Here is a 114,023-nt window from a genome sequence, read left to right as displayed (position 1 = left end):
GGATCAGCATTACCGACCTCCCCGTGCCACAGGGTCCTCTCTGCATGTCTGGGGAAAGGAGCATTTTCTACCAAGCAAGTTACTGACTGGCAGCTGCCAAGACGAAACGCGTTCTCCTGGCAGCCTGTAATAACGCCACAGACCCCCACCTTCCGTCTGAACCTGATTAAGCTGTCACATGGAGACAGGTTTCTCCGCAAAGTCCACCGGGGCCCGTTCCAGTTACAATCCCATCCCCGGCTCGCCCCGTATTTTCTGGTCAATTGCGATGAAGCCTGCGGGGAGGGCCCCTGGGAAATCAATGGATGTACCAAGAATGACAGAGACAGAAACAGCTTTCTCCTAATCAAGGGAGACTTGTCAGCTGGCTTTGTATAGAGGCCAGAGGGACATTGCCGGCCTGTGGGCACTAGCCATTCAGATTGGCACAAAGCCCTCCTCTCCGCTGGAGGGGATGGAAGTAGCCTTCCAGGGAAGTTGACTGCCCAGTGGATGGATCCCCTCGGCCTGAAGAACCATGGGTCCAATTCCCTGTTCTGCCTTTGGTGAGTCACTTAGTCGCTCCGTGCCTCAGTTTCCCCTCTGTACAATGGGGATAACAGTCCTGCCTCACAGGGCGGGTTGTGAGATGAAAATTGAGGTGCTCAGGTACTATAGTAATGGGGGGGCTGCATCAGCATGGTGAACCGCATGGCTATATGAGGGCAGTCCGGTCTAGTGGTGAGGGCAGGGGTGTGCTGCGGCAGTTGAGTTCCTGGCCACGTGACTGTCGGAGACTTGTCTGAGGACTAGATGGAGCCGTTGGGTGGGGAGCAGCTGTCTGCTGCCGAGCCCTGGGAAAGCACTGACGCTTCCAGCGTCTGCTGGATTGGGAGGGGAACGGCGGTGGTTGGACTGGACCAGACCTTTGCAAGATGTACCATACACCCTATAGAGTCAGCTCTCCCCACCAGCCACCGCACCCCCTGTTACCACGCCTGCCCTCCCATTGTGTTAAGTGAGCAGCCCCTGCTCTCCCACGTCTAGGGTGCAGCCGCACTGGGTAGTGTAGGGGCCTTACCCCACCTCTGTGCTACCATACGGGCTGCCAGCATGATTCAGCCCTAACTGGCTCTGTGCCTCAGTTTCCCCAGCGGTGACACCATAACTAAACAATGGCTTCTATTAATGAACCCAGGTTTGTGAAACACGCGGTGCAGCCTATTGTGAAAAATGACTGTGGTGTCCCCTTCGCCTCTCTCTGCCAGGCTTTTAAGACCTTGCTTGTCTCATGCCGAGGGGTAGAGAGAAATTGGAGAGATTTTCTTAGCCAGTTACCAGGAAGCTGTTGCTCTTAGGCAACTGGTTACACCCTCATCTCCAGCTTAGCTGCTTGGAAAACCCGTTCCGACCCAGACAAGGTGAGCAGGTAACACAGCCAAAGAGCCCCCCTCCGTCCCCAGCCCTGCCCAGCTTCATACATCTGGAGGGATTAACGCTAAGGCAGCTTTCAAAGCATCTCCCCCGATGGAGGATTTCTCATCTTGTGTGTCACCGCCACCCACAAAGTCTCCCTCCTTCTGATCGCCCCAGCGTGGCAGCCCCAGAGAGGAGCGGTGCAAAGAGCTCGTTAGGAAACGAATCCCAACCTCGCCTGCCGAAGGCTTGTCTAGCTAAGAGGCAGCCAGGGGCGTGCACAAGGGAGGGCGAGCAGGGGCATGGACCCTCCAATAATAGGCGGGGGTCACGGAGCTCCTCTGGCCCCTACGGCCCTTGCAGGGGGAGGCACAGCGTTTCTCTGGCTCCCAGGGCCCTGGCAGGGAGTTCTTCCCGTCCCCAGGGCCCTGGCGGGAGCTGACAGCTTCCCCAGCCCCTGGGGGGGGGCACAGAACATGCCCCTCCAAAAGTGCTGGGATTTAAATGCCTGCGTACGCCCCCGGGGGAGGCATGAGCTCGGTGTTAGGGAGACAGAGTCCTCAGGCTGGGCCGGCTGTGTACATGGCCCAGAAGCCCTCCCCTGCTTTCCGCTCTGTGGCGACCCAGGATGGGGCCTTTGCCTGGCTGTAGTGGTTGGCCCACTGTTGAAGGTGAGATGCCTCCTGTTGCCTCTTGTTTGACAGCTGGGAGACCTTCGCTCATACAGGGGACGCTCATGGGTCTAGAGGTGCTGGGTTCACCACCCCGGGATGTTACACTCACATTCTCTCCTAGGTGCGTGTGACAACTCTAAACAAAAGGAAAGCAGAGAAGCCCCCCAGCCAACGTTGCATTTGTAGTTGTCTCCAGAGGGGTCATGATCTCAGACAGGAATTTATGAATTGTACCTTTGCAGGCATGTAGCCGTGTGGGTCCCAGGACATGAATGAGACAAGGTGGGGGGGTGGTAATATCTTTTACTGGACCAACTTGGGTTGGTGAAAGAGAAACTTGCAAGCCAGATGAAACCTGGCCAACCTGCCTGCAGGGGGAATGCTGATCAATGAAGCCTGCTAAGCCGTGCATTAAACGGAGAGCTTTTCATTTTGCACCTGTGCTTATTATGGGGCTTCCAATTTGTACAAGGCTGATGCATCTTAGAGCAACGGCTTGCACAGCACAAGGGCTGTGAGAGAGAACCGCACCCAGCTGGAATGGGGGATGTGATGGGGGGGCTACGAGGAGAGTCCCGGGGGCCCTGAGAGGTGTCTGAAGGTCACTTATGTTCCCTTTTCCCCAATCCCCACCCCCAGTAGAGAAGATGGGGGAAGAATGCAACGTTAAAGAGCATAGACGAGAGCAGGAGGGGTCAGGGAAAGCAGAATGAAGGGAAGAAAGAATGGCTCAGGTCAAAGGCAAGATTTTGCCTTCAGTTATGTCAGCAACCCAATGGATGGGCAAAAGGGGGCAGAAATCGGGCCAAAGACACACACAAAAGGTGCACTTGTTACAGCCCCAGCTAAGGGCCGGAGTCACCACGGCCTGACTCTCTCCAGTTTTACACCATCGATTTCACTATTGTTACCACTGCACTGCTCCTGTTTTACATCATCAAGGGCCTCACATAAAAGTGAAAACTGGTGCAATAGTAAGACAGTCTGAGCAGGTGGCTACTCAATTGGCCTTAAAAAGAAAGTCCACATGCACCAGAGAAAATCCAAGCTCACACCCTTCCTCGGGTTGGCTTTATTAACTGAGAAATCAGCCTCCTCTCTGGACGTGGCCTCCTCCTCAGCCCACACCCTAGAAGATCATCTCTGCCTTTGGCCAGCCACTCCCACCTCCTTTATATCTGGAGTGAGGTAAGGAGCTACTTGCACTGGTGAGACGGCAGAACCCACTTAACCCTTCTGCAGTAGGACCCACCCCTGTGCTAGGACAGACAGTGTCAGCATGTTAAACAGCGACCATGTGAGAGGAGTGCAAAGCGGGAAAAGGGAATGGATGGAAGAAATCAAAAGAAAAGGAGAAGAGGGTTCATTGGTGGTGAACTGTGAGTGCTTTTCGCTTTCCGCACCACCTCTCCCAGCCTGGTTTCAGTGTGGGGTTTGGAAAGAGCTGGGTGAATACTACAAAGAAGGATCCGCCGATGAGGGTGTGAATAAAGCCTGTCGAGTCTATTCAGTGAGCTCCACAGCCCCATTTTACTGACGGTGGGTGAAATTCACCCTTGTGCAGAAGGGCCAGTGCAAGCCCACGGGGCCCTCTGCACGGGGTGAATTTCACCTGGTTCATGAACATTCTCCCGGCCAAAGCCTTGTTCACCCCAGTGCACCCGGGGAACCAGTATTTCCACAGAGACCTTGGTTTGGACATTGTCACAGGCTGGCCGGCTTTTTAAGGGCAGTTGGGCTTAGCCACAGCTGTGCCGGAGTAGCCACACCCCCCCGCCCCTCGGCTGGTCCTGATTAGCTGAATGATTTCAGTCAAAAGGGCTGAGAACTCCAGTTTGAGGAAAGACCACCAGAGACCAGGTGAAGGCCATGAACAAGGGACTGCAGGAGACTGCGAGGGAGCTGCAGGTAAGGACGTTGGGAGTCAGGGCTCTATGCCAGAGCCAGAGAGAGACTGAACAGTAACCCACAAGGGACAGGGAATAAGGCCTAGAGATCAAGCTGAAGAGAAGCCCTGGGGGCTAGAAGGACCTTTTGTTGACATGGGACTTTTGTTTGGACTTGTTACCCTGACAGGGGATTGAACACAGTGATTCAGCTGGAGGGCTGGGCCATGTGAACCCTGGGAAAGACAGAAAGCCCTGGGGAGGAGGAAACCGATGCAGGGAGTGCCTGTAGCACCATACTCAGCCAGCAGGGGGCAATACAGAGCAGGCACACCCGGTGATATTCATGAGCATGTGTTTTTGTGTGAACACTCATGCATGCTGGAAAGTATAAAAGTTCTGATGATCTAATCAGGGAGCAGAAACCACACCATATGATTTGGGTCACCAATCATAGGGTTGGAACAGTGAAAATTCAATGTTGATAATTGCAAAGGAATGCACACTGGAAAAAAAAATCCCAACTATACATATAAAATGATGGGGTCTGAATTAGCTGTTACCACTCAAGAAAGAGACCTTGGAGTCATTGTGGATAGTTCTCTGAAAATATCCACTCAATGTGCAGCGGCAGTCAAAAAAGCAAACAGAATGTGGGGAACCATTGAGAAAGGGATAGATAATCAGACAGAAAATATCATATTGCCTCTATATAAATCCATGGTACATCCACACCTTAAATACTGCATGCAGGGGTGGTCGCCCCACCTCCAAAAAGAGCTATTAGAATTGGGAAAAGTACAGAGAAGGGCAAAAAAATGAGTAAGGGTATGGAACAGCTTCCATATGAGGAGAGATTATAAAGACTGGGACTGTTCTTCTTAGAAAAGAAAAGATTAAGGGGGATATGATAGAGGTCTATAAAAATCACAACTGGTGTAGAGAAAATGAACAGGGAATATTATTTACTCCTTCACATAACACAAGCACTAGGGGTCATCCAATGAAATTAATAGGCAGCAGGTTTAAAACAAACAGAAGGAAGTACTTCACACAATGCACAGTCAACCCGTGGAACTCATTGCCGGGGGATGTTGTGAAGCCCAGAAGTATAACTGGGTTCAAAAAATAACTAGATAAGGTCATGGAGGATAGGTCCTGTGACTCTACACCCCATATTCTTCATACAGATATTGTTATGATATCAATATGGCATAATTAAGGTATGTTTTATGCAAGGTAGGTCATGTTAGGTATCATTGGAAAGGTTATGATGTACTGACTATGATTGTCCTATTTGTATGGATGTATCATTTCTGTATCTGAAGTTAGGAATATTGACTCTGTAACAGTTACAACTGAGTTTACATCTGGGGAACACCCACCAGACAGAATGCAATCAGTCTGGATGGGCCATTAGGGAGAACAATTGGTCTTTGAAGACACTAATCTCCCACCTTCCTGAGAAGCTTCCTGGGATGCTGTTTTGACACTGCAGGGCCATGTGATCGTATCACCTGGCAGTGGACCCCATCTGTAACCTAGGGGTTACTGTGGACGAGAAGCTGTATGTAAGCAGAGTCAGGATGAGCTCTACCCTAACATCTGGTGGTAAATTATGGGGAGTGTGGAAAGGAATTTCAGGCATTTGCATTGACACATCCACCCCCGCCTAGCATAGCTCATGGCAGCCTGGGATGGTTATTTTCACAGCTGTGGGATCCCCAATTTCTTTGTTATGGGGGCAGGAGGAATAAAATGTTGTCACCCTGATTAAGTAAATGAGGAACTACAAAACTGTCTTATGATAAGGGTTTCACTATCACCTAAATAGCACTTGCTAGACAAGGGACATGGGTTCCAAAACCCAGTGAATTGAGAGAGGCTGGGGCCAGGTATCTGTACTTGGTGATGCAGGTGCCTTGTGTGAGCCAGAAGCACCAGTTCCACCCATGCCTCTCTCCACTGTGGACTACCAGAGTTGATTTTTGATTCCCTTAAGAATCTAGATACAGGTTACTGAGCTGAACTCCATTTGGGTTAATGGGGCACTGGCACTACTGTAAGCTGAAATCACTAAAGAGCTGGAATTGCTGAGTTGAGAGCACTGAGTACTGTGCTAACTAGTGGGGGAGCCTGAAGCAATACTGTGGAGCAGAGCAGCTGGCAGAGTGGCGCAGTTTGTGGAGCCACGGAGTGAGTGGAGCCGAACAGTTTCCGAGGACGGCTGGAGCGGATCACGGGACTGCTGGTGGACCGGAGCAGCTGTGGGACGGGTGGAGCAGCCCACAGCACGAGCGGAGCTGAGCAGTTTGCGGGGACGGCTGGAGCGGATCACGGGACGGCTAGTGGAGCAGAGCAGCGGGCAGGGCGGGGCGGGGCGGAGCAGTTTGTGAGGACGGCTGGAGGAGCAGAGCGGAGTGGCTGGTAGAGCGGAGCAGTTTGCGGAGAAGGCGGAAGCAGAACCCCACGGAGAGGCAGGGCAGTTGGCCCCGGACCACGTAAGGTGCCCCTTTCTACCCAGGCTGGGGGAGGGGGACCTCTGCAGAGAGACTCTCGAACTCTGGGGCTGCACTGACCTGGGACAGAGACTTTTGGATTGTGGGACTTTTGGGACTGTGGGTGATTTGGGGGTTGCCGGACTCAGGAACCCAGGGAAAAGGACACGGCCCAATTTCCTGGGGGTGGGTCTTTGCTCACGGTTTGATCTATGAACTCTAGTTGAGGTGTTTTCCCAATTTAATGCTTGTTCTTTATCTCATATAATTAAACCTTTTCTGCTACACCGAGACTCTGTGCTTGCAAGAGGGGAAGTATTGCCTCTTTGAGGCACCCAGGGGTGTGTGTAAGATTTTCCCAGGTCACTGGGTGGGGGCTCGAGCTGGTTTTGCATTACGTTGTGGGGAAGGGACCCCTATGTATTGAACCTGGCCCTTGCTGCTATCAATTCGGCCTGGCAGAAGGGTTACATATATATGAGTCAGCAGTGTACCCTTGTTGCCAAGAAGGCTAACGGCATTTTGGACTGTATAAGTAGAGGCATTGCCAGCAGATCGAGGGACGTGATCATTCCCCTCTATTGGACATTGGTGAGGCCTCATTTGGAGTACTGTGTCCAGTTTTGGGCCCCACACTACAAGAAGGATGTGGAAAAATTGGAAAGAGTCCAGCGGAAGGCAACAAAAATGATGAGGGGGCTGGAGCACATGACTTATGAGGAGAGGCTGAGGGAACTGGGATTGTTTAGTCTGCAGAAGAGAAGAATGAGGGGGGATTTGATAGCTGCTTTCAACTACCTGAAGGCGGGTTCCAAAGAGGATGGATCTAGACTGTTCTCAGTGGTGGCAGATGACAGAACAAGGAGTAATGGTCTCAAGTTGCAGTGGGGGAGGTTTAGGTTGGTTATTAGGAAAAACTGTTTCACTAGGAAGGTGGTGAAGCACTGGAATGGGTTCCCTAGGGAGGTGGTGGAATCTCCTTCCCTAGAGGTTTTGAAGGTCAGGCTTGACCAAGCCCTGGCTGGGATGATTTGGTTGGGATGATTCATAAGGCCACATCAGGGGAATCGCTCAACCTTGCCTGGGGACTCAGCAATGCTCCCCCACCCCAATGTGCCTGGACTTCTGGTTCTCCAAGCACATGGACTAAGGGTATAAAACAGAACCACAGGGGCCACGTGCTTGGCCTTTCTCTTGCCCCCTGGCTGGGTGTGGAGCTGAGTGATGACAGCGCCTGGAGGGGTTTGCTGCTGGTCACTAGCAAAGCATTGTGGGAGAATGCCCAGGCTGGAGAGAATTAAGGGGACACAGCGGTCCCACAGTCCCAGGCTGCACCCAGGGGATCCTGTCACAATTGGTCAGACCAATGGTCCATCTAGCCCAGTGTCCTGTCTTCTGACAGTGGCCAGGGCCAGGTGCTTCAGAGGGAATGAACAGAACAGGGCAATTATGGAGTGATCCATCCCCTGCCGTCCAGTCCCAGCCTCTGGCCATCAGAGGTCTAGGGACACCCAGATCATGAGGTTGCATCACTGATCATCTTGGCTAATAGCCACTGACGGACTGTGACAGTCGCCCCCACCACCAGGGTGCCACCTGGTGCGCGGGGGTCCCACTGAGCCCACCCGTTCCACCAACCTGGGCTCCCCCACCCTGTCCTGCTGCGCCAGGCCCTCAAGCCTCCTCCAGCACACACCCAGGTGGGGCCACACCCAACTTCAGGAAGACACTGACACTGGGATCAGCTCTGCGTGGGAAGACTCAGCTCGGGGAATGCCCAGCACTCAAGTGCACACCCCCTCTGGAGTGTAAACCCCAAATTGAACTGTCTTGCGCTGCACAGAGATCTGTGCAGCACAGGCTCATACAAATCGCCCCCTCCCTCATTGTGGAGCAAGATGTGCACAGCTTTCTGTCCCCAGTTACGAATTGCACAAACTGGTTTATAGGAAGGGAAAACAAGTTTATTAACTATAAAGGATAGATTAAGTGATCAGAAGGGATAGCAAACAGATCAAAGTAGATTACTGAGCAAATAATGCAAACATGCAAAGTAAGCTTAATACATCAAAGAAACTGGCTACTAGTAACACTTTTCTCACCCTAAATTTTGTTTCAAGCAGGTTGCAGAGATTCTTGAAGACAAACTTCTTTTGCTTGCAGCTTAGAATTCCAGATATTCCTTTCACAGGCCAGACACCTTCTAGCAGGGGTCCAGCTCTCCCCAGTTTAGGCTTAGGTGTTTTTAGCAGTCATCTTGGGCAGGGATTCAGGGAAGAACTGACCCTGGTTAACTCACTCCCCAGCCTTAAATAGGATTTACATATGGCAGGAATCCTTTGTTCCCCAGTTTGATCCCCACCCTCTGCTAGTGGAAAAATACAAGCAGTCCCAGACCATAGAATATCAGGGTTGGAAGGGACCTCAGGAGGTATCTAGTCCAACCCCCTGCTCAAAGCAGGACCAGTCCCCAACTAAATCATTGAAATAAAGTCATTGAATAATAACTCCCCTGCTGGACAATGGCTGTTGGGGGTTGTTTGACACCCTACCTGGGATTTGGTTACTTTCCTGGCTGTTGTCTCGGGAGGGGCTAATATCTGGCCAATTCCTCAACTTACAGCATGTTTTACTGACAACCATACAACACAATCTCATAACTTCATATGCACTAATACTATCCATATTTAGATAGAACAGTGACTTTCACCAGATCATAACCTTTCCCCTTATACCTCGCACGGCCTGCTTTGTATGCAGTATCACAATTGTATGTAAATAAGGAATATGGGGGTTACAGGGCGCTCCCCCAAGCTATAGAAGGACACACTTCGCCCCCTTAGTTTACTGCAAGAGGGTTAGTCACCGACTAATTCAAAGGCAGTTTGTGTTGTGGTTCTTTTGGCATCCAGCCATCCAGGCCATGAGGTGGCGTGCCTCAGTTTCCCCCTTCACGCAGCAAACCAGGTTTGTGACGGTTTCTCTGCTGTGGCAAGCTGTACGTCTGTTTATAGGTATTAGCTGAGAAGTAGCGTTACCATAAGGCTTAACATCAGTATCAAAAGTCTTATCCTAAGACTTAACATTAATCCCAACATTTTTATACAGATGGGCGTTTACATGTATCTTTATGATTCCGCGCCCTCTGTTCAGACAATCTGGGGTGAGGTTGGTTTGTTCATCACCCATGGTGTCATTTCACTCCCTCCCACGTAATCAGTCACTGGCTTTTCTTTCCTTCCCGTGTTCCCTTCTGCCTGGGTCCTTATTTTAACCATGTTTCTGGGATTTTTGTACCGCAAGGTCTGGTGAGATCAGGGTCCAGGGGGATCCTGCACATTAGCTGGCCCTTTGGGGAGCTGTCTCCCAACCCCAGGACTGTACATATGCAAAAAATCCAGCTCCCTTTTGGGGTTACCCTGTGTTTCCCCCTCCCAGCACTGAGTCCTTCCCTGCCCCCTTTTCCTAGAGGGCTGTGATCTGTGCTCTCTGGGGGAGGTGTGTTTACCCTGTGATCAGATGCACCTTTTCCCAGTGGCTTTCCCATAACTGTTCCCTTGGGGAAGCGCCCTGTAACCCCCATATTCCTCTGTTATATATAATTGTGATCTTGCCTTACATGGCATGCTTTATATGCACCAGGGGAAAGGGGAAAGTCTGGTGAAAGTCACTGTTCTATCTAAATTTGTATCTCATTAGTGCATATGAAGTTAGGTGTTGTATGGTCGTCAGTAAAACATGCTGTAAGTTGGGAAATCGGCCACATATTAGCCGCTCCAGAGACAACAGCAAGGAAAGTAACCAACACCCGGGTGGGTGTCAAACAACCATACAACACAGGCTCATAACTAATGATGTGCACACTTAGAACAGTGACTTTCCCCAGATCGCAACCTTTCCCCTGCTGCCTTACATGTCACGCTTTATGTGCAAGATCAGAATTGTATGTAAGTGAGGACTAGGGGGGTACAGGGCACCCCCCAAGGTACAGCATGTCACACCAGTATGGCTGTTCTTGTGAACAAGGATGTCCAGAGTGAACAGTTTGCAATCACTCCAGAAGCTGAGATTTGTTCACAGAGGGCAAAGTCCACCCCATGCAGAGAGCAGCACGAAGCCAAAGTGTGACGATTGCCCCACTGTTGGACCGGAGACCCCCTGGGCTAAAAGCAACAGCCCTATAGCTTGAGCTAAAGCTCGTAAGAACTGGCTCCAACCAATGGTCCAGCTAGCCCAGTATCCGGTCTTCCAACAGCGGCCAGTGCCAGGTGCCCCAGAGGGAATGAACAGACCAGGCGACCATCCAGTGATCCATCCTGTCATCCACTCCCAGCTTCTGGGGGTTTAGGGACACCTCCCTGGATGGGCCTGTAACAGACTCTCCCTCTGTGCTTTAGGCACGGGGGGGACCTGCAACACACAGTCCTCCATGGATAAGAGAGGCAGCCCTAAAGTCAGGGTGTAAGTGGGCCTCGATTGGTGCCCAGGCCTGGTGCTGCGTCTTTGCACCAGGGCGAATTCAGTGTTTGTCGAGCTGTTGAACAGCAAAGCAAATGACCGCCCTGAACAGCTGAGTTGCGCTGGGGTATGTCAGGGTTAACCGCTAGCATGGTAACAGGGAGTGAGACGCGGCAAACACTTTCTTCGTTTGATCCATCAGTTGCCATCCTGCCATAAAGTTCCCTTCTGCTTGTTAAGGAGAGACAAGTGTTGCAGCTGCATAAGGTTGTGTGGTTGTCTGAAGGATTCCCTTTGCGTAAAGCTGTGTTATCTCCCCTTCCCTTCATTTCCCAGCTACAGAAACGAGCTCGGGGTCATGGGCCCTTCCTCTCTCCCCTGTGAACTGCTGAGTAAGGGAATTTGTAGCTACAATTACTACAAAGAAATGTAACTTCAAGGTAAAAATGTCTGTAGAATATGCTTAATGCTGTAAACAGTAAAGCAGGTGGGTATAATAATATTCAGGATATAGCTATTAATATTCATTAGATGGGTGTGCATATTATATAAGGGTTTGAGCGCTGTTGTAGTAAATGTGGGTATTTACATATTAACTTAGGGTATGTCTACACTACAAGACTATTTCGAATCAACTTAATTTGAATTTGTGGAATCGACCTTATGAAGTCGAAGTTGTGTATCCACACTAAATACACTAGTTCGACTGTGCGAGTCCACAGTAACGGGGCCAGCGTCGACTTTGGAAGCGGTGCACTGTGGGAAGCTATCCCACAGTTCCCGCACTCCCCGCTGCCCATTGGAATTCTGGGATTTCCCCCCAATGCATGCTGGGGGGAAAAATGTGTCGAGGGTGGTTTTGGGTAACTGTCATCATTGAACCGTCAATCACGCCCTCCCTCCCTCCCTGAAAGCGCCTGCGGGCAATCTGTTCGTGCACTTTTCTGCTCAGTGACAGCGCGGGCGCCACGGCACTTTGAGCACGGATCCCGCTGCAGTTATGGACGTTGTCAACTCCTCGCACCTTATCGTCCACCTCTTCCACAGTCAGCTGCTGAGAAATAGGGCTACTTTTCAATGGTGCTGCGAGCACTGGTGGACCATGGGGGACGTTTTACCAACATCAACGTCGGGTGGCCAGGCAAAGTTCATGACGTGCGTGTTTTCAGGAACTGTGGTCTGTTTAGACGCCTGCAGGAAGGTAGTTTCTTCCCGGACCACAAAATAAGTCTTGGGGATGTGCAGATGCCTATAGTGATCGTCGGGGACCCAGCCTACCCGCTAATGCCCTGGCTCGTGAAGCTCTGTGCAGGCGCCTTGCACAGCGACAAGGAACTCTTCAAGTAACAGCGAGCAACGAGCAGCGTGACCTGTGACTGTTCAGTTTCTTTACAGAGAAGCTGAACCTGCCCCTGTTTCTTTACCAAGTGACTGTTGACTAGCATCTGCAGTTACATACCCCGCCCACCCCGCTTCCCCAACTTCCAACACACATTTTAAAATAAAATACATGTTCCACTGTAACTTTACAAAGGTTTCTTTATTGATGACTTTGCGTTACAGGGTTGAAACTGGGACACGGACTGTGCTGGGTAGGGTGTGCAGTGATGTAAAGACCGCCTGTAAACTCGAGGAATGACAGGCTCCTGCTCCCAGAGCGGTCTGCAGTGCCGGACTGGATGTTTCAATGGAGCCTGCCATCCCTCCTTTTTGGGACTTTGTGTGCGTGGGCTATGTGGCCTTTTGGCGGGGGAGGACGGATACAGATTCCTCTGCTGCGTGGCTCTGTGGTCCAGGACAGGGACCGTTGCATGAGATCTGTAACCCCCCTCCCCCGCTACAAAGTCACGTACCCCCCCACCCACACAGAACCTGCAAACCACCTCCCATACCGACCAGGGTGCGTACTGACTGCAGTGTGTGTGTGACCTGCTGCTGATCCTGCCCCCATGTCGGTACCCTGGTAAAGGTGATTGTCCTGTCCAATTACCAACCCCCTTCCCCCGCTTCAAACACAGTCTCCTCTAAAAGAACATGACGGAAACAGTAATTAACAGAAAAGTGTTTTTTATTATCAACTAGACAGTTAGGGGATGAAACTGGGATGGGGGCTTGGGTGAGGCGGGAAGGAAAGGACTTCTCAAAATGTAGGGTATGAGAGCTTTTGGGTACTTGAGCACTCTGCTGGGGTGCAGTGACAGTTTACACGGCCTCTGGCGCCCCTCCTTCTGGTTATTTTTGGTGAGGGGGGTATGGGACTTTGTGGCGGGGGAGGGCGGTTGCAGATACACTGCAGGGGGGCTCTGTCCTCCTGCCTGAGGTCCTGCAGAACATGCACAAGGCGCAGGAGCGTGTCCGTTTGCTCCCTCATTAGTCCAAGCAGCGTTTGAGTCGCCTGCTTGTCTTCCTCACGCCACCTCTCCTCCCCTTCGCTGTGTGAGCGCTGGTACAGAGAGAGGGTCTCCCTCCACTGGCTCTGCTGGTCCGCGTCGTCTCAGGAGCACCCCATAAGTTCAGCGAACATCTCGTCCCCTGTCTTTTTCTTTCGCCGCCTAATCTTTGCCAGCCTCTGTGAGGGGGATGCTGTGGCGGGTCTGGAGACAGTCGAAGCTGTGTGATGGGAAAAAGGAAGTGAATTCCTTGCAAAGATAAATTTTTGCGAACAATGAACACAGTCTAGTTTGTCTCTGTGAATTCTGGGTTGAGATCCCAGTGCCTGATGGGGCAAAAACCATTTTCGCGGGTGGTTCTGGGTAAATGTCGTCAGTCATCCCTTCCTCCGGGAAAGCTACAGCAGACAATCATTTCAAGCCCGTTTTCCCTGGATTGCCCTGGCAGACGCCACAGCGTGGAAACCATGGAGCCTGTTTTGCCTTTTGTGCCTGTCACCGTATGTGTACTAGATGCCGCTGACAGAGGCGGTCCAGCAGCGCTACACAGCAGCATGCTTTTGCTTTTGCATGATAGCAGAGATGGTTACCAGCCATATTGTACCATCTACCATACCATAAATTGGTAATAAGATGGGCATGGTTACCAGTCCTTTTGCACTGCACCATTTGCTGCTGTCATAAGTGCCCCTGGCTGCTCTTAGCCAGGGGCGCAAAAGCCAAAATTGGGAATGACTCCCTGAGTCAATCCCTCCTTTTTGGTATCTAAAAATAGAATCAGTCCTGCCTAGAATATGGGCAAGTGTACTAGAGAACCACTGTATCAGAGAACCAGAGAGCACAGCTGCTCTGTGTCAGATCCTGCATAGATTATGAGCTGTATGCTATTCACAGGGGGTGCTCCTGCAACAACCCCACCTGTTCATTCCATTCTTCCCCCAGCCTTCCTGGGCTACCATAGCATTGTCCCCCCACTTGTGTGATGAAGTAATAAAGAATGCAGGAATAAGACACAGTGACTTGTTAGTGAGAAATGAGTGGAAGGCAGCCTCCAGTTGCTATGATAGTCCAGATAGGACATTAAGGAGTGTGGAGGAGAGGAGCCCAGCATCCTGCTGCTAGTCCAGGGGCAATTGAATCTTTTCTTTACACATGAAGGGTGGGGGCTGATGAAGCTCAGCCCCCTGTTGCTATGATGACGATGGTTATCAGCCATACTGTACCATCTACCAGGAAAAATTAGGGCCAGGCTCCCTTGATCGACCTAACGGATGGTAGTCAGCATGGTTACCAGTCCTTTTGCACTGCCCCATGTGCCAATAGGCTGATGATGACGATGGATATCAATCTTATTGTACCATCAGCCATCCATAGCGTGGGGGTAGCAAGGATGTTGGTGTTGAGTGCTGCACCATCGCGTCTATCTGCAGCATTCAGTAAAGATAGGGTGACATGTAAAAGAGTCAAGAGAGGATTGTTTTCCCTTTCACTTCTGGGGGTGGGTGGGGGGCTGCGTAAATTGCCTAGCTATGCCCTGACCCACCGCGGACACTGTTTTTGACCCTAGAAGCATTTGGAGCTCAGCCAAGAATGCAAATCCTTTTCGGAGACAGCAGGAACTGTGGGATACCTTGTGTCCTCAGTCCCCCCTCCCTCCATGAGCGACCATTTGAATCTTTGGCTTTCCGTTACGCTCGTCACGCAGCAGCGTGCTGAGTCTCTGCTATGCCGTCTGTCCGGAGATTTTTTACAAATACTTTGGACCAGGCGTAACATTACAGTAATTCCCCTAATTAGATGCAGGAGTCTCCGAGCGAGATCACCCTGAGGACGGTCACTGAAGGAGATAGAGAGCGCATGCTGCGTGAAAGCCAGCACAAACCAGGGCCCTATGCAGCCGTGCTCGGGGAGGCAATGCTCCCTGAGTACCTCATGAAAGCCTCGCGCGGAAAAGTGTGCTACCACGGAGCACCCAATAAGGCAGCTCCCAATAAAGCCTGTGGAGGCTTTTCGATTACCTCCAGGAGAGCTTCGTGGAGATCTCCCAGGAGGATTTCTGTTCTATCCCCATATATAGAGAGACCTCCTTTTCACATACTTCAGATTCCCGTTATATTAAGAATAAAAGTTTACATGGTTAAAGCACTTACCGACTGCTCCTTCCCCTGATTCAGAATCCGGGTTAATGGCCGGGGAGGGTTGGTAGGGGATCTCCGTGAGGGTGATGAAGAGATCCTGGCTGTCGGGGAAACCAGCGTTGTAAGCGCTGTCGCCTGCCTCGTCCTCCACAAACCCTTCCTCATCTTCCCCGTCCGCGAACATCGCCGAGGAACTGGCCGTCGACACTGTCCCATCGTCAGAGTCCATGGTCACTGGTGGGGCAGTGGTGGCAGTCTCCGTAGCGTCCGTTTGCCGCTTTGATTTTTTTGGTAGCCTTGTCTGGGGTCCTTGATTTTCACGCGGCGCTGCGTTGCATCCCGGCTGTATCCTCTGTCTCTCATGACTTTGGAGACCTTCTCGTAGGTCTTTGCATTCCGTTTTTTGGAGTGCAGCTCCGAAAGCACAGACTCCTCGCCCCACACACCGATCAGATCCAAGAGTTCCCAGTCAGTCTATGCTGGGTCCCTCTTTCTATTCAGAGATTACATGAACTCCTCTGCTGGAGAGCTCTGCATCGCTGCCGGTGCTGCTGAGCTCGCCCCGATGTCCAACCACGAAATGAGATTCTAACTGTCCAGACAGGAAAAGGAATTCAAATTTTCCCGGGACTTTTCCTGTGTGGCTGGTCAGAGCATCCAAGCTCGGACTGCTGTCCAGAGCGTCAACAGAGTGGTGCAGTGTGGGATAGCTCCCGGAGCTAGTAAGTTCGATTTGCATCCACACCTAGCCTAATTCGACATAGCCATGTCGAATTTAGCGCTACTCCCCTCGTCGGGGTGGAGTACCGAATTCGAACTAAAGAGCCCTCTAGGTCGAATTAAATGGCTTCCTGGTGTGGACGGGTGCACGGTTAATTCGAATTAACGCTGCTAAATTCGAATTAAAGTCCTAGTGTGGACCAGGCCTTAGATAAAAGAATGGGATGTGATTAACTCAGGGCTTACTCGACAATTGGGTGGAGGGGAACAAGTACCGCCATGAAGAAGACCGTTTACTCAATCTGCCTCTGGGTCCCCCTGCTCCTTCTTTCCATCTTTCTCAACTGACCATCTGTTGGGAAATGTCATTCTAACCCTCGAAAATATCACAGAATCCCTTATGATTGAACTAGTAACCAGTGTAAAAACGGTTTTGTGGGGGAAAGCATGTGGCCAGGTTCAATAAACCCTCACCAATCATCTTGTAAACCTCTTGCAGGACGCCTGCTGGGGTTTATGACCGTCTGGATTGGAGAAGACCAATGTAGCAAATCAATTAAAAAGCCACCTGGCAGACAACCCTGGGGGAAAATGGACCTCGGCCACCCTTTTACCGCCGAGGTTCGGGGGTGGGTGCAAATGGAGATGGTCCCAAGAACCCGTGTGGTGAGTGCGGACAGAAAATAATGACACACGGTTTCTAATGGGGTCTGAGGTGTACTCCCCACGCATCAGCTTAGTGCGGGTGGGGCAGGGAAATACATGGGAGGGGTGGCCGCAGGAACCACCGCCCCTGCAGCGCGTAGAACCCATACCCCCTCGGCATTGGAATAGGGAAATAAAATTTGCTGGGAGGGATCGGCCGGGCTTAATGGCCAGGTTCTGGAGGGTGGACGGTGTGTGGAACGGGTGAGATTTGGACCAGGAAAACGTGTCCTTTCAGCTGAGAAACGCTACTTACCAGCTCCGTATACCAGCCATGTGACAGCTGAATGTAACCGGACACCCAACAATACCCATTAATTGGACTATGGTAGTACTTGTGTTCGGCTAAAACATCTCTTCCAGAAAGGCAGCCCGTCTGGAGTTGATGGCACCAAGAGATGGCGAAGACCCCACGGCTCATGGTAGTTTGTTCTCGTGGTGAATCGTCCTCACTGCTAAACAATAGTGTCTTATTTCTACTGGAATGTTTCTGCCTTCAGCTTCCAGCCATCCACCCTTGTTCTGCCTTTCGCTGCTAGACTAAGGTGCTGTTTAAGGATCCAGTATTTTTCCCAGGAAGGCTCTTGTATACTGTAATCAAGTCCCTTCTCAATCTATTTTTTGAAAAGGGAAACAGATTTTCTCTAGCCCTTGAATCATTTCCGTGGCTCTTTCCCGTGCCTTCTCCAATGTTTCAACGCCCTTTTTAAAATGCGGCGGGTAAAATTCCAGTAGTGGTCTCACCAGTGCCATACGCAGAGGTTGAAATCACCTACTCGCATTCCCGTTTATACGGTCAAGGATCTCACTAGCCCTCTTTGGCACAGCATCGTGCTGGGACCACAGGGTCAGTTGTTTGTCCCCTAATCCTCCTCTGCACAAGGAGTGCCCATGTGGTAAGGGTAGAAGTTAAGCTTCCGGCCACCCTGCTGTATCAATACTGAATCCTGCAGTATTATATCCACCCTCTCCCGCAGGATATTTTCCAGACGGGGAAGTTGTTCTGGGCGACAGTATTTATTTCTGTGTTGCACCAAAAGCACCATTCACACAGAGATTTCGCCGTCGTCTCCGTGCCAGAGGGCAATGGAATAGAAAGAGCTGCTGGTAGTGCACAAGAGAACTGTCACGCTGGATGATGCGGCAAAGAGACAGTGCTCGTTTCGGTGTGCAGGGAAAGTCACTTGGACAGGAACCCCTGAGAAGTGCCCGAGGTTCTGACGGGGAGGTCTGGCCCCTGTCAGGGACTGGCCTCACGCAAATCCATCCTAGTTAAGTTGCCTGCCTTCTTCCCACAAGCTCAGATGAATCTAAAGGTTCCACTTTCAAAGCAATGGGCTGGACCCTGGTCTGGATTACACTGGTGTAAATCTGGAGTAACCCCACTGATTTCCATGGGGTTAGTCTGATTTTGCACCAGCGTAGCCGAGCTCAGACTACGACCCCGGGAGAATGTCTGGGAGGCTCCTGGAAGAGGGGAGTCAGGGTTTATTTTTGTGTGGGCGGGGAACAAGGCAATTTGCTTCCAAAATGGTCAATATCAGGGCTGGGGGAAAGTTGTCATTTCCATTTGGTGGGAATTCCCACGTTTTGACATTCCCTCCTCCCTGGATCAGAAGGGAAAGTTGAAATTTCTCAAGAAATGAAATTGCTGAAGAATTTCAAGACTACCTTTAGCAAACCATTTCCATGAGCTCGATGCGCTTCGTTGGGGCATATAATATCCTGGTCCAAATGAAAACGTGGCAACAAAACGCTTCCGCCTCAGCAAAATGAAACGTCGCCATCGTTTTTCATCCAAAGTGGAGATGAAATCGATCCGTTTCCATGAAATGGTTCGATTTTGTGGAGTCGGCTTTTTCCCGATGGAAAATGTTCCATCAGAGTTTTTCAACCAGTTCCAGTTAGTGTTTTAAGCGCAGCATTTCCCGTGGATGGGCATTATAGGCTCAGAGAAGAGGTTTTGATGTGTGTCAGAGGCACATGTACCTGGATTCCATTCACATCACAGGAAATAGAAATGGAAGAAGTCTATTAATCAAATCCAGTTCAGTTCCCCTGACAAGAGAATTGTTCCTTACAGCGTATTCCCCAGGGTTTTTTGCAGTCTGGCTTTCCATGTTGCAAACTTCCACCCTTTGGTTTGCGGGATTATTGATTCCACAGCCTACTGTCTCTCTTTGAGGGAGTTTTTCTGCTATTCAGCCTCTATTGTCCTTCGCTTAATTGCATCCCAAATCATTGGCACCGTCCTGATTTATACTAGCTGGGGACAGAAACTGTAGAAATCGTGGGCTGGAAGGGACCTTGCGGAGTCATCTAGTCCAGCCCCCTGCACTGAGGCAGGCCCAAGTAAACCCAGCTCAGCCCTGACAGCTGTCTGCCGAACCTGGTCTGTCCAGCCTGGTTTTAAAACCTTCCAGTGATGAAGATTCCACAACGTCCCTTGGAAGCCTGTTCCAGAGCTTAGCTACCCTTAGAGTTAGAAAGTGTTTCCTAAGATCAGATGTAAATCTCCCTTGCTGCAGGTTAAGCCATTAATTATCATCCTACTTGCAGTGGCTGTGGAGAACAAGTGATCTTTATATTATAACAGAGCTTAACATAGCTGAAGACTTTCAGATCCCCCCTCAGGCTTCTTTTCTCAAGACTAAACAGGCCCCGTTTTTTCCCTATAGATCAGGTTTTCTAAACCGTTGATCATCTTTGTTGCTCTCCTCTGGCCTCTCCCCAGTTTGTCCATCTTTCCTATAGTGCGGTGCCCAGACTCGGACACTGTATTCCCGCCGAGGCCTCACCAGGGCTGAGCAGAGCGTGACAATTACATCCCTCGCCTCACATACAACACTTGTCAATACACCTCACAAGGAGATTAGCCTTTTTCGCAACTGCATCACATTGTTGACTCTTATTCAGTTTGTGACCCACTATAACCCCCAGACCCTTTGCAGCAGTATGACCCGCTAGCCAGTTACTCCTTGTTTTGTAATTGTGCATTTGACTTTTCCTTCCTAAGTGCAAAATAGTTCACTTCTCTTTATTGAATTTCATCTTGTTGAATGCAGACCAATTCTCCAATTGAACCTGGCCCATTTCATGGAGCTGAGGATCAGACATGTGGATGGAAGACATAACAAACAGAAGCCTGGACAGCTCCTTGTTCTCTGTTCTCAAATTTGCAAGACAGTCACAGGACGTTCTGCCTGAGGGATGGCTGCTAACGACTGCAGGATCTGGTCCTTTGGAAACTGATTAAACTGCGGGCACCATGTTCATTTACAGGCTAGATCCTGCACCCATTGGCTTGACTTGATTCTGCATTTCAGGGGTCACAAGGTAACACAGAGGACTTACCAGTACGGGGCCGGCTCTGGCCCCTGGAAATGGTGGGGCCTCGGGCAGAAGGGGCGGGGCGGTCAGCGTCCCCCAGCCAGCCCATCCGCGCTGCCTGGCCTGCGCCACCCAGGGCTCCAGCAGCGGTTTAAAGGGCCTGGTTCTCCAGCCCCCAGCTATCTCCTCCCTGCACACAGCCCATAGTTACCCCCTCCCTGCACCCTGAGCTGCCCCCCTTCCTGCACACAGCCCATAGTTACCCCCTCCCTGCACCCTGAGCTGCCCCCCTTCCTGCACACAGCTCCCAGCTACCCCCACTCCCAGGACCCTGAGCTACCTTGGCTCTTTCAAGACTGGATGAAAAATAACTTGACGCAGACATGAGCGGGGAGGCCGAAGGAAGGAAAGCACAGCTTGTGCCAGGGCTCTGAAATGGGGCACTCGCATTTAAAGGGGCACAGTGGCTTCAAATTTGGCCCCACTGTTCCGTTTAGTAATTTAAAAAAACATATACGAAACCTGCGCCCCTGCTTAGCGGCCTGGCCAGCATTGCCTCATTGCATCCCTGTGCTCCTCTGGCTGCAGCCATGTGTTCTCTCTCCCATTTTACTAGATACCTCCTGAGGTCCCTTCCAACCCTGATATTCTATGAAGGGAGCCTACCATTACCCAGTTCCTAGCGCTCAGGGTGTAACCTGGTTAATTTAATTACCCACCCGTACCCAGTTCCTAGATTTGCGGGGCCTTTTACCAATGAAAGAGCCTTACCCAGTAATATCCTTAACTTCTATTTACTAACAATTACCAACACAGAACGCACACGCTAAGCAGACAATGCTCACCACTCCCAATAAGGCAGACGAACTTTTCCTGGTGGCCAGTCAGGATGGGCTCGCCTGGGGACTCCAGCTTCTGCACAGTATGGTTGGCAGCGTGTTGAGCTCTGGCAGCTCCAATCTTGGGCTGTGTCCTGGAGGTAGAGCTGCAGGAATCTGGGCTGATAATAAGCAGCCGACAAGCTGGGAGTGGGCTGCAGGAATTCGACTTGCTCCTCTTCCACCAAAGCTCTTCGGTCTGAGCTGTGCAGAGCGTAGGTCAGGGTTGGACTGGGTAGGTGTGGAATTTGGGGTTGAATGGGATGCCACCGGGGGAGGTTTTATTGAGAGAGCTGGGAAGGGAAGGCATAGCTGATCTGTGCACGGTGAACAGCCAGACTGGGTCAGACCAAAGGTCCATCTAGCCCAGTAAACTGTCTTCCAACAGTGGTCAATGCTAGGGGCTTCAGAGAGAATGAACAGAACAGGGAATCATCAAGTGATCCATCCCCTGTCGCCCATTCCCAGCTTCTGGCAAACAGGCTCAGGACACCATCCCTGCCCATCCCGGCTAATAGCCATTGATGGACCTGTCCTCCATGAACGTATCTAGTTCTTTTTTGAACCCTGTTATGGTCTTGGCCTTCACAACATTCTCTGGCAAAGGGTTCCATAGGTTGACTGTGCGTTGTGTGAATAAATACTGCCTTTTGTTTGTTTTAAACCTGCTGCCTATTCATTTCATTGGGTGACCCCTAGTTCTTGTGTTATGAGAAGGAGTAGATAACACTTCCTTATTCCCTTTCTCCGCACCAGTCGATTTTATAGACCTCTATCATATCCCTCTTTAGTCGTCTCTTTTTCAAGCTTGAAGCAACCTGATAGTTTAACATCCAAGGGATAAGAGGCTCAGCGTAATTTTTAAAGTGAATTTCATGCTGTTGAAAAGTATCAGAGGGGTAGCCGTGTTAGTCTGGATCTGTAAAAGCAGCAAAGAATCCTGTGGCACCTTATAGACTAACAGATGTTTTGGAGCATGAGCTTTCGTGGGTGAATATCCACTTCGTTGGATGCAAGTAGTGGAAATTTCCAGGGGCAGGTTTATATAAGCAAGCAAGAAGCAAGCTAGAGATAACGCGGTTAATTCAATCAGGGAGGATGAGGCCCTGTTCTAGCAGTTGAGGTGTGAAAACCAAGGGAGGAGAAACTGGTTCTGTAATTGGCAAGCCATTCACAGTCTTTGTTTAATCCTGAGCTGATGGTGTCAAATTTGCAGATGAACTGAAGCTCAGCAGTTTCTCTTTGAAGTCTGATCCTGAAGTTTTTTTGCTGTAGGATGGCCACCTTAAGATCTGCTATTGTGTGGCCAGGGAGGTTGAAGTGTTCTCCTACAGGTTTTTGTATATTGCCATTCCTAATATCTGATTTGTGTCCATTTCTCTACGGAAAAGGATAAATGGTCTCTCTTCCGTCAGTGTGAGTGAACCCAGCTTTCTGACAGGGAAGAGGATCTGGTGAGCTCCCCTGAATGGTCCTGAGCTGCTGTCTGGGTCCAGCATTGCGTGTGGAAATGGCCCAGGCAGGGGAATAGCCGGGGGAGCAAGACTTGGAAAAGCAGTGTCCAGGATAGCCTGGGTCACCATGCACCATGTCTTGTTTCTTCACGTCTGGACCGCCGCTGGGGAGCTGCACGCAAGCTACAACTGCTCTAAAAGGCAGCTGCCCATCGCCACGGAAATGAAAACCCGGCACCCCAGTGCTTTCTACACAATCCAATGGCTCTGCAGGTATTAGCTCCAATTCACTACAGGCTAGATCCTCAGCTGGTGTAAATCAGCCTGGCTGCATTGATTTCAATTGATGTCAATTTACTCCAGCTGGGAATCTGGCCCCTAGGCGCAGAGCCCCTTAGTCTAAGATCAGCCGTATTGTTGGAGGGCAGTATCCTGGGCTGCATCGATCTGGCAGGTCCTCTCCTTCGCTAACTCCCCCGATGCACAATAATAAATAGAGCTAGCTGGAAGTTTTCCAAGGGAAGCCAGCCTGGTTTCCTCCTAGCTCCTCTGCCTTGCCACCTACTGTGGAGCCTGAAGTCAGAGCTCTCAGGATTTCTGGCCTTCCTGCTGCTGCTGGAGCGCTCAGGGCTGCCAGGCTTCTGGGTAGCCCACCCGGCAGGCGGCAATTTGGGCAGCTCAGGGAGCCTTGGCAATTTCATTTAGAAGAGGTCACAATGGCATCTCATTTCCATTTTTTGAAGTGAACGTTTCACACCCACCCGCCCACTCCCCAGTTCTCCTGTTTGATGGGAAGTTTCACAATTTCGTGCCCATGAGTTTCATGTTTACTTTCTGAATATCCCAAGGCACAGGAATTCCGGATTCCAGCCAGTTCTAATAACAGGACTTAGCGCTGACTCAGGGCGTTTCTTCCCCAAACCTCGAAGCACTTCACAAAGGCAGGGGAACAACATAATCCCGCTTTACAGCGGAAGAAGATGAAGCAAAGGGAGAGGGTGGGACTTGCCCAAGAGACGGAGGGCAGAGATGGGAATAGAGCCCAGGTCTCCTGGCTGCTCTGCTCATTGATCCAAAAGAGTCCAGTCGGAGTCTCTCGATTACTGAAACAGCGGCTTGGCGTGGAGTGGAGTGTGGAACTGGGGTTGTGTGTATCCTGAGGGGAGGGGGGATCTCTGTCCCTGTGGATGGGGGGCTGTGTGGGGACCCTGGCATCCTAGGGGGAGTCACTGCCCCTGTGATTGGAGCTCTGTGCTGTTTTATCTGGTGTCCTGGGGTGGCGTTGTGGCCCTGTGGATGGATGGGTGCTGTGGGTGGGGACCCTGGTGTCCTGGGGGGAGTCCCTATCTTTATGGATAGGGGCGTGCTGTGTGGGGATCCCGGTGTCCGGGGGTGTGTGTGGGGGTAGCTGCTGCCCTTCTGGATGGAGAGGGCTGTGTAGAGGGGATCTCAGTGTCTTGGGGGGCTCACTGACTTGTGAATGGAGGGGTGCTGTGTGTGGGGGACCCCAGTGTCCTGGGTGGTGACTGTGGCCCTGTGGATGGGGGGACAGTGTGGGGGACCCTGGTGTCCTGGAGGAGTCACTACCCATGTGGATGGGAGGGGGGGGTCACCTCATGGGGCTCCCTGGTGGGGAGGGGCTATCGTATCCTGCATCCCCGTGGGGCTCATTCTTATCTCCCCCGTGACGGTGTGTGGCCCCGCCCCAGGCCGGCACAGCCCGATGGAGGGGCAACTAGAGGCCTGTAACCTGAACAATTATTACACTTACAGGATTATGTATTGGTGGGCAACAGGCACTGTCAGCTCACAGCTTCTTTTCCTAGGGGCTACTTAACTGAGAACATGGGATTGGCTGAAACAAACAGAGAAACATTATTTACTACAAGATGTCAAGGATGCAGCCGCCTGCTCTGGGTGTCCCCAAACCTCTGGCTGCCAGAGGCTGGGAGTGGACAACAGGGGATGGATCACTTGGCCATTGCACGTTCTGTTCATTCCCTCTGGGGCACCTGGCATTGGCCACTGCCGGCAGACAGGACACTGGGCGAGATGGACCCTGGTGTGACCCGGCGTGGCCGTTCCTACGTTCTGCCTGCGCTGGGCAGCTTAACCCCAGCCCTTCCCACCAACAGGCCTTCCAGCCCAGCAAGCCCCAGCGCCCCGTACACGCCTCTGCCCCGTTTGCCCCCAGGCACGTGCCCTGCTACGGAGCCCCGCCCCCTGCCAGGGCTTATACTGCTGTGATGTCACTGCCCCAAACCACCCACCAGGCAGGGTCCCAGGTCCTGAGACCAGGGGGTATGATACCGGCTCTAGGACCCAGAGGAGCCGGGCTCTCGGGGCCGGGCTGGAGCGCCAGAAGGGGCGTGGCCCGGGAGGGGGCGTGGCCAGTCGGTGCTGCTGGGCGTGGCCGGGCGAGAGGGCGGGGCTTGGCGAGGGGCGGGGCCCGCGGCGCTCTAGACCCCCCGCGGAGGGGCCGCGGCTCCCCAGAGCGGCGGTCATGGCGCGGCGGCTGGTGCTGTTCGACGTGGGCGGGGTGATCTTCACCCCCAGCCCGCTGGGCGCCTTCGGCCGCTACGAGGCGTCGCTGGCCCTGCCCAGGTAGGCGCTCGTCCCGCCCGCCCGAGCCCGCTTCTCCGGCTGCCGGGGGAGGGAAGCCCATGGAAATGATGGGTTAATTGTGTGTGTCTCGGGGCCGCCCGCACGGCGTTTTCAGAGCCCCGACCTTTGCTGCACCTGCACGGATCAGGGGCGGAGTGTGGTTGGGGGGTGCAGGGCGCCGGGGGGGCACTGTGGCGCGTGCAGAGCATGCGGGGGTGCAGGGCAGCTTGTACGTTGGGATGGGGGGGTTGAAGGGTATGGGGGGGATTCAAGGCTCCCTTGTACCTGGGGTGGGGGGTGATGGGCATTTGGGGGTAAGGTTTGGAGCATCATGAGGTGGGGGGTCATGCATTTGGGGTGGTCGAGGGCAACTTTGTACCCTAAGGTGGGGGATACAGGCCATCTTGCAGGGGGGTTGCAGGTGATGTGGGGGGAGGTGCAGGGCACCTGTGTAACCAGGGGTTTTGCCAGCAATTGAAATTGAGGAGGGGTGTTTGAATTTACGTGGGGGGAGTCAGGGACGATGAGGCGTGAGACCGTGAAGGTGGGCTGTATGGCACCATAGTAAAAACTGAAAACTGTTTCATGACCATTTTATTAGATTTAACTCATGTTTTATCACACATTAAAGTTGGCTACTCAAAGCTTCTATGAAGCACTATATCTACATCCTTCTTTGTTTCTTGTTATAATTTTGCACAACTCTGTTAATGAACTTCTTGAATGCAACACGTTCATGTTTGGTGGCTTCTCATGTGTCCAGTACTTCCATTCCTTCAACTGATATGCTCATTAGTTCACTCACATGATCAGGCAGAAGGCGACTTCTTTCAGAACACAAAATTCTATTTAATGATGAAAAAGAACGCTCAAATGTAGCTGTTGTGACTGGGAGTAGCAAGAGGTGAATTCCTACTTTTTTCATCTCAGGAAACAGCACTAAGATTGGGTTGAGCCACTAGTGATGATAAAAAAGAAGTCGAAGTCAAATCTTCATTCATTCGTCGTATCATATTCCACTCTGTGTTCAAATTCTCTATTCTGTCCTGAGCACATGGCAGCCCCATTGCTGGCAGTGCCTCACTCCACTCAGCTGTCGGTGTTTTATAGGACAGGGATCTGTAAAAGCTGCGTGGAGGTTGAGTAGAATCTAAAAGTCGATTTTATAGATTTTTAAGAATCAAGTCTGTACTTTTTTCAGTTGTCTTAACAAACACTTCTTGTCCTCTTCACTTAAGGATTCAATATAAATGCCTTCATTAGTCAACTTCTGACTGAAGTCTTTCCTTCTTCCAGTACTTTTTCTCTGATTGTCCAGCAATAGAAGCTACATTTGGATCAAAAAAAGCAGCAAAGAGTCCTGTGGCACCTTATAGACTAACACAAGTATTGGAGCATGAGCTTTCGTGGGTGAATACCCGCTTTGTCAGTTGCATACCCGATGAAGTGGGTATTCACCCACGAAAGCTCATGCCCCAATACTTCTGTTAGTCTATAAGGTGCCACAGGACTCTTTGCTGCTTTTACAGATCCAGACTAACACGGCTACCCCTCTGATATTTGGATCAAAGATCTACTACTGTTGTAGCAGATGCCTGGATGGCATTGTTTAATGACCCAAGTGGTTTCAACAGTAGACTTATGAGAGAGAATGGCAATAATCTCTGAACGTAGTAGCAAAAGTAATCCACCAGCCTCACTACTTAGATCCATCCCATCTTGGTAGATACTTTCCAAAGCCAGTAATAACGGCTGGAGTAATTTTAAGACAACAGCCAAGGATCGCTCATGAGAAAGCCAGTGGGTTTTCCCAGGTTGGACTAATTTGAACTTCAGTCCCAGTGTATCTTCTATATTTCCAAGATATTCAGTCTTTTTGGACTCTTACTGAAAAAAGAATATAATGAAGACATATTTCTTGCTTAAATAGAAAGTATGATGCCACAGCCATGTTTGTTTGCATGAACTGTGTTGTGTCTCCAGGGTTCTTAAGAGCCTCATTAACAATCACCGGTGTTGTCCTTGGCCAGTGGAGACTCCGAGTTCAGAGGTGCTTTCACATGAGTTCACCTCCGGTGGGGCGGGGGGAGAAGGCACCTTGCTTGTTCCTCCAGCTGCTCACTGTTTGCTCTGGCCACTGCTGTTCGTTGTGCCACTGTTCACTCTTGCCAATGGCCCTGTGCCATCACCTTCTGCTGCCACCTGCCACTGTGACCTCTGCGAGTTGGTCTCTTGAGGTTCCACCAGCTCTCAGTGATTTCAGCTGAGCTCTCAGTGGGGGAACCTCGCTGCTAGTGCAGACTGGGCTGTCTCTTCCACAGAAACACTGTCCAACAGCAGGTCTAAGCACTTAGACATGATTATCAGTGATTTCAGCTGTAGTGGTCACTTAACAAAACAAGCCACTATCTATGGAGCCTAATCAGCTCTGTCTTTAAATGGTGGAGAGGGGAGGGTCAGATAGTACTTGTGACTCAAGCAGACCATCAAACAAAACACCCGTCCCCACCCTCTCTCTTGATGCCCTCAATCAGCACAGGCTAAGTACAGTTCTACTGCCCTTTACTCATACAATAAGAACAACATTTCATTATGCCCCCGCATTCAAGTGATTTGTAGCCCAACGCCAGCCAAAATCTATCACTTGGGCAGCGCAGCTCTGTTTGCTGGATACCTGGGTAGATTAGGTGTGACTGTAAATACAATCTGGCCCTGAAGCCTTTTCCCCCCAGCCCCCAGCTCATCACTAGCTGTCAGGGAGAGCTCATTTAGACTTTGCTTACAAATCATCATTTGAAATTATTAGGTTGGCCAACATCACTGAAATGAATGCACTGACATTGCCATAAAAACAAAAGCTGTATAAGGAAGCTAGTCTATGTTCATACTTTTCAAGTCTTTCATACTTTTTCAGATGCACGTATTTAATCATACACTTTATATGCTTTTAAAGTATGTATTAATGTTTCAATTTCAATTCAAATTTTCAAACAATCACTAAATTGGCAACACTGCATGTAACTAGTTCACAAAACTGGGGGGAGGTGTTGGGGAAATTCAGGGGGGGTGTAGGGAAATCCCTGTCTGTGTACTTTGGCCCGTGGGGGGGTTGCAGGGTGTGTGGGGGGAGTTTCAGGGCATCCATGTACTTTGGGGTGTGTGGGGGGGTTCAGGGCATCCATGTACTTTGGGGTCCGGGGGGTTTGAAGGGTGTGTGGGGGAAGGTTCAGAATGACCTTGACAAATTGGACTGTTGGTCTGAAGTCAACAAGATGAAATTCAGTAGAGACAAGAACTACGCTTAGGAAATATCATCGAACGCTACCGGTGTGGTGCTCTGCTCTGTTCAATAACAGTTGGCCGGGTGCGTGTTCCCTCTGTGTGCTGCCCCGGCTCTGCGCAGATAGCTGATACAGCGGACCCCGAGAGAACCCCCAATGGCCACAGACTCTGATAAGGTACAAAGGTACTGGCCAGGTTGATTGTCAAACGAAACACGGTAATAATTCCCCGCAGACTCTACAGGACATACTATGAACATGTGCCCCTGACAATGGACCAGGTCAATCAGTGGAGGGTCTCTCCACTGCCCCATAGGCCAGACAAGGATGTCCACTCCGAGGTGCATTCTTATACACAGGTACAAACAAGTAACACATTACTCCTGATGTATGGAGGTACAACCCCTATACGCATTAGGGTGCTGCCTCTCCCCTGGTACAGGTTGGTTTGAACAAACAAGTCTATTCATCCCTTTGTCCTTTGACCCTGTCTTTAGGATGGGTCTGCCTGTTCCTTGTTATCTCTATGGGATGTGTTTGTACCGGGATGTTCTGGTGCCATCCTGGCCCATTTTCATCTTATTAGTGCTTATATGTGGCTACGTGCTTTAGCAGCCTTCTTCTTGCCATCTTCTGTGAGCAGGGCCTGCCCCCAGCTCACAGTGTAACTTTTCCTTTATGTTAGCAAGGTCTTGTCCATTCATTTAGTTCAGGCCTCATACCGGGCCTCTGATACAAGGGTTTATGTTTCAGGGACAACTCTTACTACAGGAAGGAAAAATCCAATGCGGAGCTACCAAATGGGGGGTAACTGGCTATCTCATAGAACTGGAAGGGACCCCAAAAGGTCATTGAGTCCAGCCCCCTGCCTTCACTAGCAGGACCAAGTACTGATTTTTGCCCTAGTTCCCTAAGTGGCCCCCTAAAGGATTGAATTTACAACCTTGGGTTTAGCAGGCCAATGCTCAAACCACTGAGCTATCCCCCTCCAAACAGAATCTGGGGTTTTACTGGGCCACAAGTTCCATGAGAATCATAAACATGATGCAGTTGTAAAAAACGCTAATATTCTGGAGGGCGGATTAACAGGAATGCCGTAGGTAAAATACAGGAGGTAACGGTCCTGCTCAATTTAGCGCAGGTGAGACCTCAGCTGGGGTGTCCAGTTCTGGGCACCACCCTTTGGTAGAGATGTGGACACACTGGAGAGAGTCTAGAGGAGAACAAATACCTGACCTGTGAGGAAACCTCAAAGCAATTGGGCATGCTGAGTCTAGAAGAAAAGAAAACTGAGGCGGGGGGGAGGTGATAAGCCTTCACATATGTGAAGGGCTGTGATAAAGAGAAGAAGTGATTTCTTTTCTGCTGAAGGTAGGACAAGAAAGAATGGGCTTAATATGCAGCAAGGGAGATTTAGGTTAGATATTGCGGGGGAAATCTTTCTACCTCTGAGGGTAGTTAAGCTCTGGAACAGGCTTCTAAGGGAGATTGTGGAATCCCCACTGTGACGGTGCTGCCCGTAGGAGCCAGCTGAGGTCACTCAATCAAGGTGAACTGCAAACCAAACGGGGCAGACAAACCCCAAACGCTGGTGGTTATTTCAATACTTAGATTTACCAACCAGCACAAAACAGCTTCTCTAGTACCTCACTGGTTACTTAGAAGTTCAAACAACGCAGTTCCCTTAAAGTGCCCAGCCTCAGACCTCCGTCCAGACACACCTGTCAGATATGATGATTATTGAAAATCTTACTTCATCATATAAAAGAAAAGGTTCTTCCAATACCAAAGGATCAGCCACATACCCAGGTCCAATTATAACTTAGATCTTACCCAAAATACACGCTATAGCAATTCTTATTAACTAAGCTAAAATTTATTAAAAAAGAAAAGAGAGAGAGTGTTGGTTAAAAGATCAATATACAGACAGACTTGAATTCAATTCTTGAGGTTCAGATGCACAGTAGAGATGAGCTTGTAGTTGCCAAAAGTTCTTTTAGAAATAGTCCATAGGTTCTAGTCCAATGTCCATATTCAGGGTGGCTCCAGTCAATGACTGGGGATCTCAATCCTTGTGGCTTAAGGTTTCCCCCTCTTGAAACCCAAAGCAGATCTGAGATGAAGGATCATGTCCCAGGGTTCTTATACATTTCCAGCAGCCTTTTGGCCTGAGAAAACAATAGGCTTAACTCCTTCTCCCAAACATCCTGGCAATTAGCACAGAGTAATTTATCCATTAAACAGTTCAGATACAGGTTACCACAACCTTCAAAGAGACACATAGACAATAATACTATTTCACTCAAGTATCATCATAAATGTTAATATTCCTTTTTTGATCTTTGAATTAAAGCTATAACAATAGACAAGACTTGTTTGCTGACATCACAAGACCTGAGCAAACACCTACCCTTGAGATATCTAACAATGCAGACTTGCATTTCAAAGCTCTATTCATTTACATATCTTCCTAACCAGTCCTTAAGGTTCACCCATGGGTCAGGTCAGTCGGTGAGTTAATTAACTCTTTCTGGCCCTGTCATCTTTCAATGAGATATTATATCACACTCATAATGTCACACCCTATCATGGGAGACTTCTAAGAAGAGGTTGGACAATTCTCTGTCAGGGATGGTCCAGGTTTACTTGGTCCTGCCTCAGCACAGGGGGCTGGACTAGATGCCCTGTTCAACCCAACATTTCTCTGATCATCTTCCTCCTGGATAGAGCAGTGAAGGTGCTTGGGGGTGGGAGGCTTCAGATTTCCATATATCTTGTCTCGAAGGGCCTTTGTTAAGGAGTCAGAGTGCTTGTATGTCCTGGATGGAGGAGTGCAGGGCACTTGCGGGAGATGGGAAGGAACTGGTACCTGTTGCATGTTGGGGCCATCTGGTGTTATATTGGTTCTCTTCCTTATTGGGAATCATGGTTTCTGGGTGGGGGCCAATGTGGGATCCTAGTTTGCAGGACTTCATTCCACATTCAGATTTAGTAATTTAGATTTGTGGCCTAAATCTGTAGCTTTCACGTGTCTGTCAATGTCCGTGCTGCGAAGTGAGGCAGTTCTGAAGTTAGGGGGTTGATGTAGATGTGCCTTGTAAATTAATTTGGCTTTCTTAAAAGCATAACAATTGGGGAAGTTCTAGTGCAGAAAAAGAATGTATGGTTTGAACGAATTCATTCACCCCCCTCCCCTTTTATTGGGGGTAGCAAAGGGAGCCCTGGCTGTATTTGATAATAGACAAGAAGACTTAAACAAATAGGGGTGGGGGAAATCGCACTTCAGTTTGGGAGCGATACTGTACTCAGGTTAAGGAGGAAAAGGCTGGAAGAGAGGGGGAAAGAAAAGATCATAAGGGAAACCGCTTTCCAATACAGTAACTCCTCACTTAATGTCCTCCCGCTTAATGCTGTTTTGAAGTTACGTCGCTGCTCCATTAGGGAACATGCTCGTTTAAAGTTGTGCAATGTTCCCTTATAACGTCGTTTGGCTGAATTTATAAGGGAGCATTGCACAAGTTCCTCTTCGCTGCCGCCTCCTCCCCCTCCCTCCCAGCACTTCCCCTGCTGCCAAACAGCTGTTTGGCAGCACATAGGTCTTTCTGGGAGGGAGGGAGCGAGCGAGCGGGGAAGCTGCACCCCCTTCCCCGCCACCCACAGGCAGGGCCACCCGGAACGCAGGGGCTTTAGGGGCTGCAGGGCCCTGGGCTGAGGCTCTAAAGCCCCTTTCAGAATGCGGCCTGCGAGCACGGGCCAGAGGACTCAGGAGGAGCAGGGGCAGCCACGCAGCCAGCGGCCGGAGAGAAGCGGTGCTTTCCCCTTCAAAGCCGGCCGCAGGGCGAGCTGAGGCTGCGGAGGACGGGGAACAGCAGGGTAGGGCCGGGGGCGAGCCTCCCGGGGCAGGAGCTCAGGGCTGGGCAGGAGGGGCCCGCAGGCCATAGTTTGCCCACCTCTGCATTACTAGATGTGCAGGTGAATGAGCCCCTGATGGTGTGGCTGATGTGGTTGGGTCCTATGATGGTATCGCTAGAGTAGATATGGGGCAGATAAGGCAACAAGGTTTGTTGCAGGGATTGGTTCCTGGGTTAGTGTGTCTGTGGTGTGTAGTTGCTGGTGAGTATTTGCTTCAGGTTGGGGGGCTGAAGCAAAAGTAATTTCCCCTCTCTTGGTATTGACTCCTCATCATCAATTATTGGGAGTGGACCACATCCACCCTGACTGGATTGGCCTTGTCATCACTGGTTCTCCACTTGTAAGGTAACTTCCTTCTCTTCAGGTGCCAGTATATCTATTCCTGTATCTGTAATTTTCAGTCCATGCATCTAAAGAAGTGGGTTTTTTACCACAAAAGCTTATGCCCAAATAAATCTATTAGTCTTTCAGATGCCACTGGACTCCTCGTTGTTTCCGTGGATACAGATTAGCATGGCTACCCCTCTGATACAGAAATTTGGAGTGGCGACATCACAATCGAGGCCTTCATTTCACGTAATTTCATTTCATATAATTAGTTACTACACGGTACTGTCCATCCATGTTCTAGGTTACCCTTACTGCTGGTTGTCACCATCTGGTAAACTTTGCTTAACAGGAGCGGCTAGCTTCTCCTACAAACAACTTATGTACCACATTACGTGTTTCATGACATCTGCTTGTTACCTCCCCTTGTATCTTGCTCCAGGTGCCTTGGGCAAAATATCCCTATTCATCCCATCTGTCAAACCCTTTTTTCTTGGGTTAGGCCAGGCTGTACCTGTGTTAATCTTTTGGAGTGTGTTCACACACATCCCCAGTATCTGTTGCTTCTTAGGAGTGCCTGTGTTTTGCAACATTAGCAGTGCCCCTGCCAAGGTCGTGTATAGGACAGTAAATTTCTTAGCATCTGCTTTAATCCATGGCCTGACTTTGGTTCATGACATGGCTTGACTTTGCTGACTATGGTTTGGGCCTTCGGTCTTGCAACAGGCCTTGTGCTCCAGAGTGTGTGTGTGTGTGTGTCTCTCTTTCTCCCCCACACCTTGTATCCCAAAGCTCCCAGCTGTGTGTGTTCACGCGCAGCCGGTGAACACTTCACTCGCCGCTAAAATATAGCCCAGCTCTTGGGATGAATCTGACAGCTGATTTACAGTGTGCAAACAATCAACGCAGAAAGAAGACTACTGTGTCCAGTTGCAACCGCAGGGGGATTGCTGCAGTATCTAATTCTATCTGGGTGGGGTAACCAAACATCTCTTGCAGTAAAACTATCTGTCTGAAGGACAAGATAATGATCGTAACTCGACTTTCTAAATGAAGAAATTGATCTTCTCTGATTTGGTCACCAGTTCTTAAAGTGAGACCAAATTGGAAAACAGCATTGCCATAGAAATAGCACATTTCATTTTGTTTCAAGATTGCCTGCAAGCGAGTCTTTCTTCATTCACGGTAACAAAGATCTATCAGTAATGGGTTTTTTTGTGGTAGAGCTTTTAACATGGTACGTCAAGAATCTCTTTCCTTGGCAAAACAACCTCTTGCCGCTTGCATGTTAAGATGCTTCCTTACAAATAAACGGGAGGCGCTGTTATGAAATAAATTAATACTGGAAGCAGGGGGCTTGTTCTTGCCAGGCTTCTTTTGCCAGGTTACACACACAACTCAAACTGTGAAAAGCAGCCAGGATGTTCAGTCTGCTATTCAGCAAATGCGCCGTAAAGGCAGAAGGTGACGCATGGGAAAGCAGGTGAGAGAAGGGCTGACTGGAAATACAATCTTGATAAATACCTGGGAGTAAGTTCATCTTTGGGATTATCACCTGGGAGGAATTTTGCCCCAGCATCCTAACGGTTAACATAGTCATGGCTGCCTTCATTATACATGTAACTATAGGCATCTTTTTCAAGGCTTGAAGGGTTAAATTCTCATTACCGCTCTTCTATAGGCACCGATCTCTGAGGTGTAGGAGGCTCACGGAGTTCAGCGGCGCTGCCCTGGGGCCAGAACGTCGCCCGAAGTGGGTAGGATGCTGTGCTGAAGCAGCTGGGTTGGGCGTGGCTCCTCTTCCAGTAGCTGGGTTTATTGCTTGGTGTCTGTTCTCAGCACAGTGTTTCCTCTCCTCCCTCAACAAGGCATCTGCATTTCGGGTGAGGAGAGAGGTCGTGGGGTTAGGAGCCTGCCTTGGGCCCAGCCAGGGAGAACCCATACTCACTGTTACGCTGTCCAGTTCACTGTGGTTTGGGGTTTCCAGACAAGTTACTGCTAGCGACTCCCCTTGTAAAAACCGCCATCAAAAATATTTTATTCCAGATGCAGAAAAGCGGGGGGGGAAACAGTTAAAGCGTTTGAAACATGAATTGTTGAGACTTCTGTTGTAACAGCATCCCTCGTTCTCTTTCACTATGTAGAGTATGGGGGGAGGCTCTGCTTGGCAATCTTTTCGATGGGATTAAAGATGCTATTAATTGTCGTCTTTTGGAGGAAAGCCTAGTGTTGATGGGCTGGAGTTGTTAGGAGTCGGAGCCGTTCGCTGTAAGACCCAATGAAACCCACACAAGAGTAGCAAAGATAGAAAATGCAGCTTCTGTCTCTGGGGCTGACTCTCATTTGCAGCTTCGCTGCTGGAGAAATGCAGCCCCAGCACGTGGTCCAGGCAGCCATCTAAAACCTGGCCAACGGTTCTCAGCCCTGGGCCGTTTGGGATGTTGCCTGTTGTGTCCGGTCAGCTCAGACTCAGGGCTGAGGCACAGACTGGGGTTGTCTTGGTGGCTAAGCCAGGCTCTCATTACACAGAAGGCAAAAAGAGGAGCAATAAGATGGGGAAGAAAAATGATTTTTTTTTGTCGTGCAGGTGGGAGAGCGGGAAGGGGAAACATTAGAACCCAAGTCTCGTATTCGAGATGTTCAGGGTTCAGCTGAATCGTCTGGAGGTGGTGATGTCATCTGGCTCCCCTCTGTGGCCCAACCCGGCCTGGCCTGGTCAGGATCCCTTTCAGGATCAGGACAATGAAGGCCCAGTGGTGTGATGGTGGATTCTGGGGTCCAAGGAAGAGATGGGGGTGGCAGCCATGACGATAGAGCTTGCTCCTTCCAGACCAGTCTTGTGTTGACTCCCAGATAAACACCCTCTAAGATGAGCTGGCAACCTCCTTGCATCAAAATTAATCATTAAAACACATTATGGGGACTTTCATTGTGAACATTTCTACAGTCTTTCAGCTTACCAGGAGCCTTGCAGACCCATTAGCACAGTTCTAACATAAACAGTCCCAGTTTTTACCAATCTGTTGGCCTCTGACTTCTGGTGACTTCTGCAGTTTTGTGTGACAGGCTGAACTGAATTTTTCTGATCATAGACCACTTCAGAGGACAGGCCTCTGTACCACACAGAGCAGAGGTTCTGGGGTTCCACATCCGAGAAGGGGATCTCTGTATACACCATTCAATGTTCTGTTAATACAGGGTTGATCAGATTGGTGGCGGGTGCATGGAAGAAGAATCTGTTAGCCCTGCGGTGCAGTAGAATCTACTGTCAGGAGTGTGAAACTCCTGCCCACCTACACCCTAGCAGCCTCTTTGGTTAGTACAGTTGGACATCGAAAAGCAAGTTTTTCAGTCAGTATAATCACTGCTTAAAAATTGACGGATGCCAAAATTTAGGAGGTGGGGGGAGCTTAACTTTAACTTGTCCTCCTGTGCTGCCCCATGGTTCAGAAATCGACACGTGGGAGCTCTAAATGGAGATGGTAAGAAGATGATTTTGTTAACTTTACATTTTCTGACATGGTTTTTATATTTTTCATATTATGGTTGGACCCAGACACCCCAGCTGAGATCAGATCCCTGTTGTACTGGGGAGCTGTACATACACATGGTAATACAGTCCGTACCCTGACGCGCTCACAAGCTAAGTAAATAAGACAAAGGGTGGGAGAAAGGAAGTATCCCCATTTCACAGATGAGGAACTGGGCCATGGCCACTGAGTGCTTGGCAGAGCCAGGAATTCAACAGGGATCTCCTGAGTCCCAGTCCAGTATCTAAGCTATGAGGACAAGCCATCTTGGTACGACAGGCCTGTCTTTCCTCTCAGGGCTTGGCTATGACGAATGCCATGCACACGCTCTCCTGCTCTGTCTGATTTTGTTGCCCCACCTTCAGAGAAACGAACAAAGTTGAACGTGCTGTTAGGTGGCTTCAGCCGTTACTGTGTCTGAAATCTGAACCCTGTTCTGATACCCCTGATCCTGGCAACTTGCACTCCCGTATGGCAGAACAGCATGTGGCATAAGAGGCCTTGCCCCAGCATGGCTGCAAGAAAGGAAACTGATGTCAGATGGAGCTGACACTGTAACCTCAGATATTTCAGAGTGTTCGGTTCTGAGCAGAGGAGACCCCTCAACACTGAGAATTTTGAGGTGCCATCGCTCTAAACCTGTTGCCTCTTGGGTCAAACTTCAGGCAGGCCCTGCGTTCCTCCACTGCGGTTAATCTTTGCCCACAAGTCAAGAGCTGAATGTGCTAAGGGAGGCGTAACGACCTCCCAGTGTCTGGAGGGTGCAAGTGTAATGCTGACAGACCCCGGTTGCCGGCGGGCAGGATCAAACCGGGGACTTCTGGAGCTTAGTGCATGAGCCTCTACTGCATGAGCTAAAAGCCGACTGGCTCTTAGCTCAGGCTGTAGAGCAGACTCATTAATTTCTCTTTCTCAGTGGTCTTGGTGCCACCAGATGGGACAGAACATCACACCCAGGAGGTCTGTGGGTTACACAAGCGCCAGGCTAAGGCTGTGCTGAGCCACGCGTCCCCGCACAAGTTGTGCATGCAGCTGCTGTCCGTGGAAACCCCTCAGCGCCAGGGCTGGAGTCTCATAGCACTGGTGGGCAGCAGGGGGATTGCTCCTGGCTTGGTACCTTGCCCTGGGCAGCAGGGTGGATCCTGTGAACATGCCCTTTCAAAGGGTGTTGCAGCAGCTGTGCAGCCTCTGTGCACCGTAGGGGTTTTGTTCTCTGTAGGCGCAATGCGTCCGGTTCTCTGGTACTGCTGCTGCATTGCAGCATTACAGCCATTGGTATAGGGTTGGCAGAATTCAATTTTAACCTTTTATATCACTTGGATAACACTGATGTTTATTTTTAAGTAGTTTTTTTCAATTTAAATGTTCACAATTGCAAGGAACTGAGGGCGGCTGAGACAATCGGGGAAGGGGGATCGTAGAATATCTGGGTTGGAAGGGACCTCAGGAGGTATCTAGTCCCACCCTCTGCTCAAAGCAGGACCAAACCCAACTAAATCATCCCAGCCAGGGCTTTGTCAAGCCTGCCCTTAAAAACCTCTAAGGAAGGAGATTCCACCACCTCCCTAGGGAACCCATTCCAGTGCTTCACCACCCTCCTAGCGAAATAGTGTTTCCTAATATCCAACCTAGACCTCCCCCACTGCAACTTGAGACCATTGATCCTTGTTCTGTCATCTGCCACCACTGAACAGCTGAGCTCCATCCTGTTTGAAACCCCCCTTCATGTAGTTGAAGGCTGCTATCAAATCCCACCTCACTTGTCTTTTCTGCAGACTAAATAATCCCAGTTCCCTCAGCTTCTCCTCGTAAATCATGTGCTCCAGCCCCCTGATAATTTTTGTTGCTCTCCGCTGGACTCTCTCCAATTTGTCCCCGTCCTTTCTGTAGTGGGTGCCCCAAAACTGGATGCAGTACTCCAGATGTGGCCACACCAGTGCCGAATAGAGGGGAATAATCACTTCCCTCATTCTGCTGGCAATACTCTTACTAATGCAGCCCAATATGCCATTGGTCTTCTTGGCAACAAGGGCACACTGTTGACTCATAGCCAGCTTCTCGTCCACTGTAATCCCCAGGTCCTTTTCTGCAGATAGGGATAAGGGTGACCAGGTGTCCAGTTTTTGACTGGGCCATTAGAAGTCTGGTCAGCGGTGCTGGTTGGGGCTAAGGCAGGCTAGTCCCTACCTGTCCTGGCATTGTGTTGCACCCTGGCCAGCAGGTCGGGCTCCTGGGTGGGGACCATGGGGCTCCATGCGCTGCCCCCACCCCGAGCACCGGCTCTACACTCCCGTTGGCCTGGAACCACACCCTGTCCCGCATCCCAGCCCCCTGCTCCAGCCCGGTGAAAGTGAGTGAGGGTGGGGGAGTGTGAGCCACTGAGGGAGGGGGAATGTAGTGAGTGGGGGGTGGGGCCTCGGGGAAGGGGCGGGGCTAGGGTGTTCGGTTTTGTGCAATTAGAAAGTTGGCAACCCTAGAGGGGGGTCAGACGTTTATTTAACGCGAGCAGACAGAGATTCAAACTGTTAAAGCTTTATCATAGTTAAAACACCAAGTGTCAACATCACAAGTCAAAATATATAAAGTAAATATCCTTAAATCAAACTCTCCGGTCTCCAGCAGCACTTTTTGTACTACACATGATGGAAATACTTTTCCTCGGTTTGTGCGTGTGCGGTGAAATTGACACTTACCGATTTAAAAAACGTAATCAAATCTTTCCAAGCGTAGCCATCTTCAAGGATGTCTAAGAACTAAGTGTGGCACGTGGAGGAAGATGATGAAATGGAGCAGGGACCATGGAAGGAAACATCTCAACAGAGCGGTGACTAGGGGAGCGTTGGAACCTGTGTTGTTTGGGCTGCTGGCAGCCAGGGTGGCCAATGCCCTAGAAAATGTGCTGGAGGGGTTTAACCTGCATTGGCAGGGAGTTGGACTGGCTGTGATCCGGTTATTTAAACCGTCTTAATGTCGGCAACAAACTGGAGCGGCCCCACTTGATCTGCGATGCCACTCGCCATTCAAAAGGCCTTTGTCCTGTTAGCTCCTGTCGCTTCTGATTTTTCTTTTGATGTGTCAGACTTTCCATTACCTGCCGGGTCCTGGCGAGACGGGAGCCAGGTATCTGAGAAATTGTTGCTCAAGCCCTTGATAGAACAAAGTCCTCCAAACTGGCTGGAGGGGCCGGAAGGATTAAGCTAATCGGGGAAGATTAAACAAACGAATGTCGTTGAAGCTGCGCATTTAGCTGCTGCTAAAGCAGATGGGATCGGGGCACTTTCCTGAGGGGCTTGCAGGGGGGAGGGGGAGGCATTAGTTTGGGTGGCCCAAAACTATTGGGGTGGGGTGGCAGAGCCCTCTAGGTGCATGTCTGGTCTGCAGCCTGACCAGCAAGGCGTTGATGCTGGTGGGCAGCCAATGGGAGCTGAGGGCGTCCAGCGTCTCACAGGATCGAGCCTTAAATAAGGGCGTTGCTTTTTTTTAAAGTTGCCTCTCAGCCCTTCGTTGTGGGGCTGGGTTAGTCGTTGATGTGGACGGGTGCCCTCCCTGAGGTCCTGCTGCTGGGGCACCCCCTAGGGGAAGGCGCTTTGGAGCAGCGGCACTGCAAGAATCCTCCCTCTAGAGCAGGGGTGGGCAAACGTTTTGGCCTGAGGGCCACATGGAGGTTCCAGAGCGGTATGGAGGGCCGGGTAGGGAAGGCTGTGCCTCCCCAAACAGCCTGGCCCCTGCCCTCTGACTGCCCCCCTCCCTCCCCACTCCCTGACTGCCCCCCTCAGAACCCCCGACATACCCAACCGCCGCACTCCTTGTCCCCTGACCGCTCCCTCCCGAGGCCCCTACCCCTAACTGCCCCCTTGGGACCCCACCCCCTATCCAACCCACCCTGCTCCTTATCCCCTGATCTCCCCCTAGCCACCCCCCACCCCCAACAGCCCCCCCGGGATTCCTACACCTATCCAATCGCCTCCTGTCCCCTGAACCCCCCCCGGTACCCTCTGCCCCTTACCCAACCTCCTCGCCCCCTTACTATGCTGCTCAGAACACCAGGACTGGCAGCCGCGCTCTCAGCCGGAGCCAGCCATGCCGCTGCTCTGCCCGGCAGGAGCTCGCAGCCCCGCTGCCCAGAGCGCTGGCGGCACGGCAAGCTGAGCTGCAGGGGAGGGGCTGGGGGCTAGCCTCCCCAGCCGGGATCTCAGGGGCCGGGCAGGAGGGTCCCGTGGGCCGGATGTGGCTGGCGGGCCGTAGTTTGCCCACCTCTGCTCTAGAGGGTGAAAGTGCCACCCTGTGTGCTGCTGTGAGAGATGCAGAGAATTGGAAGAGAGGATGTTCTAGAGCAGGGGTGGGCAAAATACGGCCTGTGGGCCACGTCCGGCCCATCAGACCTTTCAATCCGGCCCTTGAACTCCAGCTGGAGAGCGGGGTTGGGGGCTTGGAAGCAGCGGCATGTCCCTTCTCTGGCTCCTACGTGTAGGGGCAGCCAGAGAGCTATGCACGCTGCCCTCGCCCCAAGCGCCGGCTCTGCAGCTCCCATTGGCTAGGAACTGTGGCCAATGGGAGCTGCAGGGGCGGCCCCTGTGGGAGGGGCAGCATGCAGAGCCGCATGGCCGGCGTTGCGCCTCCGCGTAGGAGCTGGAGGAGGTACATGCCGCTGCTTCTGGGAGCTGCAGTGGCGGCCCCTGTGGACAAGGCAGCATGCAGAGCCATCTTGCCACGCCTCTGAGTAGGAGCCGGAGGAGGGACATGCCACTGCTTCGAGGACTGGTTGAGGTAAGTGCCGCCTGGACCCTGCAACCCTGAGCCTTTCCCCATGCCCCCAACCCCCTGCCCCAGCCCTGATCCCCCTCCCGCTCTCAAACCCCTCGGTCCCGGCCCAGAGCACCCTTGTGTACCCCAAACCTCTCATCCCCAGCCCCACCCCAGAACCCTCACCTCCAGCCAGAGCCCTCAATCCCCCCCTCCACCTCAACCCCCAATTTTGTGAGCATTCATGATCCACCATATAATTTCCACACCCAGATGTGGCCCTCAGGCCAAAAAGTTTGCCCACCCCCGGTCTAGAGGTTAGAGCACCAGCCTGGGCTGTGGGAGACCAGGAATCAATTACTGCTCTGCCACAGACACCCACTGTGTGACCTTGGCAGGTTACTTAATCTCTTTCCAGTCCTCAGCTGTACAATGGGGTAATAGCGCCTGGTGAGGTGCTGAGATACTAGGATAAGGAGGCCATAGAAGTAGCTAAGATAGTCACAATGAGCAGAGTCCTGCAAATCTGCAGATATCCGCGGACTGTGTTTGCGGGTCGGATACAAATGCAAATCTTGTATGCGCACAGGGCTCTAACATTGAGGCCCCAATCCTGAAACACCTACAATTAATACTAGATCTCAAAGCACTTCACAAAGGAGGTCACTATCATCCCAATTAAACAGATGGGGAAACTGAGGCACGGGGCAGTGAAGTGAATTTCCCAAGGTTGCCCAGCAGTCCCAGCCCACTAGGCCACGTGGTGCCTCCCAATACAAATCAGTGATGGGATGAAACGAAGCAAAGGGAAAGTCTGAGATGAACGACACAAAAGCTTTCCTGACATAAAATCTACCTGACCACCAATATTCTTTTAGCAGAAGTGATAGAAGCTTCAGCACTTGAACTCCAGTTCTGGGCTGTACAAAGCATCGGGGAGTATTGTGAGCCACACTGCAGTGGCAAGGGATGAACCAAGCTTATTCTTTGACTTAACTTGACTGGAGTTTCACCGGGGATTAGTTTAGCCCACCAGCTTAATAGGCCATTTTCATCTCCAATGTTTGACTTAGAGGCCTTGTGCTCTCAAGTAAGATGACGTCTTTTCCATAATTGACTTTCCCTCCCATGCTACTGGCTTTTATTCTGTGGCTTGCAGGACCAATGGGTAGATGATGCGTAAGGAGAATAATATCCGGCTTTCTCTCTCAGCGCTCTGCAGTGTCAACAGGAGACACAGGAATAAACGTTTTCCCCACTCGACGAATCAAAGATCCCTGGGGAGTGAGACGCTCTCTTGGCAGTCCCTCTTCAGAGTAGAACTGAGCTGCCGAATGGGTTCCAGCCCGTGCATTGACAGTGCTCGGTCCTTGTCTGGCAGGAAGTTGTAACTTGACAGGAGCATCCTGGAGCCAGTTGCTGCTTGTTCGTTCCTTACTGTAATGTATTCACTGATTTTTAGGAACCTTTTGCGAAATGTCATCATTGAAGCAGGCCCAGATGGTCCCTATGCCAGAGCTATGAGAGGAGAGATCGCCTTATCTCAGGTAAGAGATCATCTCAGCTGAGCGCTGTGAGAGTTGAGCAGATGGGCAGGACACGACTTGTGTTGGACACAAGTTGTGCAGATGTCCTGCCAAGACAAGGTTTCTTCTTAGCTCACCTGGTGAAGCTATTGCCTTTGGGCCAAGAAGGGGCTAGGTTTGAATCTTGAGAATGGTAACTTTGTGGCGTTCACACTTAGCTAGTCTGGCCTCAGGATGTGCTTAAGTCTGCTATAGCTTGGCAATTTCACCATGAGAAATAGCCTCCACCAGTGGTAGATTAATTACTTGGCTTATGTCCAATGCTGTTTCATTAGATCTAAAACACGGTGTACTTGGTTTCTTTATATGTTCTGGCTAAATCCTTTCATTCCTGCTTTCTGGGGGAGAGGGGTCTTTAATACACCTCTACCCCAATATAACACTGTCCTTGGGAGCCAAAAAATCTTATCGTGTTATAGGTGAAACCGCATTATATCGAACTTGCTTTGATCCACTGGGGTGCGCAGCCCCCCCCACCCCTCCCGGAGCACTGCTTTACCGTGTTATACCCGAATTTCTGTTATATCGGGTCGCGTTATATCAGGGTAGAGGTGTACTAGCTTATTGGTAACCCTTAAACTTCATTAGGAAATAGTTAATGCAGAGCGTGTGTATTGGTGGGATTCGGAGTTTTGAGTGACTTTCCCTCATTTTGTGTTGAGATGTAACTTGATCTCCTTTGGGTGATGGGAACTCTGTTTTTAAGCTGGTTTCTGAGCTGGAAGAGGATTGCAAGAAGTTTGCTGCCTCCTCGGGGGCTTCTCTCCCGGAGACGTTCTCCATAGCACAGGTCTTTGAGGATATTATTACACAAGGAAAGCTCAATACTGCTATTCTGCAAGCTGCGGTAACTCTCAGGAACAATGGTAAGTGATGGCTACTTGCTGTTAGCATTCCTGCCCACCCAGCTGTGCTACACCAGTAACCACGTTCAGGTGTGATCCTGGTCCATTCTTGTTACAATAGGGTTTCTCTTTGCCTATGTGGACTGGATTTATTGGAAACAAACAAAAAAACCTCTCAATCCTCAGTTGGGACTAGGTCAAACAGACCCGAGCAACCAAACCACCGCCTTAGAAAGAGACTGCATCCAAATCCGCGTGGAGTGGCTGCCTTAGATAATGACAATGACAATGAGGGACTGTTCAGTCTCCCAAAATGAAGTCCTGCCAATTTCTTCAACCCAGTGATCAAAAGCAGAAACCTCTGCTGGTGGCTGGATTCCATTCTGCCTACCTAAATTTCACCAACAGTCTCAATGGGATGTGGGATTCTTCTTCACTTCCTGTCCCAAACTGTTGTATAACAGAAGCGGTGTGCTCTTCATCTAACAACCTACCTGACCTTAAGATGGAGATGGGTAAATTTCTGAACAGGATTACATGACTGGGTGGTGGTGGTAAAAGGTCTTGATCATGCACCCCTTGCTCAATAGGGAGTCCTCACTCGAGTGGTCCCTCCAGACTTCAGGAGTAAAGACACCTAGCATGAGTAGAGCCTCGCAAAGTTGAGCCCTTTGTTTGTAAAGCTCTTTGAGATCCTCTGTGGTTAAAGTGGACATAGAGAGATGAGATTCTAATTGCTGATAGACAGCTGGGTGGTGGAAAGAGGGATTTTCCTTAACCATTCCCAGTCTGAATAGCCCCGCGACCCATTTAGTCATCTTTCTCGTTACAGGGTTCAGGACGTGTGTGCTCACAAATAACTGGATAGATGATGGCCCTCAGAGACACATCACAGCTCTCGCGTTCTCTCTGCTGAGGAGGTATTTTGATCTGGTGATTGAGTCTTGCCGCGTCGGTCTGAAGAAGCCGGACCCTCGAATTTACGAGTATGCGCTGGACGTGCTGAAGGCGAAACCGCAGGAGGTGCAGACACAACTTACTTCTAGTTACGGGACAATGGCAAAGACTGCCCAAAGCGACCCAACTAGACATACAAAGGGACCTGGCTTTCAGAAAGTGCTGGGCACACCTGTCAGCTGTGAACCAGGGCTTCTCAAGTTGGGCACCCAAAATCAGTAGACACTGATGTGAAAATCTCTTGGCCCAATCACTGGGGAATCACAGCAACGTCCCCTTCCCACCGTTCTCCCCAAAACTCTGCTCTCCCTTGACTGACCCCAGGTTCTGAATCTCTCCTGAATCCAGGTTATTTTCCTGGATGACATCGGAGCTAACTTAAAGCCAGCCCAGGAAATGGGAATAGCCACCATCCTTGTCAAGGACACCGATGCTGCCCTGAAGGAACTGCAGGACCTGTGTGGAATTCAGGTATCTAGTGGCTAAGTGCTATCTGAATCTGTGCATTTACTGTCTCCTCCCTCTGGATAGAGTACGTAGTTCAGAGTTTAGATACCGCAAAGCTGGGTGCAGTAGAAATATCCAACCTATGGTAGATAGAGACTCCTGCTCTTGCCTAGCCTACTATAGTTTAGAGTGAAATTTCCATAGAGTGGCTCTCTTGCCCCTGCACTGTACGGTGTTTTTTTTTTTGAGTGATGCTATAGGTGTGGCTGTGATGATAATTTTATTCCAAGGCCTGTTTTTGTTAGCGGACTCAGAATCCCTCGCAAATTGCACCTTTAGGCTAAAATGCTGTGTGCTTGTCCTTTAAGGGTTCACTTCAAATTCAGCTAGGTCCAGATCACTCCCGGCTTTGCAAAACGAAACCCAGATAAGGTGAGGCTGCCCGAAACTAAAAATGCCCTAATTTCACCCATCTCTGTTAAAGACAGAGGGTCAAATTGTGCTGTCAGTTATGCCATTGTCAATCCAGAGTAACTCGGTTGTAGCGATGGCATTACTAACACTGCTGTCAATCCAGAGTGAGAGTAGAACTTGGTTCAGTTATGCAGTACCTGGGTGAATGTAATCAAACAGGAGCAAAGGAATCCGGCTCTTAGAAAGGTTAATCCTGCCGCTCTAATCTGTTAGAAATCTGTAGAAGAGGTAGCAGAATAGAGGAGGATGTTAAAAGATCTGGCAGATAAAATTCATTTCAAAAGTCCCGCACGTGGATCTGATGAGGAGGTAAAGCCCTGTAATGGATTAAGAACTGTCAGGTAGGAACCAGAGTAAGACTTTAATGAGCATGGAAGGAGGTTAATAGTGTGGTGCCCTGAGGATCAGTACTAAGAGGTACCTTCTCCTTGGCTAAGGTGCTAGTGATTGTAATTCCACTCAGCCTTTCTCACCTTTTGCAGTGTTTAACTAATGTTGACTTACTTAATCACAAGCCGATCGTGTTACCACCTGCAGAGCCTGAGTGAAGCTTTCCAGGCTTCCCTTGCTCATAGGTTAATACTGGGGTCGGCAACCTTTCAGAAGTGCTGTGCGGAGTCTTCATTTATTCACTCTGATTTAAGGTTTTGCGTGCCAGTCATACATTTTAACATTTTTAGAAAGTCTCTTTCCATAAGGTCTATAATATATAACTAAACTATTGTTGTATGTAAAGTAAACAAGGTTTTTAAAATGTTTAAGAAGCTTAATTTAAAATTAAATTAAAAGGCAGAGCCCCCCCGGACTGGTGGCCAGGACCCAGGCAGTGTGAGTGCCACTGAAAATCAGCTTGTGTGCCGCCTTTGGGCCCGTGTGCCATAGGTTGCCTACCCCTGGGTTAATACCTTGTGGTGCCTGCCGTCTGCCAAGGCTCCTTCTTCCTGACCCTGTGTCCTACAGAGGGTTCCTTATAGCTTCTACCCTTTCTCTCACCCTTGGGAGAGTTGTCTGGCATGGTTAATAGTTCACCGAGCTATGTTAGCAGAGGCTGGATTTTGCTGTGCAGAAATGCACTGTGACTTTGACCTTTATTTGATCAGATGCACAAGGTGGGTGAGGTATATTTTATTGGGCTAACTTCTGTGGGTGAAAGAGACAAGCTTTTGAGCTCAGAAGTCTCTCTCTCACCTCCAGAAGTTGGGCCAATAAAATATATATGACCTCACCCACCTTGTGTCTCTCAAATCCTTTAACCGACACGGCTACAACCCTGCACACAACATTATTTTTAAGGCCGTTCTAGTTATGTGAACGTACTTATCACTTGTATGTGATGCTTTTCTTCCGTAGATCACAAAGCATCTGATAAGTGTTGGATGTTTGCGATTAGGTTGCTAATACCATGTTGTGGCAAAAATCCGCATTGGGGGTGTAAATTCTTTGATCAAAACCGTCAGAATCTTTTAACCCCCAGATCTCAGGCAGCGGATGTGCTCTGATCACTGCTTGACCAGTATTGTCTCATTGTTCCCTTGTGCTCCCCGCTACCCGTTTGCTGCATCCGCCTGTTGTTTCGGGTCTTAAACTTGATCTCTGCCCCCGAGAGTTTACAGTCTGTATCTTTGTGTTTGTACAGCACCTAGCGCGGGGGGGGCGCTGATGCAGGATTAGAGTTTCTAGGCACTACAATAGTAGAAATAGTAGCAATTATGGTTTAAAAGATTTTTAGTCTGTCTTGTAAGGGGGGGAGAGATAGCTCAGTGGTTTGAGCATTGGCCTGCTAAACCCAGGGTTGTGAGTTCAATCCTTGAGGAGGCCACTTAGGGATCTGGGGCAAAAAATTGGTCCTGCTAGTGAAGGCAGGGGGCTGGACTCAATGACCTTTCAAGGTCCCTTCCAGTTCTAGGAGATTGGTATATCTCCAATTATTACCTTATTACCTTAATGTAGCAGAGAGCTGTGGAGATGCCGACACGAGGTGGTAGGGGTGAGATTTTCAGCCTCATCCAGGTGACTTAGAAGTATCCCACTGACAGTCGTGGGACTTGTGCTGCTAAAGAAGCAATGTACCTTGGGAAAATCCCGTCCCGGTGCCTGAATGAGGCTCTAGGTGCCCAATGTCTTCCCATGTGGGTGCCTAGCTTTAGCCCATGCGCTTGAGTGGAGATGGATAGTGCAGAGGATTGGTGGCTGAGCACGAAGCCTTTTACCTGTAGGTCACAAGCTCCAATCCAGGCCTGATCGGCAGCTACCACCATTGGGTAGCTGATTGGCAGTTTAGGTTACCAGGAAGAACAAACCAAGTGTTTGATTCTGTCTCCACCAAAGTTAGTGCCCATTTGGCCCTCCTGGTTGATGGTCTCCCCAGGAGACCGAGCCCTGGAAGCAAGAGACCGAGCAGTACCCTTGGTGTACTAGAATGGCCAAGAAATCTTCTTTTATTGCTTGCTTTTACGGGTCTCATCTCGCCATTCTCAGGGAATCCTCACTCTGAACAGGGGTTGGGGATCTCTAACAGGTGCATCTTGTGTTCTCCAATGTGCATGTAACACTAGCTACATGCAATCTTCCTTCCCAGGCTTTTCCCCTTAGTGTAGGTATTTACTTTTCAAGCCATGAATAGATTGAATCCTCTTAATCAGAGAGGACGTGAAACCAGTACCTCCCGCCTGAGCCTGCCGGATTGCTTCTGGTGGTTCTAGGTTGGGTTCTAGGAGTGTTTGCTGCAGGCTAGGTGCCATCCCAGCCTGGATAAAGACAGTTCTGGATCTGAAAGCTGCCTCCTGGCACGTTTCCATTTAGACCTGCGAAGGAATAATGGCACTGGATGAGTAAGGCTTATTCCTCTTCCCTCAGCTGTGAGAGCACGGCAGTTCTGCTAGCCCAGTCCTGGACTCCGCCATGCAGCCCCACCAAGGGTTGTCTTAGCCAGTCCAGGTTCTCTTCTGCAGATACTGCCAGTCTTGCCAAATTACGTGGGGTTTTCATAATGTGGGCAAACAGCTAGACTTGCAGCGGTGCTCAGACTGTGGGTTGGGACCCCACAGTGGATCACCAGGGCTGGCTTGCTGGGGCCTGGGGGCAGCGGGGCTCAGGCTTCGGCCCCCTCACTCGGGGCAGCGGGGCTCAGGCTTGGGCTTGGGCCCCCCACATGGGGTAGTGGGGCTCGGTTGGGCTCAGGCTTCGGTCCTCCCTCCTGGGGTTGTGTAGTAATTGTTGTGGTCAGAAGGGGGTGGCGGTGCAAGGTAGTTTTGAGAACCCCTGAGCTAGAGGCCTGATGAGCTACGACCCTTTTGAATGAAGGAAGCTTCCCAAAGAGGGTGGGGCTGGTTTAGAAGGCTGGCTGAGCAGTAGAAAGTTATCGTCTGGGGCAAACAGCCTGTGGCCACTGTGTTGCTGGGCACCAACATTGGCAGTGGCGGGGTCTGGTGTAGAACTGAGAACTTTCTGTATTCACCATGTAGCTTCTTGGCCATGAAGAGACTCTGCCAATTGCGTGTGACCCAGTGAACGTGACCCATGGTTATGTGCCAATCAAGGTAGGCTGGAACGACCGGTGTGGTAGGAAAGCCATCTTGATAGCTAAGTGTCCCAGTACTATGGTGTTGAGGGCCATAAGTGTCCCATGATGGGCCCTCCCCATGCATGTGAAGGGTGTTAACGCCGTGGAGGGAGAGAGGTGGCTGTATCCATGAGAGAAGACTGGGGGCACACTGTGTGGTGGTGAACAGCAATGGGCTGAAATTCAAGCAAGGCAGATAGAGACTTTACATGGGGGGATGTTTTCTGACCATGTGAGACTGTTTCTGAGGGCCAGGCTGGAAGCCAAATCCTCTAAAACCGGAGCGGAGAGAGCACTGGTCTGGTCTCTGCTGCAGAGTAGGCCGGGCTACGGGAAGGTGGGGAATGTTTACAGCCGGGGGCTAAGGTTCTGGATGGCCGATGACCCGAGTGCCAGGCGCTGGGGCCGGCTTCTGTGTGTATGCCGGCACGCAGCAAGGGCGTGGGGCGTAACTGCTGGGTGTAAAACAGAGGGGAAAGGACTGTGGGGCAGGGAATAAACTTGTGCTATTTGTCTGTTCTTCCCTCTAGCCTGGAGTCCAGCTGCATTTTGTCGAGATGGGGAATGGCCCAGTGGTGTGCCTCTGCCATGGCTTCCCTGAATCCTGGTTCTCCTGGAAGTACCAGGTAATGCTAAGCCGGGCCAATGGCTGGCAGCGGTGCTGTGTGTGTATCATCCATCTCTGTGCAGCATGTTGTGGCCATTTGTTACGCAGCAGGGTGGCCTTCCATGAGAAGAAAGGTGGGGGGCTGGTGTCTCTCACTTGTGTGATTGTATGGCGAGGGGTGGAGGCCACTTCTGACTCTTCCTTATTCCTGGTGTTTCTCCCATTGCCCTCTTCCATCTGCAATCTAGAGCTTCTCCCTCCATCTTTGTCTGTCCGTCCTTCCTTCCTTCCTTCTCCCAGCCCCTTCTGCTCTGCTGAAATGGCTGACTAATAGTTTTCTTTGACAGGATAACAAGCCTTGTGGATGGGGGGGAAGTGGTAGATGTGGTATAACTTGACTTTAGTAAGGCTTTTTATACTATCTGGCATGACCATTTTCTAAAAAAAATTAGGGAAATACAACCTAGATGGAGCTATTATAAAATGGGTGCATAACTGATTGGAAAACCGATCCCAGAGAGTAGTTATCAGTGGTTCACAATCAAGTTGGAAGGGCATAATGAATGGTGTCCCACAGGAATCCGTTCCGGGTGCAGCTCTGTTCAATATCTTCATCAATGATTTAGATAATGGCATAGAGAGTGCGCTTATAAAGTTTGCGGACGATACCAAGCTGGGAGGGGTTTCAAGTTCTTTGGAGTTTAGGATTAAAATTCAAAATGATCTGGACAAATTGGAGAAATGTTCTGAAGTAAATAGGATGAAATATGGACAAATGCAAAGTACTCCACTTAGGAAGGAACAATCAGTTGCACACATAGAAAATGGGAAATGACTGCCTAGGAAGGAGGACTGCGGAAAGGGATCTCAGGTTCATAGTGGACCACAAGCTAAATGAGTCAACAGTGTAACACTGCAAAAAAGATCATTCTGGGATGAATTAGCAGGAGTGTTGTAAGCAAGACATGAAAAGTAATTCTTCCGCTCTACTCCGCGCTGACTAGGCCTCAGCTGGAGTATTGTGTCCAGTTCTGGGTGCCACATTTTAGGAAAGATGTGGACAAATTGGTGAAAGTCCAGAGAAGAGTAACAAAAATGATAAAAGGTTAAAAAAACATGACTTATGGGAGAGGATTGAAAAAACTGGGTTTGTTTAGTCTGGAGAAAAGAAGACTGAAAGGAGACATAACAGTTTTCAAGTACATAAAAAGTTGTTACAAGGAGGGAGAAAAATTGTTCTCTCTAACCTCTGAGGATAGGACAAGAAGCAATGGGCTTAAATTGCAGCAAGGGAGGTGTCAAGGTTTCTTTCCCCACTTTGAACTTTAGAGTACAAATGAGGGGACCTGCATGGACACTTCCAAGCTTAATTTACTAGCTTAGATCTGTTAAAGCTGCCAACAGCCAGAGGTCAGTGTCTGGCACACTCCCTGTCCCCCCAAAACCTTCCCTGGGGAACACAGATCCAAATCCCTTAGATCTTAACACAAGGAGAAATTAACCATTCCCCCCTCCTTTCCCCCACCAACTCCTGGTGAGTCCAGACCCAATTCCCTGGATCTTAAAACAAAGAAAAATCAATCAGGTTCTTAAAGAAAATTTTTACCTTTTTTTCCTTTAATTAAAAGCTATCTCTGTAAAATCAGGATGGAAAATGCTTTACAGGGTACTTAAATTTATATAGCCCAGAGAAAACCCCCTCTAGCCTCAGGTTCAAAGTTACAGCAAACAGAGGTAAAAATCCTTCCAGCAAAAGAAAAACATTTACAAGTTGAGGAAAACAAAACAAAGCTATCCCGCCTTGCCTGACTGTTACTTACTAGTTTGAAATATGAGAGACTGATTCAGAAAGATTTGGAGAGCCTGGATTGATGTCTGGTCCCTCTCAGTCCTGAGAACGAACAACCCCCAAAACAAAGAACACAAAACAAAGACTTCCCTCCACCAAGATTTGAAAGTATCTTGTCCCCTTATTGGTCCTCTGGTCAGGTGTCAGCCAGGCTACCTGAGCTTCTTAACCCTTTACAGGCAAAAGAGACATTAACCCTTAACTATCTGTTTATGACAGAAGGTTTAGGTTGGACATTAGGAAAAACTGCCTAACTGTCAGGGTGGTTAAGCACAGGAATAAATTTGCCTGGGGAGGTTGTGGAATCTCCATCATTGGCAATTTTAAAGAACAAGTTGGACAAACACCTGTCAGGAATGGTCTAGTTATTACTTGGCCCTGTGTCGAGTGCAGGGGACTGGACGTGATGACCTCTCGAGGTCCCTTCCAGTCCTACACGTCTGTGACTCTATGACCCAAAGCACGTTTTGAACCCACAGCCAAGAGGTGATTGTGCACGAATGAACTCTGCTCCCCAGCTCTCTTTCCCTCTCGCTGATTGAATGTCTAGTATGAAGTTCACATCCCACCTCTAACCCCCGAGGAATCTCTGCACTGACCCAGAGTTTATTCTTTTGGTCACTGCCTCTGGAATTTGCCTCGGCCTCAGTCTGAATCCCAGTGCAGCACGTAAGGCACCTTTACTCTTCAGTGGCTGACTCTTGTTCTGAGTGTGGTGCTAGCCCACGTGGATTGGCTTGCCCAGTGTTTGGCTGGCTACGGGCATTTGCTAGAGCAGTGTCTGTTGTCGTTCTTACGCCCCTTCCAGCGTGTGGAATTCACGTGGCAGCTTCGCTTTTGTGACTGACGTGTCATAGTCGTTATCGTGCCGGATGCTAATAGGGGACAGTTCAAACAAATGGAAGTTCACTTCCCAGCTGTGGGCGAGCTACAGCAGACGCAAGTCTGTTTCCCAAGGTCACGTTTCTTTCTGTTTCTGCTGTAGATCCCTGCTTTGGCTGAGGCTGGCTTCCGGGTCCTGGCTTTGGATATGAAAGGCTACGGAGATTCCACTGCTCCCCCAGGTCAGTCGGGTTTCCCATCCTCTCCTCCTCCCTCCTGCCCCCTTAGAGGGGGCAAGCAACAAAGGGCCGAGCTAAATTGCTCAGCCTTCTTCTGGCGTGTCTGTGTGTCTGCTGGGTCCTAGCTAGGACTGTTGTGGTGGAGATGAGCTGGGAGAAGTTGAGGCTGAATATTGGGTAGAAATCACTCTTGGTGCGAACTATTTAGGCTGTGGGAGTCTCCCAAGGGAAGTGGGGAAAGCCCTGATTCTTGGGAGAATGTCCCGTCGTTTGCTAAAGTTCCTGGGAATATGGGGACTGTAGGGAAGAATTGCACCCTTGCAGGGAGATGAACCGGATAGTCCGACACATCTCTTCCATTGCGCTAACGTCTAAGTCTGTGATGTGGCACAAACTGAACAGCAGCCAAAACCATCTTGACATGCGCTCGGTATCTGTATGTCTGCCGACCCCCCCTTGTCCTCCCCCATAACCTCCCGAGGGTTCCTAGAATCTCCTGGTGTGAGGTGAGCTCAGGCTGGGAATCTATTCCTTCTAGTGGTGGTCTGAGGAGTGGCTTGGATTTGAAATGCCCCTGAAGCAGGGGAAGTAAATACAAAAGCCTCCCAATGGCTACATGGTGTCAAGGAGGAAACCACCTGGCGTGTCAGTTATAAACATGCTGCTCACGACACTGGGCTGTTTCGGGCCGTCTTATTTTCATTTCCTGTCTCTTGCCATCCCTGGCACAACCTTGATGTGACCCTGCCCACAGGGCGCCTTGGGAGAGTCGCTCCAGAAGAGGTGACTTGGCGGTAGATACCCAAGTTGTCTCTTTAGTTTCTAAGCTGAGCAGGGTCAGGCTTGGTTGGCACGTGAATGGGAGACCTTCCAAGAAAACCCACTGGTGGTGCTCTTCCTTGACCCATTCCATCCTTGGCTGCGGCTGCCAACAAGAGGTGGCATTGGATAGGGAGAACGCCCTGGTTACCGGCAGCTAACACCCTCTTTCCTTATAAGGTGCTTTGCATGAACTTCCCAACAGCTGGCCGGTCTCAGTGACTTTCAATCACTACCAGCCTGGGCTGGGTTTGAACCAGCAAACTAGGAGCGAGAGGCTCTGTCACCCGTTAATGATCCCCTGAGCCGCCTGGGGGATGAGGGGTCATTGCAGCCATCCATGCCTGATGACTAGCAATGACAGTGCAGCACGCACTCCTCTGTCCCGAGGCAGCAGGAGCTGAGTGGTGTCGCTAGCTGGTTGAGTGGGTTCGTTACTGACACCCGCCCTACCCCGCTTGCCTGTGTCTTCCCCGGCATGGCTCTAATACAGAGGTTGGGAGGCTGGCTGGGATCCCCAGAGCCCTCCGAACCTGCTAGTTCTAACCAGGTTTGGATCGAGGCTGTAACCACATTGTTATGCAATGTCTGTGTCAAGCCAAATCGCTTTGTCTTGTACAGTGCATCTTCCTTTGTGCTTCAGGGCATTTGCACACGACTCTGAGAGTGAACAACCGGGGGGCTGGGAAGGGAAGAACTTGGGGTATAAGGCCCTGTGAAATGCCATTGCTAATCTTGAGGGCTGATCAAAGCAGCAGCACTCAATGTTTGCACTATGTTAATTTCACTATGAACGTTGCTGTGGTGCCCGCAATGGACCAGAGGCCAGACTGACATAGGTATTTAGGCACCTAAAGATGCAGAGGCACATAACTCACTTAGGCACTTTTGTAAGTCCTGTTTGGTGCCTCTTTATCTCTTCAGGCATCTAAACCTGGCCCTGGGCGCTTTCCGAACCCAGCGAAGCACAGAACAACATCAGCCCAAGGAGTTTGCAGTCTAAAGAGACAAGGGTGTGTGGGGAGAGGGATACTACATACAAGCGATCAGGAGGGTGATCGGCGTGTGCCACGTCCGTTCCCTTTTCTGCAGCTGCCTCCACCTAGGTCCTGCCAGTGCCCGGTGTCCTCTTTAACGGCTACCCTGAGCCCATTCCCTTCCAACAGCCCCTGTTTTCCAGCCCCTCCCCTCTGCTCACTGAGTTACACCCACTGCCGTGTTATCGATGCACTGGTAGATCTAAGGCCAGAAGGGACAATGCTGGTTCCTTCCCCTCTCCCCTACGCCAGCTGGCTGGTTCCCGCCTCAGCCCAATAATCGGTGGTTGAACTGACGTGTTCCTTTTTAATATGGTTGCAAATACTCATGTGCTTCCTGTGGTAAAGTGTCCCGTGTCTCACGATGTTATTTAAACTGGACCAGCACATCTGAGCTGCTTGCCTAGGAACTGGTTGAGCCCAGCAGGTGCGTTTTTCCAGAGGGCTTTTATGTCTGGACAGAGAGTGGCTGTAGGGCAGCCAACCCCTGCTGCATGGGGAGCAGCTCCTGTAGGGTCCCTGCAGTTTGTCCCCACTGCAGGAAGGAAATTAAGGCCTTGGTTTTCCTAGGATCACAGTCCGCAGGGGCTGGGGGCCATAGTGCACTCCTGAAACGTGCTGGTTTCTGCAGGGTCTAGGGCCGACATGTGCTCTCTGCTCCTGTTGGTCTAGATTAGCCCTGACCCACTAGTCATTAGAGCCCCTTGATGCTTTTATTGCAAGACTTTCTAATCTTTGTGTTCTTCTACCTAGTCCCTGATAGCACCATTCATCGCTCCAGTCGCTGGGCAGCTCTGGCTGCTGGTGTCCTGGTCATATTCCATCTTGGGAAGTGACAGTACCTGCTCTCTCCTTAAATTCCCCCGTAGTTACTCCTCGCTCCTCCACATCAGGGCTTATAGGAGAAGACTTCAGAGCGCGTTTCAGGAGGGCTTCTTGTTTTCCCTTGCAGGCAGAGACAGCTTTTTCATGGTACTGCCTCCTGCCCTTGAATCTGAAATCAGATCAGCGCAGCCTTCTGCTATGCCAGGCCTTTAATCCTGAACCCCAAAGCACTTGACAACCTGCCATAGAAGGATCATTTTCCCTCCGACCTGCTGCCACCACTACTAAAATGCACCCACCTCTGGGGTTGAACCCCGCAGCCTTAGTTCATCAACGTCCCAGAGCAGGCCTTTGGAAATCCTAGGGACAATCCCATTTCCCCCCCTCTTTAAAGATGGTGCAGTGGGTGATGAGATAAATCCTGGTGTGTACTGAACTTTTGTAGAGCTGGTGGGAGCCAGGGGGCCGCAGCCTGGTTCATGGCAGATTTAGGATGTTAAAAAATTAAATGGAAGGATACATAAATGAGCTCAATAATTAATTATTGTTGTTGTTTGCAGACATAGAAGAATATTCCCAGGAAGAAATATGCAAGGTAGGAGAGGGTGTCCTGATTTCTGTTTGTGACCTAGGTCTGCCTGTATTATGGAACCACGGTCTGAGCTCCCTAGTTAAGGTTCTAACCCGTGTATCTCTATGGACGGTAGAAAAGGGTCCAGGATGGGGTGGGAGAACAAAGGCAATCCCAGGGCTGCTGTTTCCAACTCGGGGGAACGGTGCTCCTTGAGTGACTGAACGTAGTTGGGCAAGGAGTGCAGTATAAATCCGACTCTCTGGTCAGTGGTTTGCAGCACTGTACAGCGAAGCTTGCTCTTCGTCTGCGAGGCTGCCTGCAACACCGCAGATCCCGGAAGGAAAGACTCCCTGATGCCAGGATGAGGTCTCCTTGTTGCGTAATCTTCATTAGTAGTAACAGTAACACTGAGGTGCAAAGATCAGGGCCCGTCGTGTGAAGCACTGCACGGACATAGTGAGACAGTCCCTGCCCCAAAGTGTTCATGGTCTAAAAAGACAAAACGCTAGATGGGGAACTTCAGCACAATTGTGACCCGGCTGGCAATTTGAATCCAAATCCCCTGAATGCCGGCCCGGTGCCTCCCTCCCAGACCATCCTTCCTGCCTAATCTTAGAGAGAGGGCTGGGAGTGCAGGGCCCTGATCTCGTAGGGATGGGGAGGTGTATTGGATCTCAGGTGACTTTGGAGACCTCTTAGTGAAGGCAAACTGCCTTCAGAATCCTGTTGGCACTTAAGGTCGTGGCATGTTCATGGCTAAGAAATCTGATTATCTGTTTCTTTTTTCCCCCCTCACAGGATCTTGTGGTTTTCCTGGACAAACTGGTGAGAAACCCCCTGTGACTTTCATTGTTCCTTTGCTAAGTGTACAGAGATGCACAAATCCAAGCGGTGGGATTGTTTTGGGCCACAGCCAGAGATCCTGGGGAAAAGTATTGTCAGATGTGTAACTTGTTCCCCCCTGTTCCTCCTTGTGCAGCGTTACCCCAGACTGGCTGGGAACAGAAGTTGCTAAGGAGAGACAAGAAATGAGCTGGAAATGCCTCTAAAGCTTTACCTTGTGTGATCTTGAATTAAAGGGGGCGGGGAGAGAAGATGAAAGGCAGATCCCTGGTGACTCGCTGAGCAGCTTGAGTGGATGGTTTAATTAATTCTGCCTCTTGGCTAAGATCAAATCTAGTATTAGTTTAATATCTGATACATCCTCTGCTGGGAGATGTGCTTGCCTAAGAGAGGAAGGCAGCGATTGCTGTCTCGTCTCACAGCAATTAACCCGTATAATTGTTGCATTAGACTAGCTCAGCATAAGTTCTTGGGCTTTGCTTTTTACTAACCCCAGAAGTATAAGGTTCCCTGGGCTGATGGAGAAGAGAGGAGAGTGTGTACATGTCCCAGGGGAAGGATGTTATGATCTTAGAGGACATGCAGAGAATTGCAGACTTGTGGTACGTTCCCCTCGGGTCACCGTGTGGGTCTGTCTGTGCTGGGAGCTTGAGCAGGCCGATGCACTAGCTCTGTCCAAACAAGCACACTAAGAGTAGCAGCACTGCTGGGGATAGCGTGGCTGGTGGGTTGGGCTAGCCAGCCGAGTGTGTACCCAGGGCTTCCGGGCCGGTTTGTATCCAGGCAGCTAGCCTGCACTGCTGCCCGTGCTATTCCCAGCCACGCTTCTCTTTGCAGCATGCTCGCTCAAGCAGAGCCAGTGCCTGGCTGCCCGCTCAGGCTGGGAAGTGTCCCCAGCTGCGTGTAGACACCAGGGGCAGGTGATCCACGCAGGAGCTTGCACAACTCGAGACTGTAAGAGATTTGGCTTTGAGCAGGGAGTGGGACTAGATCACCTCCTGAGGTCTCTTCCAACCCTAATAATCTATGTGAGTGGAGGTGTGGGAAGACTGGGATTGATACATCTAAAGAGGAGATTGAATAAGAGGGAAACATGATAGCTGTTAACAAAACAATGAATTGTATAGGACTGGTGAATTGAGTGCTCCTGTTTTTCCGCCCCTCCTTGGAAAAGGAGCAATCAAAGAAACTAAAAGACAAACATTTAAAACTTGATGAAAGGAAATGCCTTTTTACACACTGAACCTGCAGAACTTGCTGTAACTAGGTGCGAGTGTGGGGTGAGAATTGAGGACCATGTTTAAGAGAAGTCAAACATCACTGTGGATAATGTGAACGGTAGACAGGATAGAAGGAGGTATTTAAACAGTCATCACTCACTGGCTGCTGTGAGCTAAGGAAAAAGAGAGGTCGGTTATTCCACAGGGATCCTTGCGCATTTTTCTGAAGCATTTGTTACTGGCCACTGTAGAGAACAGGCCGCTGGACTTAGATGGGCCTTGATCTCATTCACTCTGGCAAGTCCTGTGTCTTCAGCCAGCTGGTTGATTCATCTCTCGTTCGTGTCTCGCTGCCGGCGGTGATGGAGAACGCTTTTCCCTTCGACACGCGGGCGGGAGCGCAGCAGAGCGGCAAATGGCAAGCTCAGCAGCTTGAGCCCTCCTGTATTGAATAATGTACCCTCCTGGGGTCATTCATCGGCTGCACAGCACAGTGCTTAGTGGCTTCCATCCCACTGGAAGAATGGAATCAACCCCTACTCCTTTAAATGAGATGACCAGTGTGTGGGGTGGGGAGCAGGTGGGGGGGCGGGGTTTTCCCCTGCTATATCCTGAAACCTCTTCCATCCATCCTGAAACTAGCCCAGCTTGAAGTGCTGTCCCGCTCTTTAACAAGACTGTAAATAAAAGGAGGGGGCGAGCTTCTTCAGCAGCTCTGCCTCCCATGTATGTCAGCATCAGAACTGCAGCTGACTCTAATGACAGTGCTTCTTGCTTCACTCCTGAGAGCCCTGCAGGGCCAGTCTGGTTACGGGCGAGCGAACCGCAGTGTGTTCTTCCTTGTGCCTTAGCAGAATGGTCTCCTAGCTTCTGCTCATCAAGCCCCACTTGGTGACGTCCGTGCAAACCCACTGACTGTAATACAGCTCCACTGAGGGACCAGTTTGGTCCCCGGAACCTGCATTACTGGGGATGAGGCACAAAAGACGAGGCGCCCGGTGTGACCCCCGATCCCAGGTGGATTGGAAAAACCGATCTCAGGCTGAGTGTGTTTGACCTGCAGTTGCTGAGACCATAAATGCAGCCACCCCACCATGCTACTTCTAGCCCTCTCTGTAAAGGAGAGGGAGGGGGAAGGAATTGCTGGGCTTGTGTACTCCAGCTCCCCTAAATCCACACCCTGTGAGGGGAGGCTGCCCACCAGTTGCCGCATAACCTGGTGAGTGGCAGAAGTCTCAGAACTATCCTGCCAGCTGGTGGGAAAACTTGCTGCCAACCTTTATTTTCAGGAATAGCGTGACCTGCATGCTTCCGAGTCGTGAGTCTCGCCACACAGCCCCGGTGCTCTCTGAAACTTCTTTCTCTTGAGTTTCAGCTCTCCATTGCCCGTGGGTCTGCGCATCTTGGCCTGCATTTCCGATCTCTTACTACTCCGTTCCCCATGCTGCCTTCATCCTGCCGGTAGGACGTGCCCCCTTCTTTATCCTTCTCCTGCTCATGTATCTCTGCCTCCTTCCGTATGGAGGCCACCGTCTTCTCCCCAAAGACGTTAAGGCCAGAAGGGACAGTTCCAACCATCTCCTACTTACCACAGGCTGTAGAATTTCCCCTAGTGTTTACTGCACCATGCCCAAGGATTTTGGGTACAAGAGGTCTAATCTCTAAGACTCCAATTGATGGAGTCTCCATCCCATCCCTGGGGGAGCTGCTCCAATGGCTAATGACCCTCCTTGTTGAAAATGTGCATCTTGTTTCAAGTTTGAAATTAACTAGCTGGAGCTAAATTCTGCCTTTATCTGCTCAATTACAGAGCCTTCTAGTAACCGACTCTTCCATGCAGCAGCTGAGAGGGTTACGTTGGGGTTTCTAAGGTGTTATAATTTTCATCTTGTGGTTTGTTCTTTATTTTTGTTACCACAACTTTAACCGTTACAGACTTACATGATCTTTTAAGTTTATTTGAATAGACTTCCTTATTCCCTTTCCCTCTGCTTGGGAAGCCTTTGAATGGGGAAACACCTGGATTTGACATCAGTTGGGCAAAAGACCTGTCAATCTTTACTGGTGTAGTTCTCCATGTTCTGGTATAGGCTGAGCCATTTTCTTCTTAGGATATAATGAGATAACCGCACCCAAAGTGGGAGCAAAAAGAAAACTCAGCTGCTGTCTGCTGCTTGCAATTGACTTGCTGGGAGAATATGGGCCCAGCACGTGGCACATGGCCCAGTTAGCCAGGTCAGGACCCTGGCATCACTCGCCTGGCTCTAGAAAATGCCAGGGTGGAGTGCTCGGAGAGCCCTGACCACGTCCCCGCCACATCTTGTGCAGTGCTGTACACTCTCAGGGCCAGATCTTCAACTGGAGTCAGTCAGCCGAGCTTCAGGCCAACCAGTGGAGCTCTGCTCCTTCACACCAGTGGAGGATCTGGCCCCATGTGCTCAGTAAAGAGCAATACTCTGGCACAAATCCCCTCGCTGGTTCAGGATCCATAAGTGGGATGCAGAACACTGCATAGCCATCTCCAAGAGGGCAGTACAGCATTCCCCCATGCCATGCTTGGCCATTAGTCCAACCCTGAGCCAGACTGGATATGACTGTCTGTGGGACTTAGCTGTTCCCTTGAGGATTCCCATCCAGGTACTGGTCCGGCCTCTCTCTCTCTCCATTTTGTGAGATGTGCTGCTTCTCATGCTGTGATAGTTACAGCTGCTGGCTAGCTCTCAAAAGCACTTGGCTTCCTCCAAACACATCTATTATTTCCAAAGAGCCTACGGGGAGCTGATGGGATCTCATGCTGCAGAGGGCTGGGCTGTTGCTGTAGGTGAAAGCAGTCATTTCCTTGCAGTGTGCGGAGTGCTGACTACTCAGAGGATTGCAGAGCTTCTCCTCAGCTTCTTATTTCTCTGCGGGGGAGAGCTGGGAACGCTGGCAGAGGTCACTGAGAAACCGGCTCTGCATCTTGGAAGATGTTCTGGGCAGTTAGCTCCTGCCTTGTGAGTAAATGTGGGATTGGAAGAAACCTGCTGAGCTCTAAGCCCAGCACACGTGAGGGCTATTTAATCTTTGATCAGGAATCTCATTAACGCTGGGGAAGAAATCGCTGACTCGGTTTTCCAAATGTGTGAGTGCAGCATTTCAGAAGGCCTCTACCTGCGCTGCGGTGTGCTCTACAGCCTATTTTTTCTGCTTCCACTGGAAAGCAAAAAATAAAACCGAAGGGGAAAGGACGGATCTTAAGAACTGGCTTGAGCTTCAGGTGGCCAAGTAGCACTTCCCAGCTGGTTGTGGGGGAAGAATCACAGTTTGTGTGAAATTTCTTCCTGGCTAACTGGAAACAGACATTAAAGGAGCGACCAAGGGGTTGGCACTGGAATAATGTCATTGTTTTACCGCCAACATCACTAGTTCAAAGCTGTCCCTGCTCCGTGGGAGATGAGTTGTGGGAGATGTTTGAAGGCCAATGAGAATCTCACCTAATCTCGTGACTCTGGGAGCTGGGGCTTTAAGACAAACACCCAATCTCAAGATTTGGCAACACGGCCCCTGTGATGCAAGGCATATTATCCCCATTTCACAGATGAACAGAAGCACAGAAAGATGAAGGCTATGTCTACATTGCAAGGGAAGGAGCAATTGTAGCACAGGTAGGCATAACTGTGTTGGCTTTTGTGACAGATACGACAATTTCCTGCAATATCCTGGACAGACCTTATTGAGTTAAATCTTATTGAATTAAGTTTAAGTATCTTTGGAGACCACTGTATTAAAAATGCAAAGGATACGTATTATTGGAGGGTCGCAGGTAACTTCTCTGGGGGGAAGATGTGGCCAACGGAAACCTTGGGAGCTTCAAAGGATTATTTTAAACAATGTGCTGGACAAACCGAGTTAAGTGGGGTTCCTATGAAATAGCTGGTGGGAGGGGGGATGACCACAAATTACCACCTCTGGTTATGCAAAGACCCAACCTTTGGAAGCTTTGTCCTGAGGAGGGGACCCTTGCTTAGCTGATGACTTATTCATGGTCTGCAGCTCAAAGACCCACATTGTATAAAGGAGTGACTCTCGGATTCAGGATGTGATTGTTCTGAGCTAACAGCTCTTGTGACGACAGGAAAACCCCCAAAGCTTTGACCACTACTTTAGTTCAGGCCTCAGACCAGGCCTCTGATACAAGGCTCTCTTCCTCCTACAGCTAGCACAGCTAACAGGAGTGTAGACGTGGTGGCATGGGCTTCAGCACAAGGGGGCTGGCACAGTACAAGCCCTCCAGGGACCCTGGGTACATACTCTGGTTGCTAGCCCACGCTGAAAACCCTGCCACCACATCTACACGATTGTTCCCCGGGTTTACTCCATTAACGCTAGCACCAGTGTATCAACCACACCTTCCACTGCGCCTTTCCCCAGCCCCAGTGATGGCCTTTCCTGTCCTGCAGCCCCTTGTCACGGACCCCGAGCGATGCTCTGGAACTGCTCGCTGCGACGCCACGCAGGACTCTGGGGAAGTCTCCTCTCTGTGAGCAGACTGTCTTCAGGACAAGAAGCTCACATGGCTTCCATCTTCCTGGGTCTGACCCTGGAGCATTCAGCATCCTCTGCCCCTCCGTGCGCGTCCCACAGCGAGTGCGCCCAGGCGGGGTCCTGGGGAAGCCAGAGGGTCCTGCACCCCCACTTTGCAGTCAGACGTGACTCTCAGCCAGCCAGTAAAGCAGAGGTTTATTAGATGACAGGAACACGGTTTAAAACAGAGCTTGTAGGTACAGAGAACAGGACCCCTCAGCCAGGTCCATTTTGGGGGGCAGGGAGCCAGACAACCAAGTCTGCCCCTCACTCTATGTCCCCTGCCAGCCCCAAACTGACTCACCCTCCAGCCCCTCCTCCTCTGCTTTGTCCCTTTCCCGGGCCAGGAGGTCACCTGATTCCTTTGTTCTCCAACATCTTTAGCTATCACCTTGCAGGGGGGAAGGGCCCAGGCCGTTAGTTGCCAAGAGACAGAGTGCCGGCCATGTATGCACACTGGCCCTTTGCTCTGCAACAATCACAGCCCCTTATTCCACCACCTAGAGACTTAAGAAATGCATAGGGGAAACTGAGGCACCCCTACAGTAGTCAGAGACATTCAGAACAGTCCCACTTCGTCCCACCCCTTCAGGTGGGAAAACTTGCCTGAATGCATCAGTCACAGCAGCCTTGCCTGGGGGAGCTCCCTGCCATGGGCACGGGGAGGGAGCTGGTCTGAGAGTGCGAAGCCTCGTAGCCTTTGTGCGGAACCATTCAGGGCTGGCCTCTGAAGCTGCTCCCTCCCTCCCTCCTAGCAGGTGGCTCTGTGGCAGAAGATGGAGCACGTCCTTTGACTCCAGTTAGCCCACAGAGGCTGAACTCCTACCTGAGTGAAGGCTCCGGGCCTCACAGTGGAAAATTGCTCCAGCCTAATCATGATGGTTGTCCCCGGCTGTGCATCTTCTCTCTAAGGGCACCTGCCTCTTGGTGCCCTGTGTGGAATGGAAACCCCCCTCACCTCCCGCTCCCGCTGTGCTGAGTCTGGGATTAATAAATCACGGTGGCAATCGGTGAAGCAGAGGGCAGCACGGGAGGCGGGGAAGGGGAGGAAAGGCAGGCCGGTGGTTTTAGGGCTTCCTGCAAAAAGTGATTGGGCTTTTTGCTCACCTCAGCTGCACAAACGTGGCTTGTCACCTTCCGGGAGCACGTCGAGAGTGTGTGTGTCCTAAACAAGGAGCTGCCGGCAGGGACTTGTTAAGAATTCAGGGCTTGGTGCGCTGTAATAAGCGGGGCTCGCCCTCTCTGCTGGTGTCCTGTCAGCCACTCGTGACAGAGCGCTGGGATTGCTGGGGCCAGGATTTCTGATTTCTATTTAAGGACTGAAAGGACCATTAGGATCATCGGCGGGGGATACAACAGATGTGGGGCAGCTCACAGAGATGGTGATCAGATGGTTTCATCAACCTAGCTACCATGAGATGAGGAGATTAATTTCCAAGGGCAATACAACCTTCCCTCCGTCCACACTCCGGGCTTGTAGCAGCACAGGTACGGCGCTGTAGCTGTGTTGCTGGAGCATCCATAGCGTAGACCTGGCCTAAGTCTTATTGATGTCCCATTTACATCAGTACCTGCTTAATACATGAAGGCCAGAAGGGACCAAAGATCATCTAGTCAGACTTTGTGTATCGCAGGCCGGAGAAGTTCATCGTTAGATTCTGGGCTCAGTACAGGATTAATAGAAATATGACTATTGCTCCAGACCCGAAAGTAACATCACACCTCTTTGTGATGGAGCATGTAAACCCTGCTCAGCGATCCTGGCCTGGAGGAATGGAAAGAATGTTGGCAAGTGGGGTGGGTGAGTCTAGACTCAAATTCCAGAGCTGGATGTAAACTTCAGTCCGTCTCTGTTCTTGGAGGACAGGATCAGAACTCAAAATGATCTTGACAAACTGCAGAAATGGTCTGAATTAAATGGGATGAAATTCAGTAAAGATAAGTGCAAAGCACTACCCTTAAGAATCAAATAGAATCACAGGACTGGAAGGGACCTCGAGAGGTCATCTAGTCCAGTCCCCTGCACTCATGGCAGGACTAAGTATTATCTAGATCATCCCTGACAGGTGTTTAACTTTCTCTTAAAAATCTCCAATGATAGAGATTCCACAACCTCTCTAAGCAATTTATTCTAGTGCTTAACCACCCTGAAACTTTTTTCTAACGTCCAACCTAAACCTCTTTTGCTGCAATTTAAGCCCATTAGTTCTTGTCCTCGCCTCAGAGGTTAAGAAGAACAATTTTTCTCCCTCCTCCTTATAACAACCTTTTATGTACTTGAAAACTGTTATCATGTCCCCTCTGTCTTTTTTCCAGATTAAACAAACCCAAGTTTTTTCAATCTTCCCTCATAGGTCATAGGGAGGTTGTGGAAGCTCCATCATTGGAGATTAAAAGCAGGTTAGACAAACCCCTGTCAGGGATGGTCTAGATAATACTTAGTCCTGCCTTGAGTGCAGGGGACTGGACTAGACGACCTCTCAAGGTCCCTTCCAGTCCTATGATTCTGATATTATGATTCTTGGAGACTAGATTCCAAAACCATTGCCACAGACACCAGTGGGGGGAATCAATGATCATGGAACTGGAGAGAATAGAAACCAAAGAAGTGGGCTGACAACTGGTGACCAAGAGGGGAAAGAGAACGAGGAGACTTTCACCCTGTCAAAGTATCAGTTCTCAGCTACTGAGGTTCCTGTCTCTGACGGAATGAAATGGAAAGCTACAGTGGACCCACCTGATGGGCACCCTGGTTGTATGAAGCAAGCAGCTACCAAGAAAGATTCTTCAACCGTCCTAAGAAGCCAGCCATCATTGGTGGAGGAGAGCAGACAGAATGCAGCGAAAGGCACAAGGACAGCAGGACTGTGTGCAGTCTCCCTGGAGAGAAGACATGGGATTACGAAGTTGTGTGGCAAGTCTCCAGTCATGGTGATACACTGGAGCCAATGACATGGCATCGCGTGGAACTACACAGGTTATTGAACATGTCAAGGATCTTGGAAGGGAGCTGAAGAGGAGGAAAATCCAAGTGATCTCTTGTTTGAGGGACTGAAAGGATCTCTGAGAAGAAGGCAGAAAATCCTGCAGATGAACTATTGGCTGCATGGCTGGTATGAAGTGAGCGGGTTGGAGAGGGGCCACGTTCCAGTGAAAGAAGGGGCTGTATGAATGGATGGCCTGTATCTCATGGGTGAGGGGATACTAGTCTCAGTTGGAGAATAGCTGGAGCAGCCGGGAGTGTATTAAAGTAACAGGGAAGGGGCTAAGGAAGCAAATGACGTACATGCTCAAACTCAGTGTCGCAAACAGATTGCGCCAATGTGGCAAAGGGTGTGAAGAGAATGTTTGTTTTTTCAATTGCTTTTATGCCAGGGGCAGGAGGCTGGCTAACGAGCAAGAAGGATGGGAAAGTGTCATTAAGAAGAAATTTGATATTAGCGCTGTGATGGGGCAATTAACCTGCCCTTTACAGTTTCTGATCATTATAGATGGTGATTTTCTAACACAAGGTATTGACCCAGCATGAGGGAACCTGTTTTGGACCTCGTTATGAAGGATACAGAATTCGTCAGTGGCAAGCAGGATGGGTAATTATAGGCTGGTTAGCCTGAAATCAGTTCTATGACAAATAATGGAAAAGCTGATATGGGATTCAGATAGAGAATTAAGGGTGGGAATAGAATTAATACCAGTCAATGTGGCTTTGTGGAAAATACATCTTGTCAACCCTGATTTCATTCTTTGGTTATAAATTTGGATGATAAATGTAATTTCATAGATGTAACGTACTTAGATTTCTGTAACATAGTTGATTTTGTACTGTATGACATTCTGCTTAAAAATTAACCCTATACAATTTCGACCATGCACACGTTAAGTGGACTAAGAGCTGGCTAGCTGATGGACCTCAAAGGAGCTGTCAATGGGGTTTCATTCTCAAATGAGGGTGTTTCTAGTGGGATTATGCAAGGATTGGGACTAGGCCGCATGCTGCTGAATGTTTTCATCAACAATCTGGAAGTAAATACAAAATCACGACTTGTAAAATTTGTAGCTCACCTGAAGATTGATGGAAGGGTAAATTATCAGGACAGGGAAGTTAGCACAATCTCAATTGCTTGGGAAGCATGGCCCATTCAAGGAAAATGTGACTTGAATTCAACCAAATGCAATATTCTACATGTAGCAATAAAGAGTGTGTGTGTGCAGGGGGTGGGGGTGGACTGTATCCTGGAAGGAAAAGATGCTGAGGAGGATTTCGGGATCCCAGTGGGATGCGGTGGCAGAAAAGGGCTAATGCAATCCATGGATGTATAAATGAGAGTGGTGAGTAGGAGCAGGGAGTTGATTTTATCTCTGTCTGCTGCCCTGGTGAGGCTGACGCTGGAATACTGCAGCTAGTTCTGGTGAGTGCATTTTAAAAAGGCTGTTGAAATATTGGCCATGGTGCAGAGGAGAGCTACACAGACACTGAATGGGTGGAGACCAGACCTTCCAGTGAGAGGCTTAAAGAGCTGAATGGATTTAAAATATATATATAAAAAATATTGAGAGGTGACTTGAATACACTATAAAGTACTTTCCTGGGGAGAAAATACCAGGCTCTGAGGGCTCTTTAACCTGGTGGAGCAAGGCAGAGCAAGAACCAATGCCTGGAAGCTGAAACCAGACCATTTCCAATTGGAAACAAGGCAGATTTTTACCACTGCGGGTGATTAATGATTGGTACAAACTACCAAGGGACGTGGTGGATTCCCCATCTCTTGAACTCTGCATGTCAAGGCTTGGCTGCCTTTCTGGAAGATTTGCTTTAGCCGAACACAATAATATAAAACCTAATTCTTGTATAGCATTATTTTCAGCAGCAGCTCGCTGGGCGCTTTACCAAGGAGGTGTCGTTATCAGCACTCGACAGGTTATTGGGCTCAGTACAGGGGTGACTGGGTGAAACTGAATGGCCTGTGCTGCACAGGGGGACAGACTAGATGAGCGCATGGTCCCTCTTGGCCGTCCAGTCTATGAATCTTACAGAACTTATAGCTGGAAATGAACTGGCTCCACCAGCTCTTTGAGCAGATCTAGATTCAAATTCTTCTTCCTGGGTTTTCTCTAGGTGAAAGTCTTAAGTTTTTGTGGGAGTTTTTAGGCAGCTTTGATGTAGTTCAAAAAGCAAAGTGCTGGGATAACAATTAACAGAATACAGCCATAGACCGGATCTATTTGGTTGCATTGTTAACACACAAAACCCAGAAACATTAATTACTTCTGTGTCTTTAAAGGTGGAATCTGGATCAATTAGCCTGCAAGATGCTTAACCCTCTTTGGCCCAGCCACACAAGCCACCTAAGAGATCAAACCTGGTATCAGTAACTTGAGCGTTTTGCATCCCAGTTACAGGTAGAGTGGCTTGAATTGTATCCCGCCCAGTGCAAGCCATCTGGAGCAGGCATGGGAGGGAAGCAGCACTTTCTCATACACTGCTACACACCCATGTTTTGAAGTACGCTGCGTTGCGTGGTGCTCTTCCCTACACTCAAAAGCCCAGGGGTCGTGTAGACCCCTATAGGCCTGGTGGGAACAAGCTCTATTGGCTCTGCTTGGTTGAGGTTCCACTCTAGTCCTCTTCCTCTCTCCATATGTGGCTGCATGTATGTATTGTTCTGTATTCCACGTGGAGACAACCTGACAGATGCTCCTCATTTCTAACTGCTATGGTCCTCTGTGGTCTTTACTGCTGAAGGAATTAGCTGTGTGGGATTTCACAATGGCCCAAAGGAGAGTAGCAAACGGTTGGCCAACTCTCTGCTAGCTCCTTGCTCTGATGCATTCCTTGCGAGTCCCATCATCCTGCTGTGTAGGTTGCCGGCTTTCCCTCCGAGGACACGTGTGCTGCTGAAAGAGAATCCAGTGTAAAGCAACAGGGACAGGATTAAAACCGCTTCGCCATCTGCAGGCTCTTCCGAGGAACATGACGACTTTTTCACTTTGCTGCTTGCAGGGGAAGTTTAATTGCATCTTAAATACCAGCTGGCTAATTGGGAACCTTCTGCTACATACTTTTTAAACAATGCCTGAATCGCTTGGTAAAGAGATGGGAAATGCATCTGTGTCTTTAGTGGAATCAGCTTCCCCCTCCTCTCAGTGTGTTCTGGACTCTTCTGAGTAAGCAGACTTCCCAGTGGCAGAATGGTGATGTAGTTAACTCTTTACCTACCAAGGACTCGGTAGCTAGGCTGGGTCAGTGTGTGGCTGGGCAGTTTTTAAGGAACCCCCACGTGCGGCAGGAAATGGTGTTGAGATTGAGCTCTCTTTCCTTTCATTGGTATGGAAGCAGTGCCCCAGCTTGGTGCTAGGGGGCACTGTTGTTGGAGGTGCCATCCGTTGGATGAGACGGAAACGTGTTTGTTGTCCTGGCTACTGGTGGTTATTCAGGGCCCCAGGGCAGCCTCTCTATGAGCTGGGGGCTTTGGCTAAAAAGCCATTGTTTGGGGCCTACAGCTGCATTCTGCCAACCCTAAAACGTCCCCCTTGTAGCGGGAACGAGGCTTTTTATCACTCTGTTCTGTAATTGTTTAGCATTGATGTGTGGCATTAAGTGGCTGCTGTGTTTTACCCCACATGTTGCTGCATTTAGGTGAGGGGCAAAGTGGTCCCTTGTGTGGCTTGTAATGTTCCTTGGAGTCCTTCTGGATGAATATTTCCAGCTCCTACAACTGTCCCCAAGCCATGAGACGATCTCTTCCCAGCCTCGCTCCATTCAGCTTACATACGCTGAGAGCCAGAGGTACTTTCACCTCTTTGCTGCTTCGGTGTCATGGGAGATCCCTTGAGTTAACTACCAACCCAGGTCAGATTTTGAAATGCAAGCTAGAGATGAAAGGCTCCATATCTCATCTCGAATCCCTTGAGTCCGTCCCCCCTGCAGACATTGTATCAAATGCTCTGTAGTGCCCGGCAGCACTCGATGAACTGTTCAAAGCATCCTTACTTGAATGGTTCTTCCGTTATTTTTCTTGCCCGTTCCCCACTCTAAAGGCCTTTTCTCAGCTGCCCCTTTGTCACGGTCCAGACGGCAGCGGCAAACTTCTGAAATTTAATTAAATATGGATGCGCCATATACGTGCTAACTGTTAAATCTGCGTGGCTGACCCATTTGTGGAGGGGTGTGCTCCGTGTTTCACTTAATTCGCTTGCAGATGAACTGCTCTCTGCACCATCTGCTGCCCAGCTATAACTGTATGGGGATGGAGTTTAAGAGCCGTGCTACTGATCCCAGGAGGTAAGTAATCTAAAAAATGTTTGTAGGAGATCATATCAATCTACCTTTCTTGGGAGGCTCTTGGTACTTAAAGCAATTAATTGGGACAAAACAAACTTTGCTTGCTCACCAGATAACACTCGCTTTCTGAAAAATCAAATATATTTACTGTTTGATCCTTCCTGAAAAAGAAAATCTATTCTTTCTCCTAATCAGTCTGATTGATGGGAATGCTGCTTGTGTGCTTAGCTCCTACAGTCGGCTGCCCAAATCCCAGCAGCCTGGCCTGGAAATTCTCTGCCACATGAGCTGTGGCTTGAAATGCATTTAGCAGGTTTAATTAATTGTGCATTGTGTGTCGGGATCTGTTCAGTGCAGTGCTGGTGCTTTTATTAAACTATGTTTTGACTGACTGTGATTGCTTGTGAAAGCACAGCTTTGAGCCAGGTGCTGTGTGTGGGGTGGGGGGGAGGGGTGTAAGGGGATCAGGAGCCCTATAACAATGGCATGATTCAAGAAATGGAGGTGGCTGAGTCCATCTCCTACAATAAATGCAAGATTGTTGCCTATAGTAGAATTTCTAGGGTTTTTGCCAGTCTGTTATCTATATAGAGAGAGCTTAGATTGCATTTGGGGCCTATTGTGTTAGGTGCTGTACATATACATAGATAGCCCGTCTCAAAGAGCTTACGATCTAAATAAGACTTGCCCAAGATTTCACAGCTGCTCAGTGACAGAGCCAGGAATAAAACTCAGGTCACTGGTATCCTATCCACTAGTCCACGCTGCCTCTCTTAAATATCCTAAATGACAGAAGCCCCTGACTTTCCTTTAAAGACTCTTCCCTGGTCCATCTTTGGAGGAGGGCAGGGAACTGACCTAAAAGGCCCATGGTATTGCATGAATCTGCCACATACAATCTTTTATGCCACCCTCGTCGCTGGGGTCTCTTGACAGGTGCTACAATGGAGGGGCCTGTGTCACTCACCTGCCGACTATTGCTTCCCGCTCTTGCTATTTACCCCTGAGTGTCTGAGTTGCCCTGCCCCTCCCATGAGTTCTCCCGTGACCCAGTGATATCTACCCACCTCTCCGTCTTCCTTTGTAACTCAGCCCCTCTGGCCTGCTGTTCGCCTCAGAGGCTCTTCGCCCAGCTCCATTTGTTTGGCTCCTTTCTGGGGTCTGGCTTTCCTGGACTGAATGCAGCGTTCAAATTGCTGTGGCCCCAGGACTGTCGCTCAACTTCCCAGCAAGTTACTCACCCACAGTGCCTCAGTTTCCCCAGACTGTGGATGCCTGCCAAGGGTGTTAGGAGGGTTAACGTTTGCTCCTGTGACTTGCAGATTGGCTGGCTGCAGTGTGCTATGCCTGGGAAGGCGAGCCCTGCAAGGAAAGCTTCCACCCGTGCAGGGTGTGGCAGCCTGCCTGGTGAATAGGGTGGGGCTTCGGCTCCCCTGTGCTCCAGTCACGCTCTTGGCTTTCCCCCAGGGAAGCTCAGGGTATCATGGTCTGAGCTTTACAGCTCTCTGGGTTCCATACAGCCTCCCCAGGCCACCGCCTCCCTCTATGGGTAGGACCGTGTGTAGCTGTAGCACCTTCCAGGACTGCTAGAGGGGCCCTACCACTCATGAGATCGGGGGGCAACGCTTGCCTGGCGGCTGGCCCACTGCTCTAAGGGACTTCTTGCCTCTAAGACATCGGAGCGACCTCATTGCTTGTTGGAGAAGATTTGAGACCTAGCTAAGCCCAAGACCAGAAATCATCTCTCAACTTCAACATAGTAGGTCAGCTCTGTGACCTAAGGGTAAACTCTAGCAGGACCTTCAGTTCCTATATGGAAATTCGGCTCCTGCTGTTCCCCAGCTTTGTTAGTATCTGTGATGAGCCATTTGATGCATTTGTCCAGGGCAGGGAATATGGACAGGGTGAAAGAAAAATAATTAGGAAGATAAGATGGAGGAATTGAGTTTGTCATATAATTGATGCGGAGACTCAACTGCGGCACAAAGGTTCGTGGGCTGATAAGTCAGATCTTACATTTCAGCCCTTCTCTGACCCTGCCGCAGTCTGCGAGAAATCCAATTAACATTTCCTTTCCGCAGCGGCTGTGAATAAACCATCCTGAAAGGCTTTTAAAAGTGAAATGTCACAAGGAGCCAGCTTCCCCGTCCTAGCCTTGATAAGCCCATTGTGGCAGGCCCTGCTGCTGTCCGCGGGGTTGGTGTGTTCTCAGTGTGGGGCGTCTTTTCTTGGTGGATGGCTGCCCTGGGCTTGGAGCGATCAACATCATTCCATCTGGCACCTTACAGAAGGGATTGTGTTGAGTACGGTATGGAGTTTGGGGACAGCTAGTTCCCCGTGACAAGCTGACTCCAGGAAGAGATGGACGAGTCACCAAAAGAGGGAACGCTCTCCATATTTGGAGTGGCAGATATTTCCAGCTGCTGATTGTGTGCCCACGTGCTGTTGAGTGCAGCGGAGCTAGGATTGCTGAGCCATGAACCTTCACCGCGTTGCAGGTTGCACTGTCATTAGCACCTGTACGTAGTTCTTCTCCTGCTTTGGCCGGGAGTGTACAAGACTGTGCATGGAGCAGGGCCGTGGAGAATCAAGCCTGTCCAGTTCAGTTTGGGGTCTCTGAGAAGGCTATAGAGTGTTCCCAGGGGACTGCAGTGAGAGACGCCCCAGCCTCGTCCATTGGGCCCTCTTCCATTCAAAGGCAGGGAATGGTTAGTGGGTTCTTAGGATGGCCTTTTCACACCGCAGTCCACGTGTCTCCTGTTAGAACTGCTCAGCTGTTAATTTCACAACCCCATCCACTCCCAGGCTGATTTCAGAGGCACTTGGTCTGAGTCCAAGACCACTGTTCATGTCCACTTTGTTATTCAAATGCTGGCGAGAATCCAAGGTTCATTACAGACTAGGATGCTCCCTGATTCAACTCATTTGACTTGAGCAAGGTATTGCTAATTGTTAAAAGCGCATCTTGGGGTACGTCTTTGCTACCTGCCGGATCGGCGGGTAGCAATCCATTTCTCGGAGTTCGATATATCGCGTCTCATCTAGACGCGATATATCAAACCCCGAACGCGCTCCCGTCGACTCCAGAACTCCACCGGAGCGAGTGGCGGTAGCGGAGTCGACGGGGGAGCCGCGGACGTCGATCCCGTGCCGTGAGGACGGGTAAGTAATTCGAGCTAAGGTACTTCGACTTCAGCTACGCTATTCACGTAGCTGAAGTTGCGTACCTTAGATCGACCCCCCCCCAGTGTAGACCAGGCCTTGCTCTACTCTTTTCTAACCCATAGAGCTCGGGGGCTGCAACTGGGATGTTTCTCTTCCCTGTGTGTACCCAGCCGGGTTACTGGGCTCGCTCGCAGTTTGTGGTAGGATTGTAGGTCGTCACTGGGCTGCACATGCAACCCTACCATAACAAACCAACAGCATGTGGGAGCTAGGCGCTGTGTGCTGGTGGCTTGGGGTTGCAGGATTACTGTTGCAGTTCACCAGTAATCTGCACTCTCCCCAGTGCACCTGGTTACTCCTGGGGGAATTCGGTCCCAAAAAAAAGAAAAAATTTGCAAAATTCTTCATATTTTATTGTGAAAATAACTCATTATAATCACGCCAGTTTCAATTATATTGGTAATTTATTTCAAAACACCTGTGGGGAAGTATGTGTATAATAATACAGACAAAAAAACATTCAGGAACTGTTTTTTGACAAATACATTCCTTACTCGGCATATTAATAGAGAGCTTTGAGTAATACTTTTCTGCATTGTAGTTTAAATGAATTATTTCCCACACCCCTCAGAAGCAGTGCAAAGGCTGGGGGGAGTCAGGGGTAATAGAGGATCTGAGGGCGAGGAACGTAATTGCTGGGAAGGGGCCTATCATAGAATATTAGGGTTGGAAGGGACCTCAGGAGGTATCTAGTCCAGCCCCCTGCTCAAAGCAGGACCAACCCCAACTAAATCATCCCAGCCAGGGCTTTAGCAAGCCTGACCTTAAAAACCTCTAAGGAAGGAGATTCCACCACCTCCCTAGGGAACCCATTCCACTGCTTCACCACCCTCCTAGTGAAATAGTGTTTCCTAATATTCAGCCTAGACCTCCCCCTTGAGACCATTGCTCCTTGTTCTGTCATCTGCCACCACTGAGAACAGCCGAGCTCCATCCTCTTCGGAACCCCCCTTCAGGTAGTTGAAGGCTGCTATCAAATCCCCCTCTCACTCTTCTCTTCTGCAGATTCAATAACCCCAGTTCCCTCAGCCTCTCCTTGTAAGTCATGTGCCCCAGACCCCTAATCATTTTCATTGCCCTTCGCTGGACTCTCTCCAATTTGTCCACATCTTTTCTGTAGTGAGGGGCCCCAAACTGGATGCAGTACTCCAGATGTGGCATCACTAGTGCTGAATAGAGGGGGAATAATCACTTCCCTCAATCTGCTGGCAATGCTCCTACTAATACAGCCCAACATGCCATTAGTCTTCTTGGCAATGAGGGCACACTGCTGACTCATATCCAGCTTCTCATCCACTGTAACCCCTAGGTCCTTTTTTGCAGAACTGCCACTTAGCCAGTCAGTCCCTAGTCTGTAGCTGTGCATGGGATTCTTCCGTCCTAAGGGCAGGACTCCATTGGGAGATAATGTGGGAATGGGGAGAGCTCTAGCTGGAGCCAGAAACTGACTCTACATCTCGAGTTCCAGGCAAGTGCCTTTGCACTTGACCATCCTCTTCTCCTCCATTACACCCTCCCACCCTGTCTTCCCACGGATCCAACCGTATATGAGTGGGGAACCTACTCTGGCGAAAACAGGCAGCAGAAGTATGCCACGGGCTTGCTCTTAGTCATCTGCTCACGAAGGTGCGGCGAGAGCAGAACCCATATTTGTGGGCTTTTCAAAGTGCAGGTCCTGGCGCATCAGTATCTGCTCCTGATTTCCCAGACTCCCTGCGAGGAGGTGCCAGTCTGTTGGGCTGTTCCTCCGTGACCGCTACCTGGACTTCAGAGCTGGCCAATCCCTTTGGCTGTATGGGGAGCAATCAGATTTTTGTGACGAGGTGGAATAAATCTCTTTGCAGCTCTGTGTGCGTTGTAGGCTGGTCGGATTTAAGTCCGATGAGCCCAGTGTTCTCACCAGCCATAAATCTTACACGGGGCAGAGCTGTGGGAAGATGTCCCCATAAACGTGGCTGGTCCTAGGAGCAAGGCTGGCTCTCAGGTTGCATTGCTCTTGGGAGAAGCACTATACCAGATTGTCTAATATCCCATTCAGGAACCCAAGCACGTATGTGGATGGATTCTGCAGTTCTAGCCCCTGTGTTACACACCTGGCAGGTGGTGGTGGTGCGGAGTTTGCTGAATGAATCTAGAAGGACCGTGATGCTTTCGGTAAACGTGACTCAGAAAAGCTCTATTCGAATTGGAAAAGGTGCAAAGAAGGGCAACGATCACTCCTGATCTGTGGGATTTCCAGGTCCAGGCGCCCCAGCCCCAGCTCTACCCCATCCTAGCCCTGGCCCTTAGTCCACATACCCCTCTTGGCTCCAGTCTTGGGCCACCCCCATGGGTAGCAGGGAGCACAGGCCAAGGGAGGCTGAGCCTCCCCAAACAGCCGGGCATGGCTCTGCCCAGAGACCCCTCCTGCTTCTCGCTCTTCCCCTGGGGTCTGGACTGAGGCTGGGACGAGGGAAGGCCTGTGGCCCGGGACTCAGGGCGGCTGGGACTGGGGCTCGGGCTGCACCGCCCGGCCCTCTGGGGATGGGGGGGCTTTGGCGGCCCGGGGCTGGCAGCCATGTGGGCGTTTGGGGGCTCCAGCGGGCAAGGGGAGGTGCAGCGTCTCCACAGCAGTAGCTGGCCAGCGTAACCCCTCTGTCAAGTACCCCTCGTGGCACTGGGGCCATGTGCTGGCAAACGGGATGTACCATTTCTCCGCCAGAGGTGGATCCAGTGCCGTGCCGGGAGGGGAGATGACATAGCACTAGGGATAGTCCCCTCTATTCCAATCCTTGCTGCCCAGGCTGTGCGCATAGCGGGTTCCCCGAGCCTCCTTCCCTTCCCTGCCGGGCTCCAGCGTGGCCCTGCCGGCGTGGCTGTATCTCTACTGTACGTACCTAACACGGTGCAGCTGGCATGCCTGGGAGGGGCCAGAATCCGCAGCAGGGACTGGAAATCTGCTCCCCCTGCCCCTCCCCGCTGTCTCCTGCCCTGTGAGATGGGGACTGGGCGTCAATCTGCAATGTCACTTCTGGGTCTGAAATGGCTGCTCTGTTCGATCCCCCTGCAGCGCACGGGCCGCGGCCGCGAGCCAGCGGGTCCATATGGAGCAGCTCAGCTCAATAGCTCTGGGTAGGGAACGTTAAGGATCACTTGCCTGGAAGGCCCCGCGGTTTCTCAATTGATTTGCCTTTTTTCTTTCTGCAGCCCCAGCCCGATACATTTTTCATTAAACGCTCCCGGCCCAGCGGCCGCTGTAGGTTGTAAAAGCTTTTGACAAGCCCTTGATCTTTCTTTATTGCTGCAGCAGCAGTTGGCACCTGAGCAGTTGCACAGCTCGGGGGAAAAAGTGCTTAGCAAAGGAGCCTGGTTTTAATTCAAAACCTGCTCCGGGCGGGCCTGCTGGAACGCAGGGTGCTGAGGAGGCTCTGGCAGGGCCCAGCTGTAGCTGGGTCGCTCTGTGGCCCTCCCTGGCTGGAGGGGTTAACCCAGCACTAGAGCAGATTAAAGGGGGCCACGCTGAGGGTCTTGAGTAGAGACAGACCAGCAGCTTCCCTGCACTCCTGCCTTAACCTTAGAGGTGGGAGGGGAAGTCTGTGTCCGCGACCCACCCAGAGCTGAGCCTGCTAGCAACGTGCCACTTCTGGGGGTGATTTTTGGCGAGTCTGTTCTCCGGGGAACTAGGCTGAGTCCTACCAGTTCATTTCACACCAGCCCCGGGACCCCAGCAGACATAAAGACGAAGGGTTAAGGCACAGACTTAGGAGACCTGGGATCAGATCCTGGCTCTGCATGTGACCTTGGGCAAGTCACTTTGGTGCCTAAATACCTTTGGGGATCTGGGCTCAACTCCCATTGATTTCAATAGGAGTGAAGCACCTAAATGCTGCTGGGCCTTAGTCCCTCCGTGCCTCAGTTTCCCCTCTGTACTAATGGCTCTTCCCTGCCCCAACCCCAACTCAATCATCCCAGCCAGGGCTTTGTCAAGCTGGGTCTCTAAGGATGGAGATTCCACCACCTCCCTAGGGAACCCATTCCAGTGCTTCACCACACTCCTAGTGAAATAGTGTTTCCTAATATCCAGCCTAGACCTTCCCCATTGCAACTTGAGACCACTGCTTCTTATTCTGTCATCTGCTTTAGTCCCTCTGTGCCTCAGTTTCCCCTCTGTACTAATGGCTCTGCCATTAGTGTGTGTGTGTGAGGATAAACACATAGAAGATCGTGAGGTGCTCAGGTACAATGGAAGTCGGGGCCAAGCAAGTACCTCAGACTAGCAGAGATGAGGTGGGCAGAACAGTGGCTTGGGTTCATTTCGGTATCCAGTCCCCTTTGAAATAGGAGGCAGTGTTGTCCAATGGCTAATGCACAGGGGTCTCTTCCCACCTCTGCCACTGATTGACTATGTGACCTTGGATGAGTCACTTCCCCCCTCTCCCTGCCTCAGTTTCCCATCTGGGGATAATGGTGCCTGCATTTGTAAGTGCTGTGAGAGCACCAGTGAAACGCAGAGTAGTCGTATTTGTGAAATCCAGACGTGCCACCCTGTCCCCGCAAGGGGGCTCAGCTCCCCAGGGGGGTTCTGTGCCGTCTGAAGAAGCTCGGTACTGCAGCACGGCTGGACGTGCAAGGGAGGAGAGAGATTCTGGCCGGGCCCAGCGTCTATCAGGACACAAATAAATAACAACTGAACAGGGAGCGCCGTGGATCAAGCTGTATCTTGTTGAAACAGACGCTGCTTCAAAGCTGGCAGTGCTCCTGCCAAGGTAACGCAGGGCCTGGCCAATGGAAACGGGAACAAATTGCTTTCCTCTTCTCTGTCTTGCTGCTGTCTTGCAGTTGGTTTAGTGGCATCTCCTGGGATCCGGGTCCCCTTTCCCGCTGACCTTCTGCCAGGGCATTGCCTGGCAAGGCCAAGCCACCCATGACAAGTGACAGCAGCTGAGCCCTCACTGGGAAGCCATTGTGTTAAGAGGTGGTGGCTAACAGCAGTGCTTAGCTCTCGCGTAGCACTGTCCACCTGCAGCTCTTCAAAGAGAGGCAAAGATCGCTGTCCCCATTATACAGCAGGGGAAACTGAGGCACAGGGCAGGATGATTTAGTTGGGGTTGGCCCTGCTTTGGGCAGGCGGTTGGACTAGATACCTCCTGAGGTCCCGTCCAACCCTGATATTCTATAAAGCGAGTTTCCCAGACCAGTAGCAGAGCTGGGACTAGAACCCATAATATCCCGACTTATTCCAGTGCCCTGTCCTCAGTCTGTTCGGGATCTGCTCAGGCTAAGCTGTAATAAGCCCCTCTCTGACCCCGGTAAGAGTGCCCCTGTGCCCTTGGGAACTGCTTTAACTAAACTGCTTTAAATTCACACCTCTGGTTAGACTGTGAAACGCTGTGTATAGACCAGGCCTGACTGAGCTAAGCTTACGAGCAGTTTCAATGAGTCCGAGTGTGGTTACGCTAAGGGTTTGCCCTGCTTAAATTGATCATTTCTGCTGCTCCTAACTTTCTTGCCCTGCCTTGGAGTTGTACCCACTCGCCTACACGTAACTGACCCTGCTGCTTACAGCTCCGCTTTGACCGCGGCCGCCGGCTGGAAATGTAAGGGAGCGAATCCCTGTAGGCCACGTGCCGAGAGACCCAAGGGACACGCCGAGCAGGAGGCGGAGGCGGCTGGAGTTCAAGCAGCCCCTGCGCTACTGGAAGAAACCCCCCCCCCAGCCCCTTTGCAAGTGACATCACTGGAGGCTCCTCAGTGTCAGGAGGGCTACGGGAGTGAGAGCATCCCAGGGTCCAGCTGACACCAGCTTCCATGTCCCCTTTGAATCCAGCCTTTGGCCTTAAACTTCCCAGCCAGCGGGCGGCAGGAGAGCTTCCGAGTCACCTGTAACAGACCCAGCAGAACTGCAGCCAGCAGCTAATTGAATTGCACTTGAGAGCCCGCTTGTGGGTTGGCGGGAGGAAGCTTTGGTTCCTGTGTCGGCCCCCGGCGGGGCATTGTGAATGGCAATTTGTCCTGGGCGATCAGACTGGTACGCTGGCTCGCGTGCCCAGGGGGTCGCGAGGTCACTAGTGGACTGGTTTTCACTCGGGGTGGGCTACCCAGCCTGCTGGATTAGGAGCCCAGTGCAAGCAAAGAACTCCCTACTAGCAACGCTTGCCGCGGGGCCAGGGGACGGAGCAGAGCTCCCTAGCTTTGCGGCTCAACTGGAGCCAGGCTCTCAGGAGTTGTGCAGCTAGTCCGTCCCCGCCCCAGCGGCTGGGGTGTGGAAATGCACCTCCCCTGGCTGTCTCTTTCCCCATCCTCCCAGGGCTGGGGAACAACGACCATGGGCCTGTTCTGCGGGCCCTGGACTGGTGCAGAGCCCTCTGGATGTGTGGGGGAAGCAGAGGTGGGGAGAAAGACGGTGCCACATTGGCAAACTCAGCCGCACTCCTCTCTCGGTCCGGCTGCTGGAGAGTTTCCAAATGTCTCCTTGTCCCAAAGCCCCTTCGTGCCCCCTGGTAAGTGCTGGGTCACCCTCCTGTGTTCCTAGCCAGAGTAACGTGAGTCCTTCTGCCCTGGAAACCCCCTTTGCTCCCATTGACACACTTATTTCCCGTACTCCCCTAGGGCATTTCCCAGGCCGTGTTCATCGGCCATGACTGGGGCGGCGCTGTGGTGTGGAACATGTCCCTCTTTTACCCAGAGCGAGTGAGGTGAGTCCCCGTCGGATGGCTCCCCGATCATTTCATCTCCAAAGGGGGCAGGGGGTACCATGGAATGAGCTTTTTGACTTAGTCATGGGGTTTGTTTTTTTTCCAATCTGTCCTGCAATGAGATGATTTTGGGAAGAGAACGCTGAGAAAATGCTCCCAATTCCCGCTAATGTGACCAGAAGGTTTTTTGTTCACCATATAAATTATCACCACGATCACCAGCTCAGAACTTTGTTAGAAGCGAGGTTCTGCTCTGAAAAGTGACAGTACAAAGAGGCCTCCGCCGACGCACCGGGTCTACTCCCTGGTGTGAGTGTCAGAGGCAGAATTGCTCATTTGAGGGGCAAAAGGTTATTTTTTACTGCTCTCTACTCTTGTTAGCCCTGGAGAGCCAACACAGCTGAGAGCAAGCGAGCTGGATTCTGTTCCTCTGGGGGCATCAGCAATGGCACCATTAACACGGTTCCAGTCAGTTACACCTGTGCAAACCAGTAACACCTGAGCAATGCCACCGAAGTCATAACCTGAAAGCACCGGGTGTCACCAAGCACCTAATTTTCCCTACAGGCCCTTTAGAACTGGTGGTCCCCTGTGAGAAGGAAAGATCCCAGCATGACTCTGAGCCCAGCCTGAGGAAAACCTCTATCTCAAACTGAGCATGCTTGATGGAGTCACTGAGGCGTAACAAACGTGACCTCTCACAAGACCATTTGTAGGGACACTTTTCAGAGTAGAGCCTCCCTAGGTGCAGCTAGTGCTGGGAACAGCTGCCAGGATGCCAGCCCAGGAGCCAGTTTCTCTGTTTAGACACTGAACAAGTGCAGCCTGAGTAGCAGCCCAGTAAGCTTTCTCTGCGCATCGTCCTGCCAGGCTGCCCCAACCTCTCTAGTCTTAGATTCTGGTCTCTCAATGTGGCCGTAACACATGTTGCCACGGTAAGAGTCCTGGAGCCTGAGCCACTTCCCGGTGAATTACTCAGCTAGTTCTTGAAGCTGCATCTGGGACCAGCCTGCAGAACTGACGGTGGCTAGAGCCTTAGTATATGGACCGAGTGGATCTGGGATTCAGTGACCCCTTTCGTTGGGCCCTTCCCCACTGACAAGTGATGCTTCACCACGGGAGAAGGCTCTGGGCACTCGGGGCTAGATTCTTAGATGGTGTAAATTGATGATCTGTTTCGGCCAATACGATTATGGTGAATTATGCCTGCTGCAGACCTGGTCCATAACATGTTGTTACTCCCAGGGTCTGGGGTGTAATAGGAGGCACCGTCTCTGCTATCCGTCTCCCCCGCCCCAGTTCACCATTTACTGCTCTCACTGCCCTCCCATCACAGAAACAATGGCTCGGCTCCCCCCACACTCCTTCACGGTGGAGTTCTAGTTAAGGCGCTCCACGTGCTTGAGGCTCAGAGGGAGCACCTGAAATGCCCCTGTGTGCGCACGCAGCCCAATGCCAGTGTGCGAATTCGGAGTCTGCCATTTAAATCACAGTGTATCACTCTTGGTTGTAAACTGGGTCTTTTGGTTTCTCCCTCTCTGATTCCTGCTGCTGGTGTCTTAGGGCAGTGGCTGGACTGAATGCACCCTACAGACCTGTGAACCCTGAAGTGGATGTCATGGAGATGATCAAAGCCCGTTCTGTGCTTGACTATCAGCTTTATTTCCAGGAGCCCGTGAGTACGAGCCAAAGAGGTTCTATTCCCAGTGCGCTGGGTACCTGCGCTCCATGGGTTCTGCCTGCCTGCCAGTCCTGTGATGTAAGGCATCAACAGAGAGCTCCACCTGAAGAAATACAAAAGATGGCTCCGGCTGGGGGCCAGATTCGGAGCTGCTGTAAATCCATATAACTGGATTGACTTCAGCCTAGCTTTGATGGTTTCCACCAGTCGAAGATCTAGCCCCATAGAGCCATAAATGGAGTTGAGCGGAAGGGGAGAGCTCGTAAGGTAGTAAAACAGCTGGAGCGGAGAAAGTTTGCCTGACGGAGATGGTTCCATTGGTAATGCTCTGTCTCCGCCCTTGGTCGTATGCCCCACTGATGATGCAGTGTGTACCAGTGGGTGCGCTCTGTCCATCAGATGAGATGTTAAACTGAGACTGATTCTGCCTGTATTTGGTATCTGTCCAGGCAGGGGGCTAAAGATCCCCTAGCACTGTTCCAAAAGAGTTAAGGGACAGTCGCAGACTCCTGGGCACTGCTCCCCCCCATCTTACCACCCTTGGAGATCTCAACCTCTGTGGAAACCAGTTCCAACGTCCAAGTGTCTAGAAAGGGTCATGGAATCGAGGAAGCCGCTGCAGGGTTTGCGCAAGGATCTGCAAGATTCATGAGTTCCCCTGCCCGGCTTTTTAAATAACCCTGCGCAACAAATTCCTGCTCTTGCCTTTGGCGCCTCAGAGGCTTTGTAATCCGAGCGTTACAGGCTCTGGGCATGGGCAGTGCCAGGTTAAGGACAGAAGACGCATGCCACGCTAATGGGCGTGTGCACTGCTCACGAGCAAAGGCCATTGGCTGGGGCCAAAGCATGGAAAATTTCACGAGCTGCCCCAAGCCAATGGGTCAGCAGAGGAAAGAAGAAGTGGGACCGCTAGACACTGAGGATGGAATGGAGGTTAAGGATAATCTAGGCATGGCCCAATATCTAAATAAATACTTTGCCTCAGTCTTTAATGAGGCTAATGAGGAGCTTAGGGATAATGGTAGGATGACAAAGAGAATGAGGATATGGAGGTAAATATTACCACATCCGAGGTAGAAGCCAAACTCGAACAGCTTAATGGGACAAAATCGGAGGGCCCAGATAATCTTCATCCAAGAATATTAAAGGAACTGGCACATGAAATTGCCAGCCCATGAATCATAAACTCAGGGGTTGTACCGTACGACTGGAGAATTGCTAACATAGTTCCTATTTTTAAGAAAGGGAAAAAAAGTAATCCGAGTAACTATAGGCCTGTTATTTTGACATCTGTAGTATGTAAGGTCTTGGAAAAATTTTTGAAGGAGAAGGTAGTTAATGACATTGAGGTCAATGGTAATTGGGACAAAATACAACATGGTTTTCCAAAAGGTAGATCGTGCCAAACCAACCTGATCTCCTTCTTTGAGAAGGTAACAGATTTTCTAGACAAAAGAAACGCAGTGGATCTAATTTACCTCGATTTCAGTAAGGCATTTGACACGGTTCCGCATGGGGCATTATTAGTTAAATTGGAAAAGATGGGGATCAATATGAAAATTGAAAGGTGGATAAAGGAACTAGTTAAAGGGGAGACTACAACGGGTCGTACTGAAAGGTGAACTGTCAGGCTCGAAGGAGGTTACTAGTGGAGTTCCTCAGGGATGAGTTTTGGGGCCAATCTTATTTAACCTTTTTATTACTGACCTTGGCACAAAAAGCGGGAATGTGCTAATAAAGTTTGCGGATGACACAAAGCTGGGAGGTATTGCTAACACAGAGAAGGACCGGGATATCAGACAGGCAGATCTGGATGACCTTGTAAACTGGAGTAATAGTAATAGGCTGAAATTTAATAGTGAAAAGTGCAAGGTCATGCATTTAGGGATTAATAACAAGAAGTTTAGTTATAAATTGGGGACACATCAGTTGGAAGTAACAGAGGAGGAGAAGGACCTCGGAGGATTGGTTGATCACAGGACGACTATAAGCCGCCAATGTGATATGGCCGTTAAAACTGCATTAGCTTTTTTAGGATGCATCAGGCGAGGTATTTCCAGCAAAGATAAGGAGGTGTTAGTACCGTTATACAAGGCACTGGTGAGACCTCATCTGGAATACTGTGTGCAGTTCTGGTCTCCCATGTTTAAGAGGGATGAATTCAAACTGGAACAGGTTCAGAGACGGGCTACTGGGATGATCCGAGGAATGGAAAACCTGTCTTATGAAAGGAGACTCAAAGAGCTTGGCTTGTTTAGCCTAACCAAAAGAAGGCTGAGGGGGGATATGATGGCTCTTTATAAATCTATCAGAGGGATTAATATCAGGGAGGGAGAGGAATTATTTAAGCTTAGTACCAATGTGGACACAAGAACAAATGGATATAAACTGGACACTAGGAAGTTTAGACTTGAAATTAGACGAAGGTTTCTAACCATTAGAGGAGTGAAGTTCTGGAACAGCCTTCCAAGGGGAGTAGTGGGGGCAAAAGACATATCTGGCTTTAAGACCAAGCTTGATAAGTTCATGGAGGGGATGGTATGATGGGATAGCCTAATTTTGGCAATTAATCAAAGATCAGTTGCCAAATTATCAGCAGGTAAGTATGCCCAGTGGTCTGGGATGGGATGTTAGATGGGATGGGATCTGAGTTACTACAGAGAATTCTTTCCTGGGTGCTGGCTGGTGAGTCTTGCCCACATGCTCAGGGTTTAACTCATCAACATATTTGGGGTCAGGAAGGAATTTTCCTCTAGGGCAGATTGGCAGAGGCCCTGGAGGTTTTTTGCCTTCCTCTGCAGCATGGGGCACGGGTCACTTGCTGGAAGATTCTCTGCAGCTTGAGGTCTTCAAACCACAATTTGAGGACTTCAATAACTCAGACATAGGTTAGGGGTTTGTTATAGAGGTGGATGGGTGGGACTGTATGGCCTGCGTTGTGCAGGAGGTCAGACTAGATGATCATAATGGTCCCTTCTGACCTTAAAGTCTGAGTCTATGGCCACATGCCACCTACAGCTACCTTGACACTCTCCAGCCATGACCAGCTGGTAAGTCCTAGGGGACACTGAGTCCAGTCCCCTGCTACCACAGGCGACCCCAAGTCTCCTGTAGCAGCAGAGTGCAGGAGGCCTCCTCAAAACAGCTCTGCCTCCTGTACATGCGCACCGCGGCGCCTGGCTGTTCTGGCCGATAGCTGCACCCTGCGGCTTGAACTCTGCATGACAACCAGCGCACAGGCCTCAAGTCCCCTGCAGGGAATTGCATCCCAGCACGTACCTACCTGGACTTCTGAAGCAGCGGGGGGCGTCCCAGTGCCTTCGCTGCCCGGCTGGCTGGGTGAGTGGGGCTCATCCTCGAATCAGATGTAACCGACCTCTCCCTTGCTGTGTGCCCCCTGCTAGGGACGCAGCCCCGGCTGCTGGGTCAACGTGCCGCCAGCAACTGCTGAGCCAGGCTGGGGCAGTGGGATCGTTCTTCCCCGAGCTCTTGTGCAGTGCTGAGGTGACACGTCCGCACCTCAGCGACTCGCAGAGAGGCTGCCGAGGCCACATTAAAGGCCCTGGCTCGGCAGCGGCTGTGGAACCTGTGTCTGCTTCCTTATTATGTTCCCTGGGTGCCCCTTGTGTCCAGAAAAGATCCCCTCAGTTTTTCCATAGTCCCCACCGACCCTTGTTGAGGAGAAGAATGGACAGGACCGCGGCCCGTTCCTGGCGAGGGATGTTGCGCTCTCTCCCCACTGGGGCACATCCTGCTTCCCTGTGCGTCTCCGACCCAACGGCTTATGGCTCAAGAGCGGAGACTCGAGCTCACGTTTTTTGTGCGGTGCCCTCCAGGGCAATGGGTTAGTTCCAGGGCAGCCCGGTATCCCTCTGGGAGACAAGCCCACAGCCGCGTGGCTGCGGAACCCGTCACAGCTGGCAGATGTCTGCCTGGACCGAAACCCCTTCCAAATGGGCTCTTCCCAGAGAGGGCTAGAGCGGATCGAGATGAAGATCGGATGCTAGAGCCTGCTGGGAACGTCCGTGGCGTTAAAGCCAGGCATGCGGAGTAATTACAGCGGGTGTGGAGTGATTGCAGCGGATTGGTGCTGGCAGGTGGCTCTCGTTAGCTAGCCCCGGGTACGAGAGGGATTGGTGTGTCTCTTGGGGGCTGTGGGAATGAAGGGCTGAGGGCAGAAGAGGTCCTGCAAGGACAGTCAAGGAGCAGATACGTTTGGGGGAGATCTCAGGTTGCGTTCCAAGCCCCGGGGAGGGGAAAAGGGCAGATTACAAGCGGTTTGGTTTTACTCTGGGCATGTCTACACTAGAAGCGCTACATTGGCGCAGCTGCACCGACGCAGCGCGTCTGGCGAAGACGCCGTATGCCAAGGGGAGAGCGTCCCCCGCCGACAGAGCGCCAGTGTGGAGAGCGCTTCGGTCTCTGTAACTTGCATCACTTTTTCCCCACCCCTTAGCTAGGTAAGTTAGATCGACTTAAGCGATAGTGTAGACCCGCCCTCTGTCTGGAGCAGCGTGAGAACTCCACCTGCTCAGTCCCTGTTCTCTGTGCAAAATTAAATGGAGAAGGCAGCCTCTCTCCACAGAGAGCAGGTGGCTAACAAACCATTAGCAGGCTCATCTTGTAGCTGGGGGCCGGGCCTCTGAGCTGCGCTGAGGATGGCAAATGTATTTCCGCCTGTCGGAGGCAGAGGGCTGAGCCAGTGTCTCTTAGAGCATGTTAGAAATCCGATTAGCTGACTCGAACTGGTGGTGCATGGTGAGTTTTCCAGCGTGAATTCTGCCCTGTCCTCGCATATTCCCTTCACACTTTGTCTTTTAAATGATAATTAGGCAGATGGCACCTGGATGTGTTTTCAGCCCAAGAGGCAGAGCTGGGCTTTGTTTGTCATGCTTGGCAGGCAGGTGAGGAGATAAAGAAAGAACAGATGGGACTTTCTGGTGCTTTCAAGATAGGCAGATGCTCCTGCCCTGTGAGCAAAGAGGCCTTGGCAGAGGGAATGAAAGGGGATGTTCTGAGCTCTGCTGCGTAGGGCCTTGAAGATGAGAATAAGGAATTGAAGGGATGGGATTTTAAGAGGGGCTAGATACAGGCATAGTATTGATTCTCACAGCAGAGCACGGTGGGTGGGTGGGGAGATTATAGTCCAACCTTATTTTCCTGGAGGGGTGAGGAGCTATTGGAAAACTTTGGGGGAAGAAGGGGAGGCTCTGAATCCGAAGCAGAGTGATGGCTGGGCCTGGAAGTTCCTGTCCGGGGATGTGACTGACCTGTCATTAGTTTGGAGCTGCTTTGCTGACCAGGGGTTTTAAACTGGGTCTTTCTAGTGTGATATTGACACAGCAGCAGCAGCCAGGCTGCATAGCTTCCCCAGTTTGAACCCCCCCGGCTCTCTGGAATCCTATTAAACTCTCTGGGGTTGAGTCATCTTTAAAGCTCACCCCTCTGGCAGGGAACAGCCCCCAGAGCCAGGTAGCACAGTGGAATCTTTCTCAACATGAAGGGTTTGCAAACGTGCGTTGTTCTAGCCCAACAAATCCCAGGGTTGAGCGGAAATCACAGCTTTGCCTTAACCGCCAGTTTATTAAACTCCATCAACACGCTGTCTTCATCTGGAAGTTAAGTCTCCATATCCAGCTGAAACCCATTTATGTTCTCGGCTCCTTTCTCCACCCTTCCACGTGCGTGACGCCCAGTTGGACAGGGTGCAGCGGATCTAGACACAGCAGTGCTTCTGTCGTCTGCTTTTTTTAAATGGTGGGGGGGAGCAGTCCGCTCAGCATCCCGCGGTGCAGAGCTGCAGCGGTCGGATATGAAACCTGGACTGTTGTCCGCTTACAGAGCGATGGACGAATACCTAGGCTTAACGAGGGCGGGTGCTGTATAAGCTTCAGAGGAAGCTCTGCTGAGGCTCTTCAATTCCGGCCTGCAGCCCCCCCTGTTCTTGCAGTGATGGCAGAACCACGCCCTTGCGCTCCTCACAGCTCTGCCAACACAGCTCAGTCCTGCACCCCGTATGAGCCTGGGCTCCCCCACACCGTTTTCTGCTCATGCACCTCACTGCTGACCTGCAGCACTCCTGCTATTCCAGGCCAGGGTTCCCTGTACCTGTCTCCGCTCAGGCCCCTTGATCTTGCCCCATGACTCCCCCTGCTAGGCCAGCCCTGCCCCTCGTCTCCCCGCACCCCGAAGCTTACCAGTGCCCCTGGGTGCGGTGTGGCCTGTGGGAATGAGCACAGGCCTGGGAGTTGGGAAATCTGGAGAATTACTGATGCCTCAGTAATGTCTGAGTTTAGGCTGGAATTTTTGAAAGAGCCTAGTGAGGAGTTAGGTGCGTAACTCCTTTGAAAATCCCAGCCTGGCTGCAGGTCTGAAGCTGTGACTCACTGTATGGAGGAGATGAGGGATGTGTGACCTCTAGGCCTGCAGGCTTCCCCTGGCTGAGGACTGAGGGGAGGACTCTACTTTTTCCACCCCGGTGTGCAAGAGGTCAGTGGGTGGAGGGAGGTGCGGGCCAGCAGAAGCAGGGGGCAGGCAGGGGTGGCAGGATCATGAGACCGGCACTGAGATCTGTTTAGGCACCGCAGTAAGAAGCAGACTTGTATCGCTACAGCATCCTACGATGCACGTCATGAAATGTGTGGGAAGCTGAGACACTCGCTGGGTCCACTTCCTAAGGTCTCAGGCCAAAGAGTCTTTTTTGCTTTTGAGGCACCCGGGACCTCGTGCCTGGGTTATTCAGGGAATATGAATGAAAACCCAGCCAGAACCCCTGGGCTCCGTGCTGAGAGCGCATGAGACAGGCATCTTCCTTGGGTCTGATGGGAGCACACAAGCTGCTTCCAAAGCCTCGCACACCAGGGCTGCCGTCCCTGCTGGTGCTGGCTTCAGCTCGGATTGGCTTGTGCAGCTTTCACAAGAATGATGAGAGGTAAGAGCCGGTGATTGCAGGTGCAAGTACTAGCGCCTACAGTTCGCCCAGCTGTGCCCGCCGGGCCCACGGTTAGAAGTGGCTCTAGTTAGCTGGGCAGCTGCGAATTAGCTCCTCAACTGGAGTATTGTGTCCAGTTCTGGGCGCCACATTTCAGGAAGGATGTGGACAAATTGGAGAGAATCCAGAGAAGAGCAACAAAAATGATTAAAGGTCTAGAAAACATGATCCGTGAGGGAAGATTGAAAAAATTTGGGGTTGTTTAGTCTGGAGAAGAGAAGACCAAGAGGGGACGTGATAACAGTTTTCAAGTACATAAAAGGTTGTTACAAGGAGGAGGGAGAAAAATTGTTCTCCTTAGCCCCTGACAATAGGACAAGAAGCAATGGGCTTAAATTGCAACAAAGGAGGTTTAGGTTGCCCATCAGGATAAACTTCCTGTCAGGGTGGTTAAGCACTGGAATAAATTGCCTAGGGAGGTTATGGAATCTCCACCCATAATTTTTTAAGAGCAGGTTAGACAAACACCTGTCAGGGATGGTCTAGATCATACTTAGTCCTGCCTTGAGTGCAGGCGACTGGACTAGATGACCTCTCAAGGTCCCTTCCAGTTCTGATTCTAGATACCATTGCTATTAATATCAGTGGTGTTGTTTATGTATGATACGGTATATCTCCACACACACACACACTCTCTCTCTCTCTCTCTCTGATATTTTACTGTTAGGATCTGGTCACCCTAGGAGGGGGTGAGCAGGGACACCATGAAGGGCATGTCCTGAGAGTGAGTTGACGATCACCAGCTAATGGGAATTGCATTTACACTTCAGTCTCTGCGTGAGGTTTCTGGGTGGGTGGATCAGAGCATCAATTTCTTCTGAAGGCAGTTTCCAATCTGGATGGGCAGAGAACGTACTTTGAAGTCTGTTCCTGCCAGACGGTGACCGGAATTAATAGCGATGCAAGGAGGCTGGTGAACCAGCGCTTTCCCTTTGAGATGAGTGGGAGTGAATGTGTTTTATTAGTGCTCATGAAAAAGACAGATTGATGATGCTGGCCCAACCTTTCACACAGCTTGGTTAGTGCACCCCAATCCTGTTCCCCAGCCCCCATCTCCATTCCAGGCCTGAGCCTGGCACTGCATTCAGTCAGGCTAAATACTGCAGTGTGTTTTGATGGGCATAGCTGGGGCCTGGGATCAGCTCCACCAACATTTATTCACTTGCGGCGCTGGGAGTTGAGCCCCAACTGCAGCTGGAGACGTTGAGGGGGAAGCGGTCGGTATTAGATCTGTTCTGAGGATGAAAGGAAGTTTGGGGTATCGAGGGCTGTTCAGCATGTCTCGCCCACTGCAAAACTTCACTACAAACGTGAGGACGGGGAGAGCTGTCTTCGCTGCAGTTAGTCCAGGCTCTTACCCGGGGGTGGCCCCTAACCACCTTCCCCTCCCCACACACATCCCTCTCCTGCCAGTGTCATGGTTCTTTCTGCTCGGGGTAGCTGGTCCCATTGGGGGTGTGGGATGGAACCTATGTCCCACCTTCACTTGGGCTGGTAGCCCAGGATGCAGGCTAAACTGCTCGGTGCTGATAGTCCTCCAGAGCCTTCCCACAATTCCCCCTGTGTGCCCAGCAGGCCAGGCAAGCTCTCCCACAGGTCAGTGGGGAAGAATCATAGAGTGGCTCAGTTTGCTGCAGCACAGAAACACATGGGCTGCGCCCCCAGAAGTCCTAGCGACACCCGTGGGGAGCACAGCCCCAGCGGGTGGCAGGAACGTGAGCAGGGCTTTGCGCGGTGGCTGCACACCCTGGGCTTGGCTGACTGCTGAGCGGGGGAGTGGGAGCAACCGGCATTTAACAAGAAAGCAAAACCTCAAAAGGGGTCTGATACAGCCTCAGGAAATGCAGCGTCAGCTTCAAATTAATATGCGCATACGTTACTTGTTCCCCTCTGATAGGCTCATTTAGACTCGCCACGCTTGCAGTGAAGGACACATCGCAAAGTCATTGCGGAGTGAGGGTCTCTCTAGCATTGTTCTTACTCGTAGCAAGGCTAGAAGGGGCCGTTGTGATCGTCTGCTCTCCCCTCCTGGCTGGCACAGGCCGGAGAACCCAGCGGTCTAGGAGCTGAACATCTGGATATTCAAGGAAGTGCAGCATAGCCTGGCAGGGTGTGCTGCCGTTTCTGCCCGGTGGCTGTGACTCATTGAATACTCATAGAATCATAGAATCTCAGGGTTGGAAGGGACCTCAGGAGGTATCTAGTCCAACCCCCTGCTCAAAGCAGGACCAACCCCAACTAAAACATCCCAGCCAGGGATATCCCAGTTCAACTAGTATCGGTCTCTGGGAGGTGAAAGGCACCTATGGGGCTGGGTAGCAGTACAAGACCCTAGAACAGCCCAGGGCTTCAGGGCCATTAAGATAATCCCTCCAGATCCAAGGTAAATAGGATTTCTGAATGCAGGTGCCATAAACACAGGGCTTGCTGTCCCTCCCCCGTCTCTGGTCTCTCCAAAAGCACCCTCCCCGGTGCCAGGCCCTGGGTCTTTACCGCTCCTGCGATGGAATCCTGCAGGCACAGCATCCCTGTGGTTCACTGTACTTAGCCAGCGGGTTCAGCCCCTGCACTTCTTCCCTGAGGGCATCTGTGACCAACAGCGACCAGACCTGGGATTAAACCAAAGTATCGTTTAATCTTAACAGTAGGAGCAAAGCTAATGGAAGTGTAAAAGGATTGTAAAGCACTGATGGTCTGTCCTACCTGAAGGCTTATCATACTGAGGTGTGACTGGGAAGGCAGACCTCCAGTGGGTGTCCGTTCCCTCAAATGATAGAGCCCCCTCCCTTGAGGGGGTAAGAGTTTTAGCCAACCAGAAATCCATTGTCTTCTCCTCCAAGGCTCTTTTGCCCAAAGCTAGCTGTGTGCATTGTCCCCTGCAGGGGGTGCAGCTGCACCAGCATCTGTAAATACACCACACATCCCTGTGCCTGGTATACCTATCTCATAGAGCTGGAAGGGACTGTGAACTGTTACTGAGTTGAGTCCAGTCCCCTGCGTTCACAGCAGGACCATGTACTGTCCCTGATAGATTTTTGCCCCAGATCCCTAAATGGGCCCCTCAGGGATTGAGCTCACAACCCTGGGTTTAGCAGACCAACGCTCAAACCACTGAGCTATCCCCCCCAATAACATCTCAAATCTGAAGCAAATATAAATAGGGCTGTGACAGAATGGATTTATTTCCTCTTGTCATGCCAGGCTGCGTCGGCCAGACAGTTTTAATTCTCATTGCTTCAAAACAGCTGGAGAGCCAGGGCCTGTCATTTATTATTTATTCTCTCCTTTCGATGAATAATGATTCCACTGGGCAAAGCAAAATGAAAGGACTGTGTATTCCCTGGAAAGCCTGTATCAGCACTCAGCTCTGCATGCTGCCCCTCTGCCACCACCACTGCAGCTTCCCAAGGAAGTGGAGCCACTGCCATGCGGATGTCAGCCTGGGAGCAATTTATGTGGACTCTGGCAGTTAGGGCACACTACCCAGACCAAGGAGTGATTGCATGGCGGGAGGCCACTAGGCCACATTGGGCCACCCACAGAGAGGTGGGCATGTGAACTTGGGAGTGGTGAGGTTCTGACAACCCATCCCACCCCTGCCACAAAGGCAGGGCCAGCTCCAGGCACCAGCCGAGCAAGCTGGTGCTTGGGGCAGCAGATTCCAAGGGGCGGCTTCCGCCCAAACCTTTTTTTTGTTTTTTTTGCACTTTGCCGCTTCCGTCGCCCCTGCAGATTTTTTTCTTTTTGGTTTGCTGCTCCTGCCGCCCTGTAGGGGGCGGTGGCGCGGAGGAGGGGAGCTGCCGGGAGTGGTGCCAGGTCTGCAGCAAGCCCGGCACGGCAGCCCGCGTCCTTCCCTGCCTGCCCACGGGGGCGGCGCGGAGCCCTCCCAGCAGGCGGCGCGGTGGGAGGGACCACACAGCGAGCGCCCCGCTTAAGGAAGCCCTGGCCGCCCCCTTCTCTCTCTCCTCTCCCACCCCCCGCTAGCTGGGGTGTGCACTCCGCAGCCCGGGGTCTGCAGGGCTGGGAGTCCCCCTGCACCCGCGCTCCCGCCGCCCCGCAGGCATATTTTTTTCTTGTTGTTTTTTTGTTTTTTCTTCCCTTTGCTGCTCCAGCCGGCCGGGCAGTTTGCTTCATGCCCCCGCCTCATTGCTCCGACTGACTGGCAGGTTTCCTGGAATTCCTGCCCCCCTCCCTTTGCTGCTCCAGCCGGCCAGCAGGTCGCCCCCCCCCTTTTGCTGTTCCGGCTGCCGCGCAGGTTTTTTGTTTGTTTGTTTTTTGCTTGCGGCGGTAAAAGAGCTAGAGCCGGCCCTGCACAAAGGGGCGGGGCGGGGCGGTGCCAGGCCCGCCACAGAGGTTCATAGGAGATGTGGCTGTTAGCAGATGTATCTGGGCTCACGGTGGACAGGGCATGTCTGGGTTACTTGGAAAGAGGGATCCATCGGCGACGGCTGATACTGGCTCTGAGGAGAGCACCCGTTCCAGGGGGTGGATGGCTTTCGTGCAGATGGGAACCAATAGTTGAGCGTTTCTGTGCGTGTAATCCCCTCAGATTAGACGTAAACCCAAGGCACTTGTGGTTATCAAAGAACTCATGGTGCTTTTCCCAACAGCAAAGCAGTTAACCCGTTTGCCCTGGGCAAACTCCACGCTGGGTAATTGCGTTCTGCCTCCCGGAATTGCCGGATTCTTCGTGTCCCATCGCGATTCAGTGCATTGGCACTGCCTCATTCCATCCCAGCGCTGGCTACGTTTCAGTGCGGGCCAAAATGATTCTGATCTAAGCGGCTTATATAACAGTAAAGTTCCTCTCCTGGGAATTCAGTGTGGTAGACGGCCTGTAGAGGACGCTCCAGGCCTCCCCCGAATCTCTCACTAGAGAGAAGTACATAGTGGTGAGTAATACTTGTTTGGAGACACATGATGTAAAATTGTGAAGTGCTTTGAGATCTACTAATGAAAATCCCTTTATAAGAGCTGGATATTGCTATTTATTGTTTGTCGCGAGCACTTAGATAGTGCCTTTCTCTTAGAATCGCAGAATGAACATCAATCCACGCCACCCCCATCCCCACAGTGAGGTAGATGGTACTGTATTTTTTTTACCCTGTGGTCCATCCTGTGGGAGGTGGATAATGAAACCTTGAGTCCCATTGAAATAACGTGACCCCGTCCAATCTGTTACATTGAGTCAGAAGAACATGACATCCAGAAATGCCAGGCTACAGGGTACCACAGCATCAAGAACTGAACCTGGCCTGTGTCTCCTGTAGCCTAACCCGCCCCTGACATGGTTAGCACCGCTCAGTACACAGCAGAAAGAATCCGGCACTTTGGTTCTGCAAACTGCCCGAGCCTCTTGACAGGGGCGACGGATTCTTCCTAAAAGTGGGGGGGGGGACCATGAGGCCCTGGCCCTGCCTCTTCCCCTCCCTGTGGTCCTGCCCCTTGGCCAAGCTGGAGCCGGGCCCCTCCATCTGCCCAGAGTGGGGGTACCCGAGACCCGAGAGCAGCCCCCAACTCCTGGGTCTGCCACTCCCCACAGCTGCTCGGGCTCCCCGGGCCGCTATTACCTGGGCTAGGCTCCAGCTTCCTGCCTGGTTGCGGGGCAGGGCCTCGGGAAAGAGGAGGGCAGAGGGCCGGGCCCATGGTGAAAAGTGGACGGGCCACACCTATACACTTTCAAAAGTGGGAGGGCCGTGGTCCCTTGGCCCCCCTGTTCCAGCGCCTCTGCCTCTTGGGTCTGTAAAATATGATGAGCAATCTGCGGTGTGGCCTGCGCGTGCAGCTTTCGCTCATTTTCCCTCTGAGAGGCTTTAAAATTAGGTCTTTTTTGGGTATGAGAAGCAACATTCTGGTCTTTTCCCGGGAGTTGCTGACAATTGCAGTCTCCTCCTCCCCCATCACAGATTGTCCCTGCAGGGCAGGACAGAACTCCTCGGTGCGTTTAACCCCCTCTTCCATTGTTCTCAGTACATGCGAAGCCACTGCACGTGTGAATCTCCAAACTGGACTTGGTAGACAAGACACACCTGCCAGCCTGATGCATTATCAGCCCTGGTGGAGCTGTAGGAACCTGAAAAAAAAATCGCCCTGCCCCAAAGCTGATTGATCTTTCCCCTTCTCTCTTCTTCTAAGAGCATTTGTCTTTTCCCCAAATGAATTCTTCTTTTAATAGGTGCTTCATTTTAATTGACAGCTTGAGTGAGTGAAAGCAGAACTGAAATGCAAACAGGGCCATTCAGTTAGTTCTGGCCGACAGCTCGGACTCATCAGCAAATAACCAGCCCAGAAAGCCAGTGACCAGGACTATTGACTGGCTTCTGCATGGTCTTAGGATAAACTGTCTTTAAATGTCACAGAGCCTCATACCTCTAGGGTGCCAGTTCACATCCCACCTGTGTTGGTGGCAGGAAGGGGATTGCTAATGTGTTATTGGAGCCAGGGGCGGCTCTACGAATTCCACCGCCCCAAGCAGGGCGGCACGCTGCGCCGCTCGCGCTGCTAGGCGTTGGCCTCCCGCAGACGTGCCGCTGGTCCTGCGCCTACGGTGGAGCTTCCGCAGTCATGCCTGCGGGAGGTCCACACGAGCCGCAGGACCAGCGCACCCGCCGCAGTCATGCCTGCGGGAGGTCTGGTCGTCCCGCGGCTCCGTTGGACCTCCCGCAGGCATGACTGCGGAAGGTCCGCCGGACCCGCCTGCCGCCCTCCAGTTAAAATCCTGCCCCAAGCACGCGCTTGGCGCGCTGGGGTCTGGAGCCGGCCCTGATTGGAGCTGTTCTTTAGGTCACCAGCTGGGTTGCAGCTCACCTGCATGGTCACCAGAAGTTTTCACATCTGACGTCTGCTCGGTAGCCCCTACGTTAAATGAGTTGGTGGAGGGGGAGTGTCTCAGTCTAGTCCCCAGCAGCTGGGTGTGTATGTTACAAAACTGCTGTCATGTCTGGCACCGTTGCTGGCATTCTCACTGATCTCCTCCAGTGGGCCAAGCAGAGGACTCAGAGCCAGGACTCCTGGGTGCTGTTTCCTACTCGACCTCTGGTTTGCCGTGGGACTTAACTTCTCTCCCCATTCGTTCTCAGTAGAAGTTCCTCTGAAGTGGGTGTGTCACTTATTTTGCTGGGAGGGTGAGACCGTTTGTAGGGAGCAGTGGAGGTCCCTGGACCAGTGACACTGTGGACTGTTGTGCTGCACTGTGCCATGTACCCATTTCACATAGGTCACTGAACAGCCATCTGGGCTGGGTTCCATCTGGGGGACTAAAGATAAAAGGGTCCATAGCCCCTGAGCTCTCCGGCCCCCTGACCATGGGAGATCCGGGTTCTCCTAACATAGCGTTGTGTTGCCTTTTGAAATGTCACCATCTTAACTGCGTTGATAATGAACAAAAACCCCATTCCTGGGAAACCGGTGCCGTGTTACCCTGCAGGCCGCTTCCTGCCAAGCCGCCCACCAGGACTCTGGGTCCTCTTTGGAGAGAGCTATTGAAAGTGGCTGCTGCTGTTTCTCTTTCAGGGTGTTGCTGAGCTTGAGCTGGAGAAGGACCTGAGCAGGACGTTTAGGATCATGATCCGCTCCATCAGAAAGGAGGTAGGGGCGGGGCATACGGCTGGGTAGGGCGGGGCTTTGTGTGTAGGGGCTTTCCCATAGCTGGGGTCTGAAGGACGAGAAGCGGAGGCTGATGATCCAGCCCCAGCCTGGGTTAACTCTCTGCTCCCATCTCTCTCACCTGGGGAGACCTGACTGGAAATTCCAGGGGGGAGGGGTGTGGCATCAAGACTCAGCTGGAAGTTTTGCCAACTGTTGCAACCCCCGACCCCGATATCTGCCGCTCCACCCAATGGTGATGGGCCCACTGGATGTTTGGAGAAGAATGTTGGCATTTAGATCATCGGTAGGTTTCAGAGTTAACGTGCTCTGTTGAGACGAATGGGGTGTTAGTTCACACCTTTTTTGGTGACAATAATTTTGGCTATCTGCAGACTCAGCCAGGGCACTGCTGTCTGCCTTACATCCATTTCATGTTCGGAAAACCGTGTTCTTACTAGTAAGGGCTTGGGATGTCCTTTAAGGAAACTCACTCCAATTCGGCCCTATGCTGTTGTGGCTGGGGTGGACTTGGTGGAGGGCGCAGAGCCTTGAGCATACGGCACAACCTGAGCACTCTCCAGGGGTTACATCGAGTCTCTTCATCTCCTTCTCGGAGCACAATACAAATAGCGTCATTAACCTAGAATGGAGGCAGTAACTATTTATCAGCAGCTTCAGGGCAAAAACCCTTGAGAGCTTTATAATTTAAACAAACTCAAAGTCTGGAAGGCAGAAGATTCATAGTTAAGGCTTTTTTTAATCCCGGCCCAGCTGCTAACTCACTGTGTAGCCTGGGGCGAGTTACCTGACTGCAGTTTGCCCTTTGCCATCATTAATGCAGGGATGATGCTATTTCCCTAATCTACAGTGTAAATCCAGGGGGGCCGAAGGGGGAGCCATGTGCTTGAAGCAGGGACGTCTGGCCCGTCGCTGCAGTTCTTTGGCTTGGCTTCCAGGCCTTTGCAGAGCCGATGGAGTAACAGTCCCGTCCCGGGAGAGTCCAGGGAGTGAGATCAGCCTGGGAGTTGAACCCACTCTCTTGCACGCCCCGGGGGCATCGGGGTTCAGGCGTCGAGTGTTTGCTGTCCCCGCGGAGAGCGAGTGCTCCAGCAGCAGCGTGGGGCGCTCGGGGCCCCTTGCGCGTGCCTGGGATCCTCCTTCGCCCCAGACGCAGCGTCTCGTGCTGCTTGGGGCTGGCTGGGTTAGAGCTCTCGGCAGTGTCTGCTCCGAGCCAGCCGGGCGAGCGAAGGCCTGGGCAGGACTGGGCATGGTCTGCATAGGACTGGGCCAGGGCCTACAATCCAAGCAGCCTCATTACATATTGCACCAGCCCCCGTGTGCTCGGTGCAAATCCTGCGCTGCTTTGGTCTGTCGGCTCCTGGCTTTGGAAGGCCCCCACAAGCCCCTTCCCCGGGCGCTGCGGGGGCTGCGCTCGGTAGCAGAGCACAGAGGAGACCCAGTGCTGCTGCCGACCTCAAAAGCGCCTTCATATGCAGCTTTGGGGAACCATTCCACAGCCTGGCCTGCCCCTTCCCTGCAGCCGCCCCGCAACGCCGAGTCGGCGCGGTGGAGCCCTTCCCCGAACGGCTGGGCGGTTAACCAATAACAGTACGTTTCCAGGCTCGTTAGCTTCCTGTCCAGGGGCCCTGGTGGGAGATGGAGCCACCGGCTTTAACGAGGAGCAAGGCCGCGTAACCTGGCCTCTGCGTGGAATGTGTCATGGAATCGAATCAGGCATTCGCTGGGGAAAGAGTGGTTGGGATTTTCCTGCCCTAGTAAAGTCAAGACAAGCCGGACAGGGCCCCATCTTTAATGTCAGCCTGCCAGGGGGCGGAGCAGTCCTGCGTCCTCCCTGTGGCCCCGCCCACTCCCAGCACGCCTCCCGTGCGCACCTCCGAGTCACAGTCTGGCCCGTAGAACTGTAGGAGCCAGAGATGTGGGGTCAGAGTCCTGAGGGAGGATTGTTCCTACACCACGTTCCCTAGGGCCAGGGTGGAACACACCAGCGCAGGGGCGCCCACCCCGCCCCGGAGAGTCTGTTCCCCAGGCAGATCCGGCTCGCTGTCCCCGGAGCTTTTCCCAACTTTTGTGAATTTCACCCCATTGCTCTCTTGGGTCACTTCAACTATTTATGGTCCTGTTCTCGTGGCCCCCCCACCCCCGTCCCTCGCACCTTGATTACTGCTCAGCCAAGCTAGATGTATGTCACTTTGTTAATCCAACCCCCTATGTCAGTCCTCGGTGCCGTGTGATTGCTCCCATGGCTTTTCTCCAAGTTCCCCTCTGGCCAGCAGCCCTGGGAGTTAATCACGTCCCGTTAATTGGAGCTGTTTCCCTCGCAGGACAAGCTGCCTATTCCACTCAACATCGCCAACGTCCGGGAGCGAGGTAAGGGTACAAAATGGCCCAGGTGGGAAGGGATTTGTCACCCTGTTCCCCAGTTATCTCCCAGCCTTCTCGTTAGTGGTGCAGGCGGATCTCTCTCATCAACGATGTTTCAAATACTTGGTGGGGGGGGTACTGCCGAGCTACTCCCAGGCTCCCTCCCCTCCACTCCAAACGTGAACAGACCCAACTTCACAAGTAACCCTACAATAACAAAGGATTGGCTTGCTAGCAAGGGTTGGGCTGCGCACGCAGGTATGTTATTGTAGGGTTGTTCATTGGACGTAAGGAAGTCCAGGGCCACAACAGAAGGGGATGGAGGAGAGAGAAAGGGTGTACGGAGGGGTGGATAGAAAGAAGTGTTGAATTGTCCCGTAACAGTGCAACCCTACAATAACACCCCAGGGTCTGCAGCCCAAGGCTTGGGAGAGACCCTGCAATAACAACCTAGCCTGTGTGCTTGCAGGGAGGAGAGAGGCTGGTATTAAGAAAGAAATCGCTTTTCTTTGCAAGCTCCTCTGGGTAGATCATGCACTAGGCGAGGGTGGGTGTAGTGAAATATGAGCCATTCTGAGAAACACCCTTGATGCTGTCCCTTTAATTAAAAGCTGGGCAGGAAGGAGGGATGTCCGGGCCAGTGGGATGGCCTGGAGCGGCTGAATGTTAACTAGAGACCCTGAAGGCGTCGCTTTGAAACTTCTCTCCCTCCTTGGGTTTCTTCCCTTTCTTGCAAATCCACTTACGCAGCGCGTTCTAATCAAATCACCCACCGATGCACGCTGCAGAAAGGTGCTATACATAGCAGCAGCGATAAGCATTTGTTGCGCAGCTCCAGCTGGAGGCACGTGCCCAGAAACGGGGCTCCTGCAGAAACCTCCAGGAGAGCTGGAGGGGTGGCCTATGCCCAGGGCTGCAGGGTTCTTCTCCGGGCACCAAGGGCCAGTCTAGAGGAGAAAGATGCACTGGTAGGACTTGAAGTTGGCTTCGAAACCAGCCTAGAGCGAACCTCTATGTGGATTTCAGTGTGAACAGCTAATCTGGGTTTAGCTGGACCAGTTTCACCATATTGGTTTAACGTCACGCTGTGAGTTCGGCCAGTGCCGTGTTCTCCTCCAGCCACGCCCGGGCTGCCTGTGACCCCTGGTACGGATACATTCTATGAAAGCGGGGTGGGGGGTGTAGTGAGTTTGTCAGGCCTGTTAGGCGCTGCTGTTACAGACCAGGGAACCCTTTACCAGCCGGCACCACTGGGCCTCTGTCCCACTGCCCCTGTAGCCGTTGGGCCGAACATCACAAGCTCTGGTGCACAAAGTCGAGGTACCTAAATCCACATTTAAGTGCCTAAATAACCGGTGTTGCCATCACAGGCACTGAGCCCCTCAGTGGGAGCTGCAGCTGCCAAGCGCCTCTGGAGAGGAGGCCGCTCCTATAGCCGCTTAAATGAGGAGCCTGAACTCCTGGGCCAGCATGAAACTCACACGCCATCCACCCGTCACCACAGGGCTCCCCCGTCTCCGCCTAAATCCCATTCGCAGAGCAGCACCCGGCTTTAAAACTGAGCACGGGGGTGTGTGCAGGGAGTCTGCAGAGACCCTTTGCAAGCCCTTAGTCCTTTGTCGGGGCCACGGACTCGGGGTCATTTGCAGCTGATTCTGCCCACGAGGTTGCCTAGCAGATGTTCTCACCACCCCCCTCTCTCTCTCGCAGGGGGGCTTCTGGCTGGCATGTCGGAAGACCCACCTCCAAGCCAGATCCTAGCGGGAGCAGATCTCCAGTACTTCATCCAGCAGTTTAAAAAGTCTGGCTTCAGGTAAGAGCGAAGCTAAAGAACGAAGGAAGAGGCTGGCGCTGGCGAGAGGGAGGTAACGTCGGCTCTGCCTGGGATGTTCCCAGAGACGTTGTTACAAGGCCTTCGGCTGGGTCCTTTGCAAACCAGCCATTCCCTCCCCTGCATGGGGCTCTTGGGAATCTCCCCCCTGCTTGGGGGCAGGCGTGCGGTGCTGGTGCCCATGGGGAGCCTAAGATGAGCCACCGTAGAAGGCCCAGCTAAGAGGGCTGGGGGGGGGGTCTGCCCTGGGATCGCAAGGAAATACCAACTCAGCCAAAATCTGGGCCCCTGGTTCAGCTGCGCCTCCCCACGGAACGCAGCACCCAAGAACTTCTCGGGGACCCCACTAAGGATTTACGCCCCTCCCCCCTTTCTCTCTGTCTCGCCCTTAGGAGACCCTTGAACTGGTACCGGAACATGCGAGCCAACTGGCAGTGGGGCCTCTCTGCGAAAGGCAGGAAGGTGAGAGCGGATCCTAGCGCGGCTGTCACTGGCGCCTGTCTCTGGGCTGGGATCTCGGAGCAGGGGCAGGAGCTCGGTTAGCGTTCTCCAGCCCGAGCCCTGGGCCACTCGCAGATGAGGGAACGTGCCGAGAGCAGCCCGCGGTGCCTCCGTTCCCTGGAGCAGAAGGAACAGTAGCTTGGTAACAGGCGCTAGGCTCATCTGTCTGTCCTCCTCTAGGCTTGCGAGAGCGTCGTGATCCGGCATCTGGAACGTCTGTGTTCTCTGCCAGAGGCAAAGGGTTGGCGAAGGGCAGGGTGCCCTTTGTTGTACCCCCATGTGGGAGCCTGGCCTGGGGACCCTGTGGGGCTGTGGGTTGTCCCGCAGTTGGGATTGACACACACCCACTCAGTACATCCCATGGAGTGAACTGGCAACTGGTTTCTTCTCAGCCTCTAGTAACATTGTGTCTGTTCCCCCAGGGCCACCTTTCCACGCAAGAAAGGAAAAGTTTCTGGAGGGCGGGAGTATGGGGCTGTGTAGGGCTGAAATCCCTGTCACCCAGAGTCCACCATCCACCACTCTCTCTCACCCCCAGGGCAGTGTGGCAGCGGTGGGCGACGGTTGGGGCCTGGTAGGTGGGAGGTGTGGCCTCGGGCAGAAGGGGTGGGGCTGCGGGACTACCCTCCTCAAATCGGGGGTTCACACGCCGCCCATGCTCTCCATACATTGGATAAACGGGTTGAAATTCAAGTGTGGTTATCTGCCAAGGAACAATTGCAACAAGCCCTTGGGCTCCATGTCTGCAGGGGTGTCATGTGCAGTGTTGTGCGTGGCTTTGGGCAGCGCATCCTCACCTGGTGAGGGTGTCTACGCAGCCTCCGCCCACCGCACTCCCATGGATTCTACGCGAGTCTGCTCCGCTCCGCACCGCTGGGAATGGCTAGTGAGCGCTACCCAGCTGGGGAAGGAGACTGTTTGCAAAGCGGATTTGATCTGGGGGCGTCTCATGTCCCAGCCCTGTCTTTATCCCCCTGCAGATCCTGGTCCCGGCTTTGATGGTTACTGCCGGGAAGGACTTTTTTCTCCATCCGAATCTGAGTAAAGGCATGGAGGAGTGGGTAAGTGAGCAGCATCATCCACCCTGATAAGACGCTGCCCGATGGTGTCCCGGTTACCCGGCGGCCAGCGATATCCAGTGTCACTGGGCTGACGTTGGTTCCCTCGGACTCCATCCCAGCTGAACGAATCCTTCGTAAGTGGCTCGTGCTTCACATGTGAAGCAACCATGGGGAGTTCCCAGTAGCAGGAGGCCTCGAACCAGCCGCCTTGACTGACGAGTTACATCAATCCCACAAGCTGTGCCTGCCGAGGAGTCGAGAAGGGGGATCCAACCTCATGCTTCAGGCCATGTGCAGGGTCAGGGCGAAATGCTCTTCTAGCCAGGGATAGCCCCACACGCCTGGGCCGGGGGATTTGACCTTCCTCTCAAGCGTCAGGAATTCTCCAGCGCCGGGGTCGTGGTGCCAGGCTCGATGGGGCTGATCCCATATGGCAGGTCCTAAGCAGCAACCTTTCCTAAAAGCCTCCGTACCTTTGAGAGGCCCGGCAGCCTCTTGGGAGTGAAACAGAGTCTCACTATTCTTGTGCATCTCTCTCCAGATTCCCCAGCTGACCCGGGGCCACATTGAAGAGTGCGGACACTGGACTCAGATGGAAAGGTACCGCGTGCACAGCGGGGGCGGGCGGGCTGGCTGGCGTTTAAAGGCCAGTCGTAGTCAGCCGCTGGGGCCTGACTAAGCGCTGCTTGGCAGCCAGCTCTTGCTCCAGCGCCCTGGATGCACGGAGTGAGCCGTTAGCCAGTCTGAGTACGCGCGGCGAGGGAGTGGGGCGCCGCGGCTGGCGTTTGCTAACGGCTCGGCTGGGTCAGCACTGCAAGCAAAGCTGGGAAGGGCCGTCAGCTCGTGTCTGGTCCGTGAACTGATTTGCCCACAGGGATCACCACAGATTATCTCCCCCACACTCCCCGCCCGATGAGGAAGCCTTGTGCAAGTAGCTAAACGGCTTAGTGACTTTAACACTTCCTCTGAAGCCTCCAGTATTGGCCTGTGCTGGAGGGACCAGACCAAATGGCTCATGGCAGATCACTGCATATTTGGCTCTGATTTTCAGTGGGCCGAGCGCCCCCAGCTTCCATTGACTTCAGAGGGAGCCGGGGTGGCTCAGCACCTCCCTGAATTAGGCCAATACATATACGCATAACCCAGCCTACCTCTATGCCAGCATTACTGCCCAGGGCCACGACGCAGCTCCAGATTCATTTTCATCCCATAGCCCAGCCCAAGAATTCGGAGGGGCTACCCCCACCCAGCCAGCTGCTGCAGCGCTTGCTCAGGCAAAATCCCCCCGTGAGGTCAGTGGAGATTCGGTCTGCGTGGGGACTGCTGGGATACGACCCCAAACGCATGTCCTGCCACCTGCTAACGAGAGAGTTCATCACAGCCCCAGTCGTGCCGCGCGGGGAGATCCCCCGGGATCCCTGGCAGCTTGTGTGCCGTCCAAGCATCCCTGCGTTACTGCGCTGCAGCTTCCGAGCCTGGCCTCCGGCAGCTTGCAACTGTGCGACCCGGCCCGTTGGGGTGTCTGGTGTTTTTATGAACTCTGTTAAAGCAGCCTCATTAGCTTAGCCCATGGCATCAGCTGGCCATTATTCCGGCACAAGTAATTAGCAGAGAAAAGGAGCTGGGCTGGGAGGGATCGTCTCACGAGAACAGATTAGAACAGCTCAGTGCGCGCGGCTCGCAGAGAGGCCATTACCGGCAGCCAGGGCCGGCTCTAGGTTTTTTGCTGCCCCAAGCAAAAAATTTTTTGGCTGCCCCCCGTCCCAGCCCTGGGCTCTCCCCCCCACACCCACACCCCCTGCCACCCCAGCGCTGGGCTTCTCCCTTTCCCCCCCACCAGTACCCTCACCCCACCCCCTGCTACCCCAGCACTGGGCTCCCCCCTTCCCTCCCACCAGTGCCCCCCCACCGGCCTCCTGCTGCCCCAGCCCTGGGCTCTCCCACCCCCCCACACCTGCACCCTCCTTCCGCCGTAGCCCTGGGTCACTGGTAACTCACTCCCAGGGCAGGTCATTCAGCAGGAATTTTGGATGTGCACAAAACGCAGACAGGATTGGTTCCCATATGGTTACTGAGCTGCAGTAAAGTGCAACAATTTTCAGCTTGTGTGATTGGAGGAGATCTGGATGCATATTATAAGACTGTCCTCCATAATTGAGGAAAAGTTGAGGTGCCTTTATTATTCTTTTGTTCCACTCTTTCTTTCTATGGGGAATTTGCCGATGCAATATCACTGTCTTCCTTTTAAACAAACAAACAAACAAAAAAAAGGCAATGGCTGTTGAAAATAGCAATTCCAGTCCTAATAACCACTGGGAAGCATTTCTTGCTCAATTTTATCCTACTTTTTCTACAGCAAGTTACAGTGGATCAGTATATTTGATTTGGGAGAAATGAAGTAACAGCTGCCCAAACTGAGCTTGAGCACTCCTGAATTTTGAGGTGTTCAAATCTGGAAGGCAGGTGCTGGGCGGGGGGGGGGGGGGGGGGGGGGGCTGTGGGCTCCGTGGGGGAGCACGGCAGCATGTATGCAGCAGCGTGTCTGGTGCTGCATGGAGCCAGACACGCTGGTCTGAGTGGCACGGTAAGGGGGATGGGGGGTTGGAGAAGGGGTAAAGGATTCCGAGGGGGCAGTCAAGGGAAGGGATCGGGGGGGGTTGGATGGGGCGGAGGTTCGGGGGGGCAGTCAGGGGACAGCCAGCGGTTGGATAGGCATGGGAGTCCCAGGGGTTTGTCAGGGGACAGGTAGGAGGTGGGGTCCTGGGGGGAAGTGGGGGGGGGGTTCCGGGAGGGGGCAATCAGGGGACAAGGACCAGCAGCGCTTAGATAGGGGGTGGGGTCCTGGGGGGCAGTTAGGGGCAGGGGTCCCGGGAGGGGGTGATCAGGGACAGGGAACGGGGGAGGGGGTTGGATGGGTTGGGGTTTCTGTGGGGGCAGTCGGAGGGAGTGGATGGCGGGGGGGGGGGCTTCCCTCCCCCTGGAGTGTCCTGTTTTTTGAATGTTAAAATATGGTCTCCCTACCACTCTCCACTCACAGCAGGCTGCCGCATGATGTCCCCCTCCTTCTTTTCCAGTTGGTAGTGGCCAAGGGAATGCTGGGAAATGTAGTTCTTTCCCTGCTCCAGGGCTGGCTCTATAGGCAGGGAGCTAACCAAGGAACTACAGCTCCCAGAGCCCCCTGTTGGTTCTCAGCTTCCCTGCCGCCCCTGCAAATGGGCTGCCCCAAGCAGGTGCTTGCTTTGCTGGTGCCTAGAGCCGCCCCTGCCGGCAGCATCCCCGGGGCACTGGAGGCGGAAGGGAACTGTGCGTGGTGAGGCAAGTGGGCCTGAGCCGGAGTCATGGGGGGGGGGTTAGGAAAAGGCAAAAGTTAGTCAAAGTTCAACCTATACGTTCTATGGTCCTTACAGGGCCTCTTCCGCGGGAGCGTCTGAGCCCCCGGTGGCGAGCAGTGTGAACTGGCGGATGCTCCCCAGCCCCAGGGAGTTCAGAGAGTCATTGAGCCACTAACGCTAATCAAAAGGGCTGGGTCACTATTTAATGTATCCTCATCTACACCCGAGGTCTCTAGTTCTCGTCCCTCTGTGGCAAGGCCTCAGTTTCCAGGGGAGGCAGGTCCTAGCCTGTGCCCCAAACTCAGCACGTTTTCCCCAGCAGGTGCAGGTCTCTTCTCCTGCCCCTGCCCGTTTCTGGCCCTCTTTTTCCTTAGGCTCTGCTTCCGAGTGCATCTGTCCTCGTCCTTCTCCCCCTCCGGCAAGGAACTGGGTCTGGTTTGTGTAGGCCCAGGCGCCCCCCACCCCCACCCCGATATACACACACACACGCTTCCACCAGTCTCTGAGAGGACTGAATAATTTGAATCGGCTGCTTTTTTCCTTCTCGCCCTCCCCCCATGTGACACTTCACTCTGTCACAAACATGTTTATCTTCACACACCCCTGGGAGGGAGGGTGTCACTAGTATCTCCATTTTACAGATGGGGAAACTGAGGCACAGCGAGGCTAAGTGACTTGCCCCAGCTCACACAGGCAGCCAGAGTTGAGCTGAACTGTGAGAGGTGCTAACCTCCTCGCCACCTCTCCCTTCCCCTTCCACGAGAGCAGCGAGTTCTTTCTTCCCCTTAGCTGTCACTGGCTTCTAGCAGGACAGTGCAGGTATTTGAAAGGGCCTGGCCCAAGCAAATAGAGGCCCACAGTGGGGTGGGGGGAGGTGTCAATTAAAGAAGGCTCCACCCTTCCTTTAAATTAAACCTTCTTCATATCGTTGGAAAGGAAATGACACAGCTGAGATTCCTTTACACTTGCCCATCAGCCAGAGGGTGAAGCCCCCTGCCCCCCAGTCTCTGTAAGTCTCCGTTCCATTTCGCTCCTATAGCTCAGCCCCACAGAAAGGATCCATCCTCCCAAATTACCCACATACCCCTTCTTCATGCCCCCAAACCTCCTCTGCACCTCAGAGAGAGAGAGAGAGAGAGAGAGCACTTCATCATCTCCATAGAGGCTCCTTGGGAAATAACCCCCCACTGACTGCTCAGTCATGACTCCTGGAATTAAATCCCGGGTCTGCCTGAATGGCAGAGAAGCTGTAAAACAGCAGATAGACTGAAAGGCCGTTAAGTCAGCAGGAGCAATTGGATTTCTGCAAAGTGCATGTGTAATATGATAAATACTAACGGCTGATAGCTGAATCTCTGCAGCACTGCTTGAATCAGACTCAATTTCTGCTGGTTTACAAGATAATATAAAACCTCGTCAACTAAATTGCAAGGCGGAATATTCTCCTGGCGTTACAGGGTCTGAATGCCAGTGTTAAGAGTGCCGAGTGCGGTAAAGGACGGAGTCGTTAGACTGTCCAAAGGCTGGAGAGGGATCAGTGCTGAATAATGTTACACCAGCTGCCTGCATAGCGGGTTTGTAATGGAAACGGCTCCTCAGCTAGAACTAGACTGTAGCATTTTGTATTAAACCGCGTAACAATTTGTACATGAGGTGAGAGGGCCTGATCGAAAGCCGAATGGAGCGGCTCCCACTGACAGGCCCAGAGAGCATTGATGTTGCCGGAGAAGGATGTTAAGCAGAGATCACCTTGAAAAGAACCAGCAGAGGGTTTGTAAGTTGCCTGCGTGACTGTTGGAACGGCTTGAAGAGCTTCTTCCATTTCCGTCTCCCTCTCCCTCCCGGCGGTTTGAATTATTTTGCCAGGGGATCTAAACGCTCCCTAAATTTTGGGAGAGTTTGGATCCCATCTGATTTTCCCAGCTGGTCTCACTGGGTCTGATTTGTCGTCTTAGCCCCGTTTGGTGTAAAGCTGGGGTAACTCCATTCAAGTCAAGGCAGTTCCACTCGGGTGCAGGAGAGAATTGGGCCCATAAGCATTATGTGATGGTGCATCACTGAAGAGTTACAGCATTCACCCAGCGTTTTCCTCTTTCAAAGACTAATTCGTCTCTGCTCCCAACACCCCGTGTGATAGACATTATCATCTTCATTCCACAGATAAGGCAGCAGAAGCAAAGAGAGATGAATTGGCTTGTGTCAAGCCCCACACAGGTCACTGCCGAGGTCTAGTCATGTTAGAATTCAAGCATACCGAGGTGTGATACTCCATATGGGTGCATGCGAGCAGACAGAACTGAAATCCATTGGTCTGAGCATAGGAGAAGGAGCCAGGAAGCCTTGAATTCTCTGAGCAACCCTAACTCCGTTCAGTCCACAAGCATCTGTTGTGAGAAGTGTTGACTCTTCGCTGAGCTAGCAGCTCTCAACATTTTTACTAGAAAGAGCTTTTTTGTAATTGCAGTTAGAAACGTGATTTAAAGGCCGAGGTTCCATGCTGACATTTCTCTAACCACATTAAATGCAACCTCTGCATAAACTGGCCCCGCCCGCCATCCTGGAGCCAACATGCATGAACTAGCTACAACACATGTCAAAAAGCACTTGTATGAGAGAGCTACTATGTGATTGGCTAACGAAGAAGACAAGTGATCCTCTGAGCCAATCAACACGCAGCCTTTTGATCATGGCCCAGTGAGTAACTCTAACATACCAGCATCTGTCAAACAAAGGGGTGACATTATCCAGCACTGTTGCCCTCTAAGACTGGAGTCAGCAGAAGGGATGTCTGTCAACATCAGTGTCTATCACTGGAAATAAATATTTGGGGTTTGCTCCATCTGGGGGCGATGCCCTGTCACTTGCCCAGTGACATTGTCTCTTGGATGGTTCTTTTACTGACTGCTGTCAAGATGTGCCCGGGACGTGGAAGATCATTCATGTCCCGGGGGGGAAGAAAGGGCTGCTCGTTGAATTGTGGATGTAGCAGATAATTAGACACCTTCTTTCGTTCTTAATCCTGCTACTGAACTTGGCACCTTTCACCCAAAGACCTCCGTGTCCTTCACAACACTGGCTCGTCAACCCTCACTTGCACCCTCTCTGCCATCCTCTGTTGATCACGCCCCCCTGGGGTGGAGTGGGCTGCTGTAGCCTCTTAGCAGCACTGCTATACCAGGCAGCATTGTAGGGTGGGAAATGAAGAATCCCGTATCCAAGGGGAATTTCAGGGGGGCAGAAGGGAATCACCCACACTAGAATTTGTTGCTTTCCTCTGATGTTGCTCACTGCTGGACAAGGTGAGCTGATTTGATCTGTTTCGGGTGTTTCCGCAGCACCTCTCACCATGGTATCTGGGCACCAACCCATGAATGCAGTTCTGCTGCTCTTTGCATGAATCCTGGGTGTCTCCAAAAGGGGGCGTTCAGAATCTAGGCGCTAACGGAGCCTTCAACACCCAGTTCACTGACCTATTTTTGACAACCTCAGGGGCTGTGACCATCTTACGGGCCTCACAGTTCAATCCTTGAAGAAAAATCACAGCCCAAGCTTCCCCCCACATGCCGGCTGAGGTCACTGTGCCCCATTGCCAGGCATTGCCAGAGCCGAGCCCACCACCCTCGTGTCTGTCAATGCACGTGTTCACTTCCCGCCATTGGACAAAATATCAAGTATCTGCATGGTTGTGAACAAAACGAGATTGGCTCATACTGAGAAGGAGACAGTAGCCACTGACAAGTAGGTCTTTCCCTTTGAAGATGTCTAGCAGGGTTGTGTCGGCTGATCCATTGGCCTGATATGGATTTGCTGGAGGAGTGATGCAGACCCCCTCCCATGCACATTCCCACTAGGATGAATGGGAACAAACATAAGAACATAAGAACATAAGAAAGGCCGTACCGGGTCAGACCAGAGGTCCATCTAGCCCAGTATCTGTCTACCGACAGTGGCCAATGCCAGGTGCCCCTGAGGGAGTGAACCTAACAGGCAATGATCAAGTGATCTCTCTCCTGCCATCCATCTCCATCCTCTGACGAACAGAGGCTAGGGACACCATTCTTACCCATCCTGGCTAATAGCCATTTATGGACTTAGCCACCATGAATTTATCCAGTCCCCTTTTAAACTTTGTTATAGTCCTAGCCTTCACAACCTCCTCAGGTAAGGAGTTCCACAAGTTGACTGTGCGCTGCGTGAAGAAGAACTTCCTTTTATTTGTTTTAAACCTGCTGCCTATTAATTTCATTTGGTGACCCCTAGTTCTTGTATTATGGGAATAAGTAAATAACTTTTCCTTATCCACTTTCTCAACATCACTCATGATTTTATATACCTCTATCATGTCCCCCCTTAGTCTTCTCTTTTCCAAACTGAAGAGTCCTAGCCTCTTTAATCTTTCCTCATATGGGACCCTCTCTAAACCCCTAATCATTTTAGTTGCTCTTTTCTGAACCTTTTCTAGTGCTAGAATATCTTTTTTGAGGTGAGGAGACCACATCTGTACACAGTATTCGAGATGTGGGCGTACCATGGATTTATATAAGGGCAATAATATATTCTCAGTCTTATTCTCTATCCCCTTTTTAATGATTCCTAACATCCTGTTTGCTTTTTTGACCGCCTCTGCACACTGCGTGGACATCTTCAGAGAACTATCCACGATAACTCCAAGATCTTTTTCCTGACTCGTTGTAGCTAAATTAGCCCCCATCATGTTGTATGTATAGTTGGGGTTATTTTTTCCAATGTGCATTACTTTACATTTATCCACATTAAATTTCATTTGCCATTTTGTTGCCCAATCACTTAGTTTTGTGAGATCTTTTTGAAGTTCTTCACAATCTGCTTTTGTCTTAACTATCTTGAGCAGTTTAGTATCATCTGCAAACTTTGCCACCTCACTGTTTACCCCTTTCTCCAGATCATTTATGAATAAATTGAATAGGATTGGTCCTAGGACTGACCCTTGGGGAACACCACTAGTTACCCCTCTCCATTCTGAGGACAGTGAATTAATGCTGACAACAAAGGACAGTGAATTAATGCTGACCTGTGTTTCTCTACTGGGAAAAAGCCAGATGATGGATTCATATCACAGGATGAGGAAATACTTTCCAGGCCAGCAGTAACTCAGGACGATGTTAAACAGCAGCCCCTAATATTAGACATTTTAAATTAGCAGCTCCAGATAACTTGCGTCCAAGAGTTCTAGAAGAGCTGGCCAAGGAGTGCTCTGGTGTCACAACTGGGATACGGCTGGCCTGACCTAGCAGGTAGAACCAGGAGGCAGGGCGAGTGGTCAGAGCAGTGGCAGGAGGGATAGCTCAGTGGTTTGAGCATTAGCCTGCTAAACCCAGGGTTGTGAATTCAATCCTTGAGGGGGTCTCTTAGGGATCTGGGGCAAAAATTGGTCCTGCTAGTGAAGGCAGGGGGTTGGACTCAATGACCTTTCAAGGTCCCTTCCAGTTCTAGGAGATTGGTATATCTCCAATTATTATTTTATTATAGAAGTAGGGCCTAATAGTTTGAACAGGAGTCAGGGGTCAAGCCAAGGGATCAGAGCTGGCGTCGGAAATCAAGAGTCAAGTTGAAGATCGAAACCGGCATCAGGGATCAGGAGTCTAGCTGGAGATCGTAGCTGGCAGCGGGGGTCAGGAATCAAGCCAAGGGTTAGAGCCAGGTCCAATGCAGGGAATAAGAGAGGACTATGTTGTAGCAGAGGACTGGATACCACCAACTTGCACAGACAGCTTCCTGGAACTCCCTCCATGCTTAAACAGTGCACCTGGACCAATCAGAAGTCAGTAAGAAGTCAGGTCATCTGTGGGTGGCACTTCCTGTGGTCCTTAGTCTCCCAGGGTTTATAGTGCATTGATTGCAGCTCTGTCATGACTGCCACGCGGTGGCATAGATGCTTCAGTTATCCAGAGCCCGGCAGATCTGGGCCCTAGCCTGAGTCCCTACAGTCTGGACCAAAGGGTTAACGGGATGACCCAGGTAGTCTCAGACTTGTCAGCCTGACATCGATCCTGGGCAAAACAGTGGAGTGACTGATACAGACTCTAATAACAAAGAATGAAAGGAGGGTAATTAATGCCAGTAAACATGGATTTATGGAGAAGAGTTTTTGTCCAATTCGTTTTTTGCCGAGATGACAAGTTTGGTTGATACAAGTGGGAGTGTTGATGTAATAGACAGATGTAATAGGGCATTGGACTTGGTACAGTGTTTTGATTGAAAAATTAGAACAATAAAATTAATGTTCTGTTTAGTCAAAAAGGCATTTTTGGGGTCAAATTTTCAGCCTCTTCTAATTGGCAGCCTGCATTTTCCCCACGTTAACGCCACCTCGTTACCGCCAGTTAATAATAAAAAGTATCATTTTCTTCTAAACTTTTCATGGGAAATAACATTTCCCAACAGCGAAGCAGCACAGGCTATGGAGCAGTCTCCCTAGGAAATGGATGGAAGCCTAATTCCTTGGGACGTGAAAGCTAGGCCGGAGAAGGCACAGTAAGGAGCAGCCCTAGCATAATGGAGTGGTTTTTTTGGTTTTTTTTTCAGAGCAGCTGCTCTGAATAAGATCCTCATCCAGTGGCTGGAGGATGTTCACGACAATTCTTTGCTGCAGAAGATTTTGAAAGTCTGAGTTTGCCCTTGGAAGATTTCAACCTCCAACTTCCTGCTTCATTGGAGTATCTTGCTGCTTGTGCGTCGGTGTGGGCCCTGCCAGTATCACACTCGTGATAAGCTAGGTTTTGCCTCTGGGTTTTGGTTTTCAAGCTAGCCAGTGGAAAGGGTGGGGTAGCCTGGGCTCGGCTAGCTACATCAAGCCGGATAACTGCCTTTCTTTGCGCTTGCGTCAGAGTGCAAGCGTCTCAGCGAGGGATTGTTGCATGACGCTCTGATTTGGGGCAGTTCTCCTGCATGTATTGTGATGTAAGACTAGGGTGACCAGATGTCCCGATTTTATATGGACAGTCCTGATTTTGGGTTGTTTTTTTTTCTTATATAGGCTCCTATTACCCTGCACCTCCTGTCCTGACTTTTTACACTTGCTGTCTGGTCACCCTATGTAAGACACCGACGTTTCCTTGCAAATGAGGAGGCCAAATCGAAGTCTCAAAGCTGCAGGGAGCAGTAAACCGAGCATCGTCATATACTTAGCAAATAATGTAAACTGCAGAAAAATAGAATGGGGGGAAATTCCCTGGCTAGGAAGCGGCTGAACATTTCAAGCTAGGACACAGGGATTAGAGGGGACGGGTGACTTCCCAAGTGCCTCCTGCATCTGCAGCTATTTCAGTTATTAATGATACTGAACCACTCATCTGAAACCCTGTAAGTATTTTGTAGGGTTAAGCGTCCACCTCTGGCATTCGAACTCACCGCTCGGCTCGGCCCCCCAACCAGAAAGGCCTGTTTTCCAGTTCAGACACGGCCAATACCTTTGCGATAAGAGATGAGGGGAGGAGTTTTTGTCCCATGAAATCTCCTGAAAGCAGCTAGCGCCCTCTGGTGTCTTTTGTTCAGACTGGAGACCAGTGATGTCAGTTCTGACCTGGCCTCGTGCCCAAACCTTGGACCCTGGCCAGCAGCTAGTCAAGCCCTAAGCGCTGCCTTGCTTGGCACCAGTGTGTGTTTGCATTGCGATTGGGGCTTTTGTTGTCAGTTTAAGCTGTACATTTGCGGGTTTAATACGGGGTTGGCAGGATACTAATAGCTCTTCTATGCTGCTTTGAAAACTTGCTTCTGCTTTTGTTATTTCAAGCATCTTTTGTAAACCAGCAACCGAAATAAATCCCAGAATTGATCTCGTGGCATCCAGTGTTCTTCCAGGTGGCACCTGGTTATGATCATGCAGGTGGAGGTTCTTTGTAAGGCGTGTTTGCGGTACATTGTCACCCCCGAGTGCTTTCGGAAGTGGGGTTAACAGTGGAACCAGATGGATAACCCCACAGATCCTGAGACACCCTTTTTAGAAGGGAGCCTCACTCCAACCAAAAATGGGGTGGGGTGTTCTCTTGAGGTGAGTCTTGTGCTCTGAAAAGGAGGGACTAATAACACAAAGCTTTCAACTAGAATTGAGATCTCAGCTCTCCTTCCCAGAACATAAGAACGGCCACACTGGGTCAGACCAAGGGTTCATCTAGCTCAGTATCCGGTCTTCCGACAGTGGCCAATGCCAGGTGCCCCAGAGGGAATGAACAGAACAGGGAATCCAGTGATCCATCCCACATCGCCCACTCCCAGCTTCTGGCAAACAGAGGCTAGGGACACCATTCCTGCCCATCCTGGCTAATAGGCATTGATGGACCTATCCTCCATGAATTTATCTAGTTCTTTTTTGAACATTGTTATAGTCTTGGCCTTCACAACATCCTCTGGCAAGGAGTTCCATAGATTGACTGTGTGTTGTGTGAAGAAATTCGTCCGTTTGTTTGTTTCCACCTCCAGCCTGCCCCATAAACACCCCGACACCTCTGGTCACCTGCTCCACACTCACCGCTGTGCTGCCGCACCTGAGTCCTGACTGCAGCCCCCTCCTATTCCTGCATGTGTGTGCACTGCACAGTCATGCAGGGTGTGTCTACACTGCAGCTACAAGTGAGCCCTCCAGCCTGGCAGACAGACTTGCACTAGTGTGTTAAAAATAGCAGCCGAGCTCGGCCCAACGGGGCTGGGTGGCGTGGGCTTGGACTCGGGGCGGGGGCTAGCCAGAGCCTCTGCCAGAGCTGCTACATCCACTCTGCCATTTTTTAGCATGCTAGCTCGAGCAAAGCTGATGCAAGTCTGTCTCGCCGCTCTAGCAGGCACCTGGCCAACTGCAGTGTAGATGTACCCAGAGACCTCTGTCTTCAGTCGGATACAAGAGCAAAAAAAATTCACTGGCCACCTCTGCAGTAGCTCTCTGTCAGTATTACTGATCACCAGCTCCGTCCCCGATTTACTGGGTACGTTCCACCAGGTAGAGACATTTCTCTCTTTTCTGCCCAGGCTTCTAAGTGCTCTCAGCATCCTCGGTTCTGTGAATGCCTGCGCCAGTGTTAACTGTGCTGTTTCTCAGCATCTGCAAGCTTCGTTATTGTGCTTTTTACTTACAGCTCGTTAGCGAAGGCAAACCCAGCGACCACTTAGCCTGCATTCTGCCAGCATCGGTGCAATGGGATATTAAGTAGGCGAAAGGACAGTGTTGTCATGGTAAGCTGGAGACGAGTGACCCGTTATGTAAAGAGTCAGAGGTGCAGAGCCGTGGGGCTGTCAGATTGGGTCACTTCAGGATG

The 114,023-nt window shown here is 51.3% G+C and overlaps 1 protein-coding gene across 1 annotated transcript; it reads left to right on the top strand.

The window, feature by feature from the left end:
* The first annotated feature begins 24,984 nt into the window (after positions 1 to 24,984).
* LOC123367078 (bifunctional epoxide hydrolase 2-like) lies at positions 24,985 to 112,552 on the top strand. The gene is made up of 19 exons (XM_045011085.1): positions 24,985 to 25,130; positions 42,386 to 42,470; positions 43,216 to 43,375; positions 44,187 to 44,377; positions 44,660 to 44,782; positions 48,697 to 48,771; positions 49,325 to 49,420; positions 52,236 to 52,314; positions 55,553 to 55,587; positions 56,365 to 56,391; positions 79,288 to 79,373; positions 80,937 to 81,048; positions 95,558 to 95,632; positions 97,975 to 98,020; positions 99,725 to 99,827; positions 100,238 to 100,307; positions 101,327 to 101,407; positions 101,949 to 102,007; positions 111,304 to 112,552. Exons 1-19 carry the CDS (start codon positions 25,030 to 25,032, stop codon positions 111,386 to 111,388), a joined length of 1,689 nt encoding a protein of 562 aa, XP_044867020.1. The 5' UTR covers positions 24,985 to 25,029; the 3' UTR covers positions 111,389 to 112,552.
* The last annotated feature ends 1,471 nt before the right edge of the window (positions 112,553 to 114,023 follow it).

Source organism: Mauremys mutica, chromosome 3, assembly GCF_020497125.1.
Source record: "Mauremys mutica isolate MM-2020 ecotype Southern chromosome 3, ASM2049712v1, whole genome shotgun sequence".
NCBI lineage: Eukaryota > Metazoa > Chordata > Testudines > Geoemydidae > Mauremys > Mauremys mutica.
The sequence above is the reverse complement of the archived record's forward strand: the minus strand, read 5'-3'. Positions and strand labels throughout refer to the sequence as shown.

What these genes read in the sequence shown, in the direction of transcription:
- LOC123367078 (XM_045011085.1), top strand. Translation starts at nt 25,030, where the DNA reads ATGGCGCGGCGGCTGGTGCTGTTCGACGTGGGCGGGGTGATCTTCACC. An exon ending in TGAAGGCGAAACCGCAGGAG is followed by an intron (nt 44,378 to 44,659) that starts GTGCAGACACAA and finishes TCCTGAATCCAG; the next exon opens with GTTATTTTCCTGGATGACAT. An exon ending in CGCCAACGTCCGGGAGCGAG is followed by an intron (nt 98,021 to 99,724) that starts GTAAGGGTACAA and finishes TCTCTCTCGCAG; the next exon opens with GGGGGCTTCTGGCTGGCATG.